The 118,078-nt window shown below is 40.9% G+C and overlaps 1 protein-coding gene across 1 annotated transcript; it reads left to right on the plus strand.

Moving 5' to 3' along the window:
• Positions 1-439: 439 nt before the first annotated feature.
• Positions 440-59,701, plus strand: CLIC5 (chloride intracellular channel 5). The gene is made up of 6 exons (XM_040058223.1): positions 440-775; positions 27,186-27,295; positions 27,640-27,765; positions 29,110-29,216; positions 48,062-48,243; positions 50,490-59,701. The coding sequence occupies exons 1-6, from the start codon at positions 713-715 to the stop codon at positions 50,655-50,657; spliced, it is 756 nt and encodes a 251-aa protein (XP_039914157.1). The 5' UTR covers positions 440-712; the 3' UTR covers positions 50,658-59,701.
• Positions 59,702-118,078: the final 58,377 nt, after the last annotated feature.

Here is a 118,078-nt window from a genome sequence, read left to right on the forward strand (position 1 = left end):
TCTGTAGCACTTTATACCACACACATGGTGGGGGTTGCTGAGGGAAAGCTCTGCTTTTCTTCCCATTCCTTGAATTGATCCAACAGCCAGTACACAGGCTCTTTTTCTCTTACTTTTCTTAGCAGTAACAATATTAGGATTTTGAATGGCTAGCAGGACAAACACCCTTCAGAAAAGCAGAAAAAAAAAATCACTGTTGCTTAAAGCAATGAACCCAGCCCTGCTGCAGGACTTCCTTCTTCCCTGTCCCTGGTGCTCCCAGCTGTAGAATAAGGGAGGGAACAACAAAGAAATGCTGAAAACAGGGAAGAGAAGAATTATTTGCTCAGAGACTGATCCTGCCGTAGGTACCAGGAGCTTGTCTCCTCCCCTATGAGTTTAACCCCACCCTCTGTTTTTTTATGCTCCGGGCTATTTTGGGCAGGCAGCGAGGGCTGCGGCTCTGACAGATGAGGATACTGTACCCGAGCGCAGCAGCACTTGTTGCTCTGAAGAACTACTTTAACAGGGACTGCTCCTCTGCTGCCTGCCTTTTCTTAATTATTATTAATTTAATAACCTGCAAACTTGTTTACTCCACTGCTTTCGAGCTTTATCATTACAAATGATGTTTTGAGAGCGGCTCAGAAGGGAAATTTCACGCGTCGTGCAGTTGAAACCTCCTTTTGCCACTTACTATCAAGGGATCGGCTGGCAGCCTTGGGGGTGAAAAATGACAGACTCATTTGCTGCTAATGGGGAAGGAAAGGACCCTGAAATTGAGCTCTTTGTGAAGGTAAGTTGTGCTGTGAACTGGACACTGGTGTGAGTCTCAGATCGGCTCAGCTTCTACTGAATAATCAAACTTTAATTTTCTGCTGCTGAGCGACGTGGTGCTGTGACAGCCTGTTATCTCTTGGACACACACTCGCTCTGCTTTCTTCTTCGTGACATTAGAATTAGGTAATGTTGTGGAGGGAGAGTCAGAGTTCCTGTGTTTTATTGTTAATTCTCTCCTTGTGAGTTTGTTCTGTTATTCTTAGCTTGTTGCCTGCAATGTACTGTGTCCTAACTTTAGACTTAAGGCTGTAGGCTTCGTGTTTGGTCCATGGATCCTGGATTTCTTTTCCATTTTTGGGAAGGGCTGGGGGGGGTACCATGATTTGGTACCTCAGCAGAGGCTGTCAGCTCTGAAATGCTAATGGACCATAAAACAATAAGGATTGAGATAAGCTGACAGTCTTCTGATTATTTACTGCAACACTTTCTTTTTTCTTCTAAACCAATAAAAACTAAATCAGTTTTTACTATTTGTTCCTTCAGCCTGAAGCTCATTCTGATTTTCTGGAAAGGTAGCTGAGAACAGAGAGCAATTTAATAAAAATATAGAAGAATGACTTCACCTGTTATATGGTAGGGTTTCAGAATGTTTCAAGTTGTATATGACTTGGTCTTGGGCTGTGAAAACCTTACCATTAAAATCAGTGGCACAGTTGAAACCCATGAAACATATAACCTTATTAATAGCAAACTTTGTACAAACTCTATCTCAGTGGAGAGCTCAGATTTTTTAATGCTCAGAGTGTTTTAAAGCCTCTACATGCATTGAGGCTGAAATCCTCTATGCCCACATTAAACTATGGAATGGCTTGGTTTGGAGGGGACCTTAAAGATCATCTTATTTCAATCCCCCTGCCATGGGCATGGGCATCTTCCACTAGAACAGGTTGCTTAAAATCTTGTACAGTCTGGCCTGGAATGTTTGCAGGTGTTTGGTCTCTCTGAGTCTAGTCCATTCCTGTAAATCCATTGGATTATTATTAATATGTGGGAGTTACCTCAGACCCTTAGCAAACAGAGCCCTGAATGATTAGGAAAGCAAATTCCAACCCCTCCCTTCTGTCAAGATGAGGGTATGTAATTACTTTGTACTCCCTGATAGATATTTTGGGCTGTAAGTTGAAATGTCAGCCACATCCATGATGTGTATACACAACCTCCTCACACATCTTCCAAAACCAGTCAGTTCAGGTGCTGTGACTGATCCAGCAGTGAGGTCTTTTTCCGTGGCAAACAGATTTAACAAGAATTTCAGGTTCATAAGAGTCCCGTAGATCCTTTTTACAGAGAGCTTAAATGTACTAAAATGGACCAGCATGAGTCCATACAGCCAGACACTTCACCCCTTACAAGTTGTTTTTACCAAATTGAGTTTAATGGAGATGCTTATGGGCTAAAAAAATAGGTTTGTGATGTTGTTTGGCCCTCTGTCATCAATCAAATGTGTGCTGGAATGAAAATCTGTAGCTACTGATTTGTTTTAGTGCTCACACTATTTCACTGAGGCTGACACGGATGTTTGTGATATGTGGTTCTTTGACTGCATCAGCTGTTAAACTGAAGGTCATTGCCCAGATTCATTGTGTGAAGCTCTGGATCCATAAGATACTGGGAAAAATGAGCACTGCATTAAACCAAGCCATGCCACCACTTGAAGATTTATAACTCCAGCAAGAACATTTTTAGTAATGTGACTTCCTGCATAATGCATATTACAGAATTGCATAGAGACTCACATAAAATTCAGAGGTGGAACAGAAGAAATAATTGGTATCTTCCTGGAGACTTTCCATTTAGGTTGAAAAATTGCAATTCTTGATGTTTTGGAAAGGTGCCATTAATTTAATTAAAAGTTAAAAGGTTCTATAGTAAAGCATGTGACCAGAGTATTAAATTATACACTTCAGAAGTTCAAAAATAAAAAGGGAAGAACATCCAAAGGAGAGACAAGCTGAAAGCTGAAAAATAGGAGAATGTAAGAGGATGATGAACAGGTGAAAACTTTTCTGGAGGGTGACTTCAAAGGATAGGATATTAGCAAGGGGAGGTAAACAGGAAGGCTGATCCTGGTTGGAAAAAACAGAAAAGTGGTAGTATCTGGAGGACAGTGAGATACTGGGACAGGTGGCATATATTAATATACTGGACCACACTTGAGGCAAGTTCTAGCAGCAGGGGATGTTGGGATCAATGAGCAATTCCTCATTTGATTTTTATAGAGGTGATATTTCACACAAGGAGAAGAGTTCTGTCCTGCATCCTTGAAGGAATACACAGAAAATACAGTGATAAGTGAGAAAATGTAGGACAGTAGATGTGACCTGGTGGAAACTGTATCTTCCACAAGCCCAAAAAAACCAAAAAAGCCTGTTTTTCACCAGCCACAGTGTCCCCAATAAAAACATTTTCTGTCTCAGGTTAAGAAAAGAAAGGCGTTACACAATTGCTCTATTTCACTTTGCTGTTTGTCAACCAGGCGCTCAGGAGCCTCAGCCAGACAAGCAGGGAGCGAGGTTGTAACCAAAAGAGCTGCTCTGTAACCTAATGCAGGTTGGCTCAGGATCTCCTGAGCTGCAGACAGGCTGGGCACCACCACGACACAGCTGAGCTGCTGTGGCAGGGACAGGTTAAGTGGTTATCACACCTATTTGTTATCATCCCCATTGATTTCACTTGTTTTCTAACGGCGCTCTAACCTGGATCTGTGAGGTGGTTTTTTTGTGAGCAAGTGTTTGTTCTTGCGTGTTTGAGAGCAACCCCCCCCCAAATCTGGGGCAGGACACGAGAAGAGCGATGGTGGGAGCGGCGGGGTCTGCCAGGGAGGTGGTGCTGCCTCGATCAGATGTGCAGCTTGTCTGAGCAGGCCTTTGCTGAATGCTGAAACTCTCCAGCAGCAATTCCCTCTCTAAACTTGTTTGACAGGGAATTGGAGGAGGCTGCCAGAGAGAAAGGTTTGATTCGTGGTGTCTCGAGATGCTGGCGGTGGCAGTGTGGGGAAGGGAAACGTCGGGAGGTAGAGCTTGCTCTGTGCTTAACCCAGCTTGTTGTAACTCAGGTTAATGTCAATCCTCTGTCTGCTGGAGAAGCAAAGTGCTTCTGTATAAATGATAGTGACATGCTGGTGGAAGATATATTTAATTTTTTCCTGACAATCTTGCACCTGTATGCGTGAGTGTAATGACAAAATTGAAATAGTGCTCCTTTTATCTGAGGTAATAAAATTAAAATCCATCAGGGAGGACCACAGGCTTTTTGTGGCTTCTTTCCGTTTGCAATGGAAACTGGTGTTTGGATTGTACATTCCTTGCCTTTCAGGATTAGAGTAGTTCCTAATATTGAAAGTCAATTTGAAGGGAGACGGATTGTACCCATGGAAAACCAAACATAATGCAAAGATTTCATTGCTCAGAAATGCAGTCTAGAAAGCAAACAAGCTCCACAACTGGACCAAAGTTTTTAAATTCTTCCTGATTTTTAAAATCTTCCTGCTTTAGAAACACTATAACAGGATATATCTTAATCCGTAATTCTGATAGTGAAAAGATGGTGATATCATGATGGTAGGAAAATGTGTGGTAAGCTGACAGGCAGCTACTTCTAGAAGGAGTCATTGTTGTGGCACTGATGGATGAATATTAGGGGTATGTTCATTGGTGTCCTGGGCTGCACCAAAATCAGAGGGACCAGTCGGTCGAGGGAGGTGATTCTGCCCCTCTACTCCACTCTTTTGAGACCCCACCTGTACTGCTGCATTCAGCTCTGGGCTCCTTAGCAGAAGGAACATGTGAACCCACAGGAATGAGTCCAGAAGAAGCCATTAAGTTGATCACAGGACTGGAACACCCCTGCTATGAAAACAGCTTGGAGAAGAGAAAGCTCCAGGAAAACCTTATAGAACCTTCCAGTACCCAAAAGGGGTAGAGAGAAGTGTTTTTAAAAGTTTCATTTTAATTCTCATTTTTCTTCTTTTAGTGTATGATAGTAAATCTATCTTTATACCCTTCAAGTCTGAGCCTGCTTTGCTTTTCTCCTAATCCTGTCTCAGCAAAAAAAACCACTCAAACCACTACGTCAATTAGTGTGTTAGCCAGAAAACCAAATCAGTGAACATAAAACCATTGCAGGGGGCTAGAGAGGGACATTCCACAAGGGCATACAGGATAAAGGGGGATGACTGTAAGCTAAAGGAGGGTTGGTTTATATTAGGTGTTAGGAAGAAATTCTGTATGTAAGGGTGGTGAGGTCCTGGGACAGGTTGCCTGAAGTTGTGAATCCCTGACAGTGTGCAAGACGAGGCTGGATGGAGCTCTGAGCAGCCTGGTTTTGTGGAAGGTGTCCCTGCCCATGGCAGGGGAGTTGGAATGACATGATCTTTAAGGTCCCTTGCAACCCAAACCATTCTAGGATTAGGTAAGCAAGAGCATTTGCTTAGGAGGTGTAAGGCTTTACTTCTCAAAGCGTTCACCCGCAGTTACACTGAACACTTTTCTAGAGAAAATGTGAAGCTGCTGCAAGTGTGCAAATCAAAAAATATCTCAGAGGCCTTGATCTTCCACAGTCTCTACTTCAGACATTTAACATGTCTCCATCTGCCAGCTGAGTGAGTCCATTAGGATTATGTCTAAAAGTGATGGAAAGATTCTGTACCAAACTTCCTGTTATGAATGGGTCAGTCAGAGAGCCTGGCTGCCAGGGCAGAGCAATCAACAACAGTGTGCTCCATCAAATTCCCAGGAGCTGCTGTTCTCAGGAAGGTGTTGCTGCCCCTCTTGTGGACACAATTGTCCCAGAAATTATCTCAGGGAGGAGCAAGGGTTTTTTTCTTGGTTTTTGTTTGTCTGCTTTTTTTTTTTTTTTTTTTTTTTTTTTTTTTTTTTTTTTTTTTTTTTTTTTTTGTGTGTGTGTGTGTGTATTTTTTAAAAATAATTTCTGCTGAAATGTGATTTCAAACCAACCTTGGTTTGGATTTTGGTGAAGAGTTGTCACATAGCCTTCAAGGAAGATAGAAATAAAAGTGTTACATCTGTTACAAGCAATCATTTCCCCCTGTTAGGCTTTTGTGGTTTTAATATGAGAGTCACTCTGATAAGAAAACTGATTTCAGTTTCAGAATTTCAGGTTTATCACAACCAGTACTGGCTTTGCAAACAGGGAGAGATAACTTGATAGGAACCTTTTAACCCTTTATAACAAGACAGGCTCTGCAGTGTATTTGATTCATACTTGTATTTGAGACTGCCCTCAAAAAGGTTTTTTTACTGATGATTAAAAATCAGAATCAGATCTGAAGGGCTCTAAGTTCATTTTTGTTTCTTGAGAAGTGTGGCTATTTCCTGGGTATGATGAGCTCAGCTTGGCTTTCATACAAAATCATTCCCATGTTTAGCTGAAATTTCTAGATAAAAAGGAAATAACAAAGATAAAAAAAGCACAAGCAGGGATAATGATACTGAAACATCTGGTCCGACCTGTTTGGTGCTCCAAGACTGACAATAACATTTTTTTGTTGCCAAGCCTGTCACATTTAGAAGGAGTCAAAACCACCCTACAAAGCAGATGTGTACAGTGTGTGCAGTCCCTGATGCTTTTCAGCTTTTACCCTGGAAGTGGTGCGAGTGCGGGGTTTACTGTGTATCTTAAATTTTTACTTTTTGGAGCTGCCAAGCAGGTGATGGGCACCATGGTTTGTGTCTCTTCAGGCTGCTTTTGGTGAAGCAGTGCACGATCTGCAGCCTGAGCCTCCTCTTCCAGCATCCTGTCCTCATGCTTTGGTATTAAGGTTACAAAATTTGCAAGATTTACCAGAAGTCTGGACACCAGGGAGGAAAATAATTTTACTAGATTTTTTTAAACCATCTCTAAATGAGTTTTGAAAGTTCCATGCAGGGGAACTTAAGTATTTCAGTGTAGTGGTTCTGCTAAGATCTTGTCAAATCAGGAGTGATCAGAGTGACAAACCAATAGCAACTCTACTTCTGACCCACCTAAGTCAGGGAAGTTCCATCTGGACTGATTGCTGCTTCTCTGGTGGTTGTTGTGGTGTTTTAAAGCATTTTCAATAAAATAATTTTAGGAATAGAGGAAAAACATCTGTCTTGGCAAGAATTAATTTTGCTTAAAAATTACATCTTTATAAAATAAAATTCAATAAATTGCCATATAACCGCAAATATTGTAAAATTACAAGTTGCTTGTTTTTCCTTGTGATGAAGAAAAGCAACACTTTAAAGAAGCTTTAGCCTGAGTTATACAACCCAGAGTCAGTCTGTCTGTTATGTCTCTGAGCATTTGCAGGTTTTGTTTTGCGTCAGACAAGGGCCTTGTTGGTGGGAATATTAGAGACAGCCAGTAAATTGTTTAAGCAGGCCAAGTTTATAAAGTGACTTGGCAGGGATATATTCACCATCCCTGCCACCTTGAACCTAGTCTGGAATGTTTTTGAGCTTGCCTGGGAATCTGGTTCTCAAGTTAGGAAGGGATTTCCAGCTGTGTCTCTTGCCTAAGTTCACGGTCTCGTCCTTAGTTTATGGTTAAAGTTGAATGACACCCTGATCTGCCATGGTTTGGGGGCTTTCCTCTATTGACAGTTGTGACTACTTACTTTTTATTAAACCTGATGCTATTGATATGCATGTTAATTTTGATCAAAACATCTGATTAAAATTAAACATATTCCAGTGTTTTGTTAATATGCATAGCTTCTTTACATGCCTTTATAAAAGGGATCCATTTGAATAAATAAGAATTCAGAAACATTCAGCTTGGGTCATGGCCACAAAAGTGAGTCAATTTTGTACTGCTGAGTTCAGTGGCAGAAGAATAAGGCCTGCCTAAGTGTATTTGAGATCTTATTTAAACTTCACTTGCTAGCTCTTTCCTCTTTTTTCAGCTTTTCTGAGCCACATGGTCAAATTGGGTAAACACTGTGTTTTAATTTTATCATGAAGAACTGGTGATATTCATAATTATTATTTCTAGAAACAGAATTTATTATTTATTATTATTAGAATTATTTAGTTTAGAATTAGCCACCAGTGTGCCCTGGGTGCTCTATATTTAACTGCAAGTTGCTCTTTTTCCACCTCTGGCAGCTCCAGTCTCGTCAGGCTCACAGGTTGTTGTGCCATGGTTCAGCGATGACAGTGAAGCTCCAGTGTCCTCAGGAAACTTTTATGGGCAATACATGGCTCTGCTGAGGCTAATCCAGAATGGCAAATGTCACCGGGATCGTTTGACATAACATCCCAAAAATACACAGGGACCCTTTCCAAGAGAGCCAGCAGGAAGTACATCTGCCTGTGTTCCAGGATTTAATGTTGGTATCAATCCACCTGCCTATGTCAAATACAGTTTAATGGAAGGCTGTGTAAGGATTGTTTAGGAGAACACGTTGATCGTCACAGCAATAATATCACTTAGTTCTTGTGTGGCACATAATTCTTCATAATGTGGCAGATACGAGCAAAAGAATCCCAGCAGAGCTGCAAAGAGGTAACAGAAACATTTTTTTGTAAGCAGTATTTCCATTTTTCAGCTAGGAGCTCTGGTAGGTTTTTCAAATTACTCCTTTTTAACAGCATCAGGCAGAAGTTAAAGGGCTGTGCTTTTATGTGTTACTTTTATACATGAATAATAGAAGGTTTCAGTGATGAACTTTGTTTTTAGCTAAGGTTGACTTAAAGTCAGGGAGAATCATTTGGGATAAGGTACGGCTTGATTTTGTGCTGGATTCAATTTATAAATCTTACATGATGTAGGAAGTCAGAGTGGGTACCTAAAGTGCTATAGTAGGTACTTCGTAAATAGCTTGAAGTGTTTTGTTTGACACAGTAAAATTTCACATGGAGATTTCCTTATCCCATTTCCTTCCTCGTCCCTTGTTCTCCCCATTTTCTTGCACTTCTGTGTTGTTGACATGCAGTAAAACTCATCTAGATAGAGTAGCAGGGATATATATGTTCATCTGGAGCTATGAGTTTAAAAAATCTGCTTTTTGTATGTCTGAGGCTTTTAATCAGCATCATGTATTCCTGGCATGATTTTTTATATTAAACTTAAGAATTGGAAATTATTACAGTGGAACAGAAGTAATTCAAACTGTATCCAGCTGTGTTTTGCAGTTCCAAAGCCAGTACTTTTATCTAATAATATCTAAGAATAGAACTTAATGTAACTGATTGCATTTACAACGTGTCATTGCTGTTTGTTACATAACTTGATTGCCAGTGCACACATAAATGTAGAACAATGAATCCATAGGACTTCTCTCTCTCTCTCTCTTAAATTTAAATATTCTTTGTAAATGAGTATTGTTGTGTCCCTCTCAAGAATAATTGAATTACTTATTTTTTAAGTGTTTATGATTTTACTCTCCTATATGTATCTATATTTTATTATTAGTGATGTTCACTGCCTGAAGTGATCTTCCGCTATTTAACACATATTCTTCTTTAATTAAGCGACTCTGCACCACAGAAATGTCTTGGGTATAGTGTTGTAAGAGGAGATGTGCTCAAAAAAGATTGGATGACAAAGCCCCTGAGATGCAGTTCTCTAACGCACCTTACCAAAGCTTTGCCATGTTAAAATAGCCCCACTGTTGTCAAAATCCAAATCAACTTTTTTTTTGACTTTCTGTTCTATGAACAACTGAGCACATCAGTGCTTTATCTTAAAAGAAAGCAGCAGCACAGCTCCCACCATTCAAACCTTCTGATTTTTATTATATTTTTCTAATCGAACTGTAAAATGGTCCTGCAATGCAAATTTTACATGTTAAGCTCAGTAATATTCCCAGGTTTTGACCCAAATTCTTTGCAGGATTTTATTTTTATTTTTATTTTTTACTTTTGTTATTTTCTTCCTCTTTCAGTGACCCAAGGTAAGTTTTTCAGGCTCTCCTCGCCTTGATAAAATGCTGATACCAGTCCTTCTCTGGTGCCAAGTTTGTGCACGTGTGTTGCATCTCTCTAGGACCAACTTCTCTGCTTTTCTTGCTTGTTCTCACATACAAACAGACTCAAAAATTTATACCAGTCTCGTAATCCCCATAATTTCTGTGTTGGTCCCCAAAGTAGCCTGGTTACTTCTTAAGAGATACTGTGTATCTGGAGCTCAAGGGCTTCTCCAATTTTTGCACCTGATTTCCAAAAGACATTAAAATAGCTTCTTTTTATGTATTTCTGGTAACCCTTCGTAAAACTGAAATAAAGCACTAATTGAAATGCATTTCAGGAGAGCTGTGTTGGATTGATGCATCTGTAGGACAGTAGGAGTTGAAACTGTCCCTACTATAGCTACTCTGGTGTAAAGGCCATTATATTAAGGATTAAGGTGCTCAGATAGTGACAATTTTCTCTTCTAAATCCTCATCCTGATAGATGCTAATTTTGTGTGCAGTGCAGATGGCAGAAGCCCATGGCACTCACCTATATGTGCTTGCTGCAGAAGGTAATTAAAATGCTCAAGGTCTAATACTCAAGGCTGAAACTGATTTTCATTTACTTTAAATTCCATAAAAGTTGAAGGATATTATATGGGAACAGTAATTATGCCCCCCCCCCCCCCCCCCCCCCCCCCCAATTCTTTATGTAAATCCTACTGTAAAAAAGCCATTTCTTAACTATTACTTTTGCTTTTCTTGCATTTCATAGAATCACAGAATGGTTTGGGTTGGAAGGGACCTTAAAGATCATATAATTCCCACTCCCCTGCCAGGGGCAAGTACCCCTTCCACTAGACTAGGTTACTCAGAGCTTCATCCAGCCTAACCTTTAATACTTTCAGGAATGGAGCATCCACAACTTCTCTGGCCGATTCTTTGTTTCTTTTGGTCTAAGAAAGACATATCATGACTCAGTTCACCATTCACCAGTATCTCAGGTGTTTAAACCTGTTCATGATTCTGGGAATGGGGTTTATGCACAGAGAAAATGTGCTTGATTTAGGTATGGCTTTAATTTCTGTTTCCCTTAACCAAGAAGATGCCAAAGCAGGCATAATTTTTTAAAAAATTCTGCTGCTGGTAAAGACATAAGTGTAATGCTCTACTTCTTAGAAAAGGGGTCATCACCTCCAAAGAGACTGTGCTGCTGGAGGCTCACAGTGGAGTTCAAAGTATGATGAGCTAATCCTTGTATGCTCCATCTCAGAACATCTGACAGCTGAGATCAGCAGCTGTCTGTATTCAGAAAAGACTGTTTAGCATCAGTTTTAAATGTTCAGAAGATGGATTTTTTTGGTGAAAGTGTTGAGTTTTTGTTTTTCAATTGATAGTCATAAAACACAGGGTGACACTAGAAATTTTCCGAACTTCTTAGATGCTGATAGCAATTAAGCATCCTTAGATCCCTGTCCTGCAAAGGAGGCTGTGCAGGCTGCTCTGTGCTTGGGCAGCCACCTCTGAACGTGATTCTCTTTGCAAAAAACCCATTCTCTGAGGTAAAAAAATAATTACAGATTCCTTTTTATAACATTCCCAAAGCACTGTACAGTCATGGTCAGTACTTTACAGGTGGAGGAGTTGAGAAACCATGGCCTTGTGCAAGGAGCGTCAGCAAGAACTTCACCTTGGTGCTGTGCTCCTGGTCTTTAGTCATAGCTGTTACGTTCTTTGGGGTTTGTACAGCACTTAGCATGACTGATTCAGTGTTCATATGCCCCTCAGGCTTAGTAATTCACAGTAAATAGCCCAATAACAAACACACAAATCATACAAATCCCAGCTGTGCATTTTTACTTTCTCTTTTTGCCGCTGCTATTAGTAGGGATGGGTTGAGGTTTAGATTGTCTTTTGACTGGCTATTTTAAACAACACACAGAGCTTATGTGTGTCAGGACATTGTAAAAGAACTAGAGAAGAATAATTTTAAGGCTTAAAAATTACTTAAGATTGCCATCATTTAGGCAGCCTTTCTCCTTTAATTAAAAGAGCAAACATCACTTGACTGCAGTATTAAATGTATCTACAGGGTCTTTTTACTACAGTGGTAAGAAGTATAACAAGACAGAGAATCACAGAATGGTTTGAGTTGGAATGAACCTAAGGACTGTCTACTTCCAGTCCCTCTGCCATGGGCAGGAATACCTGCCCCTAGACCAGGTTGCTCCAAGCCCCATCCAACTTGGCCTTGATCCCTTTCAGGTATGGGGAATTCACAGCTTCTCTGTGCAACATATTAGTAGTTAAGGTCAAATGTAGTCAGATTAGGAGTAGGCTTAATAGTAATTGTAAAGGTAATTACCTGTTGGAATGAACCAGCAAAGAAGCCATGCCCTGTCTGCCTCTGGTTCAGATCGAGACTAGATAGGCTGTAATGAAGCACACCTAGTTAGGGACAGTAAAGGAATAAACATGCCAGAAAATCTGCAAACCAGCAGGGCATTGCTATGGAGAAGGTCTTGACAAAGCAGAACAGAGCTTGGTTGAAGCACAGAAGGAATCTTTGCTTTCTGTGTCTCTGAACAGTGGCACAAATTTGGTTGAGGCCCATCTGACAGAATGATGCTGAGAGGCTGCTTTCGTATGCTGGGTGTGATAGTGGAATGTGATTAATTTAGGTGCTGGTTATATATGGGATTGCTTATCTTATATTCTTATCATACCTGGTTATGCAAGGGCCAGACTTTGGAAGGGCCTCCAAAGGCTGAGCAGATGAGTGCTGTGTCAGTACAGGTCAGACCTTGAAGATGAGATGAGGAAGAACTAAACTGGGAGATACAAGACTGGAATTAATTTTCTGTCTGTCTTTGCCTAAATCCTGCCACAACCTTGTGCCTTGGCTTCATTCTCTGTGAAACCGAGGCACGTTGGTTTCATGTTTGTCCCAACATCCATTTTCATATCTGTGTAGTTCAGTAATGTCCAGATAAAATTTCCCCTCTTTTCCCTTTGTACAGGTAAGTGACTGTAAAAGCTCCTCAAGCACCACAGATTAACTGCTGACAAAATACTGAATTAATGTTCAGGTTGGGCTGGTGCTTCTCTGTATGGATTGCCAAGTTTATCCTCCTCACGACATTTTAACACCCAAATCAACACTCTGAACCTTGACATCCAGGGCATGTAGCTATTGTTCTGCATGCTGGTGCATGCCTGTACCTGTGTATTGTCCCCAAAACGTGGAAATCAGAGAAACCAGCCCTGATGGATCATCACTATTGTTGCTGGTGTTTTTCTAGATTGTGACTCAATTTGTGTGGGTCAACAGGCACGTTGTGTTACTGCTTTCCTTTTGCTTTTAGCTGCTGAATGGGCAACTTCAAACAGATACAAATGCATATCATGGGGGGAAATTATTTTCTTTCACTGTCCTGTGTTTTGTGATGAGCCATTGCTGCTGATTCAGTGTGCAATCGGAGACCTGTTTTGCTTGTTTATTGTATTTATAGTACTTTTTTAAAAAAACGCTTCCTGAATAAAGAGGGATTGAGTCATGGAATATTCTTGCAGATTCTAGGTTCTCTCAGAATGACAGTTCAGTTGTTTTTCTGTGCTTAGTTCTTTTAAATGCCCAGGGCATGCCAAGAGGTCCCAGTGCAACAATGCCCTTAATTATTAAGTCTATTTTCAGTCTTCAGTTGGAATTTGGTTCATTTTAATTCACTGAGTGTTGACTCATCCATGCAGTTTGACAAGGAATTCTATTTTGCCCTTTCTTGTACCAAGAAACAATATTTCTGAGTCTTGCAGTTAAGCTCTACATCCACTCCTAGGGCTGGATCTTGCTTGAAGTTCAAAAATGATGTTTTCTCTGCATTAAGCACTCTAGACTCAGCCTGGTCCAAGATGGAGCCACGAGGAGCTCCTCAGAGTGCACTAATGAATTCTTCTCTTACATATTTCATATTTCAGTTCCATATTTACAAATCCTCAACTGCATGTTTCTCTAAACACTCCCTAAGCCTTGTTGCTATTCAGTCTCTAGTAGAGGCAGGTGAACATAGGTGTGGTAAGACTTGTTTCAGAGTGGGAGGTATCCACTGCCCATCCTGGCTCGCTGGCACCAGCAGCCCTATGACCTGTGCCTGTGGGAACACCTCATTCTCCTGCTGAGCATAATCTCTGCTCGATAGCCTCATGATTCAGAGTTTATCTCAAAAGAGAGGATTCAACAGTAACAATAAATCCTAAAAATGCTGACTGTAGACAGGTCCTCAGGTCCAACCTTGAAGAGCTGGGGAAGGATGTGGCCAAGATGGGAACTTTGAAGAAGTTATATAACTTTTACATAAAGTTATATATAGATATATTTATAAAGTTATATAAACTTCATAGAGTTATAGTTAGTCCCATGACATCGCTTTCACTCTGGGCTTTAGGATTATTAATTGTTTAACTTATTAAAATTATTTGAATATTTGTTTAACATTTATTTAAAGCCATATCCAGGATCTTTGAAAGTGAGTGCAGTGTTAGTACTAATCAATTTTTGCCATTCTGCCAGAAAGAGGGATTTTTTACTAACAGGTGTTTAGCTTTTCGTTGGAAGTGTGAAATTATAGGATTTCTCTTACTTGTTTTTTTTGGAAGACCACCTGTGTGTGCTTGACATTTTACCATAATAGGGGAAAAAAATTCTCCATTTTAGACAGAATTGTAAGTAAAGATTAAAAAAAATAGCTTATTTTCAGGTCTTATGCAGGTACTTGAGGGAATTAGGCCCAGCTGCACACAAATGTATAGAAAATGTTCAGAAATTCTCTTTCCAAATGCTAGTTTTGCAATTAGCTGATTAACCTGGATTATCTCCAGAGAAGGTGGCACCTTCTTGTGAATTTAACAATAAGTGGGTGAGGAGATTTAGACGGCATGACCCTGGTGTCCCACTCCATTTCCACCATATTGAAAAGGATCTGTTTAATTTGAATAAAGCAGCTGGGTGACAATGTCAGGGAAACAGAGTGGAGAGCCAGAGAAAGGGGTGGGAGCTGGGGGCAGATTTCAGGGCTGCTGTCACCAAACTGGTGGTGAAGCCAGGGAATGGGGAATATGGCTGAAAGGTGAGAGACATAAAATGAAATAAAATCAACAAAGTGATTATTTTCTTGTGGTGAGGAAGAGTGCAAGCAAGAGACATATTGGGAAGAAGGCTACTGATTGCTTCTGAGAAAGCTGTGAGAGGAAGGAACAGGCTGGAGAAGAGTTTTGCTGTACAGCCATGCTGGGGATGCTGCTGGTCTTTTTGGAGGGTGCTCCACTTGGAGCATGAGGGACTTAGGAGGGGTAAGAATAATAATAATAAAAAAAAAAAAACAAACCAAAACAAGGTGATATTTGGCAGCATGATCCAGGATCCCAGAAACAAAAGGACAGTAAGAGGTGAAGAGGTGCTAGAAAAAGTGCAATTGATTATTTTAATTAATAGCATTGAATTAAACTTAATTAAGCTTTGTTTGTTTGTTTGTTTTTCATGCTGTATAAGAGAATAAAATTAAATCAGAAGTAATTCACTCTGAGCATCAGGTCAAAATTTGTTTTGAGAAAATTGTCAAAACTCTTTGCTGTGAGAAGTTTTAAAACATTTCAAACTGACCAAAAGAGGATAAACACAGACATCTAAGAAAGTCAGCCTGCATTGAGATGCTGGGTAAACAAGAAATGTGTTCCAAACTCCTCTCATTGATGTGTTTTTTCTGTTTACAGCATTTATCATACATTAATTTCAGAAGCCCATACTGCAAAAAAATTGTAAATTCCACTTTTACTAATAAACACACCTTTTCAAAATTTATCAGTAGCTTTTAGGAAAAGCATCTTAAAAGGATGCTTTAGGAAAGCATCACTGTTTATTTTCTCCATAATTTGATATTGAAGACACAAATTGTTTTTTCTTTTAGGTAAGTGTCAGGAATACTTACTCGCTGTTTGTGTCTCTGTCTTAGACTCATGTTTTCATTGCAGATACTTCAGTTTATAAACTCAGAGCTTGCTCTCTGTTTCTTGTTTAATGAAATATTCAGAGGGAGTGGCATCAGAAAAGACTGCCCTGTAGTGCAACACCCCTCTAATGGCTTAATACAACTGCATGTCTGTGTAGATGGTCAGATGAACAAATACAACAAGGAAGAGAATATTAAAAGTGAAAAAATGTCCTCAATACTGAACTCTGTAATTATTACTCTGTAATAATTTCTCTGAGTAGCTGGAAACCAGAAAATTTATTTGTAAGGCATTTTGATTCTCAGGGCATTAATGCTCGGTCCAAATACCAGTAATATTGTATCCATAATTAGTTTATTAGAGTGATTGTGGGTGGCATTTGGAAGTCACACCGAGGTACAAACATCAAACCAATGACTGGTTTGGGCCTGTGGTTGCTGGTCCTTTGCAGCACAGCTTAATCTGCTTTCAGTGGAAGTCAGAAACACTCATCTCATCTCAGGATGGAGCTTCCCCCTGCCTGCTGCAGGGCTGTAAACTTTGGAGAACTTGGTTCTGCCCACTCTGGGACACCTCCTGAGGGCTGCCAATTGCTCTTTTAACCCATTCAGAGTCACTGAGGTACAAAATTTTTAATAAGGTACAAAACAAGAGCCCTGAGGATGCTTTATGGGATGAGCTGATATGGTAAATGCCCTTAGCAGCAGCACCCACCATCCAGAACTTTATTTGCAGTGCCTGAAAGGGACTCTCTTTTCTAAGACTGCAAATAAAGTCATGGAATTTCAATAAATAATTCAGTCCTGGATCTGATTTCAGGTTCAGCGTTGACTTTCAGCACCTGGCTGCTGTTATTATTTGTTAGTCTGATATGCTGCTTAGAGGCATGGAAATTTGGCTGCTATTCACCAACATTTGCAGAATATACTGTGTGACCAGATTACTGCCCCTGGCTCAGAGATTTTTAACAGACATCGAAATTCCAAATGTGCCAGATTTAATTTCTTACAAGAAAAACATGCAGGATTCTGGTACTGTAATGGGAACTCTGCATGGATCTTGTTTTGGAGAAACAACTCCTGTATTTGCACCTGATCTCCACGAGAAACAGGAATAATTTGGCTAGAATTTGCATTGTCTTTGACACCTTTTGACACTGATCTCGCTCTCATTTTATTTTCTGCAGCTTCCCCAGGGCAACTTTTTTTTTTTTTTTTTTTTTTTTTTTTTGTATCTAATTAGCTCTCGGGATACAGAATCATCAATATCTGAAAGTATTAAAATTGGTGCTTTGTGAATAGCTAAATAGGAGTTATTCACAAATTCTTTCTTCAGAGCACTTGTGGTTTTAATCATTTATTAGGAAGAAACTAGTGAATCCAAAGTATGACTCTGTTTTCACTGAAGTCAGTGGAAAATTTAGTGGGAATATTTTGTGTAAATACTGACTGTTATGGAATTAGATAAGGTACATTGTCACTGAATCATAGAACATTTTGAGTTGGAAGGGACATTTCAAAGGTCATCTAGTCTGATTCCCCTGCAATAATCAGGTACATCTTTAGATCAATTTGCTGAGAGCCTTGTCCAGCCTGACCTTGAACGTTTCCATGGATGGGGCGTCCACCACCTACTTCATTAGAATACAACACGTTAATGGGTGTGGCACCTAAAGGCAAAGACCCTAATAAGATCCTGCAGGCTTAAGCTTCCAAAATGAAGGAGCTGCATTATGTATATGCAGAGTATGAACAGGCACTGGTATCAATATCTTGCAGAACAAGATCCTTCCAGTACTGGAACGAAGCCATTGAGAAAGATGGAGAGAAAATATTTTCAAGTGCCTGGAGTAACAGGACAAGGAGAAGTGGCTTAAAACTGTAAGAGAGCAGGTTTATATTGGATATTAGGAAGAAGTTCTTCCTGGTGAGGGTGGTGAGACCCTGGCACCCTGCCCTGTGGCTGCCCCATCCCTGGAAGTGTCCAAGGCCAGGTTGGAGAGGGCTTGGAGCAACTTGGGATAGTGGAAGGTGTCCCTGCCCATGGCAGGGGGGCTGGGAATAGATGACCTTTAAGGTCCCTTACAACCAGAACCACTATGATTTTAAGTTTATTTGTCTTGAAAAAAAGGATTTGTGACTTTCTTGTTCAAAGCCCTTACTTCTTCCTATGAGGTACATCTTTGTATCGAAAACAACCAACAATAGCTGATGCTTCAGCATCTCTATTGAATTTTACTAAAATCATTACAATTTTCTAAATACTGCTGTGTCCTGACTCCCCAAATCTTATCACTAAGGTTCCTTCCTATACTTGAACCCATGTCCATAAATACAACTGATAGATAAGACAACAAGATTGCGTGTATAAGTGATGTGGCAAGTTAGGTACCTTTTGGAAAAGACCAGAAGTGGGATGTTGACTTCCCTGGGAGCAAGAGCTGCTTCCTGCAATGCAAACAGGCAACGCTAGAGGGGATTTTACTACCACTCTATGCGAGGCATGTGCCTCTCTCAAGAACTCTTCAAAACACATGTTGCAGTTCAGCCACAAGATGTTGGCTACAGACTGAGTGAAATCTATATTTGTATGATGCTAAAGGTCAGGAAAGATTATGATAATTGTCCCTTCTGGCCATAAAACCTCTGAGTGAAATTCTGGTCCTGTCAAAGTCATGGGCAAAATTGCCATTGATTTCACTGGGGCCAGACTTCGTCCCGTGCAGGTTGGAGGGAAGCAAAAGTCTATGCCACCAAGCATCCAGCACTGGCAGCAGGAGCAGCTTTATTGTCAGAGTCACTAACATATGCTGCTAAAAAGGATTTTTAAAACATCCTATTCCCCCTCTCTGCTCTGCAGCAGGATGAAATAAATCAAGAACAGTTTTGCCAGCTTCTTTTGATTTCTTCAAAGCCTCCACTGGATGTAGATTACACAACCTCCTTAGAAAGTCTGCTTTGTGTTCCATTAGTCCTATAATTACTCCTAAATGTTTATTGTTCCAAATTGAGAAAAATATTTAATCCCATCCTCTGTGGGCATGAACAACAATGGATCATCATCCTCTTTGTGAAGCAATCTTATACATGCTTGAGGACTGTTATGTTGTAGTAGAACAACACGTGTACGTCTCATTATCTTCTTGCTGTTTCCTGTAGAAGCGCAGATTGATGGTTCACATTGGGATTTACGTAAAACCTCCTTCGCTCTGCCCTCACCAGCTATTCCCCCTCCTGCATTTTGTGTGTTATGTTTTGTTTTTCTCGCATCTTACACCTGGAGGTTTATTTTGCTGAATTTCTTTTAAGTGATTTCAGACACTTTGTTCCAACTTCTTAGCATCACTTTGAGTCTACTGCTCTCCTGGGAAATCCCAGTAACCTCTCTGTGCTTGTTGTTGTCAGGAAATTTTGTAAGGTTCTGTATGTTCCTTCCTCCATTTTGCTAATGGAGACATTAAATATGACTCATCTTGTCACAGACCTTTCTGGTACCTCTGTTGGTTATGTTTATGCACTAACAGAAAACCTTATTATTGCTGCTCTATTTTTTCAACTACTTGTACAAGCACTTTGCAGAGGTTTCATGCAGGTCTTGTTTCCTTATTTTGTTAATGAAAATATGGTCTGAAAATACGTAAAATCCTAAAGAGGTCAGCCTCTCTGCTGCTGAGGTACCTGCTGCTTCTTTCCTACCCAGAGTTGTGGGAAACCTGGCAGAGAGCAAAATTTCCTGGGGTTAATTTTTGTTATTTGTTCCTGATATGTCCATATTGTCTTTTCTTATCAACTTCAGATTTTCACATTCACTTGTGAGTTGCTGTTACTCATTTGTTCTAGTATCTTTCTATATGTTAAACTGACATTTCTTGAGTCCTTTTCTTGTTCCTGTGTGTCTCTCTCACAGTGAATTATTGATGGGTCCCCAAAAAGCAAAGCTTTTAAAAGCTGTTCTCTGAGGTTGCATCCACTGGCTGATGTGGGTGCCCAGGATCCTGTGCCAGCACAGTTGCTTTATTAGATTGGAAAAGGCTCAGGAAGAAGTGTAAAGGATGATTATTATTTGTCCATCAAGCCAAGAAAAAACCACTTTCAGTCCACTATGTTATGAAACACAGGAACTTTGTGCTCTTGATCTTCTATCAAGAGCTATGACAAGAATGGCAATTTTTGGTCATGAAGAATTTCAAGATTTCGCTCTGAATTGCTCTAAATTTAAAAAAAAAAAACATTTTAAAACATTCAAACCATTACTGAACAGAGGCTGAGGTAGGTTTTCTATGGGGAGGGAAACTGCAATAGTAATTTTAAAGGAAATTTTGGCTGCTGGGCAGCCAGGAGCCCTGTGGGTCCTGCTGACCTACATGCTGTGACCCCTCAGCTTTGTGTGGTCCTAGCACCATGTCCTTGGGGCTGGCCAAAGACCAAAACTCCATGTATATTCCCCAAGGTGATATGGCCGAAGCGTTCATGCATCTCCATCAGGTGTTTGTCAAATTCCAAGTGAGCTCCTCAAAGAGTATTCTTCCAATGGAGATTTTATTTTTGAACGCTCTGAGTTTTTTGTCTAATTGCTCAAGAAACTCACAGTCAATGATACTTCCCTCTTACTGAGGCTTTTAAAATCAGCTTTTCATTTTGGGTGGCTTGTGGCATGATTTGCCAAGTGTAGAGAGTTGATACTTGTGAGAAGTCAGCTGCCTTCAAATTGTCTCACAAGATCTAAAACTGTTAGCCTCTCTGAAAATATCAGCCTGCATTTAGCACCCATCCTTTACCTTGTATTTTGCTGACATTAAAAGAATATGAATACATGCTCTATGTGATTTCTTTCTACAGTACTGCTGGTGCTACTTAATGACTCTTGCTCTTCTAGGGGGTTTTCCCTTATACATCACCCTGTGAAAGTCAGTCTTGTGTTCAGAAGTTCCTCACAGCAGGGCAGGCTAGAATATGGTCTCTTGGAAAAAAAAAATTTGATACCAAGCTTTATATGTATATATATGTTTGTATATATTTGGTGTAAGAAGTTTTGTTATAGCTCCTACTACATCTGATTATCTAATACTAAATTCTCATTAGGTTCACCACATGCATAGCTAAATAACAGATCTACAAATATAAATGAGATGAAAATAATATCATGTTCTAGGGCATCAGACCAGCCTGTGCTCTTCTACTCTACTGATATTTGTCAAGTCATGGAATTTTAGAAGAAAGCAGAAGAGGTGATGGAATAGCATAATATCCTTTCCATGTGATCAGACAATTCACTCATGTGTAGTCTGTAGTTTTCTAAATCTAAACTGCACATGACTGATTGGAGTTCTCAGACATCACAAGGTTTATTATTACAGAGCAAAACTTATTTCATGCAATAGCAAATACAGTGGCCAGTGGCTCCAACAAAGCCCTTGAGGCATCTTAGACCTCTTTGTGCAGGTTGATTCCTGTGCATTCAGCTGTTCTCCTACCAGGACCTCAGCTGATGTGGCAGATGAATCTGATCTTTAACTGTGAAAATCCTAAGCCATCATGAAAGGATTCTCTGGAAGAAGCCAACCTATTAGGGCTGATCCCTTCCTGCCCATGCTGCCCCTCACGTGGATATAAAAATTTGAAAAATCATGATTTACCAAACCTACAGATGATATTTGTCATGTCTTAACTAAATTATGCTCATGGGGTCTCCAACCTGCAATTCCATCTCCTGAAAGTCCTGAATGTCTCAAGAGTACAAATGCATCTCTTCCAAAGCTGCAGAGATCTGAAAGTGCAGTGACAGCTCCTTGGAGATCCTCAGCCCTGCTGACGTGCTGCTCAGCTGGTTGGAGCCCAGTGTGAGAAGCCAGCTCCCCTCAAATTGGCCGGCAGTGCAGACCAGTTCAGCTCATGTGCTTCTAAAATATATGCCTGTATGTAATGCCAAACTTGGACAGCATTTTGGCTGGCTTTTGGGGAGCTGGCTAAAGAGTCTCGCCACTTCATTTTTGTTTTGTTACTACCCTGACAGTCCTTCAGGAAAATGCTCTATTTTTATTTGACATAATATGCACAGGCTCCTTTTCCATGTGTGTGTGCTTAGGAATATATTCCCGCTCTATATTTTCCTCCCTTCAAAACTGCTGCCCACAGTTTCTCCTAGGAAAATGAAATCTCAGGAAGAGTCCAATGAAGTTAAAATGTTGCACAGCAAATTTATTATTGTTTTTATAGGCTCCAGTTCAGGAAAGTACTTAAGTATGTGCTTAAGTCCTATTGAAATCAACAGGACTTAAGAACATGCTTAAAGTCAAGCATATACTTCCTCTGAACTGGGATGTATTTCAGCACATGCTTAAATGCTTTCCTGAACCAGAGCCACAGTCAACACGAGTGTCCTGTGATACACAGGGCTTGTGAAATGAGATTTACTTCTTACTTAAGACCTACCAGTACTACTCTATGAATGTACAGTTCTTAGCTTGCCTCTCAGTTGGTGGCACTCCAAAAAGCTCACTGGCTTTTGCATTTGGAGAAGTTGGGAAAGAAAAAAGGACAAGAAAATGGAAAAAAAAAATAACCCTTACTCAAGCAATACTTTGGCATATCTGATCTCATGTTGCAACCCATGTTTTTTTCCCTACAATGGAGATTTGTGCTATTGTGTGTGTGGTATAATTACTAAGTCAGATTTTTTTTTTTCTTAATAGCACAATAAATAGGATATTTCCTGGCCAGCTTTGCGTTTCCAGTAGGATTTTCACTTCTCCTTTGGATACTGAGCGTAAGGAGAGTAAGTGTCAAAAGGCAAGAGCTTTCCCAGTTTTAAGATAGGGAGGGTCTAACCATGTGTAATGTGAGCCTTGAGTTTGATTGTAGGGATGATGAAATCAAATCCCTCCTTAATCCTTACTGGGAAACATTGAGGTGAATTAGCCAACTTGTTTTTGTTAACATGTTAAAATCCTTTTGAAAAAGAAATGTATTTTAATGTCATCCAAAACATCTCCTTGCTTTAGCCCACAGTCTAACAGACCCCTGGACCACATGCAGAGTGACCTCAATGCAGTGTAAAATGAAAGGAGAAGGAGGATAGATAAACCTGAGTACATTATTTGCCTGGAAAACCCACGGTGCTTTGCCTTATGCAATTCTTTCCAGTGCTGCCATTTTTAATCTAGATGCTTAGTCATTATTATATTTGGTGTATTTCTTTAAAGTTCTGTATTTTGGGAAAAATTGGAATTTGTCTTTTTTTCCTCCCTTAAGGTTAGTTAAAATAATATACAGTTGTCTGTGTGTATTGCAGTCCCTGTGCATGTCCCAGTTGGAGTATTTTTGGAATTTGTATGGAAATTTATTCCAGTTATTTCATTTATAACAAAGTATTAGTTTGAACTTGAGAAGAGCTCCTTGTTCACATCATTCAACTGTGCTGTGCAGTGGTTGGAGGCTTTTGATACTGCCGTGACTTCACAAAAATACTTGACACAAGTTCATGAAATCACTGAGACTATTTTTTTCTCCCTCCTAAAAGAGCCTAAATTTTGTTAGTTAATAATGTGTTCATGTAGCCCCCACACATGCACACCAATGTTATTAAGGTTTAATTAATTCACTAAAAATAGCTGAACTATTTAAGGAGGAGCACCTTGTAATTAATAAAGAAGAACATGTTGTTCATTCTTGCCATTACTAAGACAGGGAAGCAGCTGGTCTGACAGTGGGCTTTTCCTGCTGTGATTATACTGAGTTCCAGGGCAGGACCTTGCATTGCTTGGTGTGAAGAACAGAAACAGCTGGGGACTAAGCAGAAAAGTATACTTTTTGAGTAGGTAAACTAATAAAATTATGTTTGTTGGAAGCAATGGGAGCAGAGAGTGCTCTTTCCAAAATGAAGAAATGTAAGTCTCTAGAAATTCTGTCTCTACAAATTCCAGACTTTTCTATTGGTGGGGTCCACGTCCATCCCACTCAAAACTAAGACACTCAGTGGGTTCAGTCAAAGTGGAGGCCAGACAGATTCATCTTTCAGATTTGCATCTTGACCTTGCTCACACAGGAGACCTTCCCTTGGCCCCTTCCCTCCTAAGTTTAACTTCAGTGGGGCAAGTAATGATTGGCCAGAGTCTCACCCAGCAAATCCTCAAATCTATTATACTTTTCCATGTTCACTGTGGGGATTTGCCTTTTCAGGTGAGGCTCTTTGCAGTTAGGAGTGCACTTTAACAACTCTATCTCCTTTATCCTAGTGCCCACAAAGCCTCAAGTCTGTCCCTAGCTGCAGCCTTTTATTCAGAATTGTCAGTACTGTCCCTAGTTGCAATCATTATAGCAGAAATATCCAATCTTACTGGCAGGGAGAGTGTATGTGTCACCAACTTGCTCCATTTTATGTGCTTCATCACTTTTACTGTGTTTCAGGGAAGCTGCATGAGAAAGCTTTTGTGAAAAACAGCCGGGATAAATGGTGGTTCTCCAGCTTGTCAATTATTTATTCTCTTCTTTCCATCCACTGCTTGAGTTCTTGAACTTGGTGAAGGTATTATTTAATTCCTGCCTTTCTGAGCCTTTACCCTTGGACAAATATGTAACAGGTTTGTATTTAGGCACTACTGGGGTGCTTTAACACAGCTGTTTTTCTTTGAAACTCAGAGTGACTAAGCCTGCAAAGTTTTCTCTTCTTTCTCATCTCCTCCTGGTAGTTAATAGACTTCACAAGGGATCTCAAAACACTCTGATAAGCCTTTGAAGTCGTTACCTACTAAGGTTTTGCTCTTTCTGAGTGCTGAACGTCGAATTACTGACTGCTGTTAGAAGCAATGGGAAAGGCTTCACAAAACCAACAGAGCCTTGCCTATAATTTCCACAGAAATAGGGCTGAATATAATGGATAAATTGTGTTGCTGGGGAGATTTTGATTCTGTTCCCTTCTCTGTCACCAGTTTGCCTTGTGATTTGTGGTAGCATTTTCAGTTATGCCAGTTACATGAGATCAAAACCCATGAGTCAGTCTCCACCCAAATCATGAGCCTGGCTTCCAGATCCTGGAGCTTTGAACAGAGATCGTATCATACTTTTTCTTTAGTTTATCTTTTCTTTTTGGAATTTCCTCTGCCTATTCCCAATGTGTCTCTAGCAATAAATGTTTCCCATTTCTTTGGAAGTATTGAGAAGGAATATTGACCATTTGGGACTGTTGGAGGCTGTGTTTGACCTACAGAATTAATTTTATTTTTGATCCCCAAGTCAACCTTATTTATTCCAGATTTCACATGTTCTTCCTTTTCCCTATGACTTCTATGTCCCTTAGCCCCACACAGTCCATCACTTCTGTTTCTTCCTTGTCATCAACGTTCTTCCAGGCACATGGTGTAACTCTTGGTGATGTCCTTTGCTAAGAGTTGTATTCAATGATCCTTGTGCGTCCCTTCCAATTCAGCAGATTCTGTGATTCATCTGCTCTGTCCCTCCTTTAGTCCTCTGGTCTGGAGGTGGTTTTTCACCATTCCCTTGAAGGACAGGGAACATATAAGATGCAGGTCTTGGTAACCCTTAATCTTTGCATGAGAATGAACAAATGGAGAGAGCAAGGACATTGTGTTCCTTTGTCTTTCCTGAAAAAGATGAAATTGTGATTTATTACTGAGATGGTGGAAAAATCAAAGGGAAGTTTGGTGTCATATTGCTGTTTTCTCCCATAGCATTTGCCTCTTTTCAGGAACGTCAAGAAGTCAAAAGCTCCTGGCAATGGTGTAATAAGCTAAACCCAAATCAGAAAATGTGACTTGGCAGTAATTACGGCATGCACTATGGTGGTGCCTGGAATTCCCATGGTGACATTGTTGCTGTTGCCATGAAATTTGCAGAACTGTGCCAATGATTTAATTAATGAAATTTTGCAAAACTGAGCTACTCACACCTCAGGTAGATGGGAAATGCATCCTGTCTTGCTGATCCTCACGCCCTGCCATTCTTTCACCCACATTTTTTGTTGATCCTTGTGAAAGCTATGTGCCAGACATATTGCAGATCCATAATTTCAAGTAAAACTGCAGCCAGGTTGTTCCCCCCTATGTCCAAGTACCTTTAGAGTCTGAGTGCTTGAAACTGAATCACTAGGACAACCCAAATCAAAACTCTTTACACACTTCTGAACTTTGTGACGGGTTGTCTCCAAGCCTTGAATTCACACTCTCCCCATAGTTTGGTGACAGGAAATCTGGAATTTGTTTTTAAACCCAGAATTGTCAAAAGTTGCATTCAAGAGATGAGAAAGATTCTTGATGCTCACCAGAAAATCTTTTGGCTGAACATTTCACAGGCAAGGCCTGAATTTGTACCAACTGGACATATCTCAAGATGTTTCTATTTGTGCTGGGGATATTTCACAGAGCTGCAATAATTAGAAGAGATTTAGTTCTTTAAGACAGAGAAATGCTACCTCACAGCTTGAATATTAATAAGAGAAAATTTATGAGAACCAACAGAGTAATATAATATTGTCTCCAAAGGAAAAGGGCATTTATTTGCTTATCTCTTTCATCAGCCATTTTCGGACCCACACTGTGCTTAAAATACAGTTACGCAACCCATGTGGGTCAACAACGGAAGGTTGGTTGCTTCACCAGGATTATAAGAATCTTTTAAACACAATGGTACCACAAATTAAAATGGAAATCTATCAAAACAATTATCGTCCTGAAAGTTTTGGCCACAAGCATAATTATTGTAGGAAGATGTTGTCGTTGGCTGCAGCTTTGGCCCAGTTCAGCTGGTGTTATTTGTATCCCTCCATGGCTCAAAGTTAGAATTTGCAAGGCTAAGGAGCATAAATTTTTAGAGGAAAAAATGGGCTCTTCCTCAATGCTAACACTAGCAGTTTTATATTGTTGTGTGGTGGTTTGTAGACAACTCATTAGATACTAGAGATAGGAACAGACTGAATGTGGTGGCTAAAACCTGCCTTGAACCTCGAAAGGATTCAGATGGATATTTCTGTCTGGACCTGGCTGTTTGTGTCTGAGGCAGCTGTTGATGTGAACAAGAACGAGTCAATGTCCAGAGTTTTGGGGTTTAATTCTAAAGTATATGGTTTAGATAGTAAAACAGTGAAGCAGATATTGAGCTGATATAAACTGCAGTCTACAGACTTAAATAAAGCAGTAGTCAGGTCTGTCCATGAGGCAGGCAGTCCTGTAGGGATGAGAGTAGTTGAAAGAACACCCTGGATGTAGCTTATAATCAGCAAGGGACTCATCTCCTTAGAGATGTCCTCAGGAAAGGCTCCATGTTGCGTCCTTGAGCAGTAACTCAATTCTTGTGTTGATGATCTACTATATTAAATAACAAGTGTGGAGTTCTGTTTTGAGGAGGCTGAAATCAAGCACTGCTGGTTATTTTTAAAATGCTTATTTTTTCTTTCACCATCCAATTTTCCATCTTGAGGGAGGTAAATGAGTAACAAGTCTGAAATCCATTTTTCCTCTCTTTCTGTCCCCCAGGCTGGAATAGATGGAGAAAGCATTGGGAACTGCCCATTTTCCCAGCGTCTCTTCATGATCCTGTGGCTCAAAGGAGTTGTGTTCAATGTCACCACTGTTGATCTGAAAAGGTAAAAATTGCTTAGTTTAATTGAAAATAGGTGCATGACCCAGTGTTTGCACTATGGAAAGACCCCTCCAAGTTAAATCAGATTTTTATCTGGCCTAGGGAGCCTGTGGTGCACAACAAAATAGTTGGGATTCAGGTTCGATTGCTGTTTTTATTTTTTTTTTTTTCTCACATGTGGAATGTTTTTATATTAAACAGGGTGCTTGGGGTAGTTTCAAAGTCTTCCAACCACAAATTACAGGAGAGAAAAAAAAAAGGCAGACTGATTTTTTCATAACTATAAATATCTGTGCAACTACCCGACCATAAAGATTAGTGATTTCATTACTTTTTCTCTGCTTGCAGAAAGCCAGCTGACCTGCACAATCTGGCTCCTGGGACCCACCCACCTTTCTTGACATTTAATGGAGAAGTCAAGACAGATGTTAACAAGATTGAGGAATTCTTGGAAGAGATTCTTGCACCTCCAAAGTAAGACCTTTGGATTTTTTTTTTTTTTTTCAGTCAATATTCCATTTCCTAGGAATGAAAGATGTCCTAAGAAGAGTTCCTGAAAAGCACTCCTTCCTACAACCTTTACTTACAGGAGTAATATTTATTTATGAAACTTGCTGGCTTCAGTGAGATGACTTCCATGTGTGAAGGTTACTTATGTGACTAATAACTGCAAAATGTTTTCTCTGTACACATTTCAGGATGCCCTTGTATGCAGAATTAAGGAGACCAGAACTAGAAAAAAAATTGCAGGGGTCTGGTGGCCACATTTTGCATAGCTAAAAATAACTTGGAATAGATGCTGAGAATTGCCACACAAAATATCTGTGCCAGGAAAAGCATTTTACAGTGAAAAACTAGAGGTTTCTGAGCTGTATGATATCTTAGGAGGGTTGGAAGGAGAACTGATTACAGAGGATGAGAGGCTCTGGAGGCTGAAAAGTGCTCATTATTCTAGTCAAGAAAAGACAAGAGCCCAAAACTGAAAGTTATAACTAAACTGATTAAGATTAGAAATAAGGCCCAGATTTTTTTCAGTATGAAAAAGCTACCAATGAAAGGTTTAGATTTACCAGATATGCCTTACTTAGTCAAACATTTTGGACTTAGTACAAGGATAATGGAAAAAAAAGAAATACTTGGCTTGTGAGTTGGACCTTAGAATCTATGAATCCATCAAATTTGGCTTGGTTCCTTATGGAGTATTTTACCTCCAAGTGAATCAGCAGCTATAGGCCAGTCCTGAGGCAAGGGATCAGGCATTTAAATTTTCTGTACTCTGCTCCAAGACCACTGAGGTCAGTAGGAGTAATTAGTTTGTGTTAACCTTTCAAATCAATATATTCCTTTTCAGGAAATGTCTATAAAAAACAATGCAGAGACTGGAATATTTATGTTCCCTCACCTGGCTAATCCTAACACCCCTTGCTATTCCATCCTGGTGTACATTTTCAGAGTAGAAGATTAGACGTGACTGCCTTTCATAATGGAGGGCTCTGGCTGCCAAACTCCCCTGCACCTTTCTGGAAATTTGTGCTTCCTTCTGATTGAAGGCTGATTTTGGATTGTGGTTACAGAAAGCACAAGTGCAACACCTTTGTCTTGACACCATCCCTGGGTAACTCCCCACACGCCTGCCTTGACAGACAGATAACAGGCACCGATAAGAGGGTCTTGCCAAGGTGTTGTTTTGAGATGATCACTGTTAATTACAGTATTAATCCACGCAGGAGGTTTTTCTCTCTTGTAAGTTATATTTGTAGCTATCACTGTGATGCTGGTAACAAGATGTTACTCTCTCCACTGCTTTTGCCTGCTCAGGTACCCCAAACTGGCCGCTAAGCACCGGGAATCAAACACTGCTGGAATTGATATCTTTTCCAAATTTTCTGCATATATCAAAAACACTAAGCAGCAGGATAATGCTGGTGAGTATGACCACTGCCAAATGTGCCAGGGAATTTGTGTGCTTAGAAGTGAAATAGTTTTGCCATTCTCTCATCATTTTATTGTAAACTTTGTTCAGATGACATCAGATACTGCTGTTGATCAGCTTGAGGTGGTTGGTTAGGTGGACTCAACTCACATGTCCACAGTTGAATTAACTACATCTGCAGTAGTAAATAAAAGAGCCACAGCGTGTTTGGTAGCCTCTTTACCAACAGCTGTGTCATGACTCCTATCCATACAGCCCAGTTTCTTTACCAGAGCAGGATCCCTCACTGTTTACTGGAAGAGACTGGTTAGGAGGTTAGCCTGTGCTACCTCCTCCTCTGCCCCAGCACTGCTTGGAGGAGTGTGTGTTGACTGCACCCAAACCTATGGGAACAACTCATGCTTTATTAGATATTGCCATCAGGTTCTTGGCCCTCTTATCTTATGATTATATTATGCTGTTATATCTAATTTACTCATATAAACCGAGTTATAGTGAGACATCCCATATAAAGTAATTAAAAGAAAGACGTGAATTTAAGAAATATAATTACATTTTGTGAGCTCCAGATTTTCCTTCACATTTGTTTATGAAAAGGAGTCCCCCAGAAACCAGATTCCATTCATATTTATATGCTTCCCACGCTGTCTTCGTAATAAAATTGCTTTTCTTCTCCATATTCCTTTCCCCTTGGAGAGGCAAGACTTCAGCGAGTCTGAGCTCCTGTTGCTCCATAAAAGCTGTGGATTTACACATCCCCATCACTTGAGATGACCTAGTGGAATATTTGCAGTCATTCACGGATGTACCTCCTCTCTCATATTACTGCTTTCACAGACAGAGACCTATGGCATGTTGAATACCATGGGCTTGTATCATTCAGAAACAGTAGATTTTGCAGGTTCCAGCTCTGCCACACATTTCATCTGTGCAATTATATTTCATTGCCTGGGGCTGACCCATGAGATAAAACTGGATAAATGATGATTTATGTCAGATAACAATCTCCTCTGTAATATTTTTGTGTTAACAGAAGGAAATAATTATAGTGCTTCGCTTCTCAGTGATGCTAAAAAACGTGGGGTTATTTGTCTAATGCTAATGGGATGCTCAGCTAACCTTTATAGGAAGTTGTAAAAGGAAGACAAATTAAGAGTTAGATTAAATAGACGTAACAATGAAAGTAAAATATCTTGATAGTTTACAAGGAAATTTTATGGTCTGCTGTGCAACTGTAAATCTTCAGCTGTGCTGCCCCACATGCACAGTCCCAACTCTTGCTTCTCAGTGACTGCAATATTCAAATCCCTGGGCTCACAAGGGCTGGCATCTCCAGCCAGGAATAAATGGTTATCCTAGAGGTGTCTGCATCTGGCCATAAGCAGAGCTGGAGTTCAAGGTGTGATATCCACTATGGTGAGATAAGGAATCTAACCCTGAAAAGCACTCCACATTTTCAGAAGCTGCAGTATGATTAAAGAGAGCTTTCCCTAGTTCTGCATAACAAACTTTTGGTTTAGGCACTCTTGTAAATGACAGTTAAGCACACCAAAGTTTTAGAGACGAGCTGTTAAGCTGCAGGAGAGACACAATCTTTGCTCCCTGCTAACATCTTCACTCCATTTTTGTTACCTGGTTCCTGCTCCTGTCTGATCCAGACACTGCAGTCTCTGAATGTACTGATGCTCAACTTTCCTCTTCAAAGTGGAAAAAAGCTTTTAGCTTAATTGTATTGCAGCTGAAGTGCTGCACTGCAAGAATAAATCAGAGATGGGCAGAGTAGAACTGGATCTTTCTATCTATAACTATGTTCTTTCTATCAATGAAGTAAGGTCCCTGGGAGTTTGCTTTAGTGCAGGTCTCAATTTCAGCAGAGTAATGGACTGTCAGTTTTCAAGGGCTAAGGAAGAATAGTTCCTCCCTAATCCCAGGGATGTTTTACTCACCTTCTGTCCAGCTCGTCTGAACGACAGCCTTTTTCTGAACACTGATTTGGATGGTGGAGAATGAGTTAGTCAAAAGGTAGTTATGTTTAATTTTTTGAGCAGTGTGACTGTATGCAAAGAGGAAAGGAGAGCAACACTGTGTACATATTTCCTAATGGACCTATTTATTTTTGATTGGTATTTCATAAATTATTTGTAAAATTGCAACACTGATTCAAAAGGGATTTGGGGTCTAGCCCTGATCTGGTGCATATCATTTTACAGCAGGTCCTGCTGCATTATTCAAAATAATAGAATAGAATCACAGAATCCCAAAAGCTGTAAAAGACCTTGAAATCCTCAAATCCAATCTTTGATCATAGCCATGTCAATTAAACCATAGCGCTGAGTGCCACGTCCAGTTACTTCTTGAATACTTCCAGGGATGGTGACTCCACCACCTCCCTGGAAAGCCTGTTCCAATGTTTAACGACCCTTTCAGGGACTAAATTCTTTTTTGATGTCCAGCCTGGCCTTCCCCTAGTAGAGCTTGAGGCTTTCTATTGGAATAAATAGTTTTTATATTGTATTAATACTATAGTCTATTATATTTATGTGTTAAATAAATTTTATACATTTGTTTTTATATATTGTATTATATTATATTAATTATTTTTCCTATAGAGCAGCAGAATTAGTTGTATATAGATGTGTGACCAAAAAACCATGTTTCATAAACATTAAATGTAATTACTTAGCTGAAATCCCTTTCCCTGTCTCCACATGAGCTGGTGAGATCCAAAAAGAACAGAAATTGCTGCTAGTGGTTACCATAAGTGGTTTTTTTAGCTTCTAGCTCTGAGATAAAGGTAATTTATGTCTCATAGTCATCCTCTATATCCATTCCTGGCTGCAGCTGATTTGGGTTAATCTGGAAAGCCACACCAGTGACTGGAACATCAGTTGCATGTGATCAAAACACAAATAGAAGAAGAGTTGTTAGTAAATTAAAAATAGATTATAGGGCCCAGATCATTATATAAACAATAATTTTCATTTCTTTTAATTAGCAGTAGAGGTTGGCTGGGGGAGGTGGGGGGGGAGGGCTGGGCAGGACAGCAAGGTGCCTAAAGCACCAAACATCAAGTTGTTTAAATTATGTTCTCTTAACTCAGGAGTCAGGAAAGTGAATCCAATAACGTGTGGGATATCAGGCTGGGAATTTGTGGCATCAGCCTCTCTCTGGCTGTGAGAATTGTGGCTTAGCTGTAATTATGTGTGACCATTCCTTGTAGGGTGCTGGTTTAGGACACCTCTTGTGGTGTGTGCAGCGTGAGCTTTCACCCCAGCCCAGGGCTGTTACATCTCTGTGGAAAAATGACACGAAGTGGTTGGGATAATTACTGATATTTATGCAGCATGAGGGTACTGGATGTGAGAATTGATGAGAATGTAATGCACACCGAAGGAAAGTCCAAGCTGCTGTTCCTCTTAGCAGGATTTGCAGCCAGGGCCATGGAGAAATGTCACACTTCAGGTGAGCCACTACTGGCCGTGTCACTGTGGTATTTCCTGTCCTGAGAGCACTGGTAAGATGGCACTGCTAACACAGCCTTTACACAGCTAAATGATTTTTTTTTTTTTTTCCCCCCTCTCATAATGGAAAAGTCAGTGAGGACAAAAAGAGATTGGTAAATCCTTGTTTTAGTGTGCGTCTGAATCCTTGCATGTGAATGAACAGATGCAAGGATACATTTGTAGGTCTGTTTCTAAGATCGTGACACCCTCTGCTGGCAAATATATGAATGTATAAAGCAGTTTTGCACAAGCAGCTTTACAATCAGGGCGGAAACATCCCCTTAGCAAAACAGGGTCCTTTCTGTCAAGAGTTTCCTCTTACAAACATAACGTTGTCAAAAGAGCAGTGTTTCATAGTAACCTATCAATTTTGACAAAGTTTTCCTGGAAAAAATTATGTTTTTTCTGGATGAGTTAAATTTGCTTTGAAGGAAAAATGCTTTAACATTACAGAGAAAAATAGTGATTTTTTTTTTTTTTTTTTTTTTTCTGTATTCATGCACTACTTCATTAGCCGCACACCGTTATGTTTTATGCCTGGCGCAGAAGCAGGTGATAACCTTCTCCTGTAAGTCTGCGTGTCAATATGTTATTGATCATGATTCATTTACTTACCAAAGGTATTTGGCAGTGAGGCTGCCCTGATTTAATAGTTCCCTGAATTTCAGATTCCTTTTTTCCATCTTTGTTTTCGTAACTTTTCTGTCTTATAATATACAAACGTTGAAAGTTTTGGAATGGGCTGGCGAGGGCTGTAAGCCCAGAAGCAAACATGCTCATGCCATATCAAAGTCCCACCACTTTTAAGCTTCTTGAAAGGAAAGGAATTGATTCCAGATTCTCAGGATGTGGCAAGCTGTGTTTAAAGAAACTGTGTGCATTTATTATTTCAAGTCTGTTCAATCAGAACTTGATTCCTTCCACCCCCTGTGCCACTTGATAATTTTATAACAGACCTGTTTGTAGGAGTCATCTCCTCATTGTGGGATTAGATCTGTGTCTCAGTAGCACCACTGGATTACTCAGTTCTCTGGCTGTTGTCACCAGGCTTCACCCCTTGTGCCTGAAATGACAAGTGCTCATTCACACATGGACAGGAGTCCTTGGGAGGATTCAGTGCAGTAGTCTTAAATATTATTTCCCAGCACTCTTGCTCAAGTTTTCATGGCCAGTTTGAGAGTTTCTTGTTCCTTAGTGATTGTTTAATATCGAGAAGGAGGTCTTGTCAGAGCACAGGAAAGTAAACTGAGGTCTTGTGTGTTTACTTTGGTTCCTCTGGTTGATGCTGAGCAAGTCGCTCATGCTCTGTGCAGTCACCAGGGAAGCAACAATTTATGTATTCATTGGAGGAGGATGAAATCTAATTAAATGGAATGCTGTGTACATAGTCAGCATCCTGCTTATTATTTTTACTTGCGAGACTGTGTACTGCAAACCAAGGGGACAACCTGGGGTAACCACCCATTAACTGTCCCGCCTAAAATTGTGAGGTCTTTGGCTCGTAGAATGAGCCCTTTGATTTCACATAGGAGTTTAAAAAGTTGTTCTTGAATTGAGTTCTTAGGGGGCACCAGCTCCAGTGTGGGTGGGCGCATTCATTAGTGGTACGGAAGGATATTTCACTGTACGGCTCCTCAGAAGGCGCTGAGCTGGGAGACCACCAACATGATTTCGTGCAGAGGAATTTCCAGCCGTCTGACCAGAGGACTCTGCTTGTCTGGTTTGGATTTACATCAAGAGGCCAAAAATAAAAGTGCATTTAAATCATTAACTCACATGTGATTAAATGCCATTCACCTCTTTCAGTAGCTCCATCACGCTTTGTGGTTTGGTGTGTGAGGTGGGAAATGTCTCTCTCGGTGTGCTGTGTATGTACACGTGCAATAGAAATGCATACACACGTACAGGGCTGGAATTAAAACTGCCCTACATCAGTTTTACACTGTGGAGATACTCCTGCTAAGCAGAGGGTCAGACCCATAGCATAGGTATGTGCACTGGCTGCATTGTGCACACTGATCCTTCCTAGAAGCCTCTTGTAATAAGCAGAAAATCTGTCCACTCCAAACCCCAGCTTAGAATGTTCACAGTAATACCAGCTGCATGGTCAGACCCTCTGTGGCACCTGAACCAGGGGCAGGAGCTTCGTGATGTGGTGGAGCAGCCTGGGACATGCTGACAAGTGTGGTGTGATCTGGCTCCAGCAGCAGGAGGGTGAGACATCTGTCCCCAGAGCATCTCCACCCATGCTGGGGAAGGGCAGGGAGTCACTTCCTTCCAGCCTGGCTTCTCTCAGCCAAAGGGGTCATCATATAACAGTAACTGTGATATGGCTTCTCCTGAGTCTTTGGTCCTTCTGACCTGTTTCATGCCCAAAGACTTCACCCTGTGCTCAGAAAAGTTCCTGGCAAAGCTGTTCTTGAATTTGCCAGAGCAAGTTTAAAATCTGTTTGAATGCTCTTGTATTGATGGAAAGTTTCCTGTGACAGGGATCTTGAATCAGACTCTAATTTGGGACCAACATTAATGCATTATGATTTTTTGACAGATTTTCAAGATGCCATATAAATATATAAGTAAATATATAAATATGTGTGTGATGTCTGTGTATCAGCTTGCCTTTACATTTTTTAATTCTTTCTCTTTAGTTGAAGAATTTCCATTTTCCACTACAAACCCCACATCTGTCCAAGGCACAGCACAAGCTACAATTTGTCCTGTGGTGTGACAGTGCCAAATTTTCTCTGTCATACAACCAAGAAGGACTAGAAAGGGCTTTTAAAATTGTTTTAGAGAAAATGACTTGCTTCACAATGGAACATGTCAAGATCACAGTTCTAGTGGAAGGTGTCCCTGTCCCTGACAGAGACGTTGGAAATAGATGACTTTAAAAGTCCCTTACAACCCAGGCCATTCCATGATTCCATGCTGATTCCATGATTCTTTATTTTTGGCCTTTTGATGCAAAAAAAAAAAAAAAAAAAAAAAAGCTACCTCAGAAAATTTTGAACAAGTTTTTATTACTCCCCCTGAGCTGAATAATGTTGGGCTCATGGTAGCTAAAGTGCTTGGCAGCTTTACAAAACCAGTCCTAATATAAAAAATATCCAGTCTTTAAAACACATGTAAAATAGCTTTTCTGCAACATTTGTGGCACCTAAAGTACCAAATACATGTTGGTGAGTGTGATATAAAGCTTTTATTGCCATTCATTTGGGATGACCCACATAACTCACTCATGATACGTTAATAAAACTGTTCACTCTGTCTCCTTATAAAAACACACATATAAAGACCACTAAAACTGTGGTGTAGCTTTGTGCTAACTTGTGAAGAGGTGCTGCAAGTTGCATTTATCATCTGTCCCAAATTGCTTTATCTGCTTTCTGCCCAATAATCAAAGACTAAAATGCCCAGGAACAGAAGTTTGCAAAGTAAATTTTCTTGAGAAATAACTTTCTGAAAGTCCTCCTCAAAATCCTGCTGGCTAGAGTCCCAGATCCATTAATATTCTGTCTGGTACCAGTGACAGATTTAAGGACCGATATCTTTTGACTCACCAAAACTGAGAACTGAAATGTTATGCCATTAAAAGGAAGAGGTTTTCAGTTTACTAAAATGATAACACACCATCACCTTAATCTGAGAAATATGTACCTTACAAGGGAATATTTCTGAACTTTCCATCTTCTAAGACCTTGCTAATTGAAGAACGAAGATTTTCTGATGGAAACATGAAAAATGCTGTTTGAAAACAACACAAAAGGACCATTTTCTCTAAGTCCAGATGCGATCAGACTGCAGGCTCTCCAAGGCAGGGACTTGGTATGCCTGGCTAACAGTCTTAGATGCCGCCATTCTGGGAATAGTAAATACTTGCAGTAAATTTACTAACAGACACAATTTTCTGACACATCTGTGCTGAAGCAACTTTGAAGACAGAGAATACCATAGGGAGGAAGAAAGAAAAATAAAAGAAAGAATATATGTATTTATATAATTTAAAGTTACAGAGCATGCTGAAGGCTAATGATGTGATGAAATTAAGGCACTTTCTCAAGCCTTTGCTGAGTCAGGGCCTATATGCATGGCCAGGCCTAGAGTAAAACACTTGCAATGGGAACGGTAGTTGGCAGACACTCTCCTTTAAGAGGGAATTATTTCCCCTTTGTGTTTGAATATTCCTCCAAGTGCTGCTGGCTTTACTGGGATGCTTTGTTCTGTTTCCCAGCCGAGCTCCCATGCTCACACACAGGAGCAGTAGCACAGCTGGAAGTGGATTAGAGCAATCTGGGAGCAGCAGTCCTGGGAGGAATTAAGCTCCTTGGTGCTGGAATGGGAGGCCTAAATTACATTATTATTTAGAATCGAGTTTTAACTTCATTCCTCTATGGTTTTGCCCTGGAGGATAACTCCCTTCGTTGTGATCTAGTTGGTGTATCTTAAGTGTGTTCCCCACAGCAAGGACTTAGATGAAGTTATGGCCTTGCTCAGTTCAGTGTCCAAATCTAATACAACCAAATTTTCAGGTTTAAACACCAAACTGGTCTTGATGTCCTGACAGGATTGTTCACAGGCTTGTATGAAGCCATTGCAAGCTATCACATGGTAGAAAGCCCAGTGTCTGGCTCCTGGAAGTCAGTTTGCAAAACTGTTGATGACTTCAAAGGGAAAAGAATTGGCCCAAGATCTTTTTTTCCCTAAACATATTTTTTTTTTTTTTTTTTTTTTTTTTTTTTAATGCATGCAAATGTTCTTCGTAAAATAACAGGGAAAAGAAGAATGAGACGTAAATTAAACTCAATGTTGCTAAGTTTCTTTATTATATATATATCTTCAGTCATTGACTTTCAGCTTGAAAATCATGCTAGAAATGAGGACACAAAATGGGAATCAGAAACAACTCTTGTAAAAATATCCTGGATTTTCTGATTGCAGAAAAAAGTAATCCAAATTTCATGGACTTTGAGGCCAGAAGGATCTTTGTGTTATTTACTATCATCTTCTACATATCACATCTGAGTGAGTTTTGCCCGTATTAATGTTCCATCCTTAAAAGGGTTTGGTTTGATTAAGCAGAGAACAGGAGAAACTGAAGTGTCCTTGTGCACTGAGGTGTCTTTGGTCTTTGAGGCTCTTTTTCAGTCCTTGAGCACTGTCTTACACTTTTTCTTTGACCTCTTGCTGGAATTCCCAATGCTTTTTTCCTTTTTTTAGTTGGGGACACCAGAAATAGGAAAAGAGTTTTTATTATTTGCCTCTACAGCTCAGTTGTGACAGAGGCAATGTGATCTCCCTACAAATTCTTGGATTATTTTCATACATCCAGACTTAATTATAACTGATTTTGTTTCTGCTCCTTTCAGGGAGGTTGAAACCTAATCACGATGATCCCTAAGTCATTTCAAGGGGCTTGAAACAAAAAAAATCTCAAAAGCAGAGAAACAATGGGGAAGAATTAAGATGTGACTCATTTGAAAATCTCATAGTCTCATGGCTTTCTGTGTCTCGGTAACAATTTTTGAACAAAAAAGACAGAAAATTCTGGAAATATTAAATAAATCTATTTGAGACTGAGATTTTCCAAGTGAACTGAGGGATTTGGGACCTTAATAGCTTTAAAATTTCATCCTTAGGTGCTGCTAGCTAGGCATTGCTTTGTCTCCCTCTCATGTGTCTTCACGGGTACTGGAATTAAACAACAGTTCAAAACAGTGGGATTATAATGATATAATAATTGGGATTATCCTGGTGTAATCAGAAGCAGATTTTATTCTTCTACATGACTGGAATTGGAAGAAATTGATATTAAAGATTCAAGCACCAACAGCCTGTACAGGAAGAAATTTCTTCGCTTACATCTTGGAACACAAGGGGTCCCCACAGCACTGCTGCTAAAGCCCAGCTGCACTCGCTGCCAGAATCTCACTTTACTCTTACTTGAATGCACATACATAAAGTTAGTTTTCCTTTGTTAGTCCCAGAATCGCCTTATTTGCTCTTTAGTAGTAAACCAAAAGTTTAAACTCTGAGTGAGAACACTTAAAATCGAGATAGTGGAATGATAACCTCATACTATAAATAATGTGTGTTTATAATCTGCAGGGCTTGATTTTATTTTTTTGATTTTTTTTTTTTCCCAAGTTCCTGAAGCAAATCAGCTGCTGCTTGTCTGCAGTTGCTTTAGGGACACCTGCACAAGACTAACATGGCAGAGGTCAGGGTTGGGCCCTTGGGGACGTGCCCTAGAAATGATGCTTGTCACTTATGTGCTGCTACAGGGTCACAATGATTTGTGAAACACAAGTTCAGTGCTGTTCTTCCTGGGGCACTTGTAGACCAGTAGTTTTACATTCACTTGCTTCCTGCCCTCAGGGTCACTTGGACTCCTAAGGGACTTGGGAATGAAGCTTTCCTTTGGTGTCATTTGAACACCTGGTTTTCTTCTTAAAAAAACAGCATTCAAAGGTACTCTGACTGCATTCTTCATGATGTTACAAGTATTGCATTTATTTATTGCTTCCATTCTAAAAATGAATTAGAAAAGGGAAGGAGGAAACCTGAGTTTTCAGTAAAAATTAGAAACAAGTCAAAACGATCTTTCTAGGTGCCTGAAAAACATGTCGAATTTACTATTTAAGGCATTACTGATTCACCTACTTTGCTAGGTTTAATTTGGGTGTAGGACAGACGGTATCACAAAAATAGATGCCAAGATGCCTCTTCTTTTTGTTATATTTACTGTTTATCATGTCTAACCTGAAACATATTTCTACAACTGGTGCATAACTGTTTTACTAATGTAAAGTTTGTGGCCAAAACGTATTTTTTTTATTATTATTTTGTGTATAGGAGGCAAGGCAAACAGTTTAAATTGTTTTTACAAGGCCATATAGAAAAGCTTGAGAAGAAGAGACTCAGGTCTCCCAAATCTGTGTAACTTCTTAATCCTTGGATCACTGTTCTCTGTGTTAGGAAAAGGTAGCTGGGAAATGAGCTTTCAGACTTTCTCCTTCATTCTGTGGAGGTTTTGAGACATGTCTGTCAAAATATCCCAGACTTTTTGGGTGAAGCTCTAGTCAATCAATCAATCAATCCATCCATATCATCAGTCTGTAGATAGGGTGAGAAGGGACAGGAAGAGAGGTGATAAGGGTGGGATCATTTCACCTAAATCTGTCTAAAAATTATATTTAGTCATTCAAAAGTCCTGATTTCTGATTTCTCCATTTCTGATCAATGGAGAGAAACATCAATCCATTTCTAAAGGGCATTTTGATTTTTCTTAAAATATGAGTCTAAAGTTGGGAGAATTTCCTTTGGAGGTACCTTTCTTTCATTGCTACCTGTAAGGGATACTTGAACAATTAGGTCAGACTAATTACCTAACAATTAGATGGCCAAAGTTAGGCAAGGGGAATCTTGCCCATAAGCCAATCAACAGATTTTTGATGTGTCAAGGTTTCTGAGTGTGCTTGGGATATCCCTCAGCTGTGTCAGCTCTATGTTCCTCTGAGTTCGGGATGAAGTGTTCTTGGGACTTAGCACCTCTCTCAGTGCACATACACAGAGTAACATATATGTGCCTATGTGTATGGAAAATATATCCCTGTTTATGCCTGGCTCAGACCATGCCTGAAAGGTGATTTATGCCCAGAGTTGTGTGGCTGTTTCTGTGTGTGCCCCTGTGTTTTTGTGACTCACCCCATTCCTGGTGTTTGCTCGCCCCAACACTGACTGGGAGTAAAAAACCCCTTTTCAAGTCCCAGCTCCGACTTGTCTGGAGGATGAACATGAACCCCTGTCCCCTAAAACAACCCTAAAGCAGGAAAAAGTGGAGTTGAGGAATAAGAGACACTAATTTATTTCTCTTCTGTGTACATAAGCAGGTATTTGTAGATTCATTAAGTGGGCAGAGACAGACAGATCACAGCTTTTCCACATGGCTGTGTGGGCATTCACCTTTATTGTGGGAACATGCACAAGTCTCTTTTCCAGTGAATATTGAATTATTTATCTGGACTGGAATATCTTTAATAGGAGAGCTGAATCACCCCAGAAACTCCCTTTGGCCCAGAGTTAGATATCTAAATGCCTTGGATGCATGGGAGCAACAACCTTCATTCTCTGCATTTCCAATGGCTCTCTCACTGACCTCCCATTCATTTGCTGCTCAGACCTGGGGATTTTATGAGGCATGCCTGGAAAGGATACTGCAATGCTCACATGGGCAATGTAGTTGCCCTGTGGGGAGTAAACCCTAATATTTAAGTAACTTAAAAAAAATTGGAGGTATTATCCTGGATCACTTGGGTGAGCTGTGAAATTATATTCAAAGGGTAGGATTCATCTTGCCCGACTTCACCTCCCTGAAAGTGATGTGTCTAGTCTGAGCTAGTCCTTTAGGTTTCATCTGTAATTCATGTAGCAAGAAGGGCACGTGTGCAGTGAGTCACGCTGGTGTGAAGCAGGTGTCTCAAGCAGTTGGATGGAATTACCCTCTGGAGGTGCTCAGTCCCTCTGAGCAGAGAGGGAACCTACAGAACCAGCTTGGACAAGGCACCCAATTCTTAAATGGCTGAACAGAAGAAATGAAGGCAGCCCTCAGATCTCAAGGGTTTTATTGAAATCTCAGGGGGGAAGATAAGTTGTTCAATATGGAGTGCAGAGTCACATGTATTGCAGTCGTGGCTCCTCCATGGAGAAGAATTAATCTATACAGATGAAAGGTACAATACTCTGTTGAGCCAGCCTGAGGGGGAAAAGAAAAAAAAAAAAAAAGGCAGGATGGAGAAAAAAGAGAGTGAAAATATGAATCCTTGGTTTTTAATCAGACTGTCAGACTAGTGGAACGATATTATTTTCTTGCCTTAAATTGCTGTTTCTTAGCTTGTTCCTCTCTCCTACCAGAAAACAGTATTGGGTCTCATACAATATCAAACTGTGAATCTGGAAGTGATCAGGAAAGGTGGTTTGTTTTTTTAAAGGAAAAATAAATCTCAGATGGTTTGATTGAGACTGTGAATATTTATGTACTGTTCCCCCTTTTCCCTCATTGCGTATTTCACCAAGTTCATTTGCGTGTGTTACAGGATAAATTTTACAGGAGGGCAGTGGAAGAAAGCAGTAAAAAGGGAAAACATCAATCAGTGATCCAGGGTAGCAGCAGGAATCGTTCATTTTTATACATGGATCATGGTTTGTTGTACTTGCCTAGGCTTGACAATTAAGAACCTTGCAATTGTGCCAAGATCAGCCTCAGGTAGCTTCAGGTGTTGGCTACAAAAGACAAGATATTGCTGGGCTTCAGTCTCTCTGAAGCCTTGTTGTCACAGGGATAATCACTTAGAAGGAGGGCCACATACTTGTTCTTGGCTTGGAGAAAATGTTTTGTGAAAAAGGGTTTGCTTAATAAAAATGCCATGGGTGGTGTGAGTAACCTGATTTATTGGCAAATGTTGGTGGAATTTTGTGAATAATAACTTGCTTTGGAAGGTAAAAGTATTTTCTGTCAAACTGTTTGAAACAGAAGGTTATTCTCCTTTTAATTTGAAAATGATATGTTAATTTTGAAGATTACCAACATTTAAAAAGTGATGCGAAAATGATTGGATGTCTAGGCAAGGCTTAACCAACCATCCCCAAACATGACTTTCTTGTTTTCATGTTTGTTTAGAAATCTTGCATTATTTTGCTCAAAGTTTGTTTAAAAAATTAACTATTTTTGCTCTCTTTTCACATAAATAGTTTTATGTTCAATTTGCTTAAAAATCTATTGTTCTTAGTACTCTGATTGTGCCCTCTATGCTTTGAATATCTTTATGTAATAACTGTCAAGTAAAATCTTACCCTGCAAGAGGTTCCACACAAGTATATAAAAAAGGAGTAATCTCACCTCATTTTAGCTATTTTAAATTTAGGTAGCCAGTCTGCCCGTGGGAGAGAGTGAGAGAGATAGAGAAAGTGAGATTGAGGCTTCTCTGGTGGTAATTCAGCTTTTCCTAGGCTACTATTATAGGATGGAATGATTTGCCTTCCAGTGGCTCACTCAGGCCACAGAGATTGGTGTTTATGTGCTTTGTCTGCTTTGCTATTTCTCCTTGTCCCAACATTAAACAAGGAAGGAAATATTTGGAGTTCAAGGAAGAGGAAAAAAAGAGTCCTCGCCTGACCTCTGCAAATGCTGTGGGTGTGGGCAGTCTGAATCAGCTTTACTTTTTCCAAACCGTTTTTCTTTTACTACTTTCTAGTTACTTTCCATTTTGCTTCAGCCTTATTTGACCCACAGAAAACAGAGATGGAAATGATCAATGGTGCTGGAAGTTTTATGGCTGGTATTATTTCAGGGGTCAGATTAACTGATTTAAATAGTCTCTTTTGGCTTTAAAACCTTCTGGAGAAATCCTAATCCCACTGAAGTCAACAGCAAAACTTCCATGAGCTTCAGGATGGCCAGAATTTCACCCTGAGTACCTATTAATGAATCTTTGTCATCTGGCCCTCTGCTTGACTTGCAGGATTGCTCCATGCATTACATTTTCCAATGTTTTGTTCAGATGTGGTATAAGTACTTCAAGGCACAAGGATTTCTCTCCATCCCCTGGAAATAGTTACACAGATTAATAGTTTAAGGAAGTTTTTTGCTTGAAGAGTTGAGTAACAGAGCCAAAGTCTGCTCTTGGTTGAACTGGGGTAAATATGGAATAGCTTGTTGACAATGTAGAGTTACTCCTCTTTTAAGTCAGTGTAACCGACAACACAGTTTTGCCAATTATTAACTTTTGTTACAATATTTGTATTTCTGTGCATGTCAGAATTTGTTAATCTCATTGTTCAACATCAAGTAACCTTCTGCTGAAAACAGAATATCATCGTGAATTAGGTGTCATCAGCTAAATTGAACCTCACCCTGTGTATTTGACAGATGGTAATACATTCATTAAGTGTTCTGTGGTTGCTTTGAGGTTGGAAATTGCTATTTTTCTGGCTTCTAACTCAGAATTCTTAAATTGTTTAAAATCCTAGTTTTGAAGGGAGAAGAAAAATCACAAAAAGCTCATGAGGTTTTTTTATTAATATTATTGTTTATTATTGGTGGGATGACAGTAGGACTGTGATTGCTAGAAGTTGTCTTTGGCTGCAAGAGTAGCGCAGAATGAAGTAGAGAAGGCTGAGAGAGATGGTTCCATCATGGATTTTGTCTATACATGGGTAGGATTTCTTGGAATTCGAGGTTATATTAAATATATCCCAGTGAAGGCAATATGATTCTGGTGCCTTTATGCTTGGTGATTCCACTGTCCAGAAAAATGGTTTCCAGGAGTTCAGACATTCCAGTTGTTGCATGGATAAGCTAATGGCAGGGCTCCTCTCTCAGAGCTGGTCACATTTCCTACTGAAAGTCTGCAGGGTGGGGAAGCAGTTAGAGGTAGAAATTTCAAAAGCAGCACAGAGCCACATACTCAGGCTGGGCTCTGCTTGGTGTTGTAATATTGAATTCTCCACCCTGACATTACCAAGACAGTGTAAGGGTGTGAATAGACACTTCAGGAAAAGTGCTCCCCACAGCTCATTCAGGGGCCATCAAAACCAAGTGTAGAAGAGAAAACTCCACTGAACAGAGAGGAAGCTCTCAGGGTGTTTAATTCAAACCTATCTTTTAATTTTACTCACTTCAGGGAAGATTAATCCTACCCATTAGCTGTTATCAGCAAACCTATTTAATTATTTAATGATGCTTCCCAGAGGACAAGTTGCCGAGGGGATTAGGTGCTTAGCCGCTTCTGAAATTCACTGTGGGTGGTACTCTCACAAATGGAGAATTAGTAACTTTTTAGATCTTCACATCTTTTTAAATGTCTTCATCTAGTCTGGCGCTGATTGGTGGTCCCATGGCCCCTGCCTTGGTGAGTGCATCCTCTCCCCTGTGTTCTCAGTGGAGACAATGTAGAGAGTCATCCAGATTTTCATGAAATAGCCAAAGTAGGATAAATATGCAATTAAGTCCAAATTTAAGGAATTAATCCAAGCTGAGTTTGGTTATTAACATGAACCCAGACAGTTCTTTCCTCAGGAAGAGTCTCAGAACATTCAGAGCCGTAGGCTATTCTGAAGAGGTCATTTCCTGGTCTCCATTCACAAGTTTTCACCTTTCAAGTAATGCTTAAATATCTGTCAGGTAGGAGAGAACTTAGATTCTTTTACACATCCTTCTACTTTGAGTGGGGATTTCCCTGAGTACCTTCTCAAAGAACATAAGATTTCAAACCATACAGATAAATCTGAGCGTGTTAGGGCACTTAGAAAGTAGGATTTGCAACATGGATATTTGTATATGGATTTCAAAAAATGCCATGGAGACCATTGACAGGCTTTAAAAATCTGACCCTGTGCAGCTAAAATCCATTTGATGTGGCAATTTTTGGATTTTAATTCTCTTAGTTTTTCAAAATTTTTTCACTATTTAATTGGAAGGAGAACAGTTCTCTTATTCATTGTTTTTCTATTTTCCAGGCTGTTCTGAGAAGTTTATGAGGATCTAAGATCTAGTTTACTAAGAAGAGTGTTGATTGAAACAGTGGGGTCACTGGTGTCACGAGTAGTTGTTCAGTTCTTGCCTATCATGATATAAGATGGTCCTGACTGTGTGGTGATTTCATTGTGAGATGTGAGCATCCTGTGGTCTCCAGCAGAGCCTGTGAATTGGGTCACAGATGTATTGAACCCTGAACATACGCTTATTTCTGGCCTAAAGCTGCCATATGCGAGCGCCAAGTATGAATTCAGATAGTTGTTTTTCTTGCAGTCACAAACAGGCTTCACTCCAGGCATTGTTTTTGGGACAGCCATGACGCACTTTGATAGAGCAATGAGAGAAAAAAAACAACCCAAATCCTAATAAGTTCCAGAAAAGTTACATAAACACATCTCACCTGCTGCTGCTCTCTCTGTGCACACACCTGACTGGTCCCATGGGCCAGCACAAAGTATCAAACATCCTCCTGACTCTGGAATATTGCTCAGATGACTTGGAGAACCAACAATCCCACTGGAAAGTGGTCAGTGTTGAGCCAGTTTTCTAACACCCAGATGAACAGAATTTAATGAAATTAGAGTAATTCAAGTCTATTGTGTCTACATGAGCACACAGTCTGAGGCTGACCAAGAGAAGCAGAACTGTCTATTCAACAGGTGTTACAGGTCAAACCAGAAAGAGAGTGCTAAGTCCTTTGAGTGCTGCCACATTCCACAGTTCCTACCCTCCCGTGGAAGTTGTGAGGCAGGACAGCTGCAGGCAATTAAAGGCACCACTGCCAGCATCTGACAGCAGAATGTCAGTATCAAAATTCAATTTGAATTGATTAAATGAGGGATGGCAACACTTTTGTTTTATGGATGGCAGCACTTCAGTCACTTTAGATGCTCTGCTTTCAGAAATAAAATTCCTTCCCTCCCTGCTATGTTTGTGGGAGTGTTTTCTGTTGGATATCAGTAATTTCTCCAGTCAATCAATTAAGCCAGGGTTTGCCACTGTGTCTCAGACTCAGCCACAAAAGAGCTGGTATGGTTCCCTGGTACTGGGCCAAGAGACTTCAGTGGGAGCAAGGCATCAAGCAGCTTAATTTGACTTCCGCTGCTGGCACAGGTTTAAGGGATGTTAGGGCAGCAGAGAAATCGTGTTCTGTGGTGTTCAGCTCCTGCTCTCTCAGTGGCCCTGGCTGTGCTGCCTTTCTCCCTGTGCTAAAAGCACAGGGGCAGCTGACAACAGAGCCTGTCAAGTTACCTGTGCCAGCAAGGCTCTCTGTGAAGGGCGATTGCTGCAGCCCTTTTGAATGCCTGTTGTGGTCAGTAACTATATTTAGGACCATAGAATCATAGTATGGTTTGGGTTTGGAAAAGACCTTAAAGACCCTCTAGTTGCAAACCCCCTGCCAGGGACTCCTCCCACTATCCCAGGTTGTTCCAAGCCCTGTCTACCCAGGCCTTGAACACTGGCGGGGATGGGGCCACAGCTTCTCTAGGCAACCTGTTGCAGTGCCTCACTATTTCACAGTAAAGAATTTCTTGCATGTAATTAACCAAATTTCCCGTTTCATTTTGAATCCATTGGTCCTTGTACTTTATCTCCATAGGCCTTGTAGTGCTATACCACCTGAGTAACTCTCCCCTAAGTTCGGTAGCAATAAGTTACTCAGAGATATAGGATTTTACAGTATTAGGCCATTAATACTGACTCCAGGCCACATCTACAGAATGTATAAATCACTGCAGGTAATTTTCACCAGCTGAAATTCTGGCCTTAAGCCCATGAGTCATGTTGTTATTTTTTCACATTGTAAATTCTTGCTGTTTCTTATTTATGTTGCTTTAGCACTTTGAGGCACTTGTGGGGGACCAGGACTCCATCATGCTTTTCACCCTTCAAACAGAAACACTAAAGACCCTTCTTTTCCCTGAGTGTTTGCAGTTTAAGTAACGCACAAACCTGCACAGAGTTATCCACCTTTTTGTAAGTGAATTATTACAAGCAAGCTTTTCTATTGTCCTTACAGTGAAGCACAAGAACACAAATTCTTTGCCTGGGTGAAAAATTTGCACCCTGCTGTAGAAGTCTTAGAGCCAGCAGCAGTGTGGGTCATGATCTTCAGTAACTGAACTAAGAGGTCTGGAGTCTCCTCTCTGTTGTGAGATTATTTGAGATCTCTCAAAAAGAGCATTGCACCAAGTTGAACCTGAGTTAAATGGGAATTTTAACACTGGCAAATATCTCATCTCATTTGTAGCATATCTTTCAGCTCTATGGAGCTCTGGTTAGCATCTTTGGAATTACTGCTATTGCCTTTAATTACTCTACAAGGGTGTTGAAAGAAGTAAAACTAAGTCTTGACAGAGCTGAAGTAATGCTAGAAAATTCTGCTTCATTGCAGTCCTACATGGCTGGTTAGAAAAATGAAGGAGCAGTGTACATGGTTCTGGTTCTTGTGTGATGCTTTTCAACAGAGAAGAATATCATAGGCAATATGTGTTTTTTTGGTGTATCATCTTGACAAGCTGTTTTTTTCCTTCTGTGATCTCTTTCACTGCTTTTTGTTGTTTGTCAGGGGAAGACATGGTACAGCAAGGTCCCTGTGTTCCTTTTCCCACTGCAGGATGAGCTTTATCCTCAGGCAGATGTACTTTGGATTGGATTGTGTTGGCTTTGGAGCACAAATTAACAACAAAGAAATTGGTTCTTGGCTTTTTTTCTAGACACTACCATAGCCATTGGCAATGAGCATTTATAAACAATTCTTATCCTGTCCTAATCATTTATTCTTTGGGTTTTTTGGCAAAGCTCTTGAAAGGGGCTTGGTGAAGGCCCTGAAGAAGCTGGATGACTACCTGAGAACTCCCCTGCCAGAGGAGATTGATGCAGACAGCACTGAAGAGGAGAAAGTGTCTAAACGCAAGTTTCTGGATGGAGATGACCTGACACTTGCTGACTGCAACCTTCTGCCCAAACTCCATGTTGTCAAGGTAAAAGATGTCATGAGATGGTAAAAGAAGCCTTATCTGACATGATGTGCCTTGCCCTGACAGCTGAGTGCCAAAGTCAACGTATATTTGAGCAGAGAGTTTTAAGGCCTAGAAGAGCAGTTTGAAACATACTTTTGCTCTTCAGTGTTTCCTACAGGTTAAATAAAGGAACTTTATACTTAGTTCTTGGGAAAACTGTCCCATTACTTATTAGCGGTGAAGACAGTACTAACTTCTAGGTGACTTTTCTCTTTATTTTCAGCCTGCTGCAAGTAGCAGCCGTCTTTCATATTAATTAGTTCCTAATGCCCTTAAGAAGCATGTCAAAACTTTAGTCAGTTCCCACCCATTTGTAACGTAAGAACAGCAGTCCATCTCTTTGGGGAATATTTATTCCAGCTGGTATTTCACGCAGAGAAGTTAACAAATCAAAATCATTGTCGAAGTCCAGGATTTAAGGTGTACTATGGTTGCTGGTATAGTGCAAATCATGTACATCATCTTGGCTTCTAAATGTTGCATTTATTTAATTTATCAGATGACATGTTGCTTTAGAATAATACAAGTACCTGGCAGACCTTGGCAAGCGAGTGAGCTAGGAATTAATGCCAAGTCATGCATCTAATTTGGCTCTATGAGCCAAAACATAAACTGAGCCTGGGAGCTGACTGCACACATGCAAAAAGAAAAAAAAAAATAAATTAAAAAGCACATAAGTCACCAGGTAAGAAATGTGATAATATCCTCACAGGTTTAGCACTTATTCTGGCTCGTCTTCATTGGTGACGTTGGAGTCAGACAATGCAAAATGAATGTGTGGCCCCTCACTGGTTCTTGTCTCCTAGGGATGAAATGAAAGATGTAAAAGGAGAATTAAAATTTTTCCCAGACAAACATAGCCATAGGATATTGCCTGAAAACCATTTAACAGCTATAAGAAAAGGGTAAATTATTTTTTCATTTGATGGAAGATGTGTGCTGGAAATTTTGAAAATGTTGACTTAAGCTGCCCAGCAGGTTTTATCTTCCCCATATGTGTGTGAAGTATCATGGAAGGAAAGAATGTTTAATTAAATGCAGTTTAGGACAGGATCTGGACTTGCATATACCAAGTGGATCCTAGTACTAAAAACAAATCACAGTTGTTTCTAAGAATATTACTGTCCTAAGAAATCTGAGATGGCAAACAGCTCTACCATGTGCGTTAAAAATAAAGGGGAACTCTGTGGCACATATGTATGTAATTTATGCCCAGGAACAATTTTATACTGTCAGAAAAATTAGAGATTGGAAGCACTCATTAAATTAGCTAATCCATCTCTTCAGTGAACTATCAGATAGTTCACTCTGTCACTACAGGCTTATTCTATATTGTACATTCCTACAGGGAAAATGAAATATCCCAATCCAGCAAGGTACTTAACCAACCAACTAGCTTTAAGCACAGATTAATCCCATTGACTTCAACGGGACTGTACAGGTGCTTAAAATTAAGTATGCACTTAACTATTTTCCTGAATAAGGGCCTGAGTGTTTTTAGAAATTGAAAATTTGCCTTGATAGACAATTTCCTAGTCTAACAAGTCTTGAAATAATCATTTTCTCTCTCAGTTTAGCCCAGTGCTCCTGTTTCTAATGTATGCTAAATCATCTTGGCTTCCTAATCACGGAACCCATACCACCCTGAAATTTTCCTTTTCGTTAACATGGATACAGTCATCCAACAGCTGTAGGTGGTTATATCTGCTGACACCATTTGCCAGGCAAAATATATTACATATATTAAAAATAGAATACCATATATATATAATAATGTTAAATATAATAATTAATATGAAAATATGTTATAATAATTACTAATGCCTTTCTCTTAAATCTGTCTTGCTTTTTATGATTCAGCCCCTTCTTATGCAGTGTTTCAGCTTTAAGTGATGTACTTAAGACTTGTTAAAAAACCTCCAAAACCCCAATATGGTAAAATCAATGAACTTCAGGTACCATAAAAGTCAAAATTCGGTGCAGTAGCCAGGTCATGGCTTTAGAATGTCCTTAGGCCAAGCAGCAGCCTTGCAAGGTAGGGGACAACCAGCAGTCACTTCTCAGGTTTTTCTATGATAAATCCCTGATTTTCCAAACATTCCTCTCATTTGCTATTAATTACATGAAAGAAGAGTGCAAGAAGCTCCCTAAGAAGGAGATACATCCCCCTTGAGATGCCTTTTACATGTGTTTTATCTTTGCTTTAGATTGTTGCAAAGAAATACCGCAACTTCGAGTTCCCGGCGGAGATGACGGGGCTGTGGCGGTACCTGAAGAACGCATACACCAGGGATGAGTTCACCAACACCTGTGCAGCAGACAAAGAAATCGAGCAAGCCTACGCAGATGTGGCCAAGAGGCTCAGCAAGTCCTAACTGCCCCCAGCCATGGCTCAGTATCCCCTTTTACAGACTCTGCTCCTTGTTGCCTTAAGATGTACTTCGTCCTTATGCTGTCTGGTTGGCATCTTTATAACTTCACCTGTTCCAAGTGTATTGGGCAGGGACAAATCTGCCTCTCCCTGGAGAAAAGAGAAAGCAGCTGTAGCGGGGGAGGGGGGTGGACACCCTTTGAAGTCTAACCCAAGATCTGGCTCAACTGGTATTATTTGCAATCAGTATTGGAAATGAGTTCACTTGACTAGTTTCTTGTTCTGTGTTGGGGGTACACCATCACCTGTACTCTTTCGGGCTTTAAAAATAGCTGAAATTCCAGGTAAGAGAGCTAGGAACACACACAACTGGTTCCTCTCTAGGTTATTTCAAGGACACTTTTTCCCTCAGTTATATTAAGATCCTTGAGGCATGAACAAAATACAAGAGAGAGAGAGAGGGGAAAAATAGGAGTTTGACCCTAAAGCAGAAATGACCTTAGCAGGTATATTTAAATAAACTCTCTGAAGCATCTTCTGTCTTAGTAGGCCCAGGAGTTTGTAGGGTATTTATTTTTAACTTGGCACAAGAGGGGGAAGCCTGAGTGAAATATGTCAGACTTGCAGATGCTACTCTGCATAAAATTTGCATGGTGTTGTTGGATCCAAATGTTTAAAGCAAAAGAGAGTAAAAGAGCAATTGAGCAGGCAGCCCTTGGACAAGCAGGCCCTGTGCCAAAGTGCCCAGTGGATCTGCTGGTTGGTAGAGACAGAACAGACACAGCAATAACAGGGGCAGCAGATTGACTCCAGCACCCACAGAGGGAATTGGCACAGCAAACCAAACCACGTAGGATATTGTCATCTTGACTGTATGGTTGCCAGTTCCTTTATAATTGCTATCTTTGGAAACTTGGATCAGCGGTGGGAAGCTGTCGCTGCACACAGATTCCAGGCAGGGGAAGCGCTTTCGTCGCCTTGGGCTCCAGATGGGTCACTTTGAAGCACTCATCATATCACCCCAGGAGGAGTTTGCTGTGAGAACCCCAAAGAGGACAGGCTGGCACAGTGAGAGGCACGTTTCCAGCCAGGAATTCAGCAAGTGTGCTAGCAGAAATCCATGCATGATGCCTCAATCCCACTTACCAAGTTTTACCCATTCAGGTTCCACAATTCTGCATTAGGCTTTTTTTTTTTTTTTATCTAAAAGAGATTATTTTGCTCTGTGTGCAGTGCCTGCCTGGCACATCTGCTTTACACTGGTGATTATTTGCACATTTCTTCAGCAAATTCAGAATGACAACTCTCTCACTTGAAACTCATATGCTCCAGTATGTACAGGAAAGCACATGGTCCATGGGTTTCAGTTTGTGGGGGGATTTATTGCTGTTTTAAGAGATAAAATAAACCTGAGCTGTAACCTGTTGTGGCTTCCCTTCTGATCAGAGCTGCTAAAGCTGCACTGATTTGAGGGGAGCCCCAAACTGGTGCGCTGTGACCAAGGGGAACCTCACAGCAGACTTGTTTGCAGCCAGAGAGCTGGGAAAGTGGAGCAACATCAAAAGCCAGGCTCTGCCATGTGATGCTGATGACAATCTGAAACCGTCCTTTTGCTTTAATGGGATAATTTCACTTTTCACACTAACCCAGCTGGGAGCAGAATGTTGCTCATTGACTGAAGAGAGTTAGCAGTTGACTTGTTTCACGTGCAGTGGTCAATTTGTTCTGAACTTTCAAAACCCTGTAAGAAAATCCATGAACTCCCAAGTCTTTTCCTAGAATGGGCTATTTTAGCAGCGGCTAGACTGGAGGGCAAAGGTTTGCACTCTTTAAAATATTGCTGAGAAATCAGCTGGCTCAGAGAACACTAATAGCAGCCAGAAAAATCTGATGAGATTAAAAGTATGCGCAAAAGCACATATGGCTTGTTAAAAACATTTCTTCATGAGATTGGAATTATTGTGATATTATTTTCATTTTTTTTCTTTTTAAAAATTCTGCCAAATATTTATTTATTTATTTATTTATCTTAATTGACTTGATTCTTTCTTTCTGTCTTTCTGGTTTTTGTTTTCACACGTTCATCAGGATGGCTCGGTCAGTTTAGAAAAGTGCTGTTAGCAAAGTTCTGCAAGTTTGTTCCTAGAGAAAAGTCTTCTATCTGATCAATGGTCCTGCAGATTTTTTACTCTCAGTATGATCCTGTCAATCAACAGAAACTACATTTTTCTCAGTTGCCTTTCCCCAGGTTTGCACTGCAATCAGTAGCTTTCATTAGTCACAGTTGCTGTTTGTGTTTGAATAAAAGATACAGAAGCAGATGCAGATTCTTGCTCTCTGCTTATTATATTTATATCCTAAAAGAAGACTGTCCAAACATGCAGCAGATATCAGACAGATGAACCAGGGTCTGTCCTGATTTCCATCTCAGAATCTTCACCATTTTGCTGAATTTCATGGTTCTGAAATTCTCTTATATGTTTGTTCTCTATTTTTCATAGACGAGGTTCTAATCACAATCAGTTGATTTCAGTGACCTCAAATTACATCTGTTTTTTTTAAAAAAATACATTTAAAAATGGTTGGGCTTATATCAAAAAGAAAATTATCTATAAAATGAGCTTTTTCTAAGATGATTTATGTGTTCTTAAAAGCTTTTTAAGATTTCATAATAAAATCTAAAAGTCCTCTGGCTAATTTCCTTTTAATTAATTAAAAAATATCCTTAAATATCTTCATTTTTCATACAGTATTCCAAAATATCTAGATAAAATATAATGATAGATATGAGAAATTAGAGAAAAATTGAACAATTTTCAGCTATGATGCCAGTTCTACCTGAATTCAAGTCTAACTCCGCATCCTAACTTTGCATTTTACTCATAACTCTATTATAGGCTGATCCAAGATCATGGACAGGTTCAGGCATTCCCTGACCTTTGTCTGGGTTTGAAATTCAAGCTCATGTTTTCAGATCTGTAACTTTCACTCACCTTTGTGCTTCTTGGCTTTATCCATTGCCAGAAGCAGGAAATACTTGAAATCCTACATAGAGAAGTGTTTTGCTAAGATTTTGAGCTCAGTTCTCAAGGCTCAGGATCCATCACCAATGAGATTTTAGAGGGCTCCAGACTCTTTTAGGTAAAGTATTTTTGGTGACCTTCCATTGTATTTAAAATTATAAGTAATAAATACTAATCATACAGGATTGTATATCTGCATTGTCAAGGCAGAATTTCTGAAAAGAATCTAAGTGACAAGACAGACATTGCAGATTTACAATAACTTTGTTCATAAATTTTTTTGCAAGATGTAAAGAAAGACATAGTGCAGAGAGGGAAGAAGCCAACAATGTGGATTTAATCATCTACATTTAAGAAATGCAGACCAAATGTCTGTGAAGATGTCCATTTCATCCAAACATTTCTTAGATATTTATTTCAAAGCTCCCTGCTCAGTCAATCCAACACTCCATTCATATTGGAACGAATATTGATTTTTCTTCTATTAGCAGTGGTATGGAAGCTCTTGAGGATCCCATAGATTAGTTACCCTTATTCTCTGTTAGTACTGTTTGAATTGCCAAGTGGTCATTTTGCAGCACAGGTAGGACTAAAGAGTATCTGTTTAAAGTCTATTTAAACCAGGCCTTCTGAGAAACATTTTTTTCCTATAGAAATCACATAATGATATTGCTTTATCAGGTATAGTGTGGAATATAGAACTACAGATTACTCCTCTTGTTGCATCGGCTGAAAAGCCACTGCCAGGGCGAATGACAGTCTATAGCACAAAGAAAATAGACAACTTTGTTTCCTACAAGAAAGTTCAGCTGAATTTCACGTAGCATTTATTTTAAATATGTATTTATTTTATTTTTGCCCCTAAACACCTTTCTCCCTGTCTTGTATGTGCTCAGATTCATCTCCAAGTTAGCCATAACCATTTCCTCAGTAATAAGTAGCAGGATTCTCATGCATGGGCACAGGGGAAACCGTGTTTTAGCCCTTCCGTCTGGTGGGATGTAGCCCCCTGTCTGCATCACCTAAGTTTAGCTAATTAGCTGAGTTGAAAGTATTGCAAAAATGGTAAAACCATGGAAGCATTATTTTCTTAAAAAAATGAATTGGTGTTTTAAAGAAAAAAAAAAAACCACCCTAAGTCTTGTGTCCACCTTCATGTGTATTCTTTTAAGCATCAGGAAATCTGTCTCTGTTACTTTTCTAAATGTATTTATTATTTTTGATTTTTTTTTGATATTAAGAAATACTTTTCCAGTAAGATTTTGCCTCTCTGTTGAATCTTTCATCTCTTCATTAATATTGATGTCTGTAAGGACTTAGTAATTCCAGAAGAGGCAGGAAAGCTGTGAGGTTTATACTTGTTGAGAAGTTGAAGGAGGTAAAGATTTTTTTTTTTTTTTTTTTTTTTTGAGAAAACAGCATTGAAATAATTTTTAAAATTGTATTTTTCATCTGGAAAACTTTAACCAAGAGTGATAGACTGTTTAGTCTGGACTCTGAATTTCAGCACAGACATGAGCAAGGCAGCGTGTTGAAGGTGGCTGTGCCTAGGGGTTTCTCTCAGGTAGTAGACATGTTCCCTCCGAGTCACAAATTTCCCATTTCTTCCTTTTAGGAGGGTTGTGCTGTTTTGGACACTGAACTACAACAGCAGTGAAAAGAGGAGTCCTGCTCCCTTTTCTCCCCTTCCAGATCACGTGCAGGGAAAACAGAGCGTTGAGCTGCTCTAGTTCCTTGTCCCACATTCCAAACAACTCTCGGTCACAGAAGAACTCAGAAACCCCATCCAGTGCTGTTTTCCAAAGCCTGATATGTCCATTTTTTAACACGTCACATAAAAGCCCCAAGAATCCCGTGTAACCCCTCAGGCACTCCCCATGCAGAAATCAAAGACCGCAGCAAATCATTTTATTCCCCTGTTACCCCAAATCATTCCCCTTTCACCATTCACTGGAGAGATGCTAATCCTGAAAAACACTCCCAAGGACGCATTTTAATGTGGTGTATTTGAGCTGTGCTCATCAGCTAAGCAGCTCTGAATGGTGGCATTGTCACAGCTCAGCGGGTCGTGCCTCTGCTGCCGCGGGGACCCACCACACGCTGGAGGAGCTGAAACTGCTCCACCAGTGATGGTGCAACCCTGATGAAAGGTTTGAGGGCCACCTTTCCTCCTGCCTGGCTCCCTGGCTGAAGTGTTAGAGCTCAGCTGGAGCCATGATCCAGCGCTAATGAGCATTTCTAGCTTGCAGCATGTGAATAGGGACTACTGATGTGTTTAATGTTAAACATGTGCTTTCTTGCCTGCCTGCCTGGAGAGGGGCCTAAAAGCCATGACAGAAAAGCCTATATTAATGAAGGGCATGATTAGTCTCTTCCCTTTGAAATCTAGTGGCAGAATTCCCAGTGGGGGAATTCCCAATAGGAATTCCCAGTAAAGCCAAAGGTGGCATAAGCACAAAGATGTTTTGAACGCGTAGAGAACGCTCAGGGAGAAAAGGAGGCAGCAGTTCTCGGTGCAGAAGAAGGACACCAGGTGGTAGCTGCAGGGACACGAGCAGTGCTGCCAGGCTCTGTTCTGGTCCCAGGGGGTGTTCAGAGTGCAGCAGGGACCAGGCGATGCTGGCAGTGTAATGCCGAGGCATGTTCCACTGTAGCTCCAGCCACTCTCCCCATGGTGGTATCCCACAGCACAGTGATGCCTCCATTGTGTCTGCCTCACTCTTATTATGAAGTGGCTTGTCTAAAGAAAGCAAAGAAGGGTGGGGATTTTTTTTTTTTTTTTTTAAATGTATACATGGAATAAAAACAATCCAAATATGCTTTAATGGTTCTCAACATGATACTGTCAATTCTCACCACAGGGTGGAATTTGTTGGTGGAAATTAAATTAAATTAAATTAAAACAGAAAAGCTTGGCTATTGCTAATGGGCACTACTGGGAGCCCTAAAAGCAGTTTGCAGTGTAGAACCATAACAGGAGTGAACATCCTTTAATTCCCAGAATTGCTTGGGTTTCACAGGGTCATTTTAGCCTATTCTGCTGCACTGCTGAGAAGTTGCTTTTTCCCTGTCTCTCTAGGCGTATAAACTGAAGAATTTGGGAAATGGCTACAGGCACCAAATTAGGCTTTTTCACTTTTTTTTTTTTCCCCCCCTTACATTAAATTAACTACTTTAGTTTGGAAGTAAGCAATAAGTAAGTAGAATTTGCAAACAGCAGATTTCTCTACTCTTTCATTAAGAAACTTTTTAAGAGCTTTCAGGAAATGAGAAGCTATCCCCAGCTTTGGGAATAAACTGTGGCATAAAATACAAATGTAAGTGAGATTCTGAATAAATTATTGAAGCAGAAAGATTGCACTTTGTTTTAAGGAGCATGCTTAGGAATAAATGCATTAGGAGCTTCAATTCTAGTTTCTAGTTTGGGTTTTGGGGGTTTGTGTCTTTTTTGTTTGTTTGTTCATTTGTTTTTGGGGTTTTTTTATTACCTATTGTACAACATAAAAACTATATATACATATACATATACATATATAGAGAGAGTATTTATCTGCATTATTTAATTCAATAATGCTGTGAAGTTTGTTGGGATGGAAAGTGGCATAAGGAGGTAAACTTACACTTTTGAAACAGCGCTATTATTTCTGTGTCTTTGATTTGGTTCCCACTGGAATAAACAAGAACCGCACCATTAGTTGTGTGGAAGTAGGATCTCAACTTCACAGACCCTGAAAGTTTGGCAGTCCCTTGGAGGGCAAGGTAATTTGCTGTTTAGCAACCCGAGCCTTGCAGTGGGCACAGCGCATTTTGAAGGCAGTCAGAGCTGTTCTTGGGTGAGGGAGTGATACTTGCAAAGGACCCCAGTGAATCCCCTGCTGTTTTAAAATGAGATTAAGACATCATGAGATGTGGACTGGCTAACCCCAAACCAGACACATTCGCCTGCAGCGCAGCCGCTAAATTGGTCTGACATCAGGAGCCGCAACGAAGGAGCTTGGCCTCAGAAGTGAGTCAAAGCAGCATCTTTGTCACCAGTCATTTTCTATTTATAATGACACAGATCTATTTTATAATCACGGGGAGGCACAACAGGAGTGTGCTTTGTTCTGCCTAAATCGCATTTCTCGTGCGGGTGCATTTAAACACAGCCCTTGGCCCCTTGCCCCACACCACACACACCCAGGGCGGGCAGTTCTGGCGCAACAATGCACACCCTGTCGTGCTTGAATGCTCAAAGCCTACAGTGCTGGAGCAATAAACTCCAGCTAAATGGCTTAAAAATGTTCCTTTAAGTGCACTGAGCAGACCCGCTGCTGCCTCACTTCTCATTTCCAGTGCTGTTCTGTTTCCAAACCTTGTGTTTCAAACAAACCAGGAGTACGTTATGTTGTTCAGTGATGGAGACTGCTGGGTATTATTTACTGTAAGAATTTGGGGTGAAAAACCCCACTCCCCAACCCAACTGGTGTAAACAGCTTTAACTCCTGACTGTGTTTTCAGAGGCTGTGAAAAAATTCCCAAGAGCTGCTTGGTTTGGTTCCTGGAGAACGGGTCCTCATCTGTGCAAACCCTCAGAGCTATGATGGTAACCTCCCTTTGCTATCTTTTTTTTTTTTTTTTTTTTTTTTTTTAATATGAAGGATCCTGCTGTGTATTTCCTAGAAAGTTATGATCTTGTGATCAATAGATTTATTTTTGTAACCCGTTTTCAGTTCTAAAGCCTGAAGATCAAAACCAAGTTGCATAGTAATATTTGGGGGTGAGGAGATGTGCTTTTTTCCCCTCCCAAACCTTCTCCTTTTCAAATCTTGACTCATTTGTAGCACAATTCTGGTTAGTTTGAGGAGGTCTGAGGTTGAAAGAGAGGAAGGGGAGCCCACTGAGAGAGGATAGCAGGAACCAGTCTGGAAGTCTTAAGAGATATGTGGACAAGTTTCCTATCAGTGTGTGAGCAACCTGTGCAGAGACCTTCATGGCCCTAATGGACCCAAGTCTCTTAAAACCTGCACTGATATTCAAAAGTAAAGTTTGGGCAGTGAACCACGACATGATGATCAGACATGATACCTCTTCAGGGCGTTACAGAGGCAAAAAAAGAGCTTATTTGAAAGGACCCTCAAATTTTTAGCTACTGGTCAAGACCTGAGTTCACATGACTGGATTTTCTCCCGCTAAATGTCATTAATCCCAGAAATGGCTAATGGCTTCAGGTTGAAAGGACCCTCAAATTTTTAGCTACTGGTCAAGACCTGAGTTCACATGGCTGGATTTTCTCCCACAAAATGTCATTAATCCCAGAAATGGCTAATGGCTTCAGGGCTTCCACCTGATGTACTGGGCTAAAAGCAAGATCAGAAACTCACATGGAGAAACCAGGAATTACCTTTAAACTCAGACCTGCTAAGCTTCAAAGAAAAGTAATTTATTTGTAAACAACTATTTTATAGTGTCTGACAGTGAAAAGTAACTGTGTATCCAGAGGTCTCCATCAGATAAGAAAGCAAGCCAGGATCCCTTTGTGTTTTAAAGTCAAGGAACATCCTCTCTGAATGTGCAATTTTAGATTAGACTGCAACCTTTTGGGTTAGGAGCTATGTATTTATTCTCTGCATGTGCAGCTCTTTACATGACACGACCCTGATCAGGACCTTCGTGTGCTGCTCTAACCCTCATAATCTGTAACAATAGGAAAACTATACTTAAAATGTCATTGCAGTTCACCTTTAATATTATGATTGTGGGATTGTGCTCTATCAACTGTGAATAAAATAATGTCATTTTTGTATAATAGGTAGTATATTTTATTATGGAAGGAAGAGTTAAATTTAATTTTTAAACACAGAAAAGTATCTACTCATTGTTTCATTTTAAGCTTTTGAATATGTAAGCAAATATTTTTTTTGTATCCTTCAAATGAGTATGTGTTAAATGAAGAAATCCACCTTCCCGAAATGGAGCTGTTTATAATTATAATGCAAGAGTGATTAACACCTTATAATTTGAATAAAAGTGGTTTATTTTCTCATTGGGTTATTGCTGAACTTTTGTTTAATTTTGTTAGTTTTGGGGGGTTTTTGTTGTTTTGTTTTGTTTTGTTTGAAAGAGGCAATTTTTCTTTGCCTGCAAAAAACCAAAAGTGTGCTCAGAGCTTGAATACAGCTATAGTCATTCCTTACTCTAAGACTGGGATATGAAAACTATATAGATATAAATCTACAAAATAATGGAGGGGTGAAATGGGGTGTAACCATTCGCTGTTTCTCATGTCAGAGGTTATGTGTTCCTAATGAAGTAATCAAGCAGCAAGTTTAAAGCAATCCAAAAGAAAAGCCTTTTTACACAGTGTTTAATTAAACTTTGGAGCCCTTTACTGGATGATTCTGTGCAGATCAAAATGAGTATGGGGTTCAGCTTCCTGAAGAACAGATCCATAAGTGTTGTTAAACATGAAACTTTGGAAGCAGTGTCCAAGTCAAGAAGTCCCAAAATACCAGGACTGAGAGAAAATCCATGAGGAATTAGGTTTCCATTTGCCTCATATTGTTTCTGCTGTGAGAGGTTAGACACAGCCACAGGAGGGCTGGGTGCCTTGGCTCCAGGATGTCCTTTCTGGGATTACAGTACACAAATGTGAAGTATTGTAAATTGAATTCCAGCACAGATCTTTGAATTTACCTTCCCCAAAGCAAACCAGTTCCAGGGGTGCTTTAGGTACAGAAGCTCAGAATCCTTCTCATAGCAAATGACAGGGAATCACATTCCATCTGAAACAACAGGAGTTCGTCATCCAACAGCTGCAGCTGGAGAGGGACAAGCAGGATGGCTCTGAATTTACAACTTGTTGTCCCAAAGATTGTAACCAATGGGTCACATCTCTCTAGGCCTGCATTGCTCTGGTACTACATCTCTTTTGATGTTGTGTGTGATATCATAAATGGGAATCTGTTTCATATCCTCCAGACCCAAGGTGGTAAGTGCCAGCCTAGTACTTCTGCTCAAACTAGTGCTGAAATACCATTTCATTTGTCCAGCTCTGTACAAATCCAGGGCCTTGGTTGATTGCTTTTGGACTGAGCCCTGAATGTGCAAACACCCAGGTGGACCTTTATAGCAGATGTGAACTTTCCATTTCTCTCTAGTCATGGAAGCATGAAAAAAACCCAAGGAATCTGAAAAACTCACCGTCAGATGTATCAAAAAATTAATAAATCCCTTTTTTTTGTTTAATTTGCAGCCAGTCCCGAATGGAAGTTCAGCTTTGCTGTTCAGTCACTCAGCTGCTGAGGGTTGCTCTGCACTGCTATGGCTGATGGGGGACACTGCTGTGCATTTTCTTGTAGAAACAAACACCTTGCACAGCTCCATCACGTCACTGTCATGCACAACCACAGGTATGAGGCTGGTCCATCCTGATGAGCATCTCTGACAGTGGCCAGTACCTAATAATTCACAGAGAGCTGCCAGGAGCCCCAGCCCTTGAGGTTTGACCTACTGACCATACACAAAAAATGTTCAACGCTGGTGTTTTTTTAGTGTTTATTTAATTAAAAGTTATTCCCTATAGCTCTGTCCCCTTAGGTACAAACAAACCTAACACTGGTCTCAGGCTCTCTGGACACTGGTCTAGGTGATGTTTCACAGCAGTAAAACTGAGTGCATCAGATCCATTAGGCACTGTGTAAAATAAGTGGTTTTTGTACATAAGTGATTGTGATTGCAGGTCTGAATGATGAAAAATGGGGTGAGTAACAACCTGGATCACTTATCAGTTTTCCTGTCTTTATTTTATCATTCCTTATGTATTTTCTCTCAGCAAAGCCAAAGCTTTCCCCTTTCCACAGCAATGCCTCACTGCTGCTGGTCATTTTTTTGGTCATTCAGTCTCTGAAAATTCACTTCTACCCAGGTAATCGCTCTCTCTGATGGGGATTTGTACTGCTGTCTCTCCCTGCTTGCCATGTAAAAAACAGAGCCCTTGATGGGCTCCACGGAGCTGCTAGCACCTCTTCCTTCAGCAATGGAGTGGGGGGAAGCTTTGTTAAGGAGGGTTTAGTTTGGGTTTTCTTTTTTATCTGAATACCTGATGCAACACTCCACACGTCCTGCTCGACGTGCTGCAATCAGTCCAGTCTGCGCCAGGCAAGAGTTTAGACATTTCAGGTGTCATCCATCCTTCATATTTCATGCATGCCTTTCCTTTCATGAGCCCAGCAGATGCCTTTAATTGCCAGCCTTCACGTCTTGGCTTTCCAAGGAGCAGCAGAGGAGCTATGGCGTCCCTCTGGCGAAGGATGAAACGAAGGGGCCCAGCAGTGTTATGACATTTTCTTGCTCTGAATTGGCTTTGGGAAGAATGGCCTCTTTCCTCCCGTTAGATAAGCACAGAAATCTTAAGCAGATGCTTGCAAAACATCAAACAAATATATACTTAAAAGAAAAAAATAAATATAGGCTATACCCACATGCCCCGTAATCTGGCCGATATTCAGCCACCACGGACAGGATCTAACCTTTCTCTGGAGGAGCCTGGAGGAAAAGGAAAACCCACAGTCTGGTCACTCCTCAGCAGGGCTGGAACTGGCTTCTCCACCATCCCAGAGCCCAGCATGGTTATGCCAGTGGCTGGTGACCAATTTACAAGCCGCCCTGTTGTTCAGCAGCCAGAGGGAAATGCAACCCTTCTCTCTTGGGTGTTGTGTTTTCACCCCAGGGATTTTAATTTGTTTGAGTTTCCCCCAAAATCAGCATTGTAGAACGCAAAGGGGAATTTAATGCCATAGGGAAGAAGGTGCAGCAGTTTGAAGAGTCTAAACTGCCAAAAACAAGAAGAAAGGGTGTTTTCTTTAGTGCATACGTAAGGCTTGTAACCCTTTTGCTCCTGAATTTTAGAGCAGAGATAATAGAGGGGATTTCTTCTGGTTCCCTTGCACTGAAAACCACAGGTTTTGGGAAAAGCTGGATGGAAGTACATTCATTGGGAAATGTGAGAAAGAATTTACTGCAAGAAGTCCCCCTTCCCTCAACCCTTTGTTAAAACATTACAGAACATTATTGGTGCCAAGGGAAGGACTTTGAAGAACCTGCTGGAGTTCAGGTCGCCTGAATCATCCTCATCGAAGTCCTGGTGTGGATGGGTTGTGGTACCAGCTTTCATCAACTCATGCACCACATCCTGCACAGCTCCTGCCCCGTCGATGCCCTGAATGGGTGATGCAATTTGTTTTCTTGGCACAGAGTGGTGCTGGGCCTTCTTTTTTCCTTAGTGCTCAGCCTCTTAGGAAACTCTTTAAAATAGTCACGGTATCATGTGCTTTCTGCAGCAGCGTTGTTTGTGACTGCTTCACAAACATTCATCAGATCTCTTCTTGTGTCCCCAAGGGGCACAGGATGAGGTTTCACAGTGTGGGAACCAAGACTGAAAGCTTCAGAGAAGAGTTTTCACTTCAGATGCTCTGTTTCACCTATTAAAGATGTGATTTTTGCACTGTGCTGTGATTTCAGAGAACTGTTGAACTGATAAACTCAATGTACTGGGATCACTCCCAACCTCTGGGACAAACTGGCACCAGCTGGCTCCTGTCCATACTGGCTTACCCTCCTCGATTGAATACCTGCCTACAATTGGCTTGTTAGAAACACCCCCTGGACAAATGAGCTTCCAGCTGATTTCAAAGGTTAGTTTGGGAGGGTACTAGATGGCCTGAGCCAAGATACACGTGCATATTAATATGCTTATATATAAAAATATAAATACATTTATATACATATATCCACTAAGTAGTAAAGGCAGGTATTTGGGTTACAGTTCCAAGTGCAGCTGTCAGTGCTCAGAAGCTCCTGCCCCTCAGCTGCTGCCTCAGGTCCCAGAGCCACCATGAAGCTTGCATATAAAAAGCAGCAAATTTGGGGCAGGTGAGCAGTATTTGATCTTTCCTAACTTTGCAGTGACTTTGCAATTATAGTGATGTTTTACTGTAGCTTTGTTTTATAATGTTTTGTACACATATGCACTCCTGTCTATACATGCACATGTATACAGTGACATCCTTCCCTCTGAGCAGCATTTTAGTTCTGGGTTTTCCCTTATCATCCTTAATGATGGCAGAAAATCAGTGCAGCTGGCATTTGAGCTGCCACAAGACCAACTGGCTCTGGCACCACATCTCTGCTGAATCCCAAGTCCTCAGAAAGTTATCACACCACAACCAGAGTTGTGCTGCCTGTCTGCTCTGCTGGGAATATTCCCCATCCCTTGCCACTGGCATGATTCCCCAGGGAAGAGCCCCACAGATGTTGGAGCCAGTTGGATGCCTTGCTCTGCAACCAGCACTCATATTTATGGCGTATAGGGTAAAATCTTTATTCATAAAGCAGCAGCTTCAGCTTTTCATTGTCAGCGTGGATGTTGAACTAATCAGAAAGGGGAGCAGGGGAAGGGTGGGGACAGGAAAAGAAGAGTTTATGGGAACATAACAATGTTAAAGAAAAAAAATCTCTGCTTGCTGTCAGTTAAGTCTCTCCATTAGTTACCTCTACTATTATGGATTCATTTTAAGATCCAGACTTCAATATACATAACTTTAAATCACTAACATCCTTCATGGCTCTGTGATTTGCTGGTTCCATATGTAGCCTCTTGGCCCATTGTGTTGGCACAGATTCAACTCTTGTTCCTCCTTTGTGGTACAGTTTCCTTGCTTTGATGGGGGGGGGTCGGGAGGGGAAGAAAAAGGGATGGTGAGACAGAAGGCAAGTGACGGTGGAGAGGGGAGGGATGGGAGGAAAGGAGAGGAGCAAAAGGAAAAGTAAAAATAATACAAAGAGAGAGAAACAGCTTAAAATAAATCAGAAGTAAAGCAGAGTGGAAAGAGCAGAAAGAGGAAAACAATGAGAGGTGTTGTCACGATCAGCTATCCCCACCCTGCTGCTTGTGGCAGCGCTGGGATGGTGTGGAGTGGGAGGAGAGGGCTGATGCAGCCTCTCTGAAGCTCCTGTAGTGGCAATGCCAAGCTGCCCCTTATCCCCTCACGAGCAGGCTCAGTGTCCACTTAAACTTTATAATTAAGCTTGCTGAGATTTTGCTTAGGGCCTGGGCTGACAGCTGTATTGAATTTTGGTTTATTGTGTGATTTATCAGGGCCGTTGAAGGGCGTTTAGATGATTTAGTGCTGCAAAAATACCTTGGAATGCAACGCACAGCAATATCTGCATTATTAATAACAATAATAATAAAGATAAATGTCCCTCCTCAGAACTTTCAATGGCTGTGCCACTCAATTTAACATTTTAACAGTGGCATGTGGCCTCTCCATGGCACCTGGTAGCGTCTGATGGATTTGAGCAGGCAAAGAAAAGGTTATTTGTCAAACACTCAGCCTCAACTGTACAGTATTTTGAAAGCTCCAGGTCAGAGCAGCCTGAGCTGCATTCCTGTCCCTGACATCCAGCGAGACTGAACTTTGTCATGTTATTAAGCTGTCAGCAGTGCTGGGGTGTTACTTGGATTTTGGTGGGAACTCCTTGCACATGCTTGGGGTGCTCTAGTGGGATTATATCAACACCATTGTAAAACACACACAAATGAGCTGTGCTGTAATTACCACATGAAGACCTCACTTGGCTGGGTTAATCAGCAGAGAATGGAAATACCAGATAAACACAAATGGCCCACCAGGATGTTAATTCGAGTGGCAACAATGCCATTGTTTCCTAGGAGACCAGCCTGATTCTGGGGCTCCTCTGGCAGCCAAACCACTGACTGCTCTTCTGTGCCATGGAGGAGCACCATGGAGCTCTGCTCCATCTTCTCCACCAGCACCTGACAGACCAGCAGGACCAGGGCTGGGAAGAGTAGAGGGACCACAGTATTTACAGTTATTATAAATATCTGTGATACTTGTTGATTAAAATACAGGTTTTATCTACACTCTTGCACCAGTTCCACCCAAAGATCTGCTTTGCATGAGAGTCTTGTGCCCACCAGGTAGGACAGAGGCTGCTTTCTCTCCACCCCTCCCCATGATGCTCTCTGAAGTGGAAGGGGCAATTATGGCTTTATCAGTTCCAGCTGCCTGTCAGGAAAGGGAAGGCTTGAGAAAAGCAGCTGTCTGGGGTGGCTTGTTATATTGGTTGTCATTCAACAAATCACATTTTAATGTACTTTTACAATTTGCTTTTTGGGGAGAGACACAACCTGAATTAAATTGACTGCATTTCCCAGTGCCACGAGTCACAGTGGCCAGGTGGGACCTTGATGGCACCAACCCCCCTGGGCAGTGCAGAGATCCTCCTTCATAAACCCTCCTTTCTCTGCCCAGTACATTGGTCTTGTTTTACCTACAGAGCCCCTGGGGGCTGTGGCCAACACCATCAAAGTTGGTTTGCTAAGCAAATATTGAGCTGCTGGAAAATGTCCTTGTCCCAGGTATTTGCTACAAACTTCCACAACTCTCTCCATGGGTAAGGGGTTGCCTGAGCACTCCTTAATTCAGTGATGGTGTTTACCCAGAGTAGTTTGGATGAGCAGTGAGAACCTGCCTGGCTCTGTCAGAAGGTGATGGCAGAGCATTTGGTTAACGCCTTCCTCTGAAAAAACTACAGGGATGCAGCATAAGAGATGGTGACAAATCATCAGTAGGTATCACCAGCAACATTTGAAAGAGTTTTTCCACCTAGCCTGACATCCTGTCATAGTAACAGCATTAAAATAATCAAAATATATGACACTTTATGCAAATAATGTAGTAAGTTCTTGAAGGCATTGTACTACTCCCATGAATTTGCAATCCAAATGAAATGAAGATTTCATACTGGAGCCTCTATTTGCAGAGAGAGGGTTTTCCAGAGATGTTCTCTCATCACTCAGGTCAGGTTAATTGTTCATCTCCCAGACACCGTGTGAAGAACGGGACCGTCAGTCCCTTCCCATTCCTGGCTCACAGGAGGGTTTTCTCTTCCACGGAAAGGGAGAGGAGAGGAACAAGTGGTGGCTGTGACAAGGCAAACCCAGGGACAATTGGTTAGGGAGACATAGTCAGAGCCAAAGAGAATGAGGTTTCCTTAGGAACTTTTTTACTTCTGCTGGTTCTACAGGAAAAAAATAGCCAGACCGTGCTGTGAAAACCTCCTCTCTGAGTCCCCAAATGCTCCATTATTTCTGGGAACATTGTAGGACACCAGACACTGAATAAACATGATAATCTCATTACCATTTCTTCCTTCCTGCTGTTTGCCACATCTCCCTGTGCCATGTTCCCTTTTAGCTCTTGACTTCTCGTCTTGTGCAGAGGGTTGGGGTCCACCATGCATGGGGGCTTAATAATGCAATTGCTAAATAATATTGACTAAGAAGCCCTTATCCCTTCAGTGCCACCACCGCTGCAGCGGCCTGTGGTGGTTTAGCCCCAGCCAGCCACTGAGCTCCATGCAGGCATTTGTTCAATCCTCCCATGGGATAGGGGAGAGAATAGGAGGGGTAAAACTGAGAAAACTTGTGAGTTAAGAAAAAGGCAGTTTAATTGATATAGCAAAACCCATGCACACAAACAAAGCAAACCAAGGCGTTCATTTACCACTTCCCATGGGCAGGCAGGTGTTCAGCCATACCAGGAAAACCAGCCTCCTTCACATGTAACAGGGACTTGAGAAGACAAATGCCGTCATTCCAAATATCCTCCCTTCTTTCTTCTGAAAGAGAATGCCTTATGACCTGGGATATCCCTTGGGCCAGCTGGGGTCAGCTGTCCCAACTGTGTCCCCTCACAAGTCCTTGTGCACCCCCAGCCCCCTCACTGGTGGGATGGGGTGAGGAGCAGAAAAGGCCTTGGTGTTGTGTAAGCCCTGCCCAGCAATAACAAAATCAACCCTGTGTTGTCTGCACTCTTTCCAGCACAACCCCAGCAACACAGCCCCATCCCAGCAACTGTGAAGAAAATTAACTCTATCCTAGCCCAAACCAACACACAGCCAAGAGGACGGACATCACGGGTCTGCTCCTCTCCTGCTTTTATCCACCCTGTAATAAGGCCAGGGAAATCTTGATGTCTTCCCTGAGCATGATTCATCACCTGAAGAGACCTAATCAGGAACCTCTTGCTGCACAGGTGACTTGAGCTCCCAGGGGAACAGCTAAATCCTGTCATCACTTTCCAAAAATTTGAATGCACAGCTCATAGATCTTCTATATGTAGCTCTCAGTTAAAGGATCTTCTGAGCAATGCGTATCCCAGACGAAAAATATTTTTTAGCCCAAAGGAAATTATCACTAAAAAATGTAATCCTGTCAAAAATTTCCAAATAAAATTTCTGGTTTGGATGCACATGCAAAACCCCATCAAAACATTTAATCTTAATTTACTAAACAGTATACTAAAGTTAAATATCTCATTGAAATTCAGCATTTGGAAATTAAATTAAAATTTTAAGTGAAATAGGATCTCAAAAGGAAATGTTCCTTCCAGGCACTGAAATGGACTGTTTGGTTGATAGTCATAGCCACTTGCTTACTTTAGTCATTTGCTGTTCTCTGGCATGTGGACTGGGTTAATATCTTTATTTGTGTCTCAGCAATAGTGTGTCCAGCAGGATCAGGAAAGTGACTGTCCCTCTGTGCTGGGTAGTGGTGAGACCACACCTTGAGTCCTGGGTTCATTTTTGGGCAACTCATGACAAGAAAGACATCGAGGGGATGGAGGGTGTCCAGAGAAGAGAACAGAGCTGAGGAAGGCTCAGGAGCACAAGTCTGATGAGTAGCAGCTGAGGGAGCTGGGGGGTGCTCAGCCTGGAGAAAAGGAGACTGAGAGGGAACCTTGTGGCTCTCTACAGCCATATGAAAAGAGATTGTGGAGAGACAGGTGTTGGTCTCTTCACCCAAATAACAAGCAAGAAGATAAGGGGAAAGAGAAAGTTGTTTCAGGGGCAGTTTAGATTGGATATTAGAAAAAATTCCTTCACAGAAAGGGTTGTGAAACATTGGAATAGGCTGCCCAGGGCAGTGGAGGAATAACCATTCCTGGAGGTGTATACAGTTGTATAGATGTGGCATCTGGGGACATGGTTTAGTGGTGGCCTTGGCAGGTTGGACTCAATGACCTGAGAGGTCTTTTCCAACAAAAACACTTATTCTATGACTCTGTGGTAAATGATCACTGTTTTGGTCTCAGAGTGGTGGGCATAAGTAGCCCATAGCTTTGTTTTGCAGCTGATCAAAGCTGGCCAGATGCAGCTTGGATCACATCCTTTCTTTCTTTGACTCCCACCTGAAAAAATGCACGAGCACATACTTATCCTGAAATCCGTGATTGAAGTCAAGGTGTTATATGGTCTGTTGAGCTGGGATAGAGTTTAACATGTGCTTGAAGAGGTGCTCATATGTTTAACTGAATAGGAGCATTTACACAGAATTTAGAGAGAGAGGTTCGTGTAAATGAAGAAAAAGAAGACAAGATCGCGTAAAAGGTCAGTGTCAGTGTACAGGAGTGACACAGCAAGAGAAGCACCTTCAGATAACTTCTTCCTCTGAACAGCACTGACCAGCATCTTCAAAAGTAGTTTCTTTAAAGTGCCCACAGCTGGGTGCTAAGAATTAGTGAAAAATAAATCCTTTGGGATATTTGAAGCATAAAGATATCTAGACAATAGAATTCTGGATAATGAGGAGTCATGTGGTGATGAATAATTCACTATGTAGCCCATGTTTTCCTTGTCGTTTTATGAAATATCTTAAGCAGGAAAATAAGAGAGTAAACACCTATGCCCCCAGAATGCTTGAGAGTTGCATGTTTCATATCCTACAGTACAAAGATTTTTTGCTTGGTACTTGCTTTTTCTTTGCCATCAGTCAAGATCCTCTGCAGCTTCAGAAGGAAAGATGTGGCACATTGTTTTCCTCATAGCTGCAAAACCGAAGGATTTCAGAAAAAATGTGGAGCTCTCTTGTAAAAGAGAGTTAAAATTGTTCCCCCACGAAAGAGAAAGTATTGTGACATTTGAAAGATAATTCTTCCTGGGACACAAGGTTTTTACCAGTGATCTGCATCTGTAGCCTTTCCCAAAATACTCTGTCATCAAATGATTCAATGTCATCATCAAAGAATTTTTGGCTACTGATTTTCCTTTAATAATGTTTGAGAAGTTTAATGAAAGGTCTGCATAGATTTCTTCCTAAATTGGATGAAATCCTGCCTTTTTTCATTTTTTTTTTTTTTTTTTCTTTTGGGTAATATTTCTGCTCAAAGAAAATTATAGCCTCTGGTGCCAGTGATGTGCTCTGTATGTTTTGTTTATTATAGTGGTTTTAACTGGAACCATGGGCAAGGGAGTATCATTATAAAATTCTTGATACCCCTCGTATATTTGCGCAAACATAGTTGTGGGCACCGAAGGCAGTGGTGGAGATGCCAGTTTCAAAGCATTTTCTCCTTGTTTTAAAAATGTGGTGCATGCCCACACGCTCTCTAGGCAGGGAGAAACCCAGGTCCTGGTTCAGACCGGATGTCTGACCCCGCGTGTCCAACCCCACCTGGGTTTCTGCAGCTGCCTCTCCAGCTGAGCCGTGGCTTGGTGGTGGTACCCGCTGGTCAACCCTTTCCTGGTGTTTGCCATCAGGAGCATCCTGAGGCGCTGTGTGGGTTCTCACAGAAGGGCAGCCTGGAGTGGTAGAAACCAGGAGCTGCTGCATTTCGTAGTAAAAACCTCTTGGCTGTGTAGGTTAGACACATGCAGTGGTTGAGAGGAACAGGTGGCCCAGCTTTGTGAATAGCAAGTGTTGGGTCCCAGAGAGCTGCAAATTCATGCCATGTCGGCAGTACCAGTGAAGATGAGCTCTGAAAATAAGACCTGTTGGTCCTTTCTTTGTAGTTCTCTGCTCATCCTTTCTTTGCAATTCTCAATATTTTTTTATTTACTTCTTTCTAGTACTGAATTGCTTCTGATTCCCTGCAGGATTGCAAGACATGACAGCTGTGGAGGAGGTAAACAAGAAACTGTTTGAAATGCAAGGGCCTGGGTTTTCTGAAGATCCAGGAGCTGAATTTCTTGCCCCTTGGTGTCTACAGCCTGGACAGATTTTGCAATTAATTCAGCCAGCGGCACTGGATGTCTCCGACCAAGACAGTGGTATCCCACTCTGCAAAAAACTTCAATCAGAAAGATGTTAAGCTGTCTTAGAAACTTTGCACCTGTGAATCACCAGCTTTCTAATTTATTTGTATTACTTCATTATTAAGCCCTGGAACAGCCTGGCTAGGGAAGTGGTGGACACACTAGCCCTGTAGGAGTGTAAAAGGCATATAGGTGTGGTGCTGATAGACATGGTTTGGCAGTGCTGGGTTAATGGTTGGATTTAATGATCTTAGAGGTCTTTTCCAACCTGAAATTCTATGATTCTATGAATCATGAGAATCACTTAGTTAAGGGAGACGTGGAGCGGGAAGGGAACTGAGGTTTTTATTTAACTTTAGGAGCTACCGTATCAGTAAGATCTGTGTGTGGCCTCTGCAAAGCCCAGTCCTCCTTGGTGTGACCCTGTTGAGATGAGGGGTCACACCAAAACCCTGGCGTGAGCTTGTCCTTCATCTAACGTTGGCTGCCTCCAGCCAAGGTGTATCTGCCATCAGTGATGTGAGATGAGCACCCCCACAAGGCTGTTTGCCTTTCTTGTTGTAGACACATTCCCCTAGGAGGGGAGGAAGACTGTTCCTTTCCAGAGGGCCATCTTGGACTACACATTTAGCTTTATGATGGATGAAATCAAGTGAGAATTATCTCATGTGCACGCAAATGGGGGTAGGGGTGACCTGAAGTACTGGGCTAGCACACTTTGCTGGATTGGGCAGTCAGCAGCTCTTACAACCAACCCCCAGGAATATCTGTGCTTCCACTGACTGAAACAACCCTCTGAAAGGCACAAATTCTGCTCCAGTCCCCCAAAAGCTCCTCTCATTGCAGTGCCATAGGCCAGTGATTAAGAGATAACTGAGAACATCTATGTCTCTCCAGTGGCAGAGGCAGCTGCCAGCAAAATGTGAAGAGCAGGAAGCAAGCTGGGCAAGAGCTGCAGACATCCCTCACTGGAGCCTGGAGAAAAGCTCTTATTGATATCTCTGCAAATCAGAGCTGAGCCAGATGAAAGCTGTGAAGAGAGAGCTCTGTGTTCTGTGGGGTTGTGCTAGTCTACAACCAAGAAGGGAAATACTCTGTAGTCTACAGGAGCCTCCTGGGCAGCATCAAGACAAATTTTTCTTTCATCAGCACAACTGGAGTGAATACGGCCTAGTTCTAGTACAAAAAAAAGAAATAAATTCACTCTGTACATTTTCACTTTTCTCTCCTTCCCACGCACCCTGAATGTGCATTAAGATAAGTCCTGAGCTCTGTACTCAAGAAAGGACAACTTATGTTGTACATGCTGGGAGTGTTTTATGTGGCAGGGTCATCTGATACAAAGAGGAGATGGGGAGATGGAACAAAACTCTCATGAAAGGCAGGAAATCGATAAAAGATTGGTCACCCAACCCTGGGATAAATATAGAACAAATTAGTGAGTAAATATTTTGTTGACTCAAGGCATCCTGTTAGGATGGGTTCTGAAAGCAAAATTTGGATGGGCACCACAGTGTCTTGGGAAGCAATAGTGGGTTTGGTTGATCCGTATTTTTATGTTGCTGATGTTACTGGGGTTTTTTTTTGTTTGTTTGTTTGTTTTTTTAATGACAGACATAGTGTTTTCACCTACTTTACAGATTAAACAGGGCAGATGCCTTGGGAGGGCTGACCTGAAACAGAGACTGGACAGAGCTACAGAATAAAATAGGTATATATTGAGAGGCCTCCAGGATCCACCTTGGGCAAGGCAGGGCCTGACCAGGGCTACACCCACGGTGGACTAAGAATGGTCACAAAAATGGCTGACCAGTCACAAGGTCTTACATTTTTATAAGCTTTTTTGGTTCATTTTTGGTTCATTTGCATATTGGGGTTTAATTGTCCAATTACAGCTTCAGGTTGTGAGGTCCAACCCTTCTTGTTCCTCCCTTCAGTCCACTATCATTTATGCTTTTGGGCATGAAAGTTGTCCTTCGTCTTCAGCAGGAAAAGGATTTGTTTTGTCCACCAACTCTGTGAAGAGAGCTTACCAGCACTTAATATGAGGCTCAGAACTACACCCCCAGGGAGCACAGAATCTGAAAATCATGAAAGCTAAAACTTAAGGCGTCAGTGCCAAGGAGCATTTCATGTACAGCTCCTTTGTTGTCTCTGCTGTTGAATAGCCTGAATTTTCCCCAACATGCTTCTGGCCTGATCTCAGTAGGGCCCAGTTGTGAGCTGGGAGCTAACAAAGAGCTCAAACTGGTCCCAGCAGCTGTTCAGATGCAGCTTCCTACTTTGGGGGAGAATTTAGCAGTGTGGACATGGACATCCAGGGCAGCATTGCTCCAATGTCCATGTACTAGTATAGGTGCCGTTGGTATGTTTGTGTCCAAAATAAAGTAAAATATTTAACCATATATCCATCACAAACAACTGATTGCAGATTTTTGTAAGTAGTGGGGTGAGAATCCACGGGACAGCTACCCAGCAGAATCCTGCAGTCCTGCACCTTCGCTTGTGTGGCTCCACTGCATATCCAATCTCTGTGTGAGCTGAGCTACTGCTGTAAAATGGAAGGAAATGGCAAATTTCCACACTTTTTGGAGCTGAATTAGCTGAGCAAAAAGTCAGCAAAGAAGGCCTGGTACAAGAGCTACAAGGCTGGTTGTGTTTTGGCTCTTCTCTTCCCTCTCACAACTTATATAATATTTCCATCCCCCTTCTGTTCTCTGTTGTGTCTTTGCCTATGTTTTCACAGGTAACACGCATATTCCATGAGTGTTCAGTCTTGCACATGTGTTGCTCATGCCAAGTGTGAGGCATTCTGTGTCAGGAACAGTCATTTATAGTCATTATCAGTCATTAACAGTCATTTATCATATAGAAAATAGTCAAAAGATATTAATAGTAGATTCTGGCATTTGACAGTGAGTGTTCAGAATCTTTGGATGCTGGGAGCATACAATTCACAGCAACAGCCTCAAACTCACCCCCATGAAGAAACCAAGTTTTCATAAAATTAAAATAACCCTATTTTGAGGTTGCATTTTAGGGGATTTTCTGTTCCAAAAGTCCAATAATATAAAAAAAAAGGGTAGGAAAAATTCTTGTTGTCCATTGTCTCATAGACATTTCTTATCACAATCAGGATAGGGAAAGATAAGCACTTTCCATGACAAGTAACCAGTTTGATGAAAAAATACTGGAAAGGGAAAACCAAAATAAGTCAACCCAATACACAGACCTTATTCAAACTAGAAATTAACAAAACCAGGGAAATTACTAGAAACTTACAAAAGCATGTAAAAGGAGGGTTTAAAATCATAGGGAAAAAAAAATATTAATACCCTTTCAAACTATTCCACTATTCCTATTCAAACTAGTCCACTATTTTGCAGTGTTTTAGTCCTTTAGCGCATTCTTGAAAATTCAGATTAGATTTACATGCTCATTTACTAATGTTGAGTATAATTTCTGTTTTAGAATTTGCTAAATGAACAGACCTGGTTAATTTTACTGTACTACCTTGTGTTGATAATATTTCAGGATATATTAATGTTTAAGAATAAGGGATCTGAGGCTCAGAGAAACATAATAAAACAAGTACTTAAATACAGAATATCTAGAATATACCTCCAGCTTCACCGAAATATCCATGGGACAATACCACCTGTTTAAATTTACATGTTTAAGGAAATATCTTGTAAATGGAGGTAGATGGAAAGTCACTGTTCTCCTCTTTGCACTCAAGGTAAGTATTTGAATAGTGGCAGAAGCTGAACAAGTTTAAGTGAACACAACTGTACACAGTGGGAACAGCATGACAGTTATTTCATTTCCATAATCCATGTGATGTTGATACTTATGCATTCAGCTGAAAAAGAAGTATTTTTCTTTGACCAAGATTTAATGGAAAATTAGTATTCTCCTAGAAATTAAAAAAAAAAAAAAAAAAAAAAAAAAAAAATTTAAAAGTGGACAATGTCAGTCCAAACGTGAACTTAGAGGAATTTGATTACTCAGGAAGATCAAAATATCATTCAGAGTATTTTACTGTCATTTGGTACATCTTGCTCTACCCAGGAAATCCTACCTTCTCCCTGTCCTTGGTAGTTCCTTCTACACCAGGCATTAGCCTGTCATTTTTATGGAATAAATGCTTTTAATGTTCTTAGTGCCTTTGCACTATGGATCCTCCAATGGAATGTTGTGCATCCTGATTTTCTGTGTGTGTTAGGGAAAAAAGAACCAAGAATTGATGTGCAGCATGAACATCAACAGATATTAAAGATGAGGTAGCAGGGACACCTTCCACTACAACAGGTTGCTTCAAGCCCCATCCAACCTGGCCTTGAACTCTTCCAGGGATGGTGCAGCCACAACTTCTCTGGACAACCTGTGTCAGAGCCTCACCAGTCTTTCTCTTTTTTTAGGCTCCCTTTAAGGATGGAAAAGCTCCAAAGGGATCTCCCCATAGCCTTTGCTTCTCCATGTTGAACACACAAAGGAGGGGAGATTATGTCCATCCCCACCAACCTACTTTCAGTGGCGTCGTATTCACGTCTCAAAAAAGTGTGGAACTAAAAGCTTTGGGAAGTGCGTTGTCTGCAGAGAGCGCACGGTGCTCGGCGATGCCCAGCGCCTGTGGTTCTGGCACCAGAGGAGCTGACTGCTGCACTTTCACCAGCAGATCACTTAAGGCAATGGAGAATTCAGTTCAGGGAGAATTCAGGGAAATTGCTTTTTTAATAACAGGGCAGGAGTTTTCACCCACCTCTTTCACCCTAGCCTGAGTGCTGCAGAGAGTAGTTATCTGTATGAATTGGCTTCCTCAGCCAGTCTGAGTCATTTTTCTGAGTCTTAAGTTTTAAGGGATTTTTTGTGGCTACACATTGACTCTGGTTTCATCCCTGGCATCCCTACAGGAAACTCAGTTGCACAGTTTTGGTGTCAGACTCAGCAAAATAGCCCTGGACTGAGTGGGAAGAGTTGGACCCTCTGGGAGAACAGAGACAGCTTGAAGAGGCAGGGTGAGGAGAGGTTGCCCCGCTGCCCTTGTTATTCTAGTTCTGTGGATAACCAGAAGGTTAAAGCCTTCAGCACTTCTGCCAGTCAGAGCTATTTTTGATTAAATATAAAGCCAGGAAGTTTTTAATATGGGCAAACCAATAATGGGTTGTGTCATTGGCAAATTCTAAAAATTATTATGCTGAGTCTTTGTTAAAAGACAGAACAATTTGCCCATAGTTTTCTTTTTTCTTTTTTTTTTTTTTTTTTAATCTTATATTTGGTTTTTTATTTAATAATTTTAAATTCATGGGCTCAAATGATTTTTTTTATTAATTCATGGGCTCAAATATTAAAAATTACCTTTCTTGATAACACATTAGCTATAAAATTTTGTAGAAGCTGACAAGCTTGTCTTGGACACTTTTATGCATAAATTGAGTATGGCCAGCAGTATGTTCCACACTAAATGATATTGTCCTGTTATTACAATGTGTTTATGTCTTGCTATGTGCTCCAAAAACTCCACAAGAAATAAGAATATATGTGGTGGCTCATCAGAGATCAAATATGAATTAGCTAGAAGATCTGTAGAGAATCAGCTCAATAGAAAGAAATATTGAATGCCATGAGAAAAGTTATGGTTTTGACTGGAAGGAGACTACTGGATCACATTTTTTTTTCCCAAGAATTATGCTTGTTACTAACCATTTTTTAAGAGTGAGCACATTTAATATGGCTATTGGTCATTTTAGTACAAAAGCCTGTTGATTTCCCAGTATGCTCTGTTGAGACCCCACCTAAGTGCTGCATCCAGTTCTGGAGCCCTCAACATGAGGGGAATGGGGATGTCTTGGAATGAGTCCAGAAGAAGCCATTAAGCTGATCACAGGGCTGGAGCACCTCTCTGTGAAGACAAGCTGAAAGAGCTTGGGCTAGTCAGCCTGGAGAAGGGAAACATCCACAGAGACATTAGAGCCTCTTGCAGTGCCCAAAGGAGCCTACAAGAGAGCTGGAGGGAGACTAGTCACAAGGGCATGGAGTGATAGGACAAGGGGAAATGGCTTTAAGCTGAAGGGTATGTTTACATTAGATATTAGGAAGAAATTCTGAATGTGGTGAGGCTCTGGAAGAGGTTCCCAGGGAGGCTGTAAATGCCCCATCCCTGGAAGTGTTCAAGGCCAGGTTGAGTGGGGTTTGGAGCAATCTGGTCTAGTGGAAAGTATCCCTGCCCATAGCAGAGTCTCAGAACAGAATGGTCTCTAAGTTCCTTTCCAGCCCAAATCCTTCCATGATTCTGTATTTTGCTGATGTCACAAAGAGAAAGGTTATCTGATGTCCTGACAGTGAGAATAGTTGAAACAGTGTGATTTTCAGCAAAGCAAAATATAAAGATTTCACTTCAGAATTAATAATGAGAATTTTTGCTTTAATATCAGAGCCATCACCTGGAAGCAACTGAGACATGAAAGGCAGTAGTTTATTAGCTGACACACGCATTTATTCAGAGCCACCAATGCAATGGAACAAGCATAGCTCAGAAGTCTTCCCAAAATGGAAGATGTCCCCAGCAAGGAACATGTTTTCCACTGTTGCAAAAGATCAGCAATATTGCCTAATGCTGGGTCCCTGCTGTTGTGTGGTCCAGCCTGAGCAAACCAACCCTCTGCGATCAGACTCAGGGATTTCACTAAATGGACCTAGTTGGGTGCAAACAAAGCCTCACCACATTTGCACAAAAAATCTTCTCCAAGACAGATTGGATTTCACCTGGCACATGATGTGATCTGAAGTACCTCCTGCAGAGCTGTGAAAACAAATTTCTCTGTAGGCTCTTCTCCATTAACACCTGGAGATATGGCAGCACATTTCTGGTTCTGCTGCCCTGCAGCTGCCCAGGTCCATGTGCCAGCAGCCTCTTCTGAAACATCTGACACCAGCCACACTCATGAGGCCATGGTAAGATGAGCAGCTATTTCCAGTTTGGCAGCCTGGCAATTCTTGTTTCCCTGGGAACTGGCAACTGCCCACATAAGCTGAGCCACTGTGTAAGAATCCATAATTAATGTCACATTTGCTCTACCATCAGTCTAGACACATTTGTCTAAACTATTGTTTTTAGAAAAGGAACAAAAATATAAAAAATGTCAATCCCCAACAGATAGAGAGTAGAGAGTAAATAAAGCCTGGCAGGCTCTTTTGCCTTTGATCACTTTTGCTACATTCCTAGTTGTCTTTTGAAAGAGTCTGGCACAGATTGGAAAAAGTGATTTCCTTTATCCTCTTTAACTTTACAGTTGCCCTGCATTAATTGGCAGCACATAACAGAAATGCTGTTAAATAAAGTAGACACCATGTTCAAGGTTTAACAGAGCTATGTTGTATGTTATTTGGGCACCTTTTGCTGTTGCATTTCCACATTTTCATCAGCCTAAAAATCTCCAGAAATGTTCAGAAATGGCTTCAGTTGTCTCTGAAGTTCAGCCACTTGGGAAGTGTTATACTGAAGGAATGATATCACAGAGGCTTTTGGTTCAGAAGTATATTATTAAACATCCAGATGAAAACACAGGAAAAAACATTAGATTTATAGGATCCTGATTTGATATCTTGCTTTACAGCACATTATGATTTGTTCTCTAAAATTCCAGTAAAGATCACCATGCAGTTTCTGTATACATGATGCTATTTTTTAATAAAAAAAGAGAAATCAATTTTCCTTCCTTCCTTCCTTCCTTCCTTCCTTCCTTCCTTCCTTCCTTCCTTCCTTCCTTCCTTCCTTCCTTCCTTCCTTCCTTCCTTCCTTCCTTCCTTCCTTCCTTCCTTCCTTCCTTCCTTCCTTCCTTCCTTCCTTCCTTCCTTCCTTCCTTCCTTCCTTCCTTCCTTCCTTCCTTCCTTCCTTCCTTCCTTCCTTCCTTACTTCCTTCCTTCCTTCCTTCCTTCCTTCCTTCCTTCCTTCCTTCCTTCCTTCCTTCCTTCCTTCCTTCCTTCCTTCCTTCCTTCCTTCCTTCCTTCCTTCCTTCCTTCCTTCCTTCGCTTCCTTCCTTCCTTCCTTCCCTTCCTTCCTTCCTTCCTTCCTTCCTTCCTTCCTTCCTTCCTTCCTTCCTTCCTTCCTTCCTTCCTTCCTTCCTTCCTTCCTTCCTTCCTTCCTTCCTTCCTTCCTTCCTTCCTTCCTTACCTTCCTTCCTTCCTTCCTTCCTTCCTTCCTTCCTTCCTTCCTTCCTTCCTGCCTCCCTTCCTTCCTTCCTTCTTCCTCTTCCTTCCTTCCTTCCTTCCTTCCGTCCTTCCTTCCTTCCTTCCTTCCTTCCTTCCTTCCTTCCTTCCTTCCTTCCTTCCTTCCTTCCTTCCTACCTTCCCTTCCTTCCTTCCTTCCTTCCTTCCTTCCTTCCTTTCCTTCCTGCCAGTCCTTCCTTACTTCCTTCCATTCCTGACCTTCATTCATCCTTCCTTCCTTTCCTTCCTTCCTTCCTTCCTTCCTTCCTTCCTTCCTTCCTTCCTTCCTTCCTTCCTTCCTTCCTTCCTTCCTTCCTTCCTTCCTTCCTTCCTTCCTTCCTTCCTTCCTTCCTTCTCTCTCTCCCCGCATCCCTTTTTTCCCTCTCCTCTCTTTCACCTCATTGAATTTGAGTCCTCTAAAGCTGTGTGGATAGTTTAAATCTCTCAAATAGGTTTCCTTAGAATTTAGTGGAATATGAGTACAGTATGGAGTACAGTTACTTTACAGTAGTCTCTTAGGGTGGAATGAGGAACACTCCTCTCCATCTCTTACAGAGGGAACTTAGGGGAGTTACTTAGACGCCACCTTAACTCATAATTTCAGGGGTCTGCATATGTCGATATCCACCAGTGAACTGTCTTGACTCCCACTAAAATCTTACTGCTCTGGTTAGTGGAACCTTGGGCAAAGAACTTCTGACCAGATGGGTGTCTACAGCCAAAAGAACCTCACTAATTTTTGACATGAGACAGTACAGATGCCCAGCACAGGTCTAACTGTGTCCTGAAAGCATTTGGACGTGATTCATCCCGCCCTTCAGGTCGAGCTGTGGTACTGATCTGTCACTCTGGAACGTTTGCCAAATGTTGTGTGATCTGCAAAATTTCCTGCAGTGATTTTTTTTTTTTTTTCCCCTGAGATGGATGAGTTAGAATGACCTCAAATACATTCTTTAGAGAGCCTATGTACCTATTTATAGCGTTTCAGAATTCTTATCAACGTGATATCACCACAAAAGCCTTTTAACTGGAGACAGAGAAGAGCTGCATTTTGAGTTTAATGCATCCAAGCATTTATGCCACCCTCATTCACATAGTTTCTGAGCCTTTAACAGAAGGATGCAAACAGTCTGTATATTTACTGTCTCCAAGTTTTGTCTCCAACAAGAAATGCAGCTCTAGAAAGCTGCCCACACAGCTCTCATAACTACACTCTTGTAAATACTTGGTAGAACTATTATTGGATTAAAGAGAAGGGTACACTAACACCAAGTGTCTTGTAAAAACCTGTCTTGAAGTGACAATAAGGCAAATAATGTAAAATTAAGGGGAAGTTTATCATAAACAAAGGTTGTGCCCATTTTTAATGGCAAATTATTTCTATTTTTCTATGTGATGACAGCCTTTCTATATTCCTGTCTGAATGAAGGGAGTTTAGAAAATCAATGATTATAATAGAAATTTTAGTAACTGGTGAGGTGGTGGAAGAAAAGTCAGAAGAGTGAGTGAATGGCAAGAAGCAGTGTGCAAAGGTAACATCTTTGTGATTCAAACAGTGTAGACCACACCTAAAGAGAGGGTCAACTGGAATAAATTAAGTTTTCTCTATTAAAGTAGATATTTTAATAAAAGCAAGGATTCAGTTCTATTAAAAATATATATATTTTGACTGAAGAGCTTAGATTTCTTTATACACAAAATCTGTTTGTAGATTTTTTGAGACATTTTTTGGGGGTGAAACACCCTCAGTGTGGGTGCAGTATCACATAACCCTTATGAGTGTTTGACATCGCTTTTACACCATCTTTCCAAAAGCAGAGCTCAGAGAGTGTGCTGAAAGGCTGGGGTCTATTTTCTAAAGCTCAGTACAACAAAAACCTACAGCTGTACACAACTTTCATCCAGAAATTTAAACATCTCCCCACCATTCTACCTCATGCAGACACATGTGCTCTGGACTCCTGTTCCCTTTCCCTGAGTGAACATCAACAATCAAACAATGACCTGCAAGGAATGAGACACACAGTTAGCAGTGAAATACAAAACAGCTGGTGCAGCTGAATAGCTGTTATTCTGAGCACATGAACCTGAAAAGATACTGTTTATCTTATAAGACAAACAAAATTTCCCTTCTACTTGATCTCAGAGACCATCTACCATCAGGAGCTGTCCATTTTCATTTAGTCTTTCTGATGCCAGGGCCAACTGTGCAGGGTTATAAACAAAGAGCAGAAAGTATCACTTTCCTTGTTAATTTGACAGTAAACAGTACTAATTTGACCATGCAGCTGTTTATTGATACCACCCCCCCCAACAATTTAGTACAAAAAAACAGTAGCCAGCGTGCTGAGACTGCACTGTTTATAAAATTCAAGGGGGCAGAATGGGCATAATCTCTTGCTGTAAAGCAGATATCAGGGGATGGATTCCCATTTGTGCACTTCACCTTGTGCCAGGGAAGGCTGTGGAAAACACAGAATCATGGAATCACAGAATGGTTTGGGTTGGAGAGGACTTTAAAGATCATCTTGCTCCAATCCCCTGCCATGGGCAAGCCATTTTCCACTAGACCAGTTTGCTCCAAGCCCCGTCCAACCTGGCCTTGTACACTTCCATGGATGAGGCAGCCACAGTTTCTCTGGGCAACAAATGTAAAAAATGCATTTTTCCGAACAAGATGAGCAATTTTTTTCTTCATGGATGTCTTCAAGATGGTGTTTCCAGAAGCATTTCTTACTAGTCTCTGATTTCTGAGAGGTCAACGGGAGCACATTTACTGCCGTAGTGTCTGCTCAACCTGCTTACAGTGTGATGATGCTGAAAGTAGGTCTTAAATGTCTGTTTCTAAGACATTCTTAGTACTAAGATATGAAATGCTGTGTTACATAAAATAGTAACTGGTGATATCTACAAACAGTAATATCTTCATGCCTTCTATTCTTTCCCCAGCCAGACTTAACCTCGCAGCTTTTTTCATTTGTGCTTGTGGTTTTGACCTGCAGGTGCCAAATGCTGAGACAGATCATCAGCTTCTCCAGGGACAGAAAGGGAGAAATTGGAGAGCAATGCCATCTTACTGGTTTTATTTCTCAAGAATTGTCTAGACATGGCTTTTATTTGTGTGGCCAGAGCTGTGTGACATACTGCCAGGATGTAAAGTGTCCTGCTGAAAAGCTGATGTCCCCATCCAAAGAATACTGAACCTACACAAGCCTAAGTAAACAACATCAGTGGTCATGATAGGAAGGCAAGTATAGCAAAAACAAAGTTAAGATTTTTCTTGCTCCATTTGCATAATTTTTAATAAGAGCTTCTTGCCTTTGCAGTTTCTTATACCTCTTTTGTTAGAGCTTCCTGGGAGTGATGACTGATGATGTATCAGCTTTTTGGATGAAGGATTGTTTTAAAGATTGTAATGAATATTTGGAAGAATTCATACCACTTGATTATGCCAAGTTTTGACTGGATCACTCTGACTTGGCAGAGATGGTGATAGCAGCTTTGATTTTTATTTCTAAGTTACTGTTGCCCAATTTTCAAATTCAACAGTGGATTAATTAAAAATATATGTATGGTTTTTATTGGGCTGAAAGGGAATTTAAGTGTGTAGATAGTACACTTATGAGCAATGGTAATCCCAGGTGTAGCAGAGAGAGAGAGAGTGAGATGAAAACTGCTTGCCACGAAATACACAGAAATCAGAAGGCATATATTCTGCTGGGTGTACCAGCAGAAATACTGTGGCTCCATTTGCTTTCAGAATTTACAAAGAAAATGAATAAAATAAAAGGCATTCAGTGTCCACATTTCCTCCTAAAATATGAATAAAGACCTAGGTATTTGAAATGACATCCTGACACTCTTTTTGATTCTCACTGCATGCAAAATCAGGAACTGCACATATCTGTGGTGCTCATGTCTGCCTCATGACAGGTGGCTGCTGAGATGTTCCTGGTTCTGTTGGGCCAGGATATTAAAATGTCACCTCTTGTGACATAGCTGGGGGCAACTGCCAGTTCTCAGGGTGTTGGAATGTTTGCAAACAAGTGGGAATGAACCTTGCACTATACACCCCTGGGCACGGTTTCCATTGTGGTGTAAAATCTGCAAGTGCTGCTGGGAATTGTTCTCCTACGTGGGCCTGAAAAATGTCCTTCACTGAGCTCAAGCGAGATTAGGTTATCTGGGAAAGGCATTTCCTTCCTCTTCTGGGGTTTGTATTTGAGTGGTACCAGCAGCAGCCATACTCAGTAAAGAATCCTGGGTCCAATATACCCTGAACTGGCACAGAATCAGAATCACAGAGTTGCAGAATGGTTTCGGTCAAAACGGACCTTAAAGATCATGTCATTCCAACCCTCCTGCCATGGATGGGGGCACCTTCCAGTAGACCAGATTGCTCCAAGCTACATCCACCATGACCTTGAACACTTCCAGGGATGGGGCAGCCACATCTTCTCTGGGCAACCTGTGCCAGGGGCCAAAACCATGCCCCCCCCCCCCCAAGCCATGTAAAGAATTTCTTCTTAATATCCAATCTAACCTGCCCTCTTCCAGTTTAAAGCCATTCTTCCCAGTCCTATCACTCCCTATCCTTGTAAAAAGTTCCTCTCTGACTTTCACTTGGCACCACCAAGTTAATTTTGTGGTTTTGTGTTTTCCCTGTATGATACCACAACCTCAACAAGGGAGCTATGTCTGAAAAGCAGAAAGTTGCCTACAGCCGCAAGCTTGCTCCAGTGCTGCTGAATTGTTTTTTCATATCACTTTTTGTATTATTTTGCCTCTGCTGGGCTGAGGCAAGGGGCAGTACCAGAAAAGCCAAAAAATGGCTGTAGGTGGTCTGGTAGCACATCTAAATAAATCACTTGTGGATTAATTAATAAAAGTCAGCCTGAGAGAGTGGTACAGCACTTCTCTGGGGCAGTTGCAGTGCAGCCGTGCACATCCCTTTTCCCTCGTTTTTTGTCTGTGTATGTTGGCCCATCTGTTGGCTCCAGACATAAGGAACAGTGCTTGCACTTGGTGAGCCTGGCTTGGGTTTGCTCTGTCTCCAAGTCTTCATAGAAGCCAAGGCCTCTTGAAGGTCTTAAAGATCTTTGCAAATGATAAATGACATGCTTTGTTTCAGTACTTTGTTGTCATGAGCCCAGAACACAGTTTGCAGGTTTCTTGAATTCCTGTAGATGGCAACTGCAGGACAGTTGTCCCTGGCTCTAAAATAACATCTAAATGGTGAGATTAAAGCTCAGGGAGCCAGGAACAGGAAGGGTCCTCCCAATTGAAGCTAATTGGATCCATGCTCCGATATCCGTGCCTGTTTCCAAAAGGGTATAATGATTCCAGCCAGACTGTTTGCTCAGTGTCAGTCTGAATTTAACTTCATGCTACTTCGCTTTATTTTAATTTGACATTATTTTCATGTTTATTTTACCTAATAAGTGAATCATTTAACGATAAAAGACTTGTTTTGGAGGGTTAAGGGTGGAATCTGGAATGGGTGAAGCTTGGAAAAACCACTGACCTGCTCGATTATGCCGGAGTAGGGCATGAGCAATGATGTCACATCAGGGAGGCAAGCCAGACACGTAAGGGTGAGCAGGCCTGCCATTCTCCCTTCCTCATCATTGGAAATGTCAGTAGACTTGCTTGAAGGACAGATGTGGTTGAGTTTGTGATAAAGACACATTGAATTCTTCAACAATCAGAAGACGTTATTGTTGAAATTTACTTCGACGAGTAGATTCTAAGAGAAAACTAATGGCATTACTACCGCAAAAACATCATTTCACTCAATCTGCAATATCATGATACAAATGAAATATGAGGGGTACACAGTCTGTGATTCAAAAAGCACACTGTGAAACTGGGAAACTGTTTTTGAAAACTGGACTCTTTCATCATTTCTCAGACTATCTTCCAATATAAGTTGACATTTTTTTTTACAGTGAATTGAGCTATTTCTGGTTTATGCTGTTCTGAAGGTATAATTTAGTAAAAGATACGTCTATGTCTCATGACTTAGAGGGAATTGTTTCCTTTGTTCTCACTTTAGGTGAGATTTATCTTGTATAACTTTAGAAAGCTACACCGAGGATGTACTGAATATGCCCAGGGATTTACTGTAAGCAAAGGAAAGAAATAAGATCCCTTGGAGATTGCTTAATCTAGTCTGGTTTTGTTATCTGTATTTGGAAGAGATACATCATGGGTTTAGAATGCATCTCCCCCTGAGAGAGCTGGGGTGGTTCAGTTGGGAGAAGAGAAGGCTCCAACTTATTGTGGCCTTTCAGGGGCTAATAAAAATAGTGGAGAAAGACTTACTACCACTGCCTGTAGTGGGTCTACAAGGGTCAGTGGTTTTAAATTGAAAGATGAGGGATTTAGACTGGACATAAGGAAGAACTTTTCTGTAATTAAGGTGGTGAGACCCTGAAATTACTTGCCCAGAGAAGCTGTGGATGTTCTGTCATTGGAGGTATTCAAGGCCAGGCTGGAAGGGGCTTTGAGCAATCTATTCTTGTGGAAGATATCCCAGCCCAGGGAAAGGGTGTTGGTCTGGATGATCTTTGAAGGCCTTTTCCAACCCAAACCACTCTATGGTTCTATGACTTTGTGATTTTAGAGTCCAGAGTGACTACTTCTATGCAGAAGTGTATACCTGTAGTCAGATTAACTTGGTTTTTGTGATCTAAAACTTAAAATGTGGAAATAATTGATCTGACCCACATCTTGCCTGGAAAAATAATAACTTTAATGGAACTATCTGTATTTTCTGGGAAAGCATCCATTGCTGGTCTGGAGATCTTTTGCACTGTTTGAACCACTTGTTTTCTGAGCTACACTTCCATTTGTACCTGCCAAAACATCTCTTGTTTGATTGGGATGAGGTTACTGACTGATCCAATTCATTCAGTATTGAGGCTTAATCTTCATTTGTTATTTAGCCACCTGGAAAACTTTGTGCAATCTTAAAACTTTATGAACAGCAAAATTTATACTTGTTCTCAGAACAATGATCAAAGCACTGGATGACATGACACAATACCAATCTCTGTAGGAGCCCAGCGGGTGTAGCATATTAAAAACTAATTTCCTGTTGACATTCCTATTTCTGACATCTCTTAGCTAATAATTTCTTAATTCATTTTACTTCTGTGCTATTGAGACTGTGCAAAGTTCATGGTTGCAGAAGAATGGCGACACACCCAAATGACCTTGCAAGAGCTTATGTACCTCATATATCTCAGAAAATATTTTTATAGACCAAATGTGTTGGTTCAAAATAGAATCAGGTTAATTTGAACTTACTGACTGGTCCCAATTACATGTTATTTCTAAATTCTTTGCTTATTGAATCACTTTACTACATTCCTTTAATTTTGTCATGGATTAAATAGCCTCAGTCAGCCATCTGCATCATCTCACTTTTCTGCCCTGGAAAACTTGCACATGAATTTTGATCTTCAGGAATTCTGAGCTTCTGTGGTTATTAAAAATAAGTATGAACCCACCAAAATCTCTCTCAGGTAGTTTTTAGGTGCAAATTACCAAGATCTGTTGAATTAAAATTGTTAATTGCCCAGATTTCCAGAGCATATATCTTGAAGGCAGTTAGACTGGAATCCAAACTCTCTCCCCACCCACAAACCACAGACACCTGAGCTCAAGGAGAACCTCTGTATGTGGGTCTCAGGCAGAAACACGGCTCTTAACATGAGACACATGCGTTACTCTTAACAATGTGCAACACTTCTTGTAGTAGTGAAGGTGATGTGAGATCAGTATGTCTGGGGAATGACTGACGATGAGATTGCACTCCCAGAAAAAGAACTGCACAAAAAGACTGAGTAACTGACATGCACAAATCCATATCCTGACCATCTTTTTCCCATTATCCCTGCCTCTCAAGCACTGCACACTGAAATTTTTTGTGGGCCAAGTAGCAGAAGGGCAAGTCCTGCCCTCATTAATACCAATTCAAACCCACAGAAACCATTAGGATTGGAACACTCCCATTGGCTGCTACTTTTATCCCAATGCTGATGCTTTTCTGCTTATGCAAAGCCTTGTTGATGAGATTTGGGATAACCAAAACCAAATGTGACAGATTTAAGAGAATGATGATGTTGTGGTTAAGGCAATGGAGTTGGGTATTGAAGACATAAATTCAGTTTCTGGTCATCTCATGATTTTGCTGTTTGATCATGGGTAAGTAGCACTGTAAGAGTAATGCAGTAGTGGAAGCTACACAGGGGGCTTCACTAGATCTGGATCATATTTTAATTGAGATAATGAGGATCTAAGTCAGCTAAATTAATTTCACAACTGTTACAGATCTGAAAGAGTATTTCTTTGCACCAAAAAGGAGTTTCTCAAAGGATAAAGAGGTAAAGAACAGAAAGTATTAGAACACAAGTCTTGTCAGTACATGATACCTGAGTAATAAAGAATTGACAAATGTTTAGTCATTCATAAAACATCTTTCTTGCAAAAATTTTTTACACTATTTTTTCATATTAATAGAAATACACTATCTTATGGCAAAAAAAAAAATTTGCTACAAGATTCTATTGAATCTGGAATAACACCATATAATTTTCTTGTTATTAAGCAACATTATTTTCTTATTGACAGGGAAATAAGGCTTTGTGCAATTGTACAACCTGTATCAAATAAACTGAGTTAGGCAGATTTGTCTAAAGTTGTCTTGGACTCTCACCCTCTCGCCACCACAGTAATCTGATCCTGCAAAATTTCACAATGAGTTTTTGGCAATTGTTCCCCTAAGGTCCATGACTCTTCCGATAAAATCCTAGGCACTGATCAGAAAAAAACCCTTCAAAGCTAGAGAGCACATTGTTACAGTGGTTGACATAATGTCATCTGGAGGAAGACATTACCACTGAAAATTAACCATGGCCATGTGGTGAGCACTGTGGCTTCTCCTGACTTCAAAGCTCAACATGGTAGTTAACAGATGACAATACCCACTTCCTTGGGCCTTACTGAATTTACTTACTGGGCTTCTTGAAAATTATCTTCCCTACCACATGAGTGACCAAAAAGTAAACCTCTACAGAAAAAAAAGTCATTAACATCTGTACAATGGAGCCAAATGTGCCCATGGTTATGTGAGGCTTTGATGTGTGTGAACAAGCGCTGACTCCAGATTTTGTAAATTTAGTATAATGTGTCCCTAAATATTTTTAATGCAGTTTTTGGACACAGTGAGAGTATGAAATCTGAAATCAGATATTTTGCAGGTCAAACAAAAGCATACCTCTTCTTGTGCTGGTCTACATATTTAGGAGCTTTTATCTCTTTGTCTGTTGCTGTTCCTCAGTCAGTCCACCCAGGGAACAATTGAATGCCCACATGCTTAGTTTGAATCCTGATATTTTTCTGCTCTATTATACAGCTGAGCTGCTGTATTTGAGTCTGCCTAGCGTAGAAGGATGGGATTAGGTATACTCAGAAGTAGAAAGGAGACTGGGAGAAGTAAGAGAGGAAGGGGAAGAAGGAATGAGCCCTGGTTTTATTCTCTCTGCAGTCTGGATGACTCCCAGCATTTCTATTGCTCATTATTCCTTTGAAGTCTGTAAATGTCTGTGAAAATTGGTGGTGAAGTTTTCTCACCTCCACATAGCTCTGGTAGAAGAGGTCAGTTTACTCTCACTGTTGCTTTCTCTTTTATCTTTAATAGAGGTTGGTCCACAGTCTGCGTCAGTAGAGCCCAGTCCTTCCCATGTGAATGTTGGCATGATGACGCTGGATGAGCCATGCAGGGGAAAGGAAAGTGGGGGATTTTGATACCTGGGATAGTACATTTCAAAATAAACAAATAAATAATCCAACCAACCTGAAAGAACATTTTATGGTTGTAGAATCAAGCACTTCAAAGCTGATAAATGCCAGAATTAAGGGTGTCAAGTTCCAGATGTTACCTTCTGGCACTATAAATTATTATAGCCTTTAAGTTATCTAATCATATGTGTTTTTTTCCTCAAGACTCATGTCTCTAATAAAGCACATGTAATATTAAGGAAGAGAAAAAGAAATGGAGGATTTGCTTATTAAGTTTGCATCAAATGAAGCAGAGTGCAGAAGTGGAGTTGCAAAAAAAGAGAGCTAATAGCTGCAGAAACGGAGTTAAACCACTGATTTTGAGATCATAAATTTTTGACAATTATTATGATGTCTTCTTCATCTCTGTATCTGGGGAAGTGTTGACTCAAATTATAACCAACCATCTGAGCAGTCATCACTTTGACAAAGTGGTTCCTCTGAGGCATTACAGATTCTAGCTGGTTGTGAAACCATAAATGCAATCTTCACACACATTCAAATTTAGAAGATTTATAGAGATGTACCAGAATTTCTATTGCACCTTTACTGTTTTGACCAAAACAATACTGACACATGATTAAACCTTTCAAAAATTTTGCCCAGAAAGCTGGTAAATCCTTCAACTTTCTGTAATCTCATTCAATCTTCTCTTGCTGGTGGGAAAAAAAAAAAAATTAGAAATTCTACTTTTGAAGGCAAGCAGTCAAGCAAAACTGGTGATCTCTGCCTAAGCTCTACTGAAGGAAACCCAAATCAAAGATAACCTAAGCAAAAAGTCTACAGCATCTCTTCAGTCTCTTTATATCATTAAACACCTCTGGTCTCACCATTACCAGCAAGGAGGTGCAGCACAATTTTTCATGTACCAACTCCAAAACTGGTCTTCAATCCATTCCACTGTAACATCCAGCAGAAGAAGGCTGATTTGGCAACACATCCAAACGTGTAGTTGGTAATGCACTGCAAAGGTCAGTTTACCCTTTGATTATTACTTAGGTCTGGAGTAGAAAGAGACCCGGTATTTAGTCCCCATGCCTGAACAGTCTAGCCCCAGTGCCACTGCTCCTAATGAAAATAGCAGTCAGGCAATGCTAATGCTGCTGGCTGTCTCATCACACGTGTTCAGGGGCAAAAGACAGGAAAAGCATGAAGTCTAATTTCTATGAACATTTTGAAGCCTGCTTTGTAACCTTACTGGTGTCTTTTTAATGTAGTTTTACATGTGTGCATGTGACATAACAGAATTGGAGGAATATTAAGTCAGGAAGTCTGGAAAAGACTTCATGAAGATGTTGAAGACATGAACATCATCCATGCTGCTCTTGGTGTTTTCGTATGTTCTAAAAAGCAGGCTGTAATGACTAACTCAAATTCCTTAGTGATATACCTTCTTAGCTTTAAAACATTTCCTCTCTAGTCAAATCTAAATCGGTCTTGTTGAATTTCAGGCATACTGCTTCTTGTTTATCCTTCCTTGCTCCTTGTCTGCACTTTGTGTGTCCAAGCTCATAAAAATTCTGAACTGTCCAAAGCAAAGTTTTGAATTTCTCTGTCTCCCAAAGACAGTTTTAGCTTCAGCTATGTATCCCTGTCTAGGAAGGCATGGTTTAAAGGAATGGGATTTTCACTTTGATCTTTGAGTATTATTTTGGTTTAACCTTTGTTGAAGCTCTGGAAGAAGCTTCGGTATTCTCCAGCTGTGGAGTAACTCAAAGACCAGCCCTGCACAGCCTGGTAAGGAGTTGCTCTTGAGCTGAGGGAATGGTGCTTTATTCCTCTCCCAATTACCAGGAGTGATTTTTGAACAGCTCCTTTCACTAAGGGAACTCAACAGGCAAGTCTATGGAGCCCAACATAAAATAATTTACCTTTACAATTAGAAAGGACTTTAGGCATTGTGTCTTCTAGTGGTGAGAGACACTTACCTAGAAAACTACTACAATGAAATTTAAAGTGAATTCAGCCATCTGTGAATTCAGCCATCTGCCACCCTATGTCACAACAATGCATAATAAATGTATTCCCTTCCAATTTGTTGAGAAATTTCAATTATATCCATATAAAATTTTATGACATTTCAGACAAGTTTTTTCAGTTCTGTCTACTGCCTCCATTTCTAAAAATGCTTTTTCATTGCTTGATGGTGTGTTTTTTTTTTTTTTTTTTTTTTTTTTTCATTTCTCATCTAATAACCTTACTGAAAAGTGATGTGAAATAGATAAATCCGTCAGTTTCCTCTTTCATTCTCAAACACACACACGTATGAACCAGAGGACGTGCATGAAGTACAGGAGATGGAAAGAAAATTTAGAAAATCATGTGCATGCCCTTTTTACTTCTGTGGTGAGTGAAAACCTGAAGACCTGAAGAACCAGAGTCCTGCAAAACTTGCAAGCAGCACACTGCTGCCAAGAACATGCTGTCATTTGTGGTGCCTCACACTTCCTTGACCACAAGAGAGCCTGGAGACAGGAATCCACCACTGAGGCTTTGAAAAACTACATTAGGTTATTGAGCAACTGGATTCATGAAACTCTCCTTATTTTCCTATTTGTGATGTCTCTCAGCTTTGCAGTCCATTGCCATATGCCAATTTCTGACAGCAGTTTTATCTAGGATATTTTACATTTTCACACTTGATAGTCTTGTGTATGTGTTATTCCAGACACAAATTAGCTGGGAAACATGGATATTACATACAAACACATGCATACATATTTCTATTCTTCAAGAGCTTTAGGTTCCAAAGGCAAGCAAGAAATTAGGAAAAACCACAGTTAGGTAGCTTTTGCAGTCTCAATTTTCTTTCCATGTACAGAAGATTTATGGATGTATTTAAAAGATACATAGACTTGGTGACATGGTTTAGTGGTGGGCTAGGCAGTCCTGGGCTAATCACTGAATTCAAAGTTCTTAGAGGTTTTTTACAACCCATACAATTCTGTGACTCTCTAATGAAATGATCATATCCTATCTCTTCCAAACTATCATGGTCTCATCCAGTGCTCAGGATCAGAAGTCTCGAGACCCAGGAGATGCCATATGACAGTCCCATAACTCTTGTGAGGATGTGGGGAAATGGAGTAAGGGACAACATGGACAGAAAAGAGAGGTGTAAGAGGTCCCATCTGATTTCTTGCTGGGATCCCTCCTATTGGTGCTGGGAGCACTTGTACTTACATCTCCCCATGCATTTAAAATTGCCTCTTTTTGTTCAGCTAACAGCACAAAAAGCTTGCACAGAAAGTACATTTTTCCTTTAAAAACCATGAAAAAAATTTGCCAGTTTCAGTAATTGTGGGAAAAGCCTTAATGGACAACCCTTTCCCTTGCCCTACTTATACCCACACAGCTGGTGCTTTACCCATCTCCCTCCCCAGCAACCTCCCACATGCTGCTCAGCTCCAGCAGGAGGAGCAATGGGAGCACACGAGAAGCATCCCCTGTCTCCGTGCTCCCCCAGCATTACCAGCACCCCTTCCACAGCCAAGAGCAGCAAATTATCTAGAAACTCGTATTTGGCTCAGGGCTGGAGGAAACTCCAAAGCTGTTAAACTTGAAAAAAAAGTCTCTGTGGAGTGTGTGCAACCTCAGAGTTCCCAAAGGCTCATTTCACAGGATAATTTCACCGGGTAATTTCACCGGAGAAGGTTTTCACAGGAAAAGACATGTCTCTGACAGTAGGGTAAGCCCCTTGCTGAATTCCAAATCCCTGCTCCGGAGAAGAGGGATAGGAGAATTTTTTAATGAAACACCTATTTGGGTTCTGTTGAGTTTTATACTGAGAGACAGTGGAACTTTTTTCCTTGGCCTCTATTTTGGAAACAGGTGAACTGCATTTGTAAAATTTCAGCCTGAATGCTTAAATTCGCAGTTATGAAAATGTGTAAAAGCAGTGCCATAATGGTGTGAAAGTCTAAATAATGGTATGGAGTTAAGGTGTCATGCAATTCTGCAAAGGGCTGTGCTCCTGCCAGCTTCTTCCCAGTGCATAGTGCATCACGGGGAGCATATCTCACAACAAGTGGTGTTAAAGGAAGGCTGGAGTTTCCTTATTCACCTGTCCTCCCCACTGTTAAGTAGATTCCTGTATAGATACAGCTGTACCCTTAAAAGGGGATTGGCAGCATTTAGAAATGACACGTTAGACTTTGCTTTTTAATGGTGCCAAGAGGAAAGATTTGTGGCAAATGTGGGGAATACAGCTGATGGTGCCTTGGAGGCACCTCCAAAGTTAGGTGGGAGGTAATTCAGGGATTTGGATCTTAGAAGGATAATTAGGACAAGTTAAGCACCCAAGACTTTTTGTGGCTCTTGGCCCCAACAGCTGTGTAATGAAGAATATCATTAAAAAATCACAGAATCACAGAATGGTTTGGGTTTGGAAGGGACCTCAAAAATCATCCAGTTCCAATCACCCCTGCCATGGGCATGGGCATCTTCCATTACACCAACTTTCTTCAAGCCCCATCCAACCTGGCTTTGGACACTGCCAGGGATGGGGCAGCCACAGCTTCTCTGGGCAACATGTGCCACGGTCTCACCATCCTCACAGTCAAGAATTTCTTCCTTACATCTAATCTAAATCTCTCCTCTTTTAGTTCAAAACTATTTCCTCATTTCTTATAACTATCTCTCTCTGTAAAAAAATTCTTTCACTTTTTTTATAAATCCCCTTTAGAAATGGGACATTCAAACTGGAAACCACGCTTAAGAAAGCAAAGAGAAAGGTCTTGAAAAACTCTAGAGAAAGCAAAGCTGTCAAAAAGCAAGAAAAAACCACTGGTGTTGTCCTCCTGGGTTTCCAGTGGTGTATTTCATGGTGGAGCAGTACCATGCAGATGACAAATCCATCCTCAGTCTTGGCACTGAGCTGGACATGAGATCCGTGGTGGAGGGTGATCCAAAGTGCACAGCTCTCACCCTTCAGCAAGTACACTGCTAATCACCTAGATAGCCACAGAGGCCAGCTGGTCATCAATTATCCAGAGATTCCTGAGGCTGGAAAAGGCTGATGGGACTGAGGTCGAGGAGCTTGCTGCAGATCTTCTGCCCCACTCCACCGGGAAAACAGCAAGACTGGCTTGGTACAAGCCACTGCGAAATGGCAGGACATTCTTGTGGTTGGCTCCATCATAATTTGCTTTGGAAATATTTTGGACATCTCTCTTCTTTGTTGGGCAGGAGAGGAGGAAGTGTTTGAACCTTTAAACCCAATGTGTCTGGCTCATTTCCTATTTACTGCTGTGTGAGAAGGTGAAGGTAACACTCAAGCTTAGAAGACAAGTAGAGCTGGTTGAGTGTTCACTACCTGCTAATTAATTTTATTAATTTATCTGTCTAAATATTTTGTGCCAATGTGTTGTGCTTCTCCATTTCACTGTCTCTGAAGAACAACAGTTCTTGGGACAATCAAGGAGTTTAGAAAAGGCAAATTGCCCTCATAAGTGATATTGCTCCATTTAAAAATCTCTCCTGCTTTCTTTTCAACTGCTTTTTTCTCTCACACAGCTCTGAGCACAAAACAATATTCCAATAACAACTAATTGTTTTCTCTTTAGCACAACTAGCCTGAATCATTATATCACACATACAAGATGTATACCTACAAATATCATACATAAAACATTGAAAAGGCATTAGGGTATATAAAGACATTAATTCAGAATCTGCTGGTCAAAAATGCGTATTTACCACCACCGAGAAGTCAGTCTGGTGTGCAGGGTGTTCAGATCTTTGACTGTGAGTCCTAATGCCAGAAATTTCACCTCTCTGTGCCTCGAATTATTATCCTATAAACTGGAGTTAATTTTACTTGTCACTTTGTAAAATACTTTGAGGAATATTGGCCAAAATTACCATCTAGGAAAAAAGTGTTATTAATATTATTAGGACTGATGACACAAAGTTAAGCTGTTCCAATTTTATCCAACAGCCAAACACACGCTCCAGTTTTACAAATTACAGTGTGGGCTATCCAATTTCATGAGCACACTTGCCACTCGGTGCCACAGCTTTATACCTCTGGCTCCACAGTGAACATGAACTCAGTATAATCACCATAGAATTTATGTCAATTTTGTGGAAATGTTATGATTATTCACAGCTGAGTCTTCAAAGGCATCTTAAAGCACTTCACAGCCATAGACTTTCCCATCATGAGTCTCAGGAGATCTACCTGCTGCACTCACCACCAAGCCTGGAAATCTGCCCACCGAGCTTCAAACTGTGCCCACACAGGGAGCCCAGCTCCTGCTTTTATGGGAATGAGCCTGGGACAGGAACATTCACCTCTGCTTCCATTAATTGGCTCAAAAATGCAATTTTCTACATCTGTGCAGAGATGGACAGGGGATTATCCATAGCTGAAGTATGAAAAAGGAGGTTCCCTGGATAATCAATCTAGAATTAGACTTTATTCAATAATGTAAACAAGCATAAATCCTCAAAAAGCTGAAAAACTGTCTAAAAACTAAACCTCTGCACTGAAACTCAGCCTGTGCAAGGTGCTCACCTGGTCACTCACCTGGTCCATGCTGGCTGCTTCAGGGTGTTCCTGAGAAGCACTGTAGGAAATGGCACATTGGAATTTTTGGAAATGAAGGAGAACATCTGTATATGAGCTATGCTATGCCATCTGCTATTAGGACCAGAGAAAGGGGTTTGACCCCATTTAATTTATTTTAATAAATGTAGCTGTTCTGAGCAGGATCCTTTGGCCTCTCTTGTAATGTGTATCTTTAAAAAGCCATTTCCAGGATGGAAAAAATTAGCAAATTGTTTAAAATTAGCAGAGTTCCTAATACAGAGAATTTTCTCTCATGTGGATGCAAGCCATGCTTTTAGGACCAGAAGTATCATCATAAATATCTAGTCAATCGCCTTTCCTACAGTAACCAAGATTCCTGCACGCACACCCTTGACGCTGAATGAAAATATTTTTGTTAATTTTTCATCAGAAATGAGAGCTTTTATAATTATTATTATAGATGTGGTGCTTAGGGACATAATATAGGGGTGCACTTGACATTGCTGGGTTAATGGTTGGACTTGATGATCTTAAAGTGTGAGTGAAATGGGTTGAGAACCCCTAGGACGTTTGACAGAATGTTTCAAGATGAAGGCAGTGTGCATAAAATAATGAATCATATAATATATATATTTTAGGTAAAATACTTTATGTTTGAGCAGTAACTATTTGCTTCTGATACCATTTTATTACATATATTAGAAATTAAAAGTGAGATTCTGTTGTGTGGGAACTTGTTTAAAGTCTCAAAATAACTTTTTTTTTTTTTTTTTTTTTTTTTTTTAATTTGCCACAGTGAGGAAATGAGAGGTCTGAGTCAAAAATCAAGGTCTTCTTATGGTATATGTTGTACAGAAAGAGAGGAAGAAGCAGGCTGTGATGCTTAAAGATAACTGTCTGGAGAGATGAGATTATGAGCTCTGAAATGCAAGTACTGTTTTCCTGACATTGTAAAAGGGGAACTAACAGCTATGTGCATCACGCAGAGGTTTGAATATCAATTTTATCTGAGATGATAAACTTCCAGCTTGTAAAGAAATCTATTCCAAGGAGCATCAGCCTCTGTAGCCTCTTGGATATGATCTGATCTTGCACTGGAGGGCAGAGGGATCGAGATGACCTTGTGGTTGTCCCCAGACACTGACACTTCAATGCAAAAATGGCCGCAGGCAGAGCTGACATCTTGTGGGTTTGAGACTGACTTCCAGTTCTGGTCCAGCACTCTGCTTTCACCTTCCTGTGATGGAGAGAGAAGCAAGAATTGTGCTGGGATCTGTTTCCTTTTCTCCTTCAAAGCATTTGCTCAGTGCTCCCTGCTGGGAGCAGCTGCTCCCTGGAGCTGGTAAAAATGAGGGTGCTGCTCCAGAAGTGGAATGGAACAGCCACATTCTGGTCTGAAATCTGTCTGAAAACTGAGCTCCACATCGTCAGGGATTGCACTCCCCCTCTGCTTGGAGGAAGCTTGCCTGCCACAGAGGCCCGAGGCTCACAAGTGTCAGATGGGTCCTGCTTACCTGACACGTCAGGGTGCAACTCTGAGCCTCCAGAGCAGAAGCCACGCCAGCAGTTGTAATAACTCATATCCTCTGCAGGTTGGTGGAAAGAGGATCTGAAACTCAGGGGCTTGCACCAGCCACACATGGTTCTCAGCACCGAATTTTGGTCCTCATGCATCATTAGGGCCTTTGCATGATAATTAAGGTTTGGTTTACTAAGCAAATAAAATTTCTACCTCATGTCAGCTCTTCACTTGCATTTTTTTACCTTTTTTGAGCAGCAAAATGGTGGTTTATGCATCTACAGCTAAGTAAGGCAGCAAGATGAGGTAAGCATGGTAATAAAGTGTTATGGGAATGCACTGACCACAACTCAAAGTCACCGTGTAGGAGAATGCACATGGTTGGGGGTTAGGTTTATAAGAAATAAAGGTCTGAATGATGCTGTGCTCGGGAGTCATGGGCCTTGTGTTTTCTTAATGCCAGGAGTGATTTATTTCTTGTAAACAGCTTTGCACAATTGGGGCATCCAGTTACTACAGACCTTGTTTGGTATGAAAACTAACGACAAAGAAAAATATTGCTCTAGCAAGGTTTAACTGGTCGTCAGCCCAAACATGTGGCTGAACATGAATTCCACTGCTTGAAATATCCTCTGGTCGCTCAGCAACATCTTAATGTCAAGAGGAGATTATAGTCAGCGTTCCCGTTGAGCCGTGACTCAGACGTACTGTATGGAAAGAGGACATTTCCAGCAAAAGCGTGATATGGAAACTAAACACAGTGCTGGAAATCTTCCCTCCCATAGAAAAAAAGAAATGTGAAAGGCTAGCTCTTCTGAAGTGGAAGTTTGGCTGCTGCTGGGAATGTTATGAAAATACACATTACATGCCTGGTTCCTCATATATAACTGTGTTTCACAGCACGTTTCATCACCCACCTTTACCCTTCCTTTTTTAATTCGGAAAAGGTGCAGGAAGAGACCTTACTTCTCAACAAAAATAAGTGAAAAAACCATGTAAAGGTGACATTTTTGCTAGGCAGGAACTCTGATAAGTTGAAATGGCGTCGTTTTCTTCTGTTGCATAAAAGCTGGCTATTAACATACCTTGGATACTTTGAGAGGTATGGAAATGTTTAAAAAAAACATGGACTGAAGAGACTGGCCTCAGTGAAATTTACATTAAAAAACCCAAGGAGACGCTTAAATATTCATAGTTTCCATTTCTAATCTTTCTCTGCGTAAGCTTCCTGACATACATAATTCTTAGCTATGTTTGTGAGATGCCCGGCATCCTGAGGTCAGATGCATATTTCTTGTTGGGACCCAGATTAGTTATTTTAAAATGTTCTGATCCTGTGCAGCCTTGCACACAAGAGTAATGTAAAATGATCAGGACTATGTGCAGTTTTAAAGCCAGCCACATAACATAACTGTGAATACTTATATTTTTAAATTAATATATATATACACATATATGTTTTCAAGATTGTGTGGTACAGAATTTAGACTAGAAAAATAAAAGTACCACTGTGTATAAACACTTGGTTGAAGGGGCTAGGGGGAATGAGGGCAGAACCCATCTCATCTCATGGAGACCAGCAAATGAAGAAAAGACAGTGGGCACAAACTAAAAAACAACAAATTCCACTTACACATAAGTGAAATTATTTCTGCTGGGTGAGTGGTCATGCACAGGAACAAGTTTCTCAGGGATGTTGTGGAGTCTCCATCCCTGGACATATCCAAAAACCACCTGGAAAGAGTCTTGGGCAACTTGCTGCAGGTGACCCTGCTCTGAGCAAGGGCTTGGGTTGGGCAATCTTCAGAGTTGCCTTCCAGATCCAGCATTTTGGTGATTTTGCAATTCTGTTGAAGAGAACACAATTACGTGGATTTATCTGAAGAAAGATTTCCTCAGTTGCTTAGCTTCATTAAAAGTCATAAAAGTTTATAGAGAAATTAAATGATGGCTTTGTTTTCAGGATAAATCTTCTCTGCTCATACATAAGACTACTTTAAAACCAATTTTTTTTTATAATGTGTATATGTATTTTTTTATATCATGTGTATTTGATAATCTTATGTAACAGTAATGAATTTCATGGGTTCATCAGTTTGTTAAAAAGTTCTTTTCTCTTGTGTTTGGCAAAATTTTGCTTCCATTTCCTTTGTTCTTTTTGTTCCTTCACTATAAGGAAGAATACATAGCAAAATTTGGATTTGATTTTTATCTCAAATATCCTCTCATGAAATAGTACCTGTGCAAATCTAGCATGTGATAAATTTCACTAGCACTGGAATAAAAGTTGGAAAAAATAGGGTGAAGCAGCCTAAAGGGTTATGCATGGAGTACCCAGGAAACAGCCTTTGCTGAAGGGGTTGTCCATTAGCATTTTTTTCACTATGTATCTCTTCACTTGACATTTTTCCAGTTTTCTACGTGCAGTGATTCAGTTCCTAGCAGAGAATGGCCTGGGTCCAGATAGGATGCTGGCCTTCAAAGTGATTTGCCTTGAGAATCTGTGCTGAATTTCACAATCAAGAAGAAAGTTTATGGATGTTCAAATCCTGAACTGGATATGAATTTTGTGGCTGGCATCGTCTGAAATATTTGTTGTTGCAGGAGACCTGGGCCTCACTGTTCTTACTGCATAAACTTCATTAAAAATGTGTTCTTCCATTAAAAAGCCAAAAGTCTTAAAAAATCCTCCACTTTTCTGTGTTCAAAGGCCAATCATTCGTCAGAATAGTCTGAGACTATCCACCCCTGAGATGTACCAATGCAGTGGGAGTGTCTGGTGTCTGGAGCTGGAATAAATCATCCAGTGGGATAGACCTGACCACTGGCCTCCCACTGGGTGAGAATAACCCAAAAGGTAGCCCTGGGGTAAAATTCACTGGGGCTTTGCTTGTCAGTGTGATAAGGACTGGGATAAGTTTTTTATTTTTTTCAGGTTGGTCATTTTTAGACAGTGTAGCAAAGGAGGTGTTTAAGAAGAGAACCACAGTAACAAAAATAGGTAAAGTTTAGGGATATTTGTTGTAAACTTCTTCCAAATTCAAGCAGAAAAAGGGTGTGAATATATTAGGAAAAAATAGCAAATAGACAACAAAGATTAAATTCACAGGCAGCTCAGAGCCTCTGCTTCCTACCAGGCAAAAAAGTGCATTGAAGTGATGCTGACTCTTGGAGAACTGTAATTTGATTTGTTTTGCTGCAGTTCAGAGGAGAATCCAAGCTCTGATTACTGTAGCACTAAAGATCCTCTTACTGCTGGCGTAAACAGGATCCTCTTCCAAGTGCAGATAAGCAGCAAAGGATGAAATATTGAATTATTCTGCCAGTCTAGAGGTGATCCTTCTGCAACAGGCTTGGGGCCCACACCTGCATGGCAATGCAGTGAGGTATATCCCATTGCTGCTTTCACTGTGTCTTTTCTGTGGCTGGGAGTGGGCTTTGGTCCTCAGGGCTGTCAGCTGGGCGTATTTCCTGAGCTCTACATTTATTTTAAGAAGTAAATATCGATGGGTTGATGTCTGCACTTAGCCTTGATGAAGTCATTAATGTGGTTTCCAGCATACTGTTCATAAAATTCATGGCTATACTTAATTGTTACCATGTTCTTCCTCCTCATGTATTCTTATATTAATAAGAAAAAAATTTGAAAGGCCTAATAAGCTACACACGGTAGAGGAACACTTGAAATGTTAGCTTGTCACATCACCACAGACATGCAGGCCAGTTGTCAAACAGGGGATTGATTATGTGTCACTTAAGGCACTGAGTAACAGCACAGCCAGCAGGGTGGTGCACCCCAGTTCTCCCAGCCCAAATGTTGCCAGCAGATGCACAATGCTGGGTCTGATGGGTGGGTGGGGAGAAGAGGGGGATGCTACTTATTTACTCTTAGAATTCTGTCACCTTTTTGGTTGGCAGCTCCTGTGATGCTGAGCTGGGGGCTCCCTGAAGAAGACGACTCTGATATTCTCCTAGGAAAAAATAGGGTTATCCCACTAGGGACAGCTTTTCTTCCTGAGAATTCCTGTGTGGTGTTTCTGAACTTACATCTCTACAAAGGGCCAGGACAATGCCTGGATTCTGCCCAGCCTGCTTAATTTGGGGCTTTCTTTTAAGAAAAGGGAAAAAGGTGAGTAGGATGCTAAGTAGCTGTTGGACATATGAAGCAATTTCAGGTACCTTATCTAATTTTTTTATTTTAGCTTGCTAGAGATTTAAAGAGTTGTATTCATCTCACTTTAGCGCTTTAAATGTTAAATTTCTTTTATAAGTGAGTTGTTTATTGTGTTGTCTAGTTAGCACTCTCACAATTCATTAAACCCCCCTATTTAGGGATTTAATCCCTCGGTAACCCTTGCCTATTCTTGTCTTAAAGGTCTTTCCCAAACTAATGCTTCTATAATTTTAATCCCTCTCTGATCTTTTCCTCCTGAGTTCAGAAGGAGTTTCAATGGTTTGCTTAGGTTAGGTCACTAATTTTTGGAGAGCCAAAACTGAGATGAATCCCACTGCCTGTGATCAAATCCCAGCTCCCCAGCTGCTCTCCAGCCCCAGGCAGCATTGCCAGGAGGAGCTGTGCTGCACACAGTGGCAAGTGCCTTGCACTTGCAGTCCTGTTCCTCTAACCCAAACCTCCAGAGAAAGTCGGACCAGTGACTCTGCACATCAGCATTTCAAAGGCATTGCCTTGATACCACATCCAGTGAGAACAAAATATTTTCCTTTGCAGGCATATCACAATTTAGTGAGGTCAGTGGAGTTACACCAAGCAGGCATCCAACCTCAGCTACCTAATTTAGGCCAACACAGGTTTCTGAAGGACATGGTCAGGCAGCCAGGATCCTCCTGCAGCTGGCTGAGCTGACCTGTGCTGCTGAGCGGAGTGATAGCTGCAGAACTCAAAGTGTGGTTTTCCTTTGAGCCAGTCTTTCACACTGGCCTGAGGTTTTGGCTCTGTGGACGGCCCACTGCTTAATGACTGGGGGATTTGCCACTCTCAGCTACAGAAATTGTTTGGTCCACTACTGAAGTCTGGCTTGGGAAGCACCTGGGTGTGCATAACACTATGTCCCACCTCTAGACAAGACTGGAAATGTGCTTTCCCACCTGCCACGGTGTGTGAAGCAAGCTGCAAGCAGGGTACAACTATCCTAATCAGGATTTAACCAGAAGATGGTGAATAGGACCTTCAATTTTAGGTGCCCTGTCTGTAGCAGAACCAGGAAAGAAGCCCCTTTTGTTCCTGTCTTCCTCCAGAAACTGACATTCAAAGCTTAGCAAGAAGCATTGTCAAAATATTTGAGGGCTAAACATATCACCATCTGGAATGGGACTGCCAGAAGGAGAGTGAGAGAAAGACTTCTTTTTCACATGCAACTTGTTTAATAAAAATAAAATTCCTCTTGTGTTTCTGAAATGGGACTGTAACCACTCCACCCTAACTCGCTTTGTCATGGTCAGGTCTATGAAGTAAGAGGAAATTATGGAAATTTATCATGTCTGGGTTCTCAGGATTGATTATAACTCACTGCTTTTATCTTCCAAACAGTCACTAAATCTAATTGCCTTGTTGTAATGGATTAACCCCTGTGGTCCACAGTAGCATTTATATTGTGTTCAAAGAGACTGTTACAGAGTTAAGAGTACTTTTTTTCAGCAATATACTTTCATAACATGTAGGTGCTCTATGGACATAACTCACCCTTTGTGGGTTTTGAGGGTCTAATTGGCTCATTGTTCTGCCTTTCTGCAGGGGATGAATTTCACATCACTTCTGGAGCAGGTATAGATGGGTCAAAGGGCCTTCCATAGCATAGCTATTTCTTTTATATTCCAATGCAAGTAGATTTTGAAACCCAGTGTTCAAACATCAGCATCTGTATTGTAATCAAAAACATTCCCTTGCTGATACTTGTGGGATTAGCAGTATCATTATTCATTGTGCCTCAGCCCTTGTGGAACCTGGACTCTGGGGTCAGGTCCCAACTCGGAGCTGTAAAAATAGTGTGTTAATGAAGTTCCCACCTAAGATGTCTTACACCATGTTTGCCAAGGGCTAATGGCTCACACACGGGCCCTCCTGGTGACTCAGTGGGTCCTGGTGACTTTCCAAGTGTTGGTAATGAGGTCTTGCAGGTGTGAGACAAGGAACAAGAGGGGGCTGTGGACAGCAATGCTGGGGTAAGGTGACAATTGGTGCTCAGTGTGACAACCAGGAAAGTGTGCTGGCACCCTAAATCCCAACCAGTATCTCTAGAGGTGCAGTGGGAGAACAATGATTTAAGGAGGAATATAAAATGCATTAAAAATGAAAAGAAAGTGAAAAATTTGGAGGCAAGAAGGACAGAATCTGCCAAGGCATTGCGTGGGGTAGGGCTGCCAGTGCTAAAGGAGGAACACACATGTCCATGTTTGTATCAGAACAAGGGAAGCAGAGTGCTCTGAGACAGAAAGAGTGAAAGAAATGGCAGCAAAACTCAGAGGAAGGTCATGCTGCAACTTTGAAAGCACTGTTGACAGCTGACTTGGTGAAAGTTCAAGAAGAGAGGAACTCCAAAGTGGAGATGGTGAAGCAAAAGTGAGGCAGATGAAAACTGCACTGAATGGTTTGGTAATATTATGAAGTAGAGTTGCCTGGAAATAGATTAAAAGGATAGTTAGAAGACTAGCAAAATTACAGGAAGATATACTAGGTAAGAGAGAAATCAGCCAAATCCTGGGCTCCCCAAGAGTCTCTGTACCCAACAGAGCTGATAGAGAAGCAGCTGAGGGTGAGTTCTATTTGTGGGAGGCAGGGTAGATATGAAAAGAGAGAGGAGACACCAAGGGAAAGCTAGGAGTTAGGGAGCTGGTGCAGAACCAACCACCACCAGATCAGAGACCAGCAACAGAGATGATGAGGAGAGGATGGACCGTACTCGAGGAACCCAATCTAACGGGCAACTGCTGGTGGAGCAGGAATCTGACAAGGGATGTCAGGACAGAGGTTAGGCATTGAGATACATTTTTGTAAAACACCCTATAAATGAGACTTGAATTAGGTTTGAGGTTCCTAAAATGATTTTTAAAGGAATAGTCATTCTGAAGTGAATAAGAAGAAGTTGTGATCCAGGCTCCCCAGTCAGTAAATCTAATCTAACACATTTCATCACACCAGACACGATTGCAATCTCAGATCAGTGTAACTGAATGTTTAATAGCTTCAAGCAAAAGAGTAGAGCAGGTGAACAAATGTCTTTAAATTGCTTGCTTTAAAGAAGGGCAAATTGTCTGATACATTTTTGTGGGTGCACAATTGCCAATATTATTCATTTTATTTGACTATTTGCAACATAAGTTTAATTAAAAGTATTATGAAAATTCTTGTCTTAACCATTAGCAAAATAATTGCTTTTAGAAATCTCATTAATTCTCAAGTTGGTTTTATATCCTGTTTGTTACACTGATAAGTGCTTAAATGAGCTGCTTCACAAAAATTGTCATTGGAAAATGTTATCTATTTGAAGTCTGTCAAATAAAAATACTTTTTAATTAGAGAAATTGCTATGAAATGCTTTCCTGCTGTCGGTACAGCTTGAACAGCACTGTTGTTGACTTGAATAGGCCATGCTGAAATGGCTCAAGATGAACTTTTGTTTCTCCTCTGAACTTGGTACAAGGGTTTCCAGAGGTTAGTTCAGGAGACTGAATTGCTGATCACTCACTTGACATCTTCTGACCCATCTTTAACTCTGATGTTTTCCCACTGTAGCAAGTCATGAGGATTCACACAAGCAGGCTGAGATTCCTGTGTCTAGGGATACATTATTACTATGGGCAAAACCATGACATCTTTGCAAACAACAAACCTTTCTTATCTGGGATGAGCTTAACTGTACTACTCAGAATCTGTATTACAGAATGATTTATAGCAGTTCATTGGGACACAAGCTGATACAGAAAAGGAAAACAACTTTTGTACATTTTTATGCACAGTTTCTGGAGGGAGATGTTGGTTTTGTTAACTGTTTCACTGCCTTTTAAGGCAATTTGTTAATGAGTGTTGACCGCAGAAATTTGCCTGTTAGGAATGTAAATTCACTGCTGCTTTCCCTATGCACATATTTTTATGCAAGCTAAGGTACTTCTGGATGTTTCTGCGGTGTGCTTCAGCAGCCATATTTTGAATAGCATTGCCACCTTGGTTTCAATTCTGTCTAGTGGTGGTGAGTTCCCCAAGTTAATTGTGCATAGTGGCTTTTGAGACAGTGTTAGTCATGCTTGAGAAATCTGCTTTCTCTTCAGAGTTCAGGAAAGGGGCTTGTGGCTTCTCCCCAGCCTCCCTAGAGAGAGTCTGGAGCCCTGTTCCAACCTTTCAGGTGTGCTCCCGCAGCGAAGGTGTTCACATGTAGACCCTTGGGCTCATGGCCTGAGGGCCTGACCTTCTCTTTGGCACGTGGCCACAATATTGTTTCATGATTATATACATGTGCGTGTGTTTCTGCATATCACATGTAGAAGGCTCTTTCCAGTGAAGAGAGTAAGAATAATAATTAAAAAACCCCCATCAATATTAAAAGAGAGCAACACCACTACCAAAAAACCCGCAACAAAACAAAATAAATGACTACTCTCAAAATGAATTTGACACCAGAAATCTCTCATGTTCAGACTTCTGCTCAAGGTCCAGACACTGGAAAGATTAGGATTTAAGCAACAAACTAAACAGTACTGTACTGTATTTATGAGGGGACAACATGACAGACTCTATTTAGGTTTTATACCAAAAGCTTAACCTTTTGCAGCCTGTGGGTTTGAGCTGCACTAACAAGAAGCAATTACTGCGGTGGATTATTTTTTTTGCTTATGGTGTACGGCCCCAGGCTTCTCAGTGTGGCTTCTCTCAGAGCTGGCACACAATAGCAGGGGTATATGCCAAAGCTGCTCTTACTTCTCCAAGGCAATGAATCAGAAAAGGCTGTGGTGTTCTAATCAGAATGCTTTTTTTTTTCCTAGGCTGAGAGTCCATTGCTTTCTTAGAAACCAGGCAGACATAGCAATGCCTCCTGCTCTCTCATCTGTTCCCCTACAGATAGCTCACTGGAGGCATATATGCACACGTTTTGGCTGAGCAGCATGATGGATGAGGAGCCTGGTGACATACAAAGTGCAATTTTCTTTATTTAGATGTCTGCACCTCTCCTGTAGAGAGGGGATTACAAGGATGGGCAGAGCAATCCTTCCTTTCATGCTGGTTGTTGGCTCCCAAGATGTCTCAACACAGAAAACAGCTCCAAGCGCAGATTTAGGGAAAGAATAAAGGCCAGAGTTGACAGAAGTTCAGATTCAACAAGTTATTAAGAGCTGCTAAGTGTGTCTGGGCTCCTCACTTTCCCTTGCAGTCTCAGGGTTGACTGGGTGCCCTGAGATTTCATGATCTTCTGTCAACAATTAGCCAGAAAATTAAAACTCATAAGAGCGTAACAGCATGTCTTTACATGGCAGGGAAGTCTGCTTCCATGCCAAGAAACAGAACTGGGGATTCTGTGGGAACACTGCCATTTGGAGGCACCTGCCATAAAACTATTTATATGCACATGGATATGTGTGTGCACGTACCTGGCTCTGTGCCTGCATGCAAGTGTGTGTAGGTGCACACATCTACCCATGAGGTGGGCTCGTGGATATGTTTGATACATTTGAGGCAAAACCAATGTATTTTCTTCTCCAAATTGCACCTTTGTTCAGTGCTTGCAATGCCCTCAGATAATTTGTTCAACGTATGTTTAAAAACAATTACCATGTGTTTGGCTTCATTTCATGGATTGATCATGACCACAAGGTCTGATCTAATAATCCATCACCTCACAGGGATGTTTTCCTTTGGAGATATTGCCTAAAGACTAAGGGGACTGGAATGTCAATAATCTAATTGTTGAATTTGTGCACATACGTAACACGTGGAGTCACAGCTCTCCCATTCAGTAGCAACAGCATAGTTGAAAAAACAAATAGAGGCTTGAATTGGTTTCACAGAGATAAAATCAGTTTGAACAGCTGGAATATTCACTATAGTTCAGGTCCATCCTAAGACCTTTTTCTAGGAAAATTAGTTTCTTTAATAAGATATATGTGCTATGTGAAGACTGCAGGCTAAAAATTCACAAAATATGTAACCAATAAGTCCTATCTCTTTTTTTTTTTTAGCTTCCATGAGTCCCTTGGAATTATTTCATATTAATGATTACTTATTAAACAATTTTTGCAAATTATTCTGAACTCACTGGTCAGTCATGGCCGGGTCTTTCAATGCGAGTGTTCACAATTTACCAAGTTCAGCACATCTGTTTGCATACATTTGTACACTTTTTCCTACATAAAATATTCTGCTATGAAAATGTATCTTCCAGGGGTTCTTGGGCAGATTTTTTTTGTTTGTTTGTTTGGTTGGTTGGTTTTTGGTGGTGTTTTTTTTTTTTTACTTATCATGACAGTAAGTTTGCAACGACAGTGCACATGTTCCTGCAACCTCCACTTGCTTTACCCTGCCTAATGGCAGAGGAAATTCAATAAATCACAGATTTCTCCATGGCCAGTGAGCATTGAATCTGGTGTAGCTCAAATGTTACACCTATGGAATAGACTGGATCCCAATACCTATTGCCTATTCAGAGAGAAGTTTTTCATCTTCACTGTATTACAGCCCCTTTTAGGAAAGTGCATGTTTTATTATATTTAATTTTATGGCCCTAAAGATGAGCAGTTACTATTTTGTGGAGCTGAACAGGCTCCACAAAAAGATCTGCAGATCTGCAGAAAGATCTGCATTTATAGCTCATAGCTGACTTCTTTCTGCTATCATACAAAATAAGAGCTCTTCTAATTTAGCTGGGAAGACACTGCTCTACAGGGGGAAGAAATGCAGTACATGTTGATGCCTAAACACAGATTATTTTGTACACAGCAGGCAGGGCACAGCCAACTCCTCATCCAGAAGCTGCAAGGCAGCTGGCTGGGCAGAGCCCTGACCTGCTGGCTGACAGGTTTGGAGCTGTCTAAAGGCTTGAGATGGGAGGTCAAAGCCAAATTTGGAGGAGGCTGAGTGAGGAGGCACAGGACTCTATGGATCCCTGGGAGTTTTCACTTATGGGAGCAGAGGGAAATGTGTTAATATGTGGTGGCTAAGGTAGGAAAGTAAATATGTTCCATGGACATTGCATGGAAAGAAGAATATATGGAAGATACCTTCAGGAGCTGCCGCAGGTTTACTGTCTCCTTAAAAAGCATTCTTTAAATTTTTCTCTCAGACCAGATTTTCTAGCCATTCTCCCATCTCCAGGTGAGTTTCTCTGCTGTCCTGGTCAGGATGTGCTCTTCCCTAAGAGATATGTCAGAACTGGATGCTACAATCAGCTGGGGACATACTGATGCTGAAGAGAGCAGGAGGAGCTTCATGGTCTTCTGTTTGTCTTTATTTTTCTCCACAGCATGACAGCATTGATGCACCTTCACTCAGTCTCTGATCCACTGTAGCACCTTGATACTTTTCAATAAAATCTTCAGTCCTCATCTGGTGTTTGTACCATTCATTATTAATCTTTCAATCTGAAATTTTTCATGTGCTGCTGTTTGTTCTTTCAGATCATTTCTGCACTTTGTTCAGTTCATCCTGAACCAAATCCATTCCATACTGAAAGTGCAAGACCAGGGCAGACCCATCTGTGAGTTTTATCTACCTAAACCTTGATTTTCATGCAGAAGGCAGAAGAATTACTGAGTTCAGTAGCGCTGAACAACCATCATGATTTCCTTAAATAAATGCAGAGAGTTTAGCTGAAGACTGAGTGCATGTTGAAAGTGCAGAATAATTTAGAGTTGTACATGCTGCTGGACTGACAAACACTGCAAGAGAATGCACAGGAGTAAGATACCTCTGAGCATCTTCTCTTGTTTCTCTCTCTAACCACACACACTGCCATAAAGTGACTACATGGGTTCAGAACTTCATTTTGTGCCAAGATCTACTAGATTGTAGCAGTTGAGCCTCCAGATTCTTCAGTGTTGCAAATCTGCAGCCTTTACCATAAACAAAGTTAAGCTGGAAACTAAATTTCTTCATGCAAACCCACAGAGGTGCCATTTGTAACCTGGTCTTAGAGATTATTTTTCTTATTTATGTGTCGGAAAGGATTAAGGTCATTTTGTGTAATAAAGTGGGAAATTTTCACCTGCAATGTTCTTCCTAGTTTGAATACACACTGTATCATCCAACAAAAAATATTAAGAACCAGGCTGTTAACAGTGATAATAGGATTATTTAGAGGGAAAAAAAAAAAAAAAAAAAAAAAAAAAAAAAAAAAAAAAAAAAAGCGCTCAATTTTGGAAGTGAAATGAGAACTTCAAGTTAATGCTTAAGACTATGTTAGATGTAATCCTGAGAAACTTTCTATGAAATCCTCAGAATATTTAGAAACCTGTTGATTCCTTATAGCAAATGATTGATGTATAGTTATGAACATTACTGTAAATAGGGTTGTTTAATGGTAAAAAACCCCAGCTACAAGAAAACTTACTAAAATATATTTATATGTATATTTGTGTATTTCATAAATAGTTCACTGTAACATGCAAATTCCTTGGCTCTCAACACAGCTATACACAGATGGTGAACTTTAGTCAGTTAAATAAGTGGAACACTTAATTTCAAACTTTTCCTTTTATGTTTCACCTTTCTCTGCTGTTTCCCTCCCATCTTTTCTGCCAGTTACTCCCAGAAGCCTGGGAATGACTGTGAGACAGTCTCCTCAGATCGCTTAATATTCCTACTATGAAGACAGCCTGAATTCAAAGGCTCCATGTGAGAGACTGGAAAGATCTTAATTTCTCCCTTGGCGGTTCTTTTATGCTGATAAATTGCAGTTTGCTCTGCATGTTTATGTTCAGAGGGAAGATCTGCACAGGCTGACAGCATTAACAATCTTCTCCAGCAGTTGAAACCCCTTGCACCTCTTTTGGGGCATTAAATACGTGAGCTGTTTGAATCCTGCATCAACTTTTAAACTAGAACCATGCAACTTGCTTCAAATTTGAACACCATAATCATAGAATCACAGAATGTTTTGGGTCAAAAGGGATGTTAAAGACTGTTTATTTCCAGCCCCTTGTCATGGGCAGGGACCTTCCACTAGACCAGGTTGCTCCAAGTCCTGTTCAACCTGGCCTTCAACACTTCCAGGAATGGGGCATCTCCACAACTTCTTTGACGAACCTGTTCCAGTGCCTCACCACCCACAGCTGTGCCAAAGCACAACAATCATGTACTCATTCTCCAAAGATTCGGTCTGTGGCTTCATAGATATTCAAGGCTGGATCTGGGGTCACCACTGTAGACTAACTTAGTCAGCAGATTTAAGGCCAGAAAGGTGATGAAAACACATTTTATATGGAGATGGATCTATCAGATTATCTAAACTAGCCTGGCTAAATACTCCAATAATTTTTGTTTGATAAAGCCACAATATTGCATTGGTTAAAATATATCTTTGAAAATTTTATAGCCAGTTGAGAAGTTCCTCAGGTGACTATATCATTGCTTCCTTGCAGTTTGTAATTATGAATAATCGCTTCCATTGTCATATTTCTATTTGTAATTTTTAGGGCTTCCATTTCTGTTAACCCTGTCTCTGACTGGTTAAAGACCAATTGCATTCTGAGGCTTTCAACCTTAAGAGCATTCTCACACAATCTAGTTGCATCACTGTTCAATTGTCTTTCCGATAAACTCCACGGGCTGAAGAATTTTGACTAAGATTGAATTTCTCACTGAAAGCCATTTCTAGTAATTTGAGATTTGCCTTCCAATTTTTCAAAATTTCATTAAATATGAAGTCACTAGGCATTCACGTAAGGAATATTCCAGAATTTTGTGATCTAATCCCATGCAGAAATCTTTAACTTCACCTGTCAGACAAAGATGGAATCTTATCTCACTTCTAATAATGGTAGTAGAAAAATAATTCTGTTTTGCTCTCTACTGTCAGGAAAAGTTTTAAATAGAAATAGGCATAGGCTATAAGTTGTGTTCAGATTTGGATGCAGACATTCATATGGCCTAAAATAATGGATGGAGAACTTACTTGGAGTCATCTGATGGCTGGCCCACCTCCACTGTTGTTTCTGGAACTGCCATAGAGCTGGAGGTGAAAGTCAATGAGGTGAATATGTCTAACTGCTGCTAGCCTGAGCGAGGCATCTGATTGTTTCCTCTGCCTTTATATCAGTAAGCAATTTCTGTTTAGAGAAATAAATTTTTCTCATTGCCATTTTTCCTTTTTCTTTTTACAATAGCCTTGGGTATGTTTTCCTTTTTCTTTGGCAAATGGGTCCAACTCCTTTTCTTTTACTGACCTGATTTCAATAGCTTGATTATTACCAGTTGTTTGGTACTCTAACATGTGTGTTGTTTCATTCTACTTACTTTATTGAGCATGGGTTTTGGACTCTGGGTTTTGGACTCTGGGTTTTGGGCTGGGACTGACCAGCAGAAGGAAAGGAAAGAAGGTCTATTATTTCACGAAAAGATGAAATTACCAAGTGGTGTGGGTTTTGCTTAAAAATATACTGCCTCCTACGTGTGAAATTTTCATCAAATTTAAAACCAAAGTCCAAAAGGAAAGATAGCAAACCAGTTTCTTTTATAGTCTCCTTTGCAATTTTGCCATTTTAAGTTTTTTTTCTTCTTTCTCTACCTTAATTAATTCCACAGATGCTCAGTGCAATGGGAGACTCCTGAGGTCTATTGATCCTTTCATTTGCTTTGCTGCAAAGAAGTGCGCAGTGAGCGAGGTGCTAACCTTAATTCCTGCCCTTTCTTTTCTATTGTCCTCAGTGAAAAATGTCCATTTCATATTTCCCAATCAGATGTGGTATTTCCCTGCTTTTGGATCACGGTTTCTGTCAGGGAACAGGACAGGGACTCAGTGAAGTTAATGAATACACCCCAGTTGAAAAGATGGCTGCTCCTGCTTCATTATCACAAAAATTCCTTATCACCACATGCTGAAATTAGGCTAAAAAGATAAAGGTTGCAGAAGAAGATATTAGGCCTGGTTCACGCGACTACACAATGCCCAGGAATGTGACTTTCCACCAGTCTCTATATCTCTTTGCTTTCAGGTTCCATCAGGACACAGCCTGAACCATTTCACCCCAGAGTTCCTATTTTAATTGTTCTTGGTTTTGTTTTTGATCAGACATGTCACGATTCTTGTCTGGTCTAAACTCTCCTCCAGTCACTCTGTCCTTATCTTGATTGACAGGAGTAAATACTTTTTCTGTCCTCTTTCTTGGAAAGGGGATCAAATATTTTGATGACACTTCTAGAGAAATCCAGCTTGAAGGTCAATGAGTGGCATGGAAAAAGTTCTGATAAATATTCAGGGACAAACTGAATATTTATACAGGATCCTATGATGAAAAATACCTTGCAGCATTATGGCAGGCATAACAACTCTACAAACCAGAAGTTAAAAACTGCTTTATAGGTCTCAAGGAAGAGTACATCTGACAGTAGTTGCCAAGGTGGTGTTCAGTCATAGATTGGACTTGATGATCTCAAAGGTCTTTTCCAGCCTAGATGATTCTGTGATCTTCAGGAAATGCTGTGCCCCTTCTTCCTTAACATCTCTCTTGCTATTGACAGAAAGATGTTCAAAAGGCCACTGGGTGATCCCCCTCCAGCTACCTTCTTGGCCAATCTGAAGTCAAATTTAGCTGTAGAAAACTCAGAGAAACTCAAAACTCATGGACAAGCTGAGACACAATCCTATCCAAGGTGGATTTGTCCATGACAGCTGCTGCGAAGACAGTCTGGGGCTAATCTGCTTTAGGGGCTAATCTGCTTTAGGGGCTAATCTACTTTAGGTGCTTTGAGAGACGCTGGTGGTGTGCCCCAGCAAAACACCCTCTCACAGATAGTCAGATTTTTATAAATTATGAGAGCTGCATGCTGCCCTAAGGTTAGCAGTAGTACAACATGCTCAGTTTTATTGATGTTGTGTTTCTTTTCTTTTCCAGCAGTGAATACTGTTTAAATCACAGTAGAAACCTCCACCGGTCCTGATAAGAGGGGCAGGGGATAAACCTGGTTTGTAGATCTGAGTAATATATACCCTTTACCCCAACATTGCACGATATTAGCTCAAGGCTTGTCAGCCTCTTGGATTTTAATTAATGAAGTTCCTGTTAAGGACATTTTTTTCATCACTTGCTCTATTCCAACACATTTCTTTCATTTGAAACCTGAGCATTCTGCCAAGCAGGCCCACAGTGTCAGGAGGGGCGGGAGTGCCTGTCTAAACTACAGTCGTCTCTCTGTTCAACTTGATTCAATTTAGTAGAATTTCTCTTTGTCGAATGACAAGATGCTGTATTTTGACATTTGCCTATTTATGCTAGAGTAGAGGAATAATAAAATCAGTTTGGCGTCTGGCTTGCTCTATCTGTAGCTTTTACTTAAGAATGATAATGCTTTTTTTTTTGTTTGTTTGACTGACATTACTGTTTAGTTTCTGATTTGTTGTGTTGGACTGTTTACCCGTGAGTGTGTTGACTTTTGTTTTAGTTGGTGTTTGGTTGGTTTTGCTGTTAAATAAAAGCTTTCCTAACAAACTGGCATTCTCTTCCTCGAACACACCCTTCCTCAGCTGCAAATCTAAAAAAAGGAGACAGCTTTGTTAAAGGGAAGGAATTTCTTGCATGTTTTTTTTTCCTTAAAACTTATTGGACAAAGTAAAATGCAACAACCAAACAAAAAATTTCTAGAGCCTTAAAGCAACAAATGCTGAGGCTGTGAGTAAGAGGCATCCTGTTACTAAGGCAGAATCCCCTCGTGGCTTTGGTATGAAATTGGGGTGGTGCAGGGCTGGCAGACTCTGGGATGGCATGTTTCAATGTTTTTGTGTTGGGCTCCTCACCCCAGTGCATGACCACCTTCCAGGATCCCACTGAGAGATGTGGCTGGCGTTTGTCACCTGCTCTCTGTCACTCCTTCCTCAGCAGACATGGGTGTGCAATAGGGGATTTTGCTTTCCCAAGGAATGTTTTCAAGTCCTACATCAGAGGAGGTACCACAGAGGTAGATGAGCAAGAGGTAGTCTTGCATTTCATCAGGGGACAGTGAGTCTTCTGATGTTCATTAATTCCTGTGGAAATTAATTTCCACAGTTCAGCCCAGGAAATAAGAAATCTTTCTCCTTACACTCATTGTAGAGAATTCACTTGAGCCAGGAAAGTTGTTTTTTTGGATAGGGAACCCTAAGAACACAAATACCCTGCAAGTCACACCTGACAGGATGCACTAACAGCAGTCATTTTCCTTCCCCCATAGAGCAATATTTATGGCAGAAAAATGACACAGACTTTGATCTCAGGCAAGCCCTGGAAGACTCTACATTGAGCCTCATCATTGCATTTGCATTTGCAACCCCAACCCAGTTTGTGAACTGAACCACAGAGCACTTGTGTCAGAACATTTCTGCCATCCTCTCTGCCTGAGGTGGGAGGATTTTGAGAAGGAAGATCTAGTGACACTGGTCCCAGGCTCAACTCAAAGCAAGACCTGCCTGCCAAATTAAGGTTTCCAGAGGGTAGAATCCAGAAAGATGGACAGTTGAGGAGCTATACTGCTCTCTCCTTACACCTCTTACCTGGACAACCTTACACTGGCCTGAGGCTCCAGTAGGCTCCTGCTCCTCAGTCCAAGGGTGTTGCCTTTAATATCAGTTGCCCCAGTTGGAACCAAGCATTGTCCTGTACAGACACAATGATTATAAGGCATTTCTGCAATTCCATCCCTGTGTTATTCACATCTAAGGTAGTCTTGATGTCGACCTTTCCTCTGGGACTTTCTGAATCTCTGTTTCGATGCACATCAAATAAAAAACCAAAACACAAAACCAAATCAAAAACAAAGTAGAAAATACACATTTAAACCCTATGATCAATAACATGCTTTATTAAAAAAGTAAAAAAATGAAGCCATGTTTTTCTCAGTTGTCCTAGGGTAACTTTATGATGCCTGTATCCCCAATCGTCTGTTCTGTTTGTGCTGTATATTGAGTCCTGTGCCTTTAAGACTGGTTCTAAGAGCAAGGAGAAGCGCGGAGTTTGTTTTGAGAAAACTGCCTGACTCCTCCACATTCTTCTGCGGACGGCGTGTCTGGCGGAGGCTTGGAGAGACTGCAGGACAGAGATTATTTTTTTTTCTTTGCTTTTAGTTAGTTTCAGCTAGCTAGGGCAGAGAATTTCCCTGGACTGTTTTTTTTCCTTTTTCTTGGAACTGTTTAAACCTGCTCTGGACTGAAAACCCAGGGGAGCACTGGGGGCTGCACCTGCGGCCCACCGGGGCCTGGACCTCGGCATTTTCCAGCAGCGCCGGAGGGACTGGGACTGGAGACGCTGAGAGAGAGCCGAGCTCCACCCACGGCAAGGACTTTCTCAGTTTGCCATCTCACTTCAGAAGGAGAGGTTTTATTGTTTCATACTATTCATTCTTTATACTTGTATGCACTTCATTTGTTTAGTAAAATAGTTTTTTCCACTTTTCTCCAAAGAGGGTTTTGGTTTTTTTCCGGACCGGTTGGAGGGAGGGGCCACGTGGGTTTGCTTCCTTAGAGGGATCCTATACAGGGGTTTTCTCCCAAATTTGTCCCAAACCAGGACATATTTCTAACTGGCGCCCAACGTGGGGCTCGAGAGAGTGGAAAAAACTTGTATTGATTATTATTAACTGCATTTTTTTGGTTGTCCTTTGGGTGGGGATTAAACAGTCAGTGGCCATGTTGCTTCTTGAATTCCTAATGTCTCTTAGAATGGAGTCTTTTCTGCATTTCTGTTCCCTAGGCTTTTTTGAGGTTTTAATACCTTTCTGGTCCCTAGGTTTGTTTCCTTACCCAGAAATAGCTCCAATATTGTCCCTAACATACAGCTTTTACATTAGGGATGCACAAATTAGAATAGCTATTTTGCTGGGTTCGGTGATTATGGTTTACAAGAAGCTTATAAAGATACTGGAGTTTGTTCTGGGTATGTTCAGTTTATGGTTTTTTCGACCTACCCTGTGCCTCACGCTACGGCCCGTAACACCATTCTAGGCCTTGAAAAACAAGTTCTTTGGAGGCATGGTACCCCCGAGAGAATTGAGTCAGACAATGGAACTCATTTCAAGAACAGCCTCATCAACAACTGGGCTAGGGAACATGGCATTGAGTGGGTGTACCATATCCCCTATCATGCACCAGCTTCAGGGAAAGTAGAAAGATACAATGGACTGCTAAAAACCACCCTGAAAGCACTGGGTGGGGGATCATTCGAAAACTGGGAGCAGCATCTAGCAAAGGCCACCTGGTTAGTTAACACCCGAGGTTCCACCAACAGAGCAGGCCCTGCCCAATCTGAGTCCCTACATACAGTAGATGGAGAGAAAGTCCCAGTAGTACATGTAAGAGGTTTGTTAGGGAAGACAGTTTGGATCAATTCTGCTTCAAGTACAGAGGATCCCATCCGTGGGATTGTCTTTGCTCAGGGACCAGGCTGCACATGGTGGGTAATGCAGAAAGATGGAACCACACGATGTGTACCCCAGGGAGATTTGATTGTTGGGTGAGAACTGTGTGTAATTATCACTGTGTGCTAAATGGTACTGCCACTGTATGTAGCTGTATATTGCATATTGTTTTTATATAGATGTATGTGTGTGTAGAGCTGGAATATATATTAGTTTTAGTAAATTGACGATATGGGGATACAAGGGGTGGAATGTCCTAGGGTAACTTTATGATGCCTGTATCCCCAATCGTCTGTTCTGTTTGTGCTGTATATTGAGTCCTGTGCCTTTAAGACTGGTTCTAAGAGCAAGGAGAAGCGCGGAGTTTGTTTTGAGAAAACTACCTGACTCCTCCACATTCTTCTGCGGACGGCGTGTCCGGCGGAGGCTTGGAGAGACTGCAGGACAGAGATTATTTTTTTTTCTTTGCTTTTAGTTAGTTTCAGCTAGCTAGGGCAGAGAATTTCCCTGGACTGTTTTTTTTTCCTTTTTCTTGGAACTGTTTAAACCTGCTCTGGACTGAAAACCCAGGGGAGCACTGGGGGCTGCACCTGCGGCCCACCGGGGCCTGGACCTCGGCATTTTCCAGCAGCGCCGGAGGGACTGGGACTGGAGACGCTGAGAGAGAGCCGAGCTCCACCCACGGCAAGGACTTTCTCAGTTTGCCATCTCACTTCAGAAGGAGAGGTTTTATTGTTTCATACTATTCATTCTTTATACTTGTATGCACTTCATTTGTTTAGTAAAATAGTTTTTTCCACTTTTCTCCAAAGAGGGTTTTGGTTTTTTTCCGGACCGGTTGGAGGGAGGGGCCACGTGGGTTTGCTTCCTTAGAGGGATCCTATACAGGGGTTTTCTCCCAAATTTGTCCCAAACCAGGACATCAGTATATTAGTTCCACTGCAAAACTGGCTTTTGGATGCCTTCTGAACAAAGTAGTTTGTCACAGCCCTAATTAATTATGTTCACTACAAATCCCCGTCCATGTCTGGATACCTTGTTGTCCCAGCTCTCATCACAAGGTTTTCTTTCAAGCTGAGCACTCAGATGCAACCCTGTCACAAGGAGGGAGTACAAGAAATGGTCTCCTGCTTGTTTTCATGCCAGCCATGTGGAGATCCCACCCTCCATCTTTGGCTCTGCTCTGAATTCTCCCTCCATAGCCAGGGACAGCTCTGCCCCATGGATCAGTGCTCAAGGCCTTAACTGGATGGTGGCTGCTCTAAACTGTAATAGGAACCTATAATCTCTAAAATATTTCACTTGTCTTTATTGAGCCCAACATTAAAATCTCTTTAAATTTGTGTCTAGTTGTCATTTGTGTAGCTTGCCTTTTGCTAGATGTATTTTTCCCAAGAATTATGAGCATAAAGCAATTTTAAGCTCTTACTTCAGGCTCAGCTATTTCAGGGACGTCAGACTGGAAAACATCACCTGGATAACAGAATCTACTCCTCTGTGAGCAAAGATGTAGCAGATGCTTAAGCCTGGAAGGTCCCCCAAGGGCCTTTTCTCTGCACAAATCCAAACAACATTGGCTGCATTGCCCAACACTCAGGAGGAAAAAAAAAAACAACCCCCAAAAAAACCCCACAAAACAAAACAAAACAAAAGT

This window comes from Hirundo rustica, chromosome 3 (assembly GCF_015227805.2).
Source record: "Hirundo rustica isolate bHirRus1 chromosome 3, bHirRus1.pri.v3, whole genome shotgun sequence".
NCBI lineage: Eukaryota > Metazoa > Chordata > Aves > Passeriformes > Hirundinidae > Hirundo > Hirundo rustica.

Excerpts from the sequence above, each read along its gene's own strand:
- CLIC5 (XM_040058223.1), top strand. The coding sequence starts at position 713 with ATGACAGACTCATTTGCTGCTAATGGGGAAGGAAAGGACCCTGAAATT. Across the intron at positions 776-27,185 it reads AAATTGAGCTCTTTGTGAAG|GCTGGAATAGATGGAGAAAG; the intron begins GTAAGTTGTGCT and ends TCTGTCCCCCAG. Across the intron at positions 29,217-48,061 it reads TAAGCAGCAGGATAATGCTG|CTCTTGAAAGGGGCTTGGTG; the intron begins GTGAGTATGACC and ends TTTTTGGCAAAG.